This window comes from Scyliorhinus torazame, chromosome 14 (genome assembly GCF_047496885.1).
Source record: "Scyliorhinus torazame isolate Kashiwa2021f chromosome 14, sScyTor2.1, whole genome shotgun sequence".
Lineage (NCBI taxonomy): Eukaryota > Metazoa > Chordata > Chondrichthyes > Carcharhiniformes > Scyliorhinidae > Scyliorhinus > Scyliorhinus torazame.
The window spans coordinates 168229488-168373666 of NC_092720.1; the positions used below are offsets into that span (position 1 = coordinate 168229488).

Here is a 144179-nt window from a genome sequence, read left to right on the forward strand (position 1 = left end):
CAAAATATTAACTCTGTTTCCCTCGCCACAGATGCTGTCGGACCTGCAGACAAAGTGTTTTGTTTTTCTTTTAATTTTGCAACATTTGCCATATTTTATGATTTACTTGAATGTTGGAACAGAATCAAATAGTTGGATGGTTTGCTCCTGTTTCGTGTGGTGGACTGGTGTTTCTCCATTAATCCTCATCAAGAACACTGCTGCCTCCACCATTTAAATACATCCACAATCAGATGATTAGCCAACAAAGACAATGATGCAACTGGATGCTATGTGGTTCAGTTTGAGTTCAAAGGTTGGTGATCTTTACATCGTAAACAGTGCTATTTAAATATGGACAACGATTTTAGGTGTAGACAGTTGGCCATTAAAGGATGTTCATGGAGGTGACTCCAAGATTTGACTCCATTCACTACATATGTATGTGTGCTTGGACAGCTTTATACATGAAATTGTCTCCATTCAGTTATTCAGTCAATGGCTCTGATATTGTAGTAACCTTATTATTATCAAACAGTAGTTCACTGTGAACAATGTTCCACTAGACTGGATAATGAACATCTACTACCAGCTGGAAAACAGCTGGATAGAGTTATTTAGTGAAGTAGAATTAGAGATTAGATGATCAACTGAGGTAAACATCTCATTTTCATTTTGAAAACTGTTGGTTGGATATAGTTAAATCAGAAAAGTAGCATTGAGGATTAAATTATCAACTAAGTAAAATCTATCCTCCATATTGGATTTTTATGAATTATTTTTTATTTGCCCCTATATTTCAGGAAATAACATCATTGCTATGTCTAGCCTTGAGTGGAGCCAAACACAGAGACTAAAATTATGAAGCATTTTTATTCAATTATCAAACAACAATAAGCAATAAACTCTAAAAGCTGTTCACAACAATGGAATATTGTTCAGAATGTGATTGACCCAATCATCTTGTTCTGAAGGTGAGAAGGTCTTCGACCATCTGCCTAAATGATCCACCTTGTCTTCATCTCCTGCTCCTCTTCATTGTCACGCCTCGTTTCCTGGTGTATTCCATTGATTCTCCTGTGAATAATCAGTTCATTCTCCTTTGTACACACTTATGACATAATCTTCTTAAAGGTTATTGATGAGGCTTTCTTTTTTGTAGCCTTGTAACCACTGACGACCATAAAAATAAAGTTGGATTTTTCTACTGTCACCTTACTCAGTCCAAGATCACAGTTGTATTATTTCTGTTTGTTGGGTTTTTTATTCACAGACAGAAGTCTGTGGTTTGCAGCTGTCTGAATAACTGCCTCATCTGTTGTTCTTTCCATTAATAATATCTCAAAATTTCAAACTGACCAATTTAACAATTTCCAGATATCCAGAACCCAGCAGCCCCTCCTCTTGTAGTCCAAAAAGGTTGGGTGGGGGTTACTGGGATAGGGTGGAGGTGTGGGCTTAAGTAGGGTGTTCTTTCCAAGAGCCGGTGCAAACTCGATGGGCCGAATGGCCTCCTTCTGCACTGTAAATCTATGATTCTACGATTCTATGATATGAATCTCAAAGATGTTGCTGCTGATGATTCCTGATGCTTTCTTACTAGTAGACAGACTCTTATTGCTTCTCCCAGAACAAAATTCCAGATCTTGACAAAAAAATGTGAACCTGCGCTCCTGTTTATTTAAGCAATCATCTTACGCACAGAAGCATTTGATTATGAAATGATCTTCTGAAATTAAACTAAGATTGACATGCATAGAAATATTCCATTGTATAATGAGTCTATCAAATCTTTGATTTATAGGTTTCAACACATAACAGCAAATAGAATAATGTTAAAAAGATTACTTTATGGAATGTGGGTGTCATTGTCTCAGCAAGCATTTATTGCCCATTCCTAATTGCCCTTGAGAAGGTGGTGGTGAGTTGCCACTGCAGTCTCTGTGGTGTAGGCACACCTACAGTGCTGTTAGGGAGGGAGTTCCAGAGGTTTGAATGAACAACAGTGAAGGAACAATGATACCTTTCTAAGTCAGGATGGTGAATGACTTGGAGGGGAACTACCCTTGTATTAGCTGCCCTTGTCCTTCTAGATGGTAGTGGTCATGGAAGGTGCTGTCTAAGGAACCTTGGTGAGTTCCTGTAGTGCATCTTGTAGATGGTACACATGGCTGCCACTGTTCGTCGATGGTGGAGGGATAGGATGTTTGCAGAAGGGGTGCCAAGTAAGAGGCCTGCCATGTCCTGGGTGGTGTCAAGCTTTGTGAGTGTTGCTGCAACTGCACTCTTGCAGGCAAGTAGACAGTATTCCTTGACACTCCTGACTTGTGCCTTGTAGATGGTGAACAGGCTTTGGGGAGTCAAGCGGTGAGTTACTTGCAGCAGGAGTCCTAGCCTCTGATCTGTTATTGTAGCCACAGTATTTATATGGCTGGGTCCAGTTCAGTGTCTGGTCAATAGTAACCCCCAGGATGTTAATAGTGGGGGATTCTTCAATGATAATGTCATTGAATGTTAAAGGGTGAGATGGTCATTGCCTGCCACTTGTGTGGCACGAATATTACTTGCCATTTCTCAGCCCAAGCCTAATTTTTATTCCAGGTCTTGCTGCATTTGGACATGGACTGCTTCATTATCTGAGGAGTCGCGAATTATGCTGAACATTGTGCAGTGATCTGCGAACATCCCCACTTCTGACCTTAGGAAGGTCATTGGTGAAGCAGCTAAAGATGGTTGGGCCTAGGACACTCCCCTGAGAAATCCCTGCAGTGATGTCCTGGAACTGAGATGGTTGACTTCTGACAGCTACAACCCTCTTCCTTTATCCTCGGTATGACTCCAACCAGCAGAGTATTTTCTCCGTGATTCCCATTGATTTCAGTTTTGCCAGGACTCCTGATGCCACACTTGGTGAAAAGTAGCCTTGATGTCAAGGGCAGTCACTCTCACCTCACCTCTGGAGTTCAATATAATCAAACAATAATAACAATGATCTCTCAAATTATCACCAAATATTGAAAAAAATGGTTAATAATTGGTTTATGTTGTTTTTCACTGTCTCCATATTATTGGAAATAATAATGAGATGTTTATCCTTCTGTTCCATGAGACTGATCAAATTTAGCATCTGGATTAGCATCTAGTTACTAAGGTACAATTTTACGCTAAACTTGTTCATCAGGAAAATGACGACTAGATCAGAGACAAAGCTGGCTTCATATCATGCTCGCCCTCTCTCCAATTTCACTCTCCATTGAAGTTGAGACAATGTTCCACTTGGTCCCATGTCTTTCCAGATTGATAACTTAGTATAAAATTTCCCTGCATGCAGTCTGGAATATCTGATGTTGGATCAACTATACTGGAACATGGTTAATAACCTGAGACCCAACATCGGAAGATAGTTAGTGAGGGATAAAGCAAACATTCAGGTCAGTCAATCATGTTAAATTCTGATAGTAAGGTTGTGTTCATTGGTCACCACACAATAGTGACCATCAATGTTTTGTTACCTTAGTCCTGCCTCCTTTCCAATTTGTTAACTTTACTCGACGATTTGTAGAATTATCATAAATGTTCCTGACTATTCCTGACCAGATAATTCAAAAATATCACATGGCAATGATATCAGTTCCCCTGTTTGAAATAGCAACCCAAATTGGACACCTCCCATGATGCAGTTTTCTCGTCAGATACCAATAACTTATACAGATTTGCTCCTTGCATTTACACAACTCCCCATAAATAACCCAAAGGCTATACCTCTGCCAAAATGCGAAATACTTGTGTGATATAATCCCTGACAAGAAGAAGTTTTATTCTTATCCTGAACTTGACCCATTGGATAGATAATGATATTCCTCCAGGATCCTATTGGCTAGGGACAATTGGTTATCCCATGTTCCTTGGGGAATATGAGCTCCCTCAATGAGGGGGGGGGACGGGGGGGGGGACGGGGGGGGGGGGGGGGGGGGACGGGGGGGGACGACTGGGTAGAGCAATTACGAGCAGTGCAGTGGTATAACTAGAGTGGGCCAGTGTGGTACTGGCCGGAGAGGGAACCAGTGGTGAACTGCTGCTGCGTACATATTGTTGTAAATAAAGTTACTTTCTGTTTGACTCTACAAATTCGTGCTGGATTCTTCGTGGCCTTCTTATTTGTATCCCAGTTTTGAGTGCAATGCCATGTATGGGTCATATTCAGTTCATCTATGTGGAATTTCAACTTGCACCAAAAACCCAGTATTAGATTAACAGATGGAAGCACATATGCCCTCAGCTTTTATGCAATGGGGTCGTTCAAGGGTGAGATATGTGGCATCTCGCAGTCATCTACACAAAAGTGCATCTGTGAGGTCACGGACGCACTCTGTTCACAGGCTTCAGATGTTATTCATTTTAACCTGGACCAGGCCCAGCAAGATGAGAGGATTATGGGATTGGGCATCATAGCTGGTCTGCCACAGGTGGAGGGGGTGGTCGGGAGGCAGTGGTGTTGTGGTAATGTCACTGGACTAGTAATCCTCGTGTAAGCCAGAGACCCAAAGTAATCCCACCATGCATCCTTGGGCAATCACAAATCCCTGGAATTTTCTAGGGTCACCCTAGCTGCAGGGAAGGCTTCGAGGGGACAAGGGATAACCCCTAATCTTGGCTGATGATGCCAGGACCGAGGTCAGAGACCGGAGAAGAGCATGGTACACCAATGCTCACAGTGCCACCCCGTCTGTGATAGAGTGGTACATTGGCCTCCTCAAGACGCATTTCCGCTGCCTCAACGGGTCCGGTGGTGCCCTCCAGTACAGCCCGCACAGGGTCTCCCACATTGTGGTGGTCTCCTGTGCCGTACATGACCTGCCTCAGCAGCAAGGCGACAACCTTCATGAGAACGCCTGAAGGAGCGACACATGGCATCGGAAGAGGAGAACGTCCAGGAGGAAGTTGAGGAAGAGGCCGATGAGGAGCCAGACGATGAAGGCCAGGCAAGGACGAGGGTGAAAATAGGCAGGAGGACCAGAGATTACCTCATCGCTTCCTGCTTCATGCAGTATCCAGTATGTTGCCCAACAGCGCAACAAGCTCCCCCACCCTCCCCCACCCTCAGTCTGTCATGACCCCTCCACGACCATTGGATGAAAGTTGTAGAAACTTTACTTAACAAGGTGTTGTGGCTGGGGGATCCTTGAGTGCCTGCTACGCAGTTGCCCAGTCAGCGCAGCAGGGTGATGACAACTCGCCGTGAGGAATGGTGTGTGATGTTCCTCAGCTATTGCTTCTCTCTGACTCCTGTCTGTTTGCAGCCATCTGGCTTACTCCCTGGTTCATGACTGAGTGAAGTTCAGCCCTATATTCCTTTGTCCCTCAGCATGAAGAGGGTGAATTAGAGGTGTCTGGAGTTCACTGATTCATGCCTAATCCTATCATAACAAATGAAATGTTTATGATGGGTGGACCCAACCCAATTGAGGGTCAGTAAGAAGAGCTGTGACCAGGTGAGGAGAAAGACTATGCATTGGGAGGAGGGTTAAAGAATGTGAGGCCTGAAGGTGAAGAACAATAATAGTCACTACAATGATATGTGCAGATGTGACAAGTGATAATAATCCCTTACTACCTGTGCCTAACTTCACCCGTGCCCACGCTGTGCCTTTACAATCCTTTACACTTGGGTACCATCCCACGATTTCAAGTTGTATTCCCAGGATGCACACCAGAGGTGGAGGTGGCCTGCTGCCTTCCACACCCTGTTGCTCGTGATGCCTTTGGTGGGCGTCCTCTGACGGGTTGGGGCCTGGAGGGCCCCGCTCTACTTTCAGGTGGTGGCAGTTGTCGGGTGAAAATATTCACAAGCAGACCTTTGAATGAGTAAATAAGCAGTTTATTATATCAGAGCTCTGGGAGAAAGGCCTTAGACTCCGCAGTCCTTTTCAGCGCACTTTCTCGCTTGAGCTAAGGTTCACATTGGGTTAATATCCAGATTCAAAGGACAGAGTTAGCTTGTACTCGCATTTGCATACAACCAATCAGCTTTATTTGCGTCACAATTCATTATACATGCAGTCAATCAATTTTCTTAGTATCCCAGTTTGGGCCATATATGGTTAAAGTGGGTTGGTGTCTGACCAGCTTCTAAATTCATGCAGAAGTCACTCAAAGCCAACATAAAGTTATGTCTCCTGCATCTTGAGATCTTGAGCTATTGAGGATACATTGTGCTTGTTGTCCTGTGGAGCTGTTATCAGTGGCTGTTAATACTCCCTAGAAATACCCACGTCTGGGTCCCATTCAATGAGGCTCTTTACACAGTTTGTAACTTAACCCAGCCAATGATTGTTCAGGAATGTGGCTAGCTCAGCTAACAGCCATTTTGTATTCTTTCTGATATTAGTAATTCTTAGGTTACAAAATCACAAGCATTGTGTATACACTATCTATTCCTACAAATTGCCTCTTATACAGGCATCTAAGCCAATGAGTACCTTTTGTCTTCTTTCTAAATCTGACTTCAACTACTGTGTTGCACAAAGAGCTACAAAACACAAAATTTTCCCACAACAGTAGTATTGCCGCGTCGCCCTGCTCTGTCTGCTGAACCGGTCTCAGGAAAGGGGGATTCAGATTGTGTGGTCACTCCCAGGCTTTCCTGGGATATACTCCAGCAGATCCTCCTCCCTCGGGGTGCTCATAGGCCCCTGAGTTACTCCAGGGGATGGAGGGGAAGCTGGAATGAGCTCAATGTTATCTGGGGCTGCCAATCCTGCAGGTCATCATTGTCTGTACCATGCAGTTAAGCCCCTCAGCCAGGATCCTCAGGGACTGAGCCATGCTTCGATGTTCTCCCATCATGGATCTGATCTGTTGCCCCAGGCTTTCCACTGCGGATGTCACCCTTGCAGTGGTGGCCTGAATTGCCAGCTACATCTCCTGCCACAAAAGGCTTTCGGACTCCTCCATTTGGCATGGCGTTTTTCACATGGGGAAAACAAATTCAAGTGTCTAAAAAGAGTCGTGTTGCCGAGGACAGTGGGAATCGCACCGATTTTCTTGCTGAAAATGACACTCTTAGCGATGTTTTCTGGTCTCCCTGTGGCGTGTTTCCCAGTGAATTTCCCATTGAATCCACCCCACTCCGCCGGGAAATCCGTTGGAAAAGGTACACCATCGACGGGACCAGAAGAGCCACCAGCACGAATAGCTGGAAGATCGTGCCCTTTGTCACTCTTTTGGAAAATTCCACCCTCTGTTTTTAGTTTCTCATTAATATCCCTGATCGAGCTCATTGCAGTGATCAGTAACCAGGCGATCTTCCACTGCTTTATTTTTGTAACCATTTTCACTCCAAACTCACTGCACTACAATTGGAAACTGCAACAACACTGACATGGACTGCATCGGTCTCAAGGGAAATTGAAGGTGGGCAATAAATTCCAGTCTAGCCAGTGACACTCACATCCTGTGAAAGAATAAAAAAACCTACTTCTGCATATTCCTGCTGCTTTTTCTCTCCATCTATTTCTAGATTCCACTTTCTTATTAATCCAGCCTACTGCAATATTTTAACTGCCACAAGCTTTCTTCCTCTGGATTATTCCCTCACTGTCATCTTCTGCCTATTATGTCGCTTTACCCAGACAATTGCTGCTCTTCTCCTGAAAATAGATCTCTTTGTTTTTCTTTTGATTTTGAAAATGAAGATTTTCTATGTCTCACCCTTCTGGCAACCAAAAATAAGCTTTTCTTCTCTTTGGCTTCTGATGGCAGTTTATTGGAGTTTTCTCGTACCAGCAGACAAAAAGGTCTTTGGTGTGTGATCATTTGAACACATTTTCGATTTGGCAATTTACAGGGTGGGTTTTTCCATTTAGCCAACAAGTTCAAAGAGTCGTAATTCTTCCAAGTCAGTCATGCTAAAGTTTACAACAACAAAAAAAGATTCTGTATCCTACAGAGTTATTTAGATCAGCGACATAGAATTAATTCGAACAACCGAGAGTACGGAGCTCTCCAGCTTGGAATTTCTGGATATAGTTAGGTTAATTAGTGAGCGAAGCAGCTGTTCTCCATGTAGGAGAAAGCCGGGTAGAGTTAGTCCAATCAGTAAAGTTAAAGCATAAAAATCAACTGGGTGAAACATCGCTTCCCAACTTTGAAACAGTTGAATGATATTAATATTTATCAACAACCTCCAAGTTGATTGGTTTTCTGACTGATCCATTGGCACAAATTAGATACCATTCCTTTAAATCCTTTTCTTTCCTTTTTCCTTTTCTTTACAGCTTGATATTCTTTCCATTCCTCTGGAAACAGCTCCTCTTTCCTGGAAACTTTTGCGATTAACTGAGCCTGTTTCTTGACTTCATTCAGCGACTGGATTCTCTCGATGAACCCTGGTTTAGCCTCCTCTTTCTCAGATTGAATCAGCAGATCGATGTAAACTGGGGTTGACAATGGGTTTGGTCGGAGAGCAATTTCTTCAAGTCTTAAAATGCTTTGGGATGATTTTTCAATCAGTTCCAACACGACATCCTGAACATCATCAAATTCCTGCTGAAGTTTCTCCATGATTTTCTCCTGTGTCATCTTTTCACCAGATGCCCTTTCATACTTTTCCTTCAGCTCACGGTATGTCCTCTTCTCCTTTCTGGTTTCATATTCAAATCTGTACTTTTGGTTGAAATGAACACTCCAGATACATTTATAGGGACAGACTGTGCAGCAACCATTGCTGCCCATTGCTGCACATCCCCTTTTACCATCATCATTAGGGATTCCACAGGGATAGTGACAGGTGAAGTGACATTTCTGACAGTTGGTTATATAACAACCGCTCCCACTGATGTCTATTTGGATTGGGTCTGTGATTTCAATTTCATATTCAAAATCTTTATTTGCATCCAGATCAACCTGGTGTTGGTTCAAAGCTTGTTTTGTCTTCCTGATCTCCTCCAGTTTTGTCAGACCTGCTGTGATCTGAGGCTGTAATCCCGCGATCGCAGCCTCCAGCTGCTGACGCTCCCTCAGGACCTCCTTTGTTAAGAGTAAACTCTTTGTTTCCATTTTGTTTAGAGCCCTAAAGAATTTCTTCATACTGTTTGATCCCATCTTCCAGAACATTGCATCAAAGTTATCGTCCTCTTCCTCATCTTCGCTGTCACCAGAGCTCCTCTTGTTGGCAGAGTTTCCAGAAGCTGAACTTTGAGCAAATACGGCTGAATTGTTGAATTTGAAGTGAACTGGAAAACCTTTTTTATCTTTGGGACACGGTACATCAGCAACATTGATGGCCTCCAGAATGGGGGGAACCTGCCCATCTGCAAATGTCACCAGGATTTGGATATTCTCAGCAATATCTTTACCAAAAATGGAAAGAATTGAATCAAAGACATATTTCTGTGCATGAGTCAGACGAGCCAATGAGGCTTGAGCAACAAAACACACGGCATCAATGTGATCAACACCTTCTGGGGAAGTAAAGAACTCTCGGATCTGATCAGTGATCAGTTTATCTCGAGTTATTCCTCTGGTATCTCCGAATCCCGGTGTGTCAATGATAGTGAGAGAGTAACTAATCTGGAATCCTTCTCGATGGTGGAGTTCATAGGCAGTGATTGAGGATGTCTGACTTTCAGCCTGGGATCTTCCTGTTCCTTCATCTATTAATTTATATCTGAAATTGTCCTCCCATTCCACACCCAGGATGTAATTGATCATTCCGTTGATGAGGGTTGTTTTTCCTGCTCCTGTTGCTCCAAGAACCATAATTGTCTTGGCACTGTGGGTTGTGATCGGTTTTCCGAAGGAGCATTTTACACGGTGCCCATCCTTGTCAAGTTTCTTCTTCTTTAAGGAGAGGGTGTAAATGGAAGGGTTCCCATTGGCTGTTAATGTACTTTCTCTGCAAAGTTTCTCAGCCAGTCTCTTTGGTTCATTTTCTGTTTTTATTAAAACCTCATCACTTGGTTCACTAGAACCACCTTCTCCACAGACAGCAGACACTCGCACTCTGTAGGATGTCTTGGGTTTCAATCCCTCTAAAGTATAATGACATTTGCTACCTGTTGTCTTTATTTCCTCCCATAATCCATTCGCTGTGCTGGAGGTAACTGTCTTTTCTTCTCTATGTTCTATCCTGTACTGAACTATATCAACATCAGCTCCAATCTCAGTCGGCCTGTTCCAGGTGAATGTTGCATCATACCAGTAAACCTGGATTAAAGGTTTACCAGGTGGACTTGTAGGAAGTGTGGTGACACTGTAACTCTCACTGATCATGCTGACCCCTGCCTTGGTCACTGCTCTGTATTGGAATTGATATTCCTGGTGTGGCTGTAACCCAGATATTGTGAAGGATTTGGATTTATCGGATGTATCCACAGTTTTCCATTCCTCCTGTTGGGTAGCTCGGTACTCCACCCTGTACCCAACAATCTCACCAGCTCCATATCTCGGTGGCTGGAATTGGAGGGTCACACTGTCATGTGTTGTTCCACTAACCACAGGTCTCTCCAGCTGTGACGGGGGTTCGAAGCAGTGACTGACCACAAACCCTCTCTCATACAGGTAAATCGATGCTCCCACATTACTGTCATCCTGCACAGAAGCAACAATGAACTTTGTTTTCCCTCGTGCTCTGTTGGCTGTGGAAAAATCCAGGAATAAGCGAGAAAGCTCCCTCATCTTCTGGGATACAGACACTGAGTTAAACCACTGCTGGGTGTGATGTTCTGCACTAACCCGGTTAGCAGGATTTGGTATCTGCATTTTCTCAGCAGTGTGAGATTGTAGGTAACTGACTGCTTCTGACAGATAGAAATCCTCTTGATGCAGTGATGTGAATGAGAAGCAGACCACATACTCTGTCTGTGAATCCAACACTTCTCTATCCAACTCACTCCTTGATTTCACAAAGTGTATATCTGTCAATATCGAGAGATAAGATCTCACCACATTCATTTCCCGCTCCTGGTCATCCAGCCATTTGATCAGTGACTGGTGTTTGAATGGTGACTGTTCCTTGTTCTTCAGAATATCCACCAGTAACCCCTCCTCCTCCCCACCTCCACGGATAGATGGTAACACTCTGGATAAAGTCTTCTGGAAAACCAGTTTGTGCTCCAGACACATCTCTCGGAATTTCATTATCCTGTTCCCAATCTCTGGAAATTGAACAGTGACACTGTCTCTCATCATATCATTGCATCTCATCACTGCCTCATTGAGCTGCTCCAGCACAGACTGGCAGCGATTGACCAGTCCGACACTGATGCCTCGTACCAGCTGAGCAGCTTTGGAGTCCAGTTTGTTGAGTGGGTAGAGCCAGACTCTCATGGGCACTGCGTGCTCTCCATCCCGTCCCAGTAACTTTGGGAGGGTTCTATAGATGTTAATGGCATCTTGGAATGTGGTGGGATTGTTTTCCAGGGAGAAATCACCATAAAAGGTGCAGTTGAATTTCTGGGAATTGGATTTTTGTTCATCTGTCATTTTTAGGGAGGCCTGACCCTCAATTACGATCCCGGGAATAATTTTAACTGTCACTTCCAGGTTACCCTGAATATCCTGTAGGTTCTCTGATGAAGAGACCTCTTGATCAAACACAAAGAAAGCCTGAGCTCCGTACAGCACTGCTGTAACCACGTGAGTTGCTGTCCCCTGATCAAATACATATGGGAAGGTTACATTCTGCCTTCCCAAGTGGCTCATTGACAGCTGCTCAAACCTGGTTGTTGTTCGGTATTGAAGGGTCACTCGGGCCTGTCGCTTCGATCTCTTTGTGTCACTGAGATATTTCGCTGATCCTTTCACCTCTACCAATCCAGACAAGAAACTTGCTTTCAGTGATCCGTTCACATTCAGAGCAGAGGCTTTTGTTTCAATAAGGTCAGAAGCAATGATGTGAAACTCAGTATTAGGCTGACATTGAACATTAAGGTCAGTCTGCAGTGCCTTCAGTTCCCACAGTGTCAAACCTACAAGAGAAAAATTAATCTTAACATTCATTTTCCATTGTAGATCGTGAGAGACATGAGGTGAGGATAAAAGGAAAAACAACTCAGAGCCTGAGAGCTATGAAGAGAGGTGAACCAGAGACTGTGATAAAAGGTGCAGTAACGAGAGTGGGAACAATGGAGCTGAATTGCAAAAGGATGCAAGTGTAAGAACAAAATCACTGAAGTGAGAAACAAGTAAAATAGGCATTTAAAAGAAAGACAATCAACCACAGAGATTATTTCTGGAGCAATAAAATTAAAGACATTTACAAAAAATATGAATTTTGATAGTAATTGTTAAAATATTCAAGGGGGATGATCACTGGACTTTATAAAAATTAAGAAAAATAAATATGTAGTGGATCATACAGTATGTATAGAGATTAATATAGAATCTGACAGAGAGGATCACACGGCTCTTACTGAGATTAATATAGAATCTGACAGAGAGGATCACACGGCTCTTACTGAGATTAATATAGAATCTGACAGAGAGGATCACACGGCTCTTACTGAGATTAATATAGAATCTGACAGAGAGGATCACACGGCTCTTACTGAGATTAATATAGAATCTGACAGAGAGGATCACACGGCTCTTACTGAGATTAATATAGAATCTGACAGAGAGGATCACACGGCTCTCACTGAGATTAATATAGAATCTGACAGAGAGGATCACACGGCTCTTACTGAGATTAATATAGAATCTGACAGAGAGGATCACACGGCTCTCACTGAGATTAATATAGAATCTGACAGAGAGGATCACACGGCTCTTACTGAGATTAATATAGAATCTGACAGAGAGGATCACACGACTCTTACTGAGATTAATATAGAATCTGACAGAGAGGATCACACGGCTCTGACTGAGATTAATATAGAATCTGACAGAGAGGATCACACGGCTCTTACTGAGATTAATATAGAATCTGCCAGGGAGGATCACACGGCTCTAACTGAGATTACTATAGAATCTGACAGAGTGGATCACACGGCTCTTACATAGATTAATATAGAATCTGACAGAGAGGATCACACGGCTCTTACTGAGATTAATATAGAATCTGACAGAGAGGATCACACGGCTCTTACTGAGATTAATATAGAATCTGACAGAGAGGATCACACGACTCTTACAGAGATTAATATAGAATCTGACAGAGAGGATCACACGGCTCTTACTGAGATTAATATAGAATCTGACAGACAGGATCACACGGCTCTTACTGAGGTTAATATAGAATCTGACAAAGAGGATCACACGGCTCTTACTGAGGTTAATATAGATTCTGACAGAGAGGATCACACGGCTCTTACTGAGATTAATATAGAATCTGACAGAGAGGATCACACGGCTCTTACTGAGATTAATATAGAATCTGACAGAGAGGATCACACGGATCTTACTGAGATTAATATAGAATCTGACAGAGAGGATCACACGGCTCTTACTGAGATTAATATAGAATCTGACAGAGAGGATCACACGGCTCTTACTGAGATTAATATAGAATCTGACAGAGAGGATCACACGGCTCTTACTGATATTAATATAGAATCTGACAGAGTGGATCACACGGCTCTTACTGAGATTGATATCGAATCTGACAGAGAGGATCACACGGCTCTTACTGAGATTAATATAGAATCTGACAGACAGGATCACACGGCTCGTACTGAGATTAATATAGAATCTGACAGAGAGGATCACACGGCTCTTACTGAGGTTAATATAGATTCTGACAGAGAGGATCACACGGCTCTTACTGAGATTAATATAGAATCTGACAGAGAGGATCACACGGCTCTTACTGAGATTAATATAGAATCTGACAGAGAGGATCACACGGCTCTTACAGAGATTAATATAGAATCTGACAAAGAGGATCACACGGCTCTTACTGAGGTTAATATAGATTCTGACAGAGAGAATCACACGGCTCTTACTGAGATTAATATAGAATCTGACAGAGAGGATCACACGGCTCTTACTGAGATTAATATAGAATCTGACAGAGAGGATCACACGGCTCTTACTGAGATTAATATAGAATCTGACAGAGAGGATCACACGGCTCTTACTGAGATTAATATAGAATCTGACAGAGAGGATCACACGGCTCTTACTGAGATTAATATAGAATCTGACAGAGAGGATCACACGGCTCTTACAGAGATGAATATAGAATCGGACAGAGAGGATCACACGGCTCTTACTGAGATTAATATAGAATCTTACAGAGAGGATCACACGGCTCTTACTGAGATTAATATAGAATCTGACAGAGAGGATCACACGGCTCTTACTGAGATTAATATAGAATCTGACAGAGAGGATCACACGGCTCTTACTGAGATTAATATAGAATCTGACAGAGAGGATCACACGGCTCTTACTGAGATTAATATAGAATCTGACAGAGAGGATCACACGGATCTTACTGAGATTAATATAGAATCTGACAGAGAGGATCACACGGCTCTTACTGAGATTAATATAGAATCTGACAGAGAGGATCACACGGCTCTTACTGAGATTAATATAGAATCTGACAGAGAGGATCACACGGCTCTTACTGATATTAATATAGAATCTGACAGAGTGGATCACACGACTCTTACTGAGATTAATATAGAATCTGACAGAGAGGATCACACGGCTCTTACTGAGATTAATATAGAATCTGACAGACAGGATCACACGGCTCGTACTGAGATTAATATAGAATCTGACAGACAGGATCACACGGCTCTTACTGAGGTTAATATAGATTCTGACAGAGAGGATCACACGGCTCTTACTGAGATTAATATAGAATCTGACAGAGAGGATCACACGGCTCTTACTGAGATTAATATAGAATCTGACAGAGAGGATCACACGGCTCTTACAGTGATTAATATAGAATCTGACAAAGAGGATCACACGGCTCTTACTGAGGTTAATATAGATTCTGACAGAGAGAATCACACGGCTCTTACTGAGATTAATATAGAATCTGACAGAGAGGATCACACGGCTCTTACTGAGATTAATATAGAATCTGACAGAGAGGATCACACGGCTCTTACTGAGATTAATATAGAATCTGACAGAGAGGATCACACGGCTCTTACTGAGATTAATATAGAATCTGACAGAGAGGATCACACGGCTCTTACTGAGATTAATATAGAATCTGACAGAGAGGATCACACGGCTCTTACTGAGATTAATATAGAATCTGACAGAGAGGATCACACGGCTCTTACAGAGATTAATATAGAATCTGACAGAGAGGATCACACGGCGCTTACTGAGATTAATATAGAATCTGACAGAGAGGATCACACGGCTCTGACAGAGATTAACATAGAATCTGACAGAGAGGATCACACGGCTCTTACTGAGATTAATATAGAATCTGACAGAGGATCACACGGCTCTTACTGAGATTAATATAGAATCTGACAGAGAGGATCACACGGCTCTTACTGAGATCAATATAGAATCTGACAGAAAGGATCACACGGCTCTTACTGAGATTAATATAGAATCTGACAGAGAGGATCACACGGCTCTTACTGAGATTAATATAGAATCTGACAGAGAGGATCACACGGCTCTTACTGAGATTAATATAGAATCTGACAGAGAGGGTCACACGACTCTTACTGATATTAATATAGAATCTGACAGAGAGGATCACACGGCTCTTACTGAGATTAATATAGAATCTGACAGAGAGGGTCACACGACTCTTACTGATATTAATATAGAATCTGACAGAGTGGATCACACGGCTCTTACAGAGATGAATATAGAATCGGACAGAGAGGATCACACGGCTCTTACTGAGATTAATATAGAATCTTACAGAGAGGTTCACACGGCTCTTACTGAGATTAATATAGAATCTGACAGAGAGGTTCACACGGCTCTTACTGAGATTAATATAGAATCTGACAGAGTGGATCACACGGCTCTCACTGAGATTAATATAGAATCTCACTGCGAGGATCACACGGCTCTTACTGAGATTAATATAGAATCTGCCAGGGAGGATCACACGGCTCTTACAGAGATTACTATAGAATCTGACAGAGTGGATCACACGGCTCTTACAGAGATTAATATAGAATCTGACAGAGAGGATCACACGGCTCTTACTGAGATTAATATAGAATCTGTCAGAGAGGATCACACGGCTCTTACTGAGATTAATATAGAATCTGACAGAGAGGATCACACGGCTCTTACTGAGATTAATATAGAATCTGACAGAGAGGATCACACGGCTCTTACAGAGATTAATATAGAATCTGACAGAGAGGATCACACGGCTCTTACTGAGATTAATATAGAATCTGACAGACAGGATCACACGGCTCTTACTGAGGTTAATATAGAATCTGACAAAGAGGATCACACGGCTCTTACTGAGATTAATATAGAATCTGACAGAGAGGATCACACGGCTCTTACTGAGATTAATATAGAAACTGACAGAGAGGATCACACGGCTCTTACTGAGATTAACATAGAATCTGACAGAGAGGATCACACGGCTCTTACAGAGATTAATATAGAATCTGACAGAGCTGATCACACGGCTCTTACTGAGATTAATATAGAATCTGACAGAGAGGATCACACGGCTCTTACAGAGATTAATATAGAATCTGACAGAGCTGATCACACGGCTCTTACAGAGATTAATATAGAATCTGACAGAGAGTATCACACGGCTCTTACTGAGATTAATATAGAATCTGACAGAGTGGATCTCACGGCTCTTACAGAGATTAATATAGAATCTGACAGAGAGGATCACACGGCTCTTACTGAGATTAATATAGAATCTGACAGAGAGGATCACACGGCTTCTACTGAGATTAATATAGAATCTGACAGAGAGGATCACACGGCTCTTACTGGGTTTAATATAGAATCTGACAGAGAGGATCACACGGCTCTTACTGATATTAATATAGAATCTGACAGAGAGGATCACACGGCTCTTACTGATATTAATATAGAATCTGACAGAGAGGATCACACGGCTCTTACTGAGATTAATATAGAATCTGACTGTGAGGATCACACGGCTCTTACTGAGATTAATATAGAATCTGACAGAGAGGATCACATGGCTCTTACTGAGATTAATATAGAATCTGACAGAGAGGATAACATGGCTCTTACTGAGATTAATATAGAATCTGACAGAGAGGATCACATGGCTCTTACTGAGATTAATATAGAATCTGTCAGAGAGGATCACACGGCTCTTACTGAGATTAATATAGAATCTGACAGAGAGGATCACACGGCTCTTACTGAGATTAATATAGAATCTGACAGAGAGGTTCACACGGCTCTCACTGAGATTTGTATAGAATCTGACAGAGAGGACCACACGGCTCTTACAGAGATTAATATAGAATCCGAGAGAGAGGATCACACGGCTCTTACAGAGATTAATATAGAATCTGACAGTGGGGATCACACGGCTCTTACAGAGATTAATACAGAATCTGACAGTGGGGATCACACGGCTCTTACAGAGATTAATATAGAATCTGACAGAGAGGATCACACGGCTCTTACAGAGATTAATACATAATCTGACAGGGTGGATCACACGGCTCTTACTGAGATTAATATAGAATCTGACAGAGAGGATCACACGGATCTTACTGAGATTAATATAGAATCCGACAGAGAGGATCACACGGCTCTTACTGAGATTAATATAGAATCTGACGGAGTGGATCGCACGGCTCTTACAGAGATTAATATAGAATCGGACAGAGAGGATCACATGGCTCTTACTGAGATTAATATAGAATCTGACAGAGAGGTTCACACGGCTCTTACTGAGATTAATATAGAATCTGACAGAGAGGTTCACACGGCTCTTACTGAGATTAATATAGAATCTGACAGAGTGGATCACACGGCTCTCACTGAGATTAATATAGAATCTGACTGCGAGGATCACACGGCTCTTACTGAGATTAATATAGAATCTGCCAGGGAGGATCACACGGCTCTTACTGTGATTACTATAGAATCTGACAGAGTGGACCACACGGCTCATACATAGATTAATATAGAATCTGACAGAGAGGATCACACGGCTCTTACTGATATTAATATAGAATCTGACAGAGAGGATCACACGGCTCTTACTGAGATTAATATAGAATCTGACAGACAGGATCACACGGCTCTTACTGAGGTTAATATAGAATCTGACAAAGAGGATCACACGGCTCTTACTGAGATTAATATAGAATCTGACAGTGAGGATCACACGGCTCTTACTGAGATTAATATAGAATCTGACAGAGAGGATCACACGGCTCTTACTGAGATTAATATAGAATCAGACAGAAAGGATCACACGGCTCTTACTGAGATTAATATAGAATCTGACAGAGAGGATCACACGGCTCTTACTGATATTAATATAGAATCTGACAGAGAGGATCACACGGCTCTTACTGAGATTAATATAGAATCTGACAGACAGGATCACACGGCTCTTACTGAGGTTAATATAGAATCTGACAAAGAGGATCACACGGCTCTCACTGAGATTAATATAGAATCTGACAGAGAGGATCACACGGCTCTTACTGAGATTAATATAGAATCTGACAGATTGGATCACACGGCTCTTACAGAGATTAATATAGAATCTGACAGAGAGGATCACAAGGCTCTTACTGATATTAATATAGAATCTGACAGAGAGGATCACACGGCTCTTACTGATATTAATATAGAATCCGACAGAGAGGATCACACGGCTCTTACTGAGATTAATATAGAATCTGACAGAGTGGATCACACGGCTCTTACAGAGATGAATATAGAATCGGACAGAGAGGATCACACGGCTCTTACTGAGATTAATATAGAATCTGACAGAGAGGTTCACACGGCTCTTACTGAGATTAATATAGAATCTGACTGCGAGGATCACACGGCTCTTACTGAGATTAATATAGAATCTGCCAGGGAGGATCACACGGCTCTTACTGAGATTACTATAGAATCTGACAGAGAGGATCACATGGCTCTCACTGAGATTAATATAGAATCTGACAGAGAGGATCACACGGCTCTTACTGAGATTAATATAGAATCTGCCAGGGAGGATCACACGGCTCTTACTGAGATTACTATAGAATCTGACAGAGTGGATCACACGGCTCTTACAGAGATTAATATAGAATCTGACAGAGAGGATCACACGGCTCTTACTGAGATTAATATAGAATCTGTCAGAGAGGATCACACGGCTCTTACTGAGATTAATATAGAATCTGACAGAGAGGATCACACGGCACTTACTGACATTAATATTGAATCTGACAGAGAGGATCACACGGCTCTTACTGAGATTAATATAGAATCTGACAGACAGGATCATACGGCTCTTACTGAGGTTAATATAGAATCTGACAAAGAGGATCACACGGCTCTTACTGAGATTAATATAGAATCTGACAGAGTGAATCACACGGCTCTTACTGATATTAATATAGAATCTGACAGAGAGGATCACACGGCTCTTACTGAGATTAATATAGAATCTGACAGACAGGATCATACGGCTCTTACTGAGGTTAATATAGAATCTGACAAAGAGGATCACACGGCTCTTACTGAGATTAATATAGAATCTGACAGAGAGGATCACACGGCTCTTACTGAGATTAATATAGAATCTGACAGAGAGGATCACACGGCTCTTACTGAGATTAATATAGAATCTGACAGAGAGGATCACACGGCTCTTACAGAGATTAATATAGAATCTGACAGAGAGGATCACACGGCTCTTACTGAGATTAATATAGAATCTGACAGAGAGGATCACACGGCTCTTACTGAGATTAATATGGGATCTGACCGAGAGGATCACACGGCTCTTACTGAGATTAATATAGAATCTGACAGAGTGGATCACACGGCTCTTACTGAGATTAATATAGAATGTGACAGAGAGGATCACACGGCTCTTACTGAGATTAATATAGAATCTGACAGATAGGATCACAGGGCTCTTACTGAGATTAATACAGAATCTGACAGAGAGGATCACACGGCTTCTACTGAGATTAATATAGAATCTGACAGAGAGGATCACACGGCTCTTACTGGGATTAATATAGAATCTGACAGAGAGGATCACATGGCTCTTACTGAGATTAATATAGAATCTGACAGAGAGGATCACACGGCTCTTACTGAGATTAATATAGAATCTGACAGAGAGGATCACACGGCTCTTACAGAGATTAATATAGAATCTGACAGAGAGGATCATACGGCTCTTACTGAGATTAATATAGAATCTGACAGAGAGGATCACACGGCTCTTACTGATATTAATATAGAATCTGACTGTGAGGATCACACGGCTCTTACATAGATTCATATAGAATCTGACAGAGAGGTACACACGGCTCTCACTGAGATTTGTATAGAATCTGACAGAGAGGACCACACGGCTCTTACAGAGATTAATATAGAATCCGAGAGAGAGGATCACACGGCTCTTACTGAGATTAATATAGAATCTGACAGTGGGGATCACACGGCTCTTACAGAGATTAATATAGAATCTGACAGTGGGGATCACACGGCTCTTACAGAGATTAATATAGAATCTGACAGAGAGGATCACACGGCTCTTACAGAGATTAATACATAATCTGACAGGGTGGATCACACGGCTCTTACTGAGATTAACATAGAATCTGACAGAGAGGATCACAATGATCTAACTGAGATTAATATAGAATCCGACAGAGAGGATCACACGGCTCTTACTGAGATTAATATAGAATCTGACAGAGTGGATCACACGGCTCTTACAGAGATTAATATAGAATCGGACAGAGAGGATCACACGGCTCTTACTGAGATTAATATAGAATCTGACAGAGAGGATCACACGGCTCTTACTGAGATTAATATCGAATCTGACAGAGTGAATCACACGGCTCTCACTGAGATTAATATAGAATCTGACAGAGAGGATCACACGGCTCTTACTGAGATTAATATAGAATCTGACAGAGAGGTTCACACGGCTCTTACTGAGATTAATATAGAATCTGACAGAGTGGATCACACGGCTCTCACTGAGATTAATATAGAATCTGCCAGGGAGGATCACACGGCTCTTACTGAGATTACTATAGAATCTGACAGAGTGGATCACACGGCTCTTACAGAGATTAATATAGAATCTGACAGAGAGGATCACACGGCTCTTACTGAGATTAATATAGAATCTGACAGAGAGGATCACACGGCTCTTACTGAGATTAATATCGAATCTGACAGAGAGGATCACACGGCTCTTACTGATATTAATATAGAATCTGACAGAGAGGATCACACGGCTCTTACAGAGATTAATATAGAATCTGACAGAGCTGATCACACGGCTCTTACTGAGATTAATATAGAATCTGACAGAGTGGATCACACTGCTCTTACTGAGATTAATATAGAATCTGACAGAGAGGATCACACGGCTCTTACTGAGATTAATGTAGAATCTGATAGTGAGGAGCACACGACTCTTACTGAGGTTAATATAGAATCTGACAGAGAGGATCACACGGCTCTTACAGAGATTAATATAGAATCTGACAGAGAGGATCACACGGCTCTTACTGAGATTAATATAGAATCTGACAGAGAGGATCACACGGCTCTTACAGAGATTAATATAGAATCTGCCAGGGAGGATCACACGGCTCTTACTGAGATTACTATAGAATCTGATAGAGTGGATCACACGGCTCTTACAGAGAATAATATAGAATCTGACAGAGAGGATCACACGGCTCTTACTGAGATTAATATAGAATCTGTCAGAGAGGATCACACGGCTCTTACTGATATTAATGTAGAATCTGACAGAGAGGATCACACGGCTCTTACTGAGATTAATATAGAATCTGACAGACAGGATCACACGGCTCTTACTGAGGTTAATATAGAATCTGACAAAGAGGATCACACGGCTCTTACTGAGATTAATATAGAATCTGACAGAGAGGATCACACGCTCTTACTGAGATTAATATAGAATCTGACAGAGAGGATCACACGGCTCTTACTGAGATTAATATAGAATCTGACAGAGATGATCACACGGCTCTTACAGAGATTAATATAGAATCTGACAGAGCTGATCACACGGCTCTTACTGAGATTAATATGGGATCTAACCGAGAGGATCACACGGCTCTTACTGAGATTAATATAGAATCTGACAGAGTGGATCACACGGCTCTTACAGAGATTAATATAGAATCTGACAGAGAGGATCACACGACTCTTACTGAGATTAATATAGAATCTGACAGATAGGATCACACGGCTCTTACTGAGATTAATATAGAATCTGACAGAGAGGATCACACGGCTTCTACTGAGATTAATATAGAATCTGACAGAGAGGTTCACACGGCTCTCACTGAGATTTGTATAGAATCTGACAGAGAGGACCACACGGCTCTTACAGAGATTAATATAGAATCCGAGAGAGAGGATCACACGGCTCTTACTGAGGTTAATATAGAATCTGACAGTGGGGATCACACGGCTCTTACAGAGATTAATATAGAATCTGGCAGTGGGGCTCACACGGCTCTTACAGAGATTAATATAGAATCTGACAGAGAGGATCACACGGCTCTTACAGAGATTAATACATAATCTGACAGGGTAGATCACACGGCTCTTACTGAGATTAATATAGAATCTGACAGAGAGGATCACACGGCTCTTACAGAGATTAATACATAATCTGACAGGGTAGATCACACGGCTCTTACTGAGATTAATATAGAATCCGACAGAGAGGATCACACGGCTCTTACTGAGATTAATTTAGAATCTGACAGAGTGGATCACACGGCTCTTACAGAGATTAATATAGAATCGGACAGAGAGGATCACACGGCTCTTACTGAGATTAATATAGAATCTGACAGAGAGGTTCACACGGCTCTTACTGAAATTAATATAGAATCTGACAGAGTGGATCACACGGCTCTTACTGATATTAATATAGAATCTGACAGAGAGGATCACACGGCTCTTACTGAGATTACTATAGAATCTGACAGAATGGATCACACGGCTCTTACTGAGATTAATATAGAATCTGCCAGGGAGGATCACACGGCTCTTACTGAGATTACTATAGAATCTGACAGAGTGGATCACACGGCTCTTACAGAGATTAATATAGAATCTGACAGAGAGGATCACACGGATCTTACTGAGATTAATATAGAATCTGACAGAGAGGATCACACGGCTCTTACTGATATTAATATAGAATCTGACAGAGAGGATCACACGGCTCTTACTGATATTAATATAGAATCTGACAGAGAGGATCACACGGCTCTTACTGAGATTAATATAGAATCTGACAGACAGGATCACACGGCTCTTACTGAGGTTAATATAGAATCTGACAAAGAGGATCACACGGCTCTTACTGAGATTAATATAGAATCTGACAGAGAGGATCACACGGATCTTACTGAGATTAATATAGAATCTGACAGAGAGGATCACACGGCTCTTACAGAGATTAATATAGAATCTGACAGAGCTGATCACACGGCTCTTACTGAGATTAATATAGAATCTGACAGAGAGGATCACACGGCTCTTACTGAGATTAATATAGAATCTGACAGAGAGGAACACACGGCTCTTACAGAGATTAATATAGAATCTGACAGAGCTGATCACACGGCTCTTACTGAGATTAATATAGAATCTGACAGAGTGGATCACACGACTCTTACTGAGATTAATATAGAATCTGACAGAGAGGATCACACGGCTCTTACTGAGATTAATATAGAATCAGACATAGTGGATCACACGGCTCTTACTGAGATTAATATAGAATCTGACAGAGCTGATCACACGGCTCTTACTGAGATTAATATAGAATCTGACAGAGTGGATCACACGGCTCTTACAGAGATTAATATAGAATCTGACTGAGAGGATCACACGGCTCTTACTGAGATTAATATAGAATCTGATAGTGAGGAGCACACGACTCTTACTGAGATTAATATAGAATCTGACAGAGAGGATCACACGGCTCTTACTGAGATTAATATAGAATCTGACATAGTGGATCACACGGCTCTCACTGAGATTAATGTAGAATCTGAAAGAGAGGATCACACGGCTCTTACTGAGATTAATATAGAATCTGACAGAGTGGATCACACTGCTCTTACTGAGATTAATATAGAATCTGACAGAGAGGATCATACGGCTCTTACTGATATTAATATAGAATCTGACAGAGAGGATCACACGGCTCTTACTGATATTAATATAGATTCCGACAGAGAGGATCACACGGCTCTTACTGAGATTAATATAGAATCTGACAGAGTGGATCACACGGCTCTTACAGAGATGAATATAGAATCGGACAGAGAGGATCACACGGCTCTTACTGAGATTAATATAGAATCTGACAGAGAGGTTCACACGGCTCTTACTTAGATTAATATAGAATCTGACAGAGTGGATCACACGGCTCTCACTGAGATTAATATAGAATCTGACTGCGAGGATCACACGGCTCTTACTGAGATTAATATAGAATCTGCCAGGGAGGATCACACGGCTCTTACTGAGATTACTATAGAATCTGACAGAGTGGATCACACGGCTCTTACAGAGATTAATATAGAATCTGACAGAGAGGATCACACGGCTCTTACTGACATTAATATAGAATCTGTCAGAGAGGATCACACGGCTCTTACTGAGATTAATATAGAATCTGACAGAGAGGATCACACGGCTCTTACTGATATTAATATAGAATCTGACAGAGAGGATCACACGGCTCTTACTGAGATTAATATAGAATCTGACAGACAGGATCACACGGCTCTTACTGAGGTTAATATAGAATCTGACAAAGAGGATCACACGGCTCTTACTGAGATTAATATAGAATCTGACAGAGAGGATCACACGGCTCTTACTGAGATTAATATAGAATCTGACAGAGAGGATCACACGGCTCTTACAGAGATTAATATAGAATCTGACAGAGAGGATCACACGGCGCTTACTGAGATTAATATAGAATCTGACAGAGAGGATCACACGGCTCTTACTGAGATTAATATGGGATCTGACCGAGAGGATCACACGGCTCTTACTGAGATTAATATAGAATCTGACAGAGTGGATCACACGGCTCTTACAGAGATTAATATAGAATCTGACAGAGAGGATCACACGGCTTTTACTGAGATTAATATAGAATCTGACAGATAGGATCACACGGCTCTTACTGAGATTAATATAGAATCTGACAGAGAGGATCACACGGCTTCTACTGAGATTAATATAGAATCTGACAGAGAGGATCTCACGGCTCTTACTGGGATTAATATAGAATCTGACAGAGAGGATCACATGGCTCTTACTGAGATTAATATAGAATCTGACAGAGAGGATCACATGGCTCTTACTGAGATTAATATAGAATCTGACAGAGAGGATCACATGGCTCTTACTGAGATTAATATAGAATCTGACAGAGAGGATCACACGGCTCTTACAGAGATTAATATAGAATCTGACAGAGAGGATCACACGGCTCTTACTGAGATTAATATAGAATCTAACAGAGAGGGTCACACGCCTCTTACAGAGATTAATATAGAATCTGACAGAGAGGATCACACGGCTCTTACTGAGAGGAATATAGAATCTGACAGAGAGGATCACACGGTTCTTACTGAGATTAATATAGAATCTGACAGAGAGGATCACACGGCCCTTACTGAGATTAATATAGAATCTGACTGTGAGGATCACACGGCTCTTACTGAGATTAATATAGAATCTGACAGAGAGGATCACACGGCTCTTACTGAGATTAATATAGTATCTGACAGAGAGGATCACACGGCTCTTACTGAGATTAATATAGAATCTGACAGAGAGGTTCACTCGGCTCTTACTGAGATTAATATAGAATCTGACAGAGAGGATCACACAGCTCTTACATAGATTCATATAGAATCTGACAGAGAGGTTCACACGGCTCTCACTGAGATTTGTATAGAATCTGACAGAGAGGACCACACGGCTCTTACAGAGATTAATATAGAATCCGAGAGAGAGGATCACACGGCTCTTACTGAGATTAATATAGAATCTGACAGTGGGGATCACACGGCTCTTACAGAGATTGATATAGAATCTGACAGTGGGGATCACACGGCTCTTACAGAGATTAATATAGAATCTGACAGAGCTGATCACACGGCTCTTACTGAGATTAATATGGGATCTGACCGAGAGGATCACACGGCTCTTACTGAGATTAATATAGAATCTGACAGAGTGGATCACACGGCTCTTACAGAGATTAATATAGAATCTGACAGAGAGGATCACACGGCTCTTACTGAGATTAATATAGAATCTGACAGATAGGATCACACGGCTCTTACTGAGATTAATATAGAATCTGACAGAGAGGATCACACGGCTTCTACTGAGATTAATATAGAATCTGACAGAGAGGATCTCACGGCTCTTACTGGGATTAATATAGAATCTGACAGAGAGGATCACATGGCTCTTACTGAGATTAATATAGAATCTGACAGAGAGGATCACACGGCTCTTACAGAGATTAATATAGAATCTGACAGAGAGGATCACACGGCTCTTACTGAGATTAATATAGAATCTGACAGAGAGGATCACACGGCTCTTACTGAGAGTAATATAGAATCTGACAGAGAGGATCACACAGTTCTTACTGAGATTAATATAGAATCTGACAGAGAGGATCACACGGCTCTTACTGAGATTAATATAGAATCTGACTGTGAGGATCACACGGCTCTTACTGAGATTAATATAGAATCTGACAGAGAGGATGACACGGCTCTTACTGAGATTAATATAGTATCTGACAGAGAGGATCACACGGCTCTTACTGAGATTAATATAGAATCTGACAGAGAGGTTCACACGGCTCTTACTGAGATTAATATAGAATCTGACAGAGAGGATCACACGGCTCTTACTGAGATTAATATAGAATCTGACAGAGAGGATCTCACGGCTCTTACATAGATTCATATAGAATCTGACAGAGAGGTTCACACGGCTCTCACTGAGATTTGTATAGAATCTGACAGAGAGGACCACACGGCTCTTACAGAGATTAATATAGAATCCGAGAGAGAGGATCACACGGCTCTTACTGAGATTAATATAGAATCTGACAGAGAGAATCACACGGCTCTTACAGAGATTAATATAGAATCTGACAGAGAGGATCACACGGCTCTTACTGAGATTAATATAGAATCTGACAGAGAGGATCACACGGCTCTTACTGAGATTAATATAGAATCTGACAGAGAGGATCACACGGCTCTTACTGAGATTAATATAGAATCTGACAGAGAGAATCACACGGCTCTTACAGAGATTAATATAGAATCTGACAGAGAGGATCACACGGCTCTTACTGAGATTAATATAGAATCTGACAGAGAGGATCACACGGCTCTTACTGAGATTAATATAGAATCTGACAGAGAGGATCACACGGCTCTTACAGAGATTAATATAGAATCTGACAGAGAGGATCACACGGCTCTTACTGAGATTAATATAGAATCTGACAGAGGGGATCACACGGCTCTTACAGAGATTAATATAGAATCTGACAGAGAGGATCACACGGCGCTTACTGAGATTAATATAGAATCTGACAGAGAGGATCACACGGCTCTTACAGAGATTAATATAGAATCTGACAGAGAGGATCACACGGCGCTTACAGAGATTAATATAGAATCTGACAGAGAGGATCACACGGCTCTTACAGAGATTAATATAGAATCTGACAGAGAGGATCACACGGCTCTTACAGAGATTAATATAGAATCTGACAGTGGGGATCACACGGCTCTTACAGAGATTAATATAGAATCTGACAGAGAGGATCACATGGCTCTTACAGAGATTAATACATAATCTGACAGAGAGGATCACACGGCTCTTACTGAGATTAATATAGAATCTGACAGAGAGGATCACACGGCTCTTACAGAGATTAATATAGAATCTGACAGAGAGGATCACATGGCTCTTACTGAGATTAATATAGAATCTGACAGAGAGGATCACACGGCTCTTACTGAGATTAATATAGAATCTGACAGAGAGGATCACACGGCTCTTACTGAGATTAATATAGAATCTGACAGAGAGGATCACACGGCTCATACTGAGATTAATATAGAATCTGACAGAGAGGATCACACGGCTCTTACAGAGATTAATATAGAATCTGACAGAGAGGATCACACGGCTCTTACTGAGATTAATATAGAATCTGACAGTGAGGATCACACGGCTCTTACTGAGATTAATATAGAATCTGACAGAGAGGATCACACGGCTCTTACTGAGATTAATATAGAATCTGACAGAGAGAATCACACGGCTCTAACTGAGATTAATATAGAATCTGACAGAGAGGATCACACGGCTCTTACTGAGATTAATATAGAATCTGACAGAGAGAATCACACGGCTCTCACTGAGATTAATATAGAATCTGACAGAGAGGATCACACGGCTCTCACTGAGATTCATATAGAATCTGACAGAGAGGATCACACGGCTCTTACTGAGATTAATATAGAATCTGACAGAGAGGATCACACGGCTCTCACTGAGATTCATATAGAATCTGACAGAGAGGATCACACGGCTCTTACTGAGATTAATATAGAATCTGACAGAGAGGATCACACGGCTCTTACTGTGATTAATATAGAATCTGACAGAGAGGGTCAGACGGCTCTTACTGAGATTAATATAGAATCTGACAGAGAGGATCACACGGCTCTTACTGAGATTAATATAGAATCTGACAGAGAGGATCACACGGCTCTCACTGAGATTCATATAGAATCTGACAGAGAGGATCACACGGCTCTTACTGAGATTAATATAGAATCTGACAGAGAGGATCACACGGCTCTTACTGTGATTAATATAGAATCTGACAGAGAGGGTCAGACGGCTCTTACTGAGATTAATATTGAATCTGACAGAGAGGATCACACGGCTCTTACTGAGATTAATATAGAATCTGACAGAGAGGATCACATGCCTCTTACTGAGATTAATATAGAATCTGACAGAGAGGATCACACGGCTCTTACTGAGATTAATATAGAATCTGACAGAGGATCACACGGCTCTCACTGAGATTAATATAGAATCTGACAGAGAGGATCACCTGCCTCTTACTGAGATTAATATGGGATCTGACAGAGGATCACACGGCTCTCACTGAGATTAATATAGAATCTGACAGAGAGGATCACACGGCTCTTACTGAGATTAATATAGAATCTGACAGAGAGGATCACACGGCTCTCACTGAGATTAATATAGAATCTGACAGAGAGGATCACACGGCTCTTACTGAGATTAATATAGAATCTGACAGAGGATCACACGGCTCTCACTGAGATTAATATAGAATCTGACAGAGAGGATCACACGGCTCTTACTGAGATTAATATAGAATCTGACAGAGAGGATCACATGCCTCTTACTGAGATTAATATAGAATCTGACAGAGAGGATCACACGGCTCTTACTGAGATTAATATAGAATCTGACAGAGGATCACACGGCTCTCACTGAGATTAATATAGAATCTGACAGAGAGGATCACATGCCTCTTACTGAGATTAATATGGGATCTGACAGAGGATCACACGGCTCTCACTGAGATTAATATAGAATCTGACAGAGAGGATCACACGCTCTTACTGAGATTAATATAGAATCTGACAGAGGATCACACGGCTCTCACTGAGATTAATATTGAATCTGACAGAGAGAATCACACGGCTCTTACTGAGATTAATATAGAATCTGACAGAGTGGATCACACGGCTCTCACTGAGATTAATATAGAATCTGACAGAGAGGATCACACGGCTCTTACTGAGATTAATATAGAATCTGACAGAGAGGATCACACGGCTCTTACAGAGATTAATATAGAATCTGACAGAGAGAATCACACTGCTCTTACTGAGATTAATATAGAATCTGACAGAGAGGATCACACGGCTCTTACTGAGATTAATATAGAATCTGACAGAGAGGATCACACGGCTCTTACTGAGATTAATATAGAATCTGACAGAGAGAATCACACTGCTCTTACTGAGATTAATATAGAATCTGACAGAGAGGATCACACGGCTCTTACAGAGATTAATATAGAATCTGACAGAGAGAATCACACTGCTCTTACTGAGATTAATATAGAATCTGACAGAGAGGATCACACGGCTCTTACTGAGATTAATATAGAATCTGACAGAGAGGATCACACGGCTCTGACAGAGATTAATATAGAATCTGACAGAGAGGATCACACGACTCTTACTGAGAATAATATAGAATCTGACAGAGAGGATCACACGGCTCTTACTGAGATTAATATAGAATCTGACAGAGAGGATCACACGGCTCTTACTGAGATTAATATCGAATCTGACAGAGAGGATCACACGGCTCTTACTGAGATTAATATAGAATCTGACAGCGAGGATCACACGGCTCTTACTGAGAATAATATAGAATCTGACAGAGAGGATCACACGGCTCTTACTGAGATTAATATAGAATCTGACAGAGAGGATCACACGGCTCTTACTGATATTAATATAGAATCTGACAGAGAGGATCACACGGCTCTGACTGAGATTAATATAGAATCTGACAGAGAGGATCACACGGCTCTTACTGAGATTAATATAGAATATGACAGAGAGGATCACACGGCTCTGACTGAGATTAATATAGAATCTGACAGAGAGGATCACATGGCTCTTACAGAGTTTAATATAGAATCTGACAGAGAGGATCACACGGCTCTTACTGAGATTAATATAGAATCTGACAGAGAGGATCACACGGCTCTTACAGAGTTTAATATAGAATCTGACAGAGTGGATCTCACGACTCTTACTGAGATTAATATAGAATCTGACAGAGAGGATCACACGGCTCTTACTGAGATTAATATAGAATCTGACAGAGAGGATCACACGGCTCTTACTGAGATTAATATCGAATCTGACAGAGAGGATCACACGGCTCTTACTGATATTAATATAGAATCTGACAGAGAGGATCACACGGCTCTTACTGAGATTAATATAGAATCTGACAGAGAGGATCACACGGCGCTTACAGAGATTAATATAGAATCTGACAGAGAGGATCACACGGCTCTTACAGAGATTAATATAGAATCTGACAGAGAGGATCACACGGCTCTTACAGAGATTAATATAGAATCTGACAGTGGGGATCACACGGCTCTTACAGAGATTAATATAGAATCTGACAGAGAGGATCACATGGCTCTTACAGAGATTAATACATAATCTGACAGAGAGGATCACACGGCTCTTACTGAGATTAATATAGAATCTGACAGAGAGGATCACACGGCTCTTACAGAGATTAATATAGAATCTGACAGAGAGGATCACATGGCTCTTACTGAGATTAATATAGAATCTGACAGAGAGGATCACACGGCTCTTACTGAGATTAATATAGAATCTGACAGAGAGGATCACACGGCTCTTACTGAGATTAATATAGAATCTGACAGAGAGGATCACACGGCTCATACTGAGATTAATATAGAATCTGACAGAGAGGATCACACGGCTCTTACAGAGATTAATATAGAATCTGACAGAGAGGATCACACGGCTCTTACTGAGATTAATATAGAATCTGACAGTGAGGATCACACGGCTCTTACTGAGATTAATATAGAATCTGACAGAGAGGATCACACGGCTCTTACTGAGATTAATATAGAATCTGACAGAGAGAATCACACGGCTCTAACTGAGATTAATATAGAATCTGACAGAGAGGATCACACGGCTCTGACTGAGATTAATATAGAATCTGACAGTGAGGATCACACGGCTCTTACTGAGATTAATATAGAATCTGACAGAGAGGATCACACGGCTCTTACTGAGATTAATATAGAATCTGACAGTGAGGATCACACGGCTCTAACTGAGATTAATATAGAATCTGACAGTGAGGATCACACGGCTCTAACTGAGATTAATATAGAATCTGACAGTGAGGATCACAAGGCTCTTACTGAGATTAATATAGAATCTGACAGAGAGGATCACACGGCTCTTACTGAGATTAATATAGAATCTGACAGAGAGGATCACACGACTCTTACAGAGATTAATATAGAATCTGACAGAGAGGATCACACGGCTCTCACTGAGATTAATATAGAATCTGACAGAGAGGATCACACGGCTCTCACTGAGATTCATATAGAATCTGACAGAGAGGATCACACGGCTCTTACTGAGATTAATATAGAATCTGACAGAGAGGATCACACGGCTCTCACTGAGATTCATATAGAATCTGACAGAGAGGATCACACGGCTCTTACTGAGATTAATATAGAATCTGACAGAGAGGATCACACGGCTCTTACTGTGATTAATATAGAATCTGACAGAGAGGGTCAGACGGCTCTTACTGAGATTAATATTGAATCTGACAGAGAGGATCACACGGCTCTTACTGAGATTAATATAGAATCTGACAGAGAGGATCACATGCCTCTTACTGAGATTAATATAGAATCTGACAGAGAGGATCACACGGCTCTTACTGAGATTAATATAGAATCTGACAGAGGATCACACGGCTCTCACTGAGATTAATATAGAATCTGACAGAGAGGATCACCTGCCTCTTACTGAGATTAATATGGGATCTGACAGAGGATCACACGGCTCTCACTGAGATTAATATAGAATCTGACAGAGAGGATCACACGCTCTTACTGAGATTAATATAGAATCTGACAGAGGATCACACGGCTCTCACTGAGATTAATATAGAATCTGACAGAGAGGATCACACGGCTCTTACTGAGATTAATATAGAATCTGACAGAGAGGATCACATGCCTCTTACTGAGATTAATATAGAATCTGACAGAGAGGATCACACGGCTCTTACTGAGATTAATATAGAATCTGACAGAGGATCACACGGCTCTCACTGAGATTAATATAGAATCTGACAGAGAGGATCACATGCCTCTTACTGAGATTAATATGGGATCTGACAGAGGATCACACGGCTCTCACTGAGATTAATATAGAATCTGACAGAGAGGATCACACGCTCTTACTGAGATTAATATAGAATCTGACAGAGGATCACACGGCTCTCACTGAGATTAATATAGAATCTGACAGAGAGGATCACACGGCTCTTACTGAGATTAATATAGAATCTGACAGAGAGGATCACATGCCTCTTACTGAGATTAATATAGAATCTGACAGAGAGGATCACACGGCTCTTACTGAGATTAATATAGAATCTGACAGAGGATCACACGGCTCTCACTGAGATTAATATAGAATCTGACAGAGAGGATCACACGGCTCTTACTGAGATTAATATAGAATCTGACAGAGAGGATCACACGGCTCTTACTGAGATTAATATAGAATCTGACAGAGAGGATCACACGGCTCTTACAGAGATTAATATAGAATCTGACAGAGGATCACACGGCTCTCACTGAGATTAATATAGAATCTGACAGAGAGGATCACACGGCTCTTACTGAGATTAATATAGAATCTGACAGAGAGGATCACACGGCTCTTACTGAGATTAATATAGAATCTGACAGAGAGGATCACACGGCTCTTACTGAGATTAATATAGAATCTGACAGAGAGGATCACACGGCTCTTACAGACATTAATATAGAATCTGACAGAGAGGATCACACGGCTCTTACTGAGATTAATATAGAATCTGACAGACAGGATCACACGGCTCTCACTGAGATTAATATAGAATCTGACAGAGAGGATCACACGGCTCTTACTGAGATTAATATAGAATCTGACAGAGAGGATCACACGGCTCTTACTGAGATTAATATAGAATCTGACAGAGAGGATCACACGGCTCTTACAGAGATTAATATAGAATCTGACAGAGAGGATCACACGGCTCTTACTGATATTAATACAGAATCTGACAGAGAGGATCACAAGGTTCTTACTGAGATTAATATAGAATCTGACAGAGAGGATCACACGGCTCTTACTGAGATTAATATAGAATCTGACAGAGAGGATCACACGGCTCTTACAGAGATTAATATAGAATCTGACAGAGAGGATCACACGGCTCTTACAGAGATTAATATAGAATCTGACAGTGAGGATCACACGGCTCTTACTGAGATTAATATAGAATCTGACAGAGAGGATCACACGGCTCTTACTGAGATTAATATAGAATCTGACAGAGAGGATCACACGGCTCTTACTGAGATTAATATAGAATCTGACAGAGAGGATCACACGGCTCTTACTGAGATTAATATAGAATCTGACAGAGAGGATCACACGGCTCTTACTGATATTAATACAGAATCTGACAGAGAGGATCACAAGGTTCTTACTGAGATTAATATAGAATCTGACAGAGAGGATCACACGGCTCTTACTGAGATTAATATAGAATCTGACAGAGAGGATCACACGGCTCTTACTGAGATTAATATAGAATCTGACAGAGGATCACACGGCTCTCACTGAGATTAATATAGAATCTGACAGAGAGGATCACACGGCTCTTACTGAGATTAATATAGAATCTGACAGAGAGGATCACACGGCTCTTACTGAGATTAATATAGAATCTGACAGAGAGGATCACACGGCTCTTACAGAGATTAATATAGAATCTGACAGAGGATCACACGGCTCTCACTGAGATTAATATAGAATCTGACAGAGAGGATCACACGGCTCTTACTGAGATTAATATAGAATCTGACAGAGAGGATCACACGGCTCTTACTGAGATTAATATAGAATCTGACAGAGAGGATCACACGGCTCTTACTGAGATTAATATAGAATCTGACAGAGAGGATCACACGGCTCTTACAGACATTAATATAGAATCTGACAGAGAGGATCACACGGCTCTTACTGAGATTAATATAGAATCTGACAGACAGGATCACACGGCTCTCACTGAGATTAATATAGAATCTGACAGAGAGGATCACACGGCTCTTACTGAGATTAATATAGAATCTGACAGAGAGGATCACACGGCTCTTACTGAGATTAATATAGAATCTGACAGAGAGGATCACACGGCTCTTACAGAGATTAATATAGAATCTGACAGAGAGGATCACACGGCTCTTACTGATATTAATACAGAATCTGACAGAGAGGATCACAAGGTTCTTACTGAGATTAATATAGAATCTGACAGAGAGGATCACACGGCTCTTACTGAGATTAATATAGAATCTGACAGAGAGGATCACACGGCTCTTACAGAGATTAATATAGAATCTGACAGAGAGGATCACACGGCTCTTACAGAGATTAATATAGAATCTGACAGTGAGGATCACACGGCTCTTACTGAGATTAATATAGAATCTGACAGAGAGGATCACACGGCTCTTACTGAGATTAATATAGAATCTGACAGAGAGGATCACACGGCTCTTACTGAGATTAATATAGAATCTGACAGAGAGGATCACACGGCTCTTACTGAGATTAATATAGAATCTGACAGAGAGGATCACACGGCTCTTACTGATATTAATACAGAATCTGACAGAGAGGATCACAAGGTTCTTACTGAGATTAATATAGAATCTGACAGAGAGGATCACACGGCTCTTACTGAGATTAATATAGAATCTCACAGAGAGGATCACACGGCTCTTACTAAGATTAATATTGAATCTGACAGAGAGAATCACACGGCTCTTACTGAGATTAATATAGAATCTGACAGAGAGGATCACACGGCTCTTACTGAGATTAATATCGAATCTGACAGAGAGAATCACACGGCTCTTACTGAGATTAATACAGAATCTGACAGAGAGGATCACACGGCTCTCACTGAGATTAATATAGAATCTGACAGAGAGGATCACACGGCTCTTACTGAGATTAATATCGAATCTGACAGAGAGGATCACACGGCTCTTACTGAGATTAATATAGAATCTGACAGAGAGGATCACACGGCTCTTACTGAGATTAATATAGAATCTGACAGAGAGGATCACACGGCTCTGACTGAGATTAATATAGAATCTGACAGAGAGGATCACACGGCTCTTACTGAGATTAATATAGAATATGACAGAGAGGATCACACGGCTCTGACTGAGATTAATATAGAATCTGACAGAGAGGATCACATGGCTCTTACTGAGATTAATATAGAATCTGACAGAGAGGATCACACGGCTCTTACTGAGATTAATATCGAATCTGACAGAGAGGATCACACGGCTCTTACTGATATTAATATAGAATCTGACAGAGAGGATCACACGGCTCTTACTGAGATTAATATAGAATCTGACAGAGAGGATCACACGGCTCTTACTGATATTAATACAGAATCTGACAGAGAGGATCACACGGCTCTTACTGAGATTAATATAGAATCTGACCGAGAGGGTCAGACGGCTCTTACTGAGATTAATATAGAATCTGACAGCGAGGATCACACGGCTCTTACTGAGATTAATATCGAATCTGACAGAGAGAATCACACGGCTCTTACTGAGATTAATATAGAATCTGACAGAGAGGATCACACGGCTCTTACTGAGATTAATATAGAATCTGACAGAGAGGATCACACGGCTCTTACTGAGATTAATATAGAATCTGACAGAGAGGATCACACGGCTCTTACTGAGATTAATATAGAATCTGACAGTGAGGATCACACGACTCTTACTGAGATTAATATAGAATCTGACAGAGAGGATCACACGGCTCTTAATGAGATTAATATAGAATCTGACAGAGAGGATCACACGGCTCTTACTGAGATTAATATAGAATCTGACAGAGAGGATCACACGGCTCTTACTGAGATTAATATAGAATCTGACAGAGAGGATCACACGGCTCTTACTGAGATTAATATAGAATCTGACAGAGAGGATCACACGGCTCTTACTGAGATTAATATAGAATCTGACAGTGAGGATCACACGACTCTTACTGAGATTAATATAGAATCTGACAGAGAGGATCACACGGCTCTTACTGAGATTAATATAGAATCTGACAGAGAGGATCACACGGCTCTTACTGAGATTAATATAGAATCTGACAGAGAGGATCACACGGCTCTTACTGAGATTAATATAGAATCTGACAGAGAGGATCACACGGCTCTTACTGAGATTAATATAGAATCTGACAGTGAGGATCACACGACTCTTACTGAGATTAATATAGAATCTGACAGAGAGGATCACACGGCTCTTACTGAGATTAATATAGAATCTGACAGAGAGGATCACACGGCTCTTACTGAGATTAATATAGAATCTGACAGAGAGTTTAACACGGCTCTTACTGAGATTAATATAGAATCTGACAGAGAGGATCACACGGCTCTTACTGAGATTAATATAGAATCTGACAGTGAGGATCACACGACTCTTACTGAGATTAATATAGAATCTGACAGAGAGGATCACACGGCTCTTACTGAGATTAATATAGAATCTGACAGAGAGGATCACACGACTCTTACTGAGATTAATATAGAATCTGACAGAGAGTTTAACACGGCTCTTACTGAGATTAATATAGAATCTGACAGAGGGGGTCACACGGCTCTCACTGAGATTAATATAGAATCTGACAGAGAGGATCACACGGCTCTTACTGAGATTAATATAGAATCTGACAGAGAGGATCACACGGCTCTTACTGAGATTAATATAGAATCTGACAGAGAGGATCACACGGCTCTTACTGAGATTAATATAGAATCTGACAGAGGATCACACGGCTCTTACTGAGATTAATATAGAATCTGACAGAGAGGATCACACGGCTCTTACTGATATTAATATAGAATCTGACAGAGAGGATCACACGGCTCTTACTGAGATTAATATAGAATCGGACAGAGAGGATCACACGGCTCTTACTGAGATTAATATAGAATCTGACAGAGAGGATCACACGGCTCTTACAGAGATTAATATAGAATCTAACAGAGAGGATCACAAGGTTCTTACTGAGGTTAATATAGAATCTAACAGAGAGGATCACAAGGTTCTTACTGAGATTAATATAGAATCTGACAGAGAGGATCACACGGCTCTTACTGAGATTAATATAGAATCTGACAGAGAGGATCACACGGCTGTTACTGAGATTAATATAGAATCTGACAGAGAGGATCACACGGCTCTTACTGAGATTAATATAGAATCTGACAGAGAGGATCACACGGCTCTTACTGAGATTAATATAGAATCTGACAGAGTGGATCACATGGCTCTCACTGAGATTAATATAGAATCTGACAGAGTGGATCACATGGCTCTCACTGAGATTAATATAGAATCTGACAGAGTGGATCACACGGCTCTTACTGAGATTAATATAGAATCTGACAGAGAGGATCACACGTCTCTTACTGAGATTAATATAGAATCTGACAGAGAGGATCACATGGCTCTTACAGAGATTAATTTAGAATCTGACAGAGAGGATCACACGGCTCTTACTGAGATTAATATAGAATCTGACAGAGAGGATCACACGGCTGTTACTGAGATTAATATAGAATCTGACAGAGAGGATCACACGGCTCTTACTGAGATTAATATAGAATCTGACAGAGAGGATCACACGGCTCTTACAGAGATTAATATAGAATCTGACAGAGAGGATCACACGGCTCTTACTGAGATTAATATAGAATCTGACAGAGTGGATCACATGGCTCTCACTGAGATTAATATAGAATCTGACAGAGTGGATCACACGGCTCTTACTGAGATTAATATAGAATCTGACAGAGAGGATCACACGTCTCTTACTGAGATTAATATAGAATCTGACAGAGAGGATCACATGGCTCTTACAGAGATTAATATAGAATCTGACAGAGAGGATCACACGGCTCTTACTGAGATTAATATAGAATCTGACAGAGAGGATCACACGGCTCTTATTGAGATTAATATAGAATCTGACAGACAGGATCACACGGCTCTTACTGAGATTAATATAGAATCTGACAGAGAGGATCACACGGCTCTTACTGAGATTAATATTGAATCTGACAGAGAGGATCACACGGCTCCTACTGAGATTAATATAGAATCTGACAGAGAGGATCACACGGCTCTTACAGAGATTAATATAGAATCTGACAGAGAGGATCACACGGCTCTTACTGAGATTAATATAGAATCGGACAGAGAGGATCACACGGCTCTTACTGAGATTAATATAGAATCTGACAGAGAGGATCACACGGCTCTTACTGAGATTAATATAGAATCTGACAGAGAGGATCACACGGCTCTTACTGAGATTAATATAGAATCGGACAGAGAGGATCACACGGCTCTTACTGAGATTAATATAGAATCTGACAGAGAGGATCACACGGCTCTTACAGAGATTAATATAGAATCTGACAGAGAGGATCACACGGCTCTTACTGAGATTAATATAGAATCTGACAGAGAGGATCACACGGCTCTTACTGAGATTAATATAGAATCTGACAGACAGGATCACACGGCTCTTACTGAGATTAATATAGAATCTGACAAAGAGGATCACACGGCTCTTACTGAGATTAATATAGAATCTGACAGAGAGGATCACACGGCTCTTACTGAGATTAATATAGAATCTGACAGACAGGATCACACGGCTCTTACTGAGGTTAATATAGAATCTGACAAAGAGGATCACACGGCTCTTACTGAGATTAATATAGAATCTGACAGAGAGGATCACACGGCTCTTACTGAGATTAATATAGAATCTGACAGAGAGGATCACACGGCTCTTACTGAGATTAATATAGAATCTGACAGAGAGGATCACACGGCTCTTACTGAGATTAATATAGAATCTGACAGAGAGGATCACACGGCTCTTACTGAGATTAATATAGAATCTGACAGAGAGGATCACACGGCTCTTACTGAGATTAATATAGAATCTGACAGAGAGGATCACACGGCTCTTACTGAGATTAATATAGAATTTGACAGAGTGGATCACACGGCTCTTACAGAGATTAATATAGAATCTGACAGAGAGGATCACACGGCTCTTACTGAGATTAATATAGAATCTGATAGTGAGGAGCACACGACTCTTACTGAGATTAATATAGAATCTGCAGAGAGGATCACACGGCTCTTACTGAGATTAATATAGAATGTGACAGAGTGGATCACACGGCTCTCACTGAGATTAATATAGAATGTGACAGAGAGGATCACACGGCTCTTACTGAGATTAATATAGAATCTGACAGAGACGATCACACGGCTCTTACAGAGATTAATATAGAATCTGATAGTGAGGGTCACATGGTTCGAACAGTGATTATTCAAATATCTGACGGAGAGGATCACACGTTTCTTAGACTAATTAATGTCAGTATTTTACCTGGGATCAGTGAGTCGGATCGGCAGTCATACAGCATTCCCAGCTGGAATGGGAGGCCCAGAGCTGCCTGTTCTATTGTTACTCTCTCTCTGTGAGTCATTATTCAAACCTCAGAAAATTCTGTTTGTGTTACCTGTAATCAAAATTTAAGGCTTATTGTTTGTTGCACAGCACTTAAGGTACCGACTAACATGAGAGCTAAAAATTACATTCAAACATATGGGATTCTCCCTCCCGTGCGTCGCGCCCTGCCGGCATCGAGATTCTCCGTTCCGCCAGCCGGCCAATGGGGTTCCCCATTGAGGGCAGCCCCACACCGTCGGGAAATCCCCGGGCGTGGGTGCGTTGCCAGTGCAATGGAGAATCCCGCCAGCGGAGAATACAGCCCATGGAGCTGGAGTGTTCGGTCCTCCAGCCACTTGTTTCTCAGTGGCGCACCATTCACTGGTGGTGGGAACAGAGAATCTCAAAGACCATGATTTATTAATCCTTTACCTGTTTAGGGCATTAGTGACACCCTCGTTAGGTTATCTTTTCGTGCGCAGGATGCTTAACTTACACAATTTCTGTCAAAATATTGTTTGTTTAACAGACTGAAATCAAGTTAAGAAATTCTTAAATATATATGTTTCAACTGATTTGTCAAGAACCTATGTATAATGATATGCAGTAACAGTGTATATAACAAGAGTATATAGCCTCCGACCACTAGGTGTCATGCAAGAAGAACAGGACACTAGAACCGGACAAAACCAGTTTTGATCAGAGTTACAGGAGCTGTTCGTTGCAGGTTCGAACCTCCAAAGTTAGGTTCGGCACATTAAACAATTAGTCTTGAACTCCATGTTCTGTCGTACACTGATTAAATTATTGTTAACATAACAATATGGACATATGTCCAGAAGACAACTATCAAAACGGAGCAGCCTCCAATGCCGACATGGTGCTGAATTTGGGCCAATGTGAAATAGGTTGTGCCTAGCGATGTTTTGATTTGTACCCATTGATGGTCTTAATTTTGCTCTTTGTGAGTGTTACACATTGATTGTCTGGCCTAGTCAAGGGACTAGAGCCTGTCATTGAGATATGGGCTTGGATTCTCCACCGAATCGAGAACTGCACTGCAGGTGGCGGAGAAACCAGCTTCGGGGAATAAAAACGGCGCTGATCCGTTTCCGATGCTCCGGTGCCCTGCTGGCGGTGGCATCGATGTTCACGCCCTGTGTCAGTGGGAGGATGCAACTAGGTCAGAGAAAAAGAGGAGTGAGAGCATGTTATTGCTTTTTATGTGCTCAAGAGCAGCCATCATAATCATTGAGGTTAGTTCCACAGCATGGTACTTCAAATCCATTCAAGCAGGAAGGGAAATGATTTCAAACAATCCAGACAGCTTGCTGTGTACAATCTTGTCAATCACCACCAAGTACAAGCAAATTCCCTATGATATGAATGAAAGCCTTGCAAATGAAAGATCCAAATGGGTTTAAACATTGGAGATGTGGGGGTGAATTTTCCGCCTCCCCAGCTATGTGATCCTTGGGGGCGTGCTGTCGCCAGCAGCAGGAATCTCCGTTCATGCAGCCCACCAATGGTATTTCTAATTGCGGCCACCCTTAGCCACTGGGAAACCAATGGGCAGGGGGTGCGCTGTCAGCAGAATGGAGTATTCGGCTGGAGAATTTACCCAGTGGTTTTCGATTTCTAGGAATTTACAGCTGCTCCTTTCCCTGCCTGAGCCAGCAGGTGTAGTGCGCAGGTGAGTTAAAGCAATGCTTTTTCACTCAGTCTGGACTGCTCTCTGGATTCCAGGAAGAGGCTCTGTAATGGGGCGGGTGGGGCGGTCTCTGGTTTAAGACTTTTTTATATGAGGGTTCTCGATTGGGGGGGGGGGGGGGGCGCTTTCTCTTACGGTAAGGTCTCTGCTGGGTGTGGTCAGATCACCCTTATTGTGTGGGTGAGGGGTGTGACCCTGTGGTGGGGGGGGCCAGCTGCTGGACCTCGTAATCGGGCCGCCCACTCAAAATGGTGGCTCGATAGTAAGATTTGTGATGGAATTCCTCACAATATCCACCATGCATATATTTGATTGGCAAGGGTCAGTGAATTGACCCCGGGTGCCTGCGATTGATCTCCGGCGGGAGAACATAGGACGGGATTCTCTCGGCCGATGCTGAAATCGGGAAAGACAATTGGGTGGAGAATCGGTCGAGAAGTCAAAATCCTGCTCCGGTGCCTCAACAGAGGTGTCAATGAGTTCTTCTCCGCACTTACAGTAAACACCATTCACATATCATTACTGGGCCTGAGCCGGTATTCTCCGGATGCTCTGCCTCCGCCAGATGGTGAGGAGAACTTATGATTTTAAAAATCAGGAAATAGGCAGTGTGGCCGATGAGGGAGGGAGAGAAGAGGTAGGACATGCAGAAGCTTGACCATGGGCTACCGGACATGCCGCTGGCAGGGCCGAAAAGCGGGTGGGGGGGGCCATGGGGGTGGAGTGAACCCCCACAGGACCAGGCATGGACCGTCATTGCCGCAGCCTGCAGGAACGTACATTGTTAGAGCCAGCTACCAGTATCAGTGACATTAGGGACGGGAGCCAGGCCAGAGGCCCCAAGAGGGGGGAGGGGTGACATGTGGGGACAGCGTCTGCAATGCAGGCCAGGGCCACCGTGTAACCCAGTGGACCTGGTTTGGTATCGGTGTACGCATCATGCTAACGTGATGCGCCGATCAATTCACGTGAGAGTAGATGTAAACTGTGGCTTTAATCGACGAGACTAGTGCCTGCCTGCGACTGCTCTGCTAGTGAGAGCCGCCTACAGGGCTGCTGCCCTTTATACCACCCCTCAAGAGGCCAGGGGCGGAGCCAACAAGGGCACCAACATGATACATAGAACATTACAGCGCAGTACAAGCCCTTCGGCCCTCGATGTTGGGCCGACCTGTTAAACCACTCTACACTATTCCCTTATCGTCCATATGTCTATCCAATGACCATTTGAATGCCCTTAATGTTGGCGAGTCCACTACTGTTGCAGGCAGGGCATTCCACGCCCTTACTACTCTCGGAGTAAAGAACCTACCTCTGACATTTGTCCTATATCTATCTCCCTTCAATTTAAAGCTATGTCCCCTCGTGCTAGACATCATCATCTGAGGAAAAAGGTTCTCACTGTCCACCCTATCTAATCCTCTGATCATCTTGTATGCCTCAATTAAGTCACCTCTTAACCTTCTTCTCGCTAACGAAAACAGCCTCAAGTCCCTCAGCCTTCCCTCATAAGATCTTCCCTCCATACCAGGCAACATTCTGGTAAATCTCCTCTGCACCCTTTCTAATGCTTCCACATCCTTCCTATAATGCGGCGACCAGAATTGCACGCAATACTCCAAATGCGGCCGCACCAGAGTTTTGAACAACATGACCTCATGGCTCCGAAACTCAATCCCTCTACCAATAAAAGCTAACACACTGTACGCCTTCTTAACAACCCTCTCAACCTGGGTGGCAACTTTCAGGGAACCATGTACATGGACAACAAGATCTCTCTGCTCATCCACACTGCCAAGAATCTTACCATTAGCCCAGTACTCTGTCTTCCTGTTATTCCTTCCAAAATGAATCACCTCACACTTTTCTGCATTAAACTCCATTTGCCACCTCTCAGCCCAGCGCTGCAGCTTATCTATGTCCCTCTGTAACTTGTAACATCCTTCCGCACTGTCCACAACTCCACCGACTTTAGTGTCATCTGCAAATTTACTCACCCATCCTTCTACGCCCTCGTCCAGGTCATTTATAAAAATGACAAACAGCAGTGGGCCCAAAACAGATCCTTGTGGGACACCACTAGTAACTGGACTCCATAAGACCATAAGACCATAAGACATAGGAGCGGAAGTAAGGCCATTCGGCCCATCGAGTCCACTCCACCATTCAATCATGGCTGATTTCAACTCCATTTACCCGCTCTCTCTCCATAGCCCTTAATTCCTCGAGAAATCAAGAATTTATCAACTTCTGTCTTAAAGACACTCAACGTCCTGGCCTCCACCGCCCTCTGTGGCAATGAATTCCACAGACCCACCACTCTCTGGCTGAAGAAATTTCTCCTCATCTCTGTTCTAAAGTGACTCCCTTTTATTCTAAGGCTGTGCCCCCGGGTCCTAGTCTCCCCTGCTAATGGAAACAACTTCCCTACATCCACCCTATCTAAGCCATTCATTATCTTGTAAGTTTCTATTAGATCTCCCCTCAACCTCCTAAACTCCAATGAATATAATCCCAGGATCCTCAGACGTTCATCGTATGTTAGGCCTACCATTCCTGGGATCATCCGTGTGAATCTCCGCTGGACCCGCTCCAGTGCCAGTATGTCCTTCCTGAGGTGTGGGACCCAAAATTGCTCACAGTATTCTAAATGGGGCCTAACTAATGCTTTATAAAGCTTCAGAAGTACATCCCTGCTTTTATATTCCAAGCCTCTTGAGATGAATGACAACATTGCATTTGCTTTCTTAATTACGGACTCAACCTGCAAGTTTACCTTTAGAGAATCCTGGACTAGGACTCCCAAGTCCCTTTGCACTTCAGCATTATGAATTTTGTCACCGTTTATAAAATAGTCCATGCCTCTATTCTTTTTTCCAAAGTGCAAGACCTCGCACTTGCCCACGTTGAATTTCATCAGCCATTTCTTGGACCACTCTCCTAAACTGTCTAAATCTTTCTGCAGCCTCCCCACCTCCTCCATACTACCTGCCCCTCCACCTATCTTTGTATCATCGGCAAACTTAGCCAGAATGCCCCTAGTCCCGTCATCTAGATCGTTAATATATAAAGAGAACAGCTGTGGCCCCAACACTGAACCCTGCGGGACACCACTCGTCACCAGTTGCCATTCCGAAAAAGAACCTTTTATCCCAACTCTCTGCCTTCTGCCTGACAGCCAATCGTCAATCCATGTTAGTCCAGTCTGAACATTTCCCATCAACCACCACTCTTTGGCTTCTTCCAGCTAGGCAATTTCTGATCCAAACTGCTAAATCACCCTGAACCCCATGCCTCCGTATTTTCTGCAATAGCCTTCCATGGGGAACCTGATCAAATGCTTCACTGAAATCCATATACACCACATCAACTGCTTTCCCCTCATCCACCTGTTTGGTCACCTTCTCAAAGAAGTCAAAGAACTCAATAAGGTTTGTGAGGCACGACCTACCCTTCACAAAACAGTGTTGACTATCTCTAATCAAATTATTCCTTTCCAGATGATTATACATCATATCTCTTATAAACCTTTCCAAGACTTTGCCCAGTGATCAAAGGGATGCATGTCCCCTTACGAGCACTGGTCCTCACAAACCGAAAGCGGTTCCAATCGATGAACCTGCAGTTGGTGTGTGACCATGAGCGGCACATCATGCGTTTCTGTGCCCGATACCCTGGCAGTGTGCACGCCTTCACCCTGGCATACTCGGCGGTTCCTGACCTCTTTGAGGCATACCACTGGCTGAGGAGTTGGTTCCTGGGCGATAGGGATGTGGCCATCATTGTAACAGGTCTCCGTGCTAGTCTGTAGCCTCCGAATAGATGTCATCAGCCTCGACCACAGTGAAGACCCGTTACAACGATGCCCATGCCGCAACCAGGGCCATGATCAAGTGGTGCTTCGGAATCCTGAAGATGCGGTTCAGGTGCCTGGACTGCTGTGGAGAGGCTCTCCAGGATAGCACTAGGAGAGTCTCCCACATCGTGGTGGCCTGCTGCATCCTCCACATCATCGCATAGCACAGGGGCCATGTGCTGGGGGAGGGGGATGAACGGCAGATCTCATCCGGTAGGGCGGATGAGTGCGAGTGGGGCTAACCGCTGTGGCTCCCCCACCACTGCCAGTCTTGGAGGCCCGCATCCGTCCCTACCAGGGTCTCAATACTCGGGCCATGGAGCACAGGGAGTGGACCACCTCCCTTTCAACTGCGCCACATTACCCAGCCACTGTACCACCACTTTCTGGGTCTGTGTCACATCAGCCAGTAACTGTGCCACCTGGGCAATGCAGCCGACACCTTCAACCATGGCCCGCTGGGACTGGGCCAAGCTCTGGACTGCTGTTGCAATGTCCAGGTGGTCCTGGTACTTGGCTGCCTGAAAGAGGGCAGACCTGATCTGGACCTGGGCCACTGTCTGCACAGGCCTGGGACATCCTGACTCATGGCTGAAAACTTTGCTCCAAGTCCTCCACCACAGATGCCCCTGTGCGGTGTTGGCCTGGGTAGTACGCATGGTCGCCACCACCTCCAGCTCCTGCTGGTGGTTGGACTCCTCCAACTGTTCCTGCAGGCACTAGACAGCCCCTCATGCAGTTCCTGGTCTGGGTGGGAGTGCATCTCCACTGTAGATGGGACCGCCCTTTCCAGAAGCCTAAAACTCACCTGGACGGCAGCTAGCGCCTGGGGTCAGGCCGCCTCCGACCATCCGCCCCTCAGGGGTTCCTACCTCCTTCTGATGTACTGCTGCACGTGTGTGATGCACACCAGATAGCGCCCCACGAGCCTCTTTGCTAACATGTCCAACCGAGGTGAGTGTCTCTGGGATGGTGGAGGGTGTTGGAGAACAGCTGTGACAGGCAGTCAGCGTTCTCCTCCCAACCCGGGGTACAGGGTGGCCCGCTTCACCTTCACTGCATCCAGCAGTGTCTCCAGTTCCACGTCGATTAACCGGGATGCTGCTCTTCTTGCTGCCATCGTGTTGGCTGGGATGGTGCGTGTGGGGAGTGGACTGCTTATATGCGGCTGCAGCTTGTCAGCCTCTCGAGTGTTAATCCCGACTAGTGAATCGGACACCGTTTTTTTATTGGAATTGATCGTGTTTCACTGGCGCCAGTGCTCGCCAATTAAAGGTTGATGAATTGCTCTGGAAACGACACCAGTTTTCCTGAACACCACGGATTCAGTCCCAGCATCAACACTTAGGGTTGAATTCTAACCTTCTCACACTAATTGCTCTTATGACCTTCACTAGCCGTCTCCTGCATACACTCCTTCCCGAAGGCCTAGCATCTCAGCCTTATATAGTTGTATCTGTAGCTCCCTCTCGTGGCTACTCATGACACTACATTAACTCTCGTAATGCTGATAGTTATGATAATATCGAATCCCCCCTTCTTTGTAAAAGGACATTATTGTAATGGTAGTTGTGATATTTTCTTTAACCTAGACCTTGTTGGAATAATTCTGAGTAATATCTAGTAACTATACTACCTTACCATTTCACAATGCATTAATATGTAATGTGAGTAACATCACTTGGATGAAAATAGGTTAATTGTACAATCACAAGTTCAGTCATTCTAGCGGTCGTCATCTTCTCGTAGAATGTCTCAGTGGAATGTTGGATTGCTCTGCCACATCGTCTAGCTATGTCGGTGCTAATTACGGATCTGGAAAGGCAATATCCTTGAACATGTCATCACGTGGTACAACTTTCTCACGTTGAGCTGGAACCTTGTGCTTGACACACAGCAATGCTCATCTGTTTCTCCTGAACAGCGATCCCTGTTCTGTTTGTACTAAGTAGGACCTAGGTGCTACCTGTTTCAGAGCCTTTGCAGCATTCTGCCAACCTCATTCTGGATTCTGAATTCTCAGAAAGTCACCTTCCTGAAGTTCAGGCAGAGGCTTGGTATGTCTATTATAGACCTCTTGTTGCTTCTTTTTTGTGGTCGTGATTCTTTCATGTATCTATTTGTTTCTGGACTGATGACTTGTGGTAAAGTGGTTCATAGTCTTCTCCCAATCAACACCGTCGATAACGGTGTTGCTCGGTATGCTAACAACACTAATGACACATCTTGACCATCTTCACTCGCTTTGCGGAATAACTTCTTAATTATCCCTACTCCTTTCTCTGCCTTTTCATTGGACTGAGGATAACATGGGCTAGATGTCACATGGCTAAAGTTATATTGCCCTGCAAACTGTGTCCATTCCCAACTCGAGAAACACAGACCATTGATTGTCAGAGACAACGCTAAGCGGTATCCATGGCGTGCAACAATCGATTTTGTTTCCTTTATTACTGACCTGGCAGTCGAATCTTTCAACAATTTCCCCTCTGGAAAGTTGGAGGAATAGTCTTTGACTATCAGGTAGTCATGACCCTGGAAATAGAATAAATCCATGCCACAATCTCCAGCGTTTGCATGGTTTCTTTGCTCTGTGCTGGCTGATGGCTGACAAATTGGACATGCTTGAACATACTGGTCTATGTCTCTGTTTATTTCCGGCCAATACACCGATTGTCTGGCTCGCCTATGACACTTTTCGATGCCTTGATGACCCTCGTGAATCTGCTGCAGAATCCCTATACCTAAACTGGCAGGTACCACTATCCTGTCTCCCTTGAACAGGACACCATCAATTGTAGTAAGATCATCTCTTATATCCCGAAAGTGTGATTTGCATTCAGCAGGCCATCCTTCTCTGAGGTATTGTTTCATCTTCTGGAGCCTCAAGTCCTTTTCAGTTTCAGCTTTTGTGGTCTGTAGTTTGCGATCAGATACTGGTAGTATTTCAGAAATTACACAAGCTTGCTCTTCAATTCTTCGGACTAACTCGAGTTCTGATGTTTCAGCATTAGTGGTTGCCCTGTTTTCTGATGTTTCAGCATCAGTATTAGCTTTGGAGTGGTTGTTCACATCACCTCGATTCTTCCTCTTGATCATCTGAAGTACTGGTTGAGGGAATCTTTTCAACTAGCTGCAATCTTTCACAAGCATCAACACCAATCAATGAAGATTTTTGCCCTCTACCACCTCAAAGTCAATCGGTATCTCTATTTTCCCATTCTTCACGATGGGCCAACATGACCTCTTTGTAGCGATCATCTTACCATTGTGATCTGTGAGCTTACAGGTAGACTGCTGTATCAGAGGCTTTCTGATTGCTTGCTTTAAAGATCGTAACATGATAATATTTGCGTGCACTCCTGTGTCAATCTTTAATGGGATCAATTCACCATTTATGTCAAGTGAGACAGTCCACTCCTTTATTATCTTTGAGAGTGTGTTTATTGGTCTTCTCAATCCAATAAATCTTAGTGATAGCTTCTATCATGAAGGTATCTAAAAGTGAGTATGGTGAGCAACCTCTCTATCCTCTGTGATTCTGGATTTTTTTCTCAACACTTTGCACACTTTGGATCCATCTGCCATCACTATAATGCAGTTTAAATTTGGTTACTGGAACAGTTGGTGCGAAACGCACTGTGCTGCGAAGTGGTTCAGTTTACCACAATTGGAACAATGTTTCCCTCTTGGCGGACAATTTTTTTTACTGTGGGCGTGTCCACATCACGCTCGTGACTTCTGATGCATTTTCAAGTGCGGAGGCAGAAATAAAGACTTTGAACTGTTGCTTAAAGAAAGCCCAGTTCTGATATAGTTTACAGCGTGTCTTGAAATGGTCAGGCTTCTTGGGACCTTCCATCTTCCGATCAGCTTTACTGTAAATGTTTTCTGAGTTGTAGCTTCTGGATTGCCTTTTCAATCTCTAATGCTATTCTAGCCTAATCTAGTTTACTGTTTCTTTCAAGCAATAGACACCTGGTACCATGAGATGTTCTTTGTGTTGCTGAATTAGTGTTCCACAAAGACAACTTTTACTTAAACAAAGCTAAGATTTTATTTACACTACTAAACTGGGATTCGACGCTTAGTCCAAAAGAATACAGAATTGATCAATAGCATCTAACTACATCTAGGAATCCAGGTGGCTCAGGAATGGGAGACATTGCACAAGTTAAACCTGTCCCGGCTTGTAGAACATGAAGGAGGACTTTGAGAGATGGGATATGCTCCCGCTATCACTGGCAGGTAGGGTACAGACCGTGAAAATGACAGTCCTCCCCAGATTCCTGTTTGTCTTTCAGTGCCTCCCCGTCTTTATCCCAAGGGCCTTTTTTAAACGGGTGAATAGGGTGATTTCGGGCTTTGTTTGGGCGGGTAAAACCCCGCGAGTGAAGAAAACATTGTTGGAGCGTTGGGGGAGAAGGTGGGTTAACGCTGCCGAACTTTTGTAACTACTACTGGGCGGCTAATATAGCCATGATTAGGAAGTAGGTAGTGGCGTTGAAGTGGGTAGAGGCGATATCGTGTAAAAACACAAGTTTGGGGGCACTGATAACGGCACCTCTCCCGTTCTCACCGGCCCGATGCTCCACAAGTCCGGTGGTAGTTGCGGCTCTGAGAGTATGGGGGCAGTGGAGGAAATATAAGAGACTGGAGGGAGCATCGGTTTGGAACCCTATCTACAATAACCATCGGTTTGTACGGGGTAGACTGGATGGAGGGTTTCGGAGACGGCAGAGAGCAGGAATTGGGAGGATGGGAGATCTATTTATGGACGGGAGCTTCCCTAGCTTGAAGGCTTTGGAGGATAAATTTGAATTGCCAGCAGGGAATGAGTTTACATATCTGCAGGTTCGAGATTTTTTGAGAAGGCAGGTTCCGACCTTCCCGTTCCTGCCACCAGGGGGGATACAGGACAGGGTAGTTTCCAGAACATGGGCGGGAGAAGGGAAGGTATCAGATATCTACCAAGAACTTATGGAGTCGGAGGAAACTCCGATAGAGGAACTAAAGGGCAAGTGAGAAGATGAGCTTGGGGGGGAGATAAAGGCGGGTCTGTGGGCGGATGCCATATGCAGGGTTAACACGTCCTCATCATGTGCCAGGCTCAGCCTGATACAGTTCAAGGTAGTCCACCGGGCACATATGATGGTGGCCAGGATGAGCAAGTTTTGGGGGATAGAGGACAGGTGTGTGAGGTGCGCGGGGTGTCTAGCAAACCATGTCCATGTGTTTTGGGCATGCCTGAAGTTTAGAGGGTTTTGGCACGGTTTTGCTAAGGCAATGTCCACGGTGCTAAAAACACGGGTGGTGCTGAGTCCGGAGGTAGCGATCTTTGGAGTGTTGGAAGAGCCGGGAGTCCAGGGTGCGAAAGAGGCTGACGTTTTGGCCTTTGCCTCCCTGGCAGCCCGGAGACAGATTCAGTTAATGTGGCGGGACTTGAAGCCCCTGAAATTAGAGACCTGGGTTAGTGACATGGCTGGGTTTCTCAGTCTCGAGAAAATAAAGTTTGCCCTAAGAGGGCTAATGTTAGAGTTCGTCCGGAGGTGGCAACCGTTCGTCAACTTTCTCGGAGAAAATTAAAATGTCAGCAGAGGTAGAAATCTAAGGTGGGGGGGAGGCTTAGGCTATTGTTTCATTGTTGGGGGTGTTTAGAACGTGATGGGGATGGACATGTTTTATGTACCATGTTTATGTTGCTGTACTATTATTATTATTAATAAAATGTTTTTTTTTAAATAACATCTAACTGCACTCATCTACTGCTAATCTCACTATTGGTATAAACTATAATCCAACCTTCTCACACTAACTGCTCTCAATGACTTTCACTAGCTATCTCCTGCATACATTCCTCCCCTAGCATCACAGCCTTATATAGTTGTATCCCAGCTCCCTCTAGTGGCTACTCACGACACTACATTTAGCCTTGTAATGCTGATAGTTGTGATAACAGCACAATGCAGAGACCCAAAATAATGACCTGGGGATCCAGGTTCAAATCACGGCAGGTGGTGGAATTTAAACTCAATAAAATATCTGGAATTAAAAGTCTAATGATGACCATGAAACCTCATCTGGTTCACTAATGTCCTTTCAGGAAGGAAATCTGCCATCCTTACCTGGTCTGGCCTACATGTGCCTCCAGACCCAGAGCAATTGGTTGACTCCTAAATGCTCTCAGCAGCCTGGGGCTTTCCCGACGGCGTGGGTCTGCCCCACAATTGACCAGCCGGCGTAACCGAGCATCCTGCCGGTGTGCTGAAACAGAAATGTGGCGCGGTGGGACTGAGAATCCAGCCCAATATCCCAGACACACTGGGCTAAATCGCTGGCTTTGAAAGCAGACCAAGGCAGGCCAGCAGCACGGTTCAATTCCCACACCAGCCTCCCTGAACAGGCGCCGGAATGTGGCGACTAGGGGCTTTTCACAGTAACTTCATTGAAGCCTACTTGTGACAATAAGCGATTTTCATTTTCATTTCAGACACCATTATCACAATTCCTGAGTATGTCCTGTCTCACCGGCAGGACAGACCCAGCAGAGGTGGTGGCACAATGGTATACAGTCTGGAGGGAGTTGCCCTGGGAGTCCTCAACATCAACTCTGGACCACATAAAATCTCAGAACTTCAGGTTAAACATGGGCAAGGAAACCTCCTGCTGATTACCACATATTCCAACCATTGCTGATGAATCAGTATCCCTCCATGTTCAACACCACTTCGAGGAAGCACTGAGGGTGGCAAGGGCACCAAATATGCTCTGGGTGGGGGACTTCGATGTCCATCACCAAGAGTGGCTCGGTAGTAGCACCCACAGACTGAGCTGGCCGGGCCCTAAAGGACATACTGCTAGACTGCGACTGCAGCGATGGTGAGGGAACCAACAAGAGGGAAAAACATACTTGATCTCATCGTCACCAATCTGCCTGCTGCAGATGCATTTGTCCATGACAGTATCGGTAGAAGTGATCACCGCACAGTCCTTGTGGCGACAAAGTCCCACCTTCACATTGAGAATACCCTCCATCGTGTTGTGTGGCATGACCACCGGGCTACATGGCATAGACTTCAAACAGATCTAGCAACTCAAGACTGGGCATCCATGAGGCACTGTGGGCCATTAGCAGCAGCAGAAATGTATTCAACCACAATTTGTATCCCCCACTCTACCATTACCACCAAGCCAAGGGATCAACTCTGGTTCAATAAAAAGTGCAGGGGGGCATGCAAAGAGCAACACCAGGTATACCTACAAATGAGGTGTCAACCTGGTGAAGCTACAACACAGGACTGCTTGTGTGCCAAACAGCATAAGCAGCAAGTGATAGACAGAGCTGAGCGATTCCACAACGAACACATCAGATCCAAGAGCTGCAGTCCTGCCACATCCAGCCGCGAATGGTGGTGGACAATTAAACAACTCACAGGAGGAGGCTCCAAAAAAATATTCCCATCCTCAATAATGGAGGAGGAGCCCAGCACATATGTGCAAAAGTCAAGACTGAGGCATTCGCAACAATCTTCAGCCGGAAGTGCCGAGTGGATGATCCATCTCGGTCTGCTCCAGAGGTCCCCAGCATCACAGATGTCAGTCTTCAGCCAATACGATTCACTCCACGTGATATCAAAAAATGGATGAAGGCACTGGATACTGAAAAGGCTATGGGCCCTGACAATATTCTGGCAATAATACGGAGGGCTTGTGCTCCAGAGCTTGCCGCACCACCTGGCCAAGTTGTTCCAGTACAGCTACAACACTGGCATCTACCCGGCAATGTGGTGTGTCCTGTACACAAGAAACAGGACAATTCCCACCCAACCAATTACCGCCCTATCAGTCTACTCCCCATTCATCAGCAAAGTGATGGAAGGAGTCTTCAACAGTGCTATCAAGTGGCACTTGCTCACCGATAACTTGCTCATGGATGCTGTTTGAGTTCCGCCAACGTCACTCAGCTCTTGACCTCATTACAGCCTTGGTTCACACAGGACAAAAGAGCTCAATGCCAGAGGTGAGGTGAGAGTGATTGCCCTTGACATCAAGGCAGCATTTTACTGAGTATGGCATCAAGGAGCCCATGTTTTATTTGCATGTGCCCAGGGTGTACTCACGAATTGCCTTTTTTGTCTTGGATAGATCGCTGCTGGCGGGGATGGTCGATGTGGAGTATTCGGCGATAGTGGTGTCGGATCATGCTCTGCATTGGGTGGACTTGCGGGTAAATAAGGGAGGGGGCCAGCACCCACAATGGAGGCTGGATGTGGGGCTTCTGTCAGATGAGGAGGTGTGTGAGCGGATGAGGGAGGCCATTCGGGGAATGTGGAGCTGAACGACACAGGGGAGGTCTCGGCCGCCACATTGTGGGAAGCATTGAGGCAGTGGTGAGAGGGGAGTTCATTTCGATATGGACACACAGAGAGAAGGTGGAGCGGGTGGAGATGGAAAGGTTGGTGGAGGAGATCCTGCAGGTTGACAGGAGGTACTTGGAAGCCCCGGAGGCGTGGCTGTTGAAGGAGCAGCAGAAGCTGCAGATAGAGTTTGGGTTGGTAGCCACGGGGAAGGCGGTGGGGCAGCTGAGGAGGGCGAGAGGGGTGGTGTATGAATATGGGGAGAAGGCGAGCAGGATGCTGGTGCACCAGTTGAGGAAACAGGAGGCAGCGAGGGAGATCGGGAGAGTGAAGGAAAGGGGGCAGAACGCGGTTTTGGACCCGGTGGGGGTGAGTAAGGTGTTTTGGGTATTCTACAGCAGACTGTATGAGTCGGAACCCTGGCCGGGGTGGAGGGGATGAGGATGTTTTTGGAGGGGTTAGAGTTCCCGAAGGTGGAAGAGAATCTGGTACAGGGATTGGGTGTCCCCATTGGGCTGTTAGATGTGGTGGAATGGTTGGAAGCGATGCAGTCAGGCAAGACCCCGGTTCCGGATGGGTACCCAGCGGAGTTTTATGAAACGTTCTCGGGGGTGCTGGGACCCTTGGTGGTGAGGCTGTTTAACGAGGCAAGAGAACGGGACAGGCCTCCATCTCCCTGATCTTGAAGCGGGATAAGGATCCGTAGCAGTGCGGGTCACATAAGCCGATCTATCTATGAAATGTAGATGCCAAGTTATTGGCCAAGATCTTGGCATCGAGACTTGAGCCTGTGTGCCAGGGGTGATAGGGAGGACCAGACAGGGTTCATAAAAGGGAAGCATCTGGCGGCTAATATCAGGAGATTGCTAATGTAATCATGATTCCTCCCGAGGGACGAGAGTTGGAGGTGATGGTCGCCATGGACGTGGAGAAGGCCTTCGATTGGGTGGAGTGGGACTATTTGTGGGAGGTCCTGGGGCAGTTTGGGTAGGGTTTGGGTTCGGTAGCTGTATCTGGCACCGGTAGTAAGTGTGCGGACGAACCGGGTGAACTCGGACTATTTTTTCCCTGCTTTTTTCCCTGGCTATGGAACCATTGGCGATGGTGCTGAGGGAATCAAGGGACCGGCAGGGGATAGTATGGGGTGGGGTGGAGCACAGGGTCTCGCTTTATGCGGACGATCTGTTATTGTATATTTCTGACCCATTGGGGGGTATTGGAGGGATCAGGGGGATTTTAGAGGCATTTGGCCCCTTTTCGGGGTACAAATTAAACATGGTTAAAAGTGAGGTCTTTGCGATAAAGGCGAAGGGACAGGAGAAAAGGCTGGGGAGATGCCGTTAAATGTGATGGAGGCGAGCTTTCGGAGTTGGGTACACACGGTGTGGGGGTGGGAGCAGCTGCATAAGCTGAATCTGCTGCAGTTGGTGGAGCAGATGAGGGGGACTTTAGAAGGTGGGATGTGCTCCCACTGCCATTGGCAGGGAGAGTTCAGACAGTGAAGATGACGGTCCTTCCGAGGTTCCTGTTTGTCTTACAGAGTCTCCCAATCTTCAGACCCAAGGCGCTTTTTAGGAAAGTGAATGCGGTGGTCTCTGGGTTTTGTGTGGGCAGGTAAAACCCTGCAGGTGAGGAAGGTGCTGCTGGAGCAGGGTCGGCGGGGAACATAGAACATGGAACATAGAAAATACAGCACAGAACAGGCCCTTCGGCCCACGATGTTGTGCCGAACCTTTGTCCTAGATTAATCATAGATTATCATTGAATTTACAGTGCAGAAGGAGGCCATTCGGCCCTTGAGTCTGCACCGGCTCTTGGAAAGAGCACCCTACCCAAACTCAACACCTCCACCCAACACCAAGGGCAATTTGGACATTAAGGGCAATTTATCATTGGCCAATTCACCTAACCCGCACATCTTTGGACTGTGGGAGGAAACCGGAGCACCCGGAGGAAACCCACGCAGACACGGGGAGGACGTGCAGACTCCGCACAGACAGTGACCCAAGCCGGAATCGAACCTGGGACCCTGGAGCTGTGAAGCATTTGTGCTATCCACAATGCTACCGTGCTGCCCTTGAGAACAAATGAATCTACACTATATCATTTTACCGTAATCCATGTACCTATCCAATAGCTGCTTGAAGGTCCCTAATGTTTCCGACTCAACTACTTCCACAGGCAGTGCATTCCATGCCCCCACTACTCTCTGGGTAAAGAACCTACCTCTGATATCCCTCCTATATCTTCCACCTTTCACCTTAAATTTATGTCCCCTTGTAATGGTTTGTTCCACCCGGGGAAAAAGTCTCTGACTGTCTACTCTATCTATTCCCCTGATCATCTTATAAACCTCTATCAAGTCGCCCCTCATCCTTCTCCGTTCTAATGAGAAAAGGCCTAGCACCCTCAACCTTTCCTCGTAAGACCTACTCTCCATTCCAGGCAACATCCTGGTAAATCTTCTTTGCACCTTTTCCAAAGCTTCCACATCCTTCCTAAAATGAGGTGACCAGAACTGTACACAGTACTCCAAATGTGGCCTTACCAAAGTTTTGTACAGCTGCATCATCACCTCACGGCTCTTAAATTCAATCGCTCTGTTAATGAACGCGAGCACACCATAGGCCTTCTTCACAGCTCTATCCACTTGAGTGGCAACTTTCAAAGATGTATGAACATAGACCCCAAGATCTCTCTGCTCCTCCACATTGCCAAGAACTCTACCGTTAACACTGTATTCCGCATTCATATTTGTCCTTCCAAAATGGACAACCTCACACTTTTCAGGGTTAAACTCCATCTGCCACTTCTCAGCCCAGCTCTGCATCCTATCTATGTCTCTTTGCAGCCGACAACAGCCCTCCTTACTATCCACAACTCCACCAATCTTCGTATCGTCTTCAAATTTACTGACCCACCCTTCAACTCCCTCATCCAAGTCATTAATGAAAATCACAAACAGCAGAGGACCCAGAACTGATCCCTGCGGTACGCCACTGGTAACTGGGATCCAGGCTGAATATTTGCCATCCACCACCACTCTCTGACTTCTATCGGTTAGCCAGTTCGTTATCCAACTGGCCAAATTTCCCACTATCCCATGCCTCCTTACTTTCTGCATAAGCCTATCATGGGGAACTTTATCAAATGCCTTACTAAAATCCATGTATACTACATCCACTGCTTTACCTTCATCCACATGCTTGGTCACCTCCTCAAAGAATTCAATAAGATTTGTAAGGCAAGACCTACCCCTCACAAATCCGTGCTGACTATCCCTAATCAAGCAGTGTCTTTCCAGATGCTCAGAAATCCTATCCTTCAGTACCCTTTCCATTACTTTGCCTACCACCGAAGTAAGACTAACTGGCCTGTAATTCCCAGGGTTATCCCTAGTCCCTTTTTTGAACAGGGGCACGACATTCGCCACTCTCCAATCCCCTGGTACCACCCCTGTTGACAGTGAGGACGAAAAGATCATTGCCAACGGCTCTGCAATTTCATCTCTTGCTTCCCATAGAATCCTTGGATATATCCCGTCAGGCCCGGGGGACTTGTCTATCCTCAAGTTTTTCAAAATGCCCAACACATCTTCCTTCCTAACAAGTATTTCCTCGAGCTTACCAATCTGTTTCACACTGTCCTCTCCAACAATATCGCCCCTCTCATTTGTAAATACAGAAGAAAAGTACTCGTTCAAGACCTCTCCTATCTCTTCAGACTCAATACACAATCTCCCGCTACTGTCCTTGATCGGACCTACCCTCGCTCTAGTCATTCTCATATTTCTCACATATGTGTAAAAGGCCTTGGGGTTTTCCTTGATCCTACCCGCCAAAGATTGTTCATGCCCTCTCTTAGCTCTCCTAATCCCTTTCTTCAGTTCCCTCCTGGCTATCTTGTATCCCTCCAATGCCCTGTCTGAACCTTGTTTCCTCAGCCTTACATAAGTCACCTTTTTCCTCTTAACAAGACATTCAACCTCTCTTGTCAACCATGGTTCCCTCACTCGACCATCTCTTCCCTGCCTGACAGGGACACACATATCAAGGACACGTAGCACCTGTTCCTTGAACAAGTTCCACATTTCACTTGTGTCCTTCCCTGCCAGCCTATGTTCCCAACTTATGCACTTCAATTCTTGTCTGACAACATCGTATTTACCCTTCCCCCAATTGTAAACCTTGCCCTGTTGCACGTACCTATCCCTCTCCATTACTAAAGTGAAAGTCACAGAATTGTGGTCACTATCTCCAAAATGCTCCCCCACTAACAAATCTATCACTTGCCCTGGCTCATTACCCAGTACTAAATCCAATATTGCCCCTCCTCTGGTCGGACAATCTACATACGGTGTTAGAAAAGCTTCCTGGACACACTGCACAAACACCACCCCATCCAAACTATTTGATCTAAAGAGTTTCCACTCAATATTTGGGAAGTTAAAGTCGCCCATGACTACTACCCTATGACTTCTGCACCTTTCCAAAATCTGTTTCCCAATCTGTTCCTCCACATCTCTGCTACTATTGGGGGGCCTATAGAAAACTCCTAACAAGGTGACTGCTCCTTTCCTATTTCTGACTTCAACCCATACTACCTCAATAGGGTGATACTCCTCGAACTGCCTTTCTGCAGCTGTTATACTATCTCTAATTAATAATGCCACCCCCCCCACCTCTTTTACCACCGTCCCTAATCTTATTGAAACATCTATAACCAGGGACCTCCAACAACCATTTCTGCCCCTCTTCTATCCAAGTTTCCGTGATGGCCACCACATCGTAGTCCCAAGTACCGATCCATGCCTTAAGTTCACCCACCTTATTCCTGATGCTTCTTGCGTTGAAGTATACACACTTCAACCCATCTCCGTGCCTGCAAGTTCTCTCCTTTGTCAGTGTTCCCTTCCCCGCTGCCTCATTACACGCTTTGGCGTCCTGAATATCGGCTACCTTAGTTGCTGGACTACAAATCCGGTTCCCATTCCCCTGCCAAATTAGTTTAAACCCTCCCGAAGAGTACTAGAAAACCTCCCTCCCAGGATATTGGTGCCCCTCTGGTTCAGATGCAACCCGTCCTGCTTGTACAGGTCCCACCTTCCCCAGAATGCGCTCCAATTATCCAAATACCTGAAGCCCTCCCTCCTACACCATTCCTGCAGCCACGTGTTCAACTGCACTCTCTCCCTATTCCTAGCCTCGCTATCACGTGGCACCGGCAACAAACCAGAGATGACAACTCTGTCTGTCCTGGCTTTTAACTTCCAGCCTAACTCCCTAAACTTGTTTATTACCTCCACACCCCTTTTCCTACCTATGTCGTTGGTACCAATGTGCACCACGACTTCTGGCTGCTCACCCTCCCCCTTAAGGATCCTGAAGACACGATCCGAGACATCCCTGACCCTGGCACCCGGGAGGCAACATACCTTCCGGGAGTCTCGCTCGCGACCACAGAATCTCCTATCTATTCCCCTAACCATTGAATCTCCTACAACTATTGCTTTTCTATTCTCCCCCCTTCCCTTCTGAGCCCCAGAGCCAGACTCAGTGCCAGAGACCTGGCCGCTAGGGCCTTCCCCGGTAGGTCATCCCCCCCAACAGCATCCAAAACGGTATACTTGTTTTGAAGGGGAACGGCCACGAGGGATCCCTGCACTGTCTGCCTGTTTGTTTTTTTCCCCCTGACTGTAACCCAGCTATTCTTGTCCTGTACCTTGGGTGTGGTATGGGACGAGGGGAAGAGGGGGGGCCGGGGGTGGCGGGTGGGGGGGGGGGGGGGGGTTGGCTCTCCCGAACGTTATGAATTACTACTGTGCTGTGAATATTGCGATGGTCAGGAAATGGGTAGTGGGGGAGGGGTCGGTATGGGAGCAGATGGAGGCGGCCTCATGTAGGGGCACAAGATTAGGGGAACTATTAACGGCACCTTTGCCGTTCTCGCCGGCCAGGTACTCCACTAGCCCGGTAGTGGTGGCCGCCCTGAGAGTGTGGGGACAGTGGAGACAGTACATGGGCTGGAGGTGGTGTCGGTGTGGACACAGATATGTGGCAACCACCGGTTTGCTCCAGGGGGCTGGATGGGGGGTTTAGGGGATGGCAGCGGATGGGGATCGAGCGTTTTGGGGATCATAAGACATAGGAGCAGAATTAGGCCACTCGGCCCATCGAGTCTGCTCCGCCATTCAATCATGGCTGATATTTTCTCATCCCCGTTCTCCTGCCTTCTCCCCATAATCCCTGATCCCCTTATTAATCAAGAACCTATCTAGCTCTGTCTTAAAGACACTCAGTGATTTGGCCTCCACAGCCTTCTGCGGCCAAGAGTTCCACAGATTCACCACCCGCTGGCTGAAGAAATTCCTCCTCATCTCTGTTTTAAAGGATCGTCCTTTTAGTCCGAGATGGTATCCTCTGGTTCTAGTTTTTCCTACAAGTGGAAACATCCTCTCCACGTCCACTCTACCCAGGCCTCGACTGTTCATAGGTGGGGGCTAGCCGTGCTTGGAGCAGTTGGAGGAGGAGTTTGAACTGCCCGGTGGGAATGGGTTCCTTTACTTGCATGTGGGGGATTTTGTGCGGAGGCAGGTATCGGCCTTCCTGCACCTACCGCTCCAGGGGCTGCAGGACAAGGTAGTGAAGAAAGCGGGAGTGGGGGTGGGGAAGGAGCTGATGGATTGGGAGGGAGCCCCGATTGGGGAGGTAAAGCGGAAGTGGGAGGAAGAGTTGGGGGGGGAGGCGAGAGTTGGAGGCTGTGTTATGGGAGGAGGCCCTGAGGAGAGTCAATGCATCCTCGCCATGTGCCAGGCTCAGCCTGATACAATTCAAGGTGGTCCACAGGGTGAACATGACTCCACATTAAATGGGTGGAGGATAGGTGTGGGCGGTGTGCGTGTAGGCCGGCAAATCATGTCCATATGTTTGGGCATGTCCGAGGCTTAGGGGATTCTTGCAGGGATTTGCAGACGTCACGTCGGAGGTACTGAAGGTTAGGTGGTCCAAGTCCAGAGGTGGCGATTTTTGGTGTGTCAGAAGATCTGGGAATCCAGGGGGCGAGAGAGACCGATGTCTTGGTTTTGCCTCCCTGGTAGCTCAGAGATGGATCTTGCTAGAATGGAGGGACTCAGAGCCCCCGAAGTCGGGTGTGTGGGGCATTGACATAGCCAGGTTTCTCAGGCTTGAGAAGATTAAGTTCGCCCTGAGGGGCTCGATGTTAGGGTTCGCCCGGAGGTGGTGGCTATTTATCAACTTCTTTGGGAAACATTAAGCTGTCAGCAGTGGGGTGGGTGGAGGGGGGTGGGCGTTAAAAAGAGAGGTATTGGGGGTGGGTTGGTGGGGAATTGGGATTGGGGGGTTGTGTATGTAAGCCATGTTGGCTGGGTTTTGTTGGGTGTTTGGTGTGTGGTTGCTTCTTTTGCATTTTGTTACAAGTTATTTGGTTAAAAGTTATAACCATAAATGCCTTAATAAAATATTTTTCAAAAAAAAAAAAATCTCAGCTCCAGCATATCACTGCAGGAGTTCCTCAGGGTAGTGTCCAAGGCCCACCCATCTTCAGCTGCTTCAACAATGACCTGCCTTCCATCTTAAGGTCAGAAGTGGGGATGTTTGCGGATGACTGCACAATGTTCAGCACCATTCTCAACTCCTCAGATAATGGATCAGTCCATGTCCAAAGACCTGGATAATATCCAAGCTTGAGCTGGCAAGTGGCAAGCTATATTCACGCTACATAAGTCCCAGGCAATGGCCATCTCCTACAAGAGAGGATCTCACCATCACCCCATAACATTCAATGGCATTACCATCGCTGAATACCCCACTTCAACATCTTGGGGGTTACCGCTGATCAGAAACTTAACTGGACTAGCCACATTAATACTGTGGCTACCAGGGCTGATCAAAGGCTAGGAATCCTGCAGAGAGGAACTCACTTCCTGACCCCCAAAGCCTAACCACCACCTACAAGGCACATGTCAGGAGTGCAATGGAATACTCTCCACTTGCCTGGATGACTGCAACTCCAAGAACACTCAAGAAGCTCAACACCATCCATGACAAAGCAGCCCGCTTGATTGCTACCACTTCCACAACATTCAATCCCTTTACACCGACGAACAGTGGCAGCCGTGTGTACATCTACAAGATGCACTGCAGTAACTCGCCAAGGTTGCTTTGACAACACCTTCCAAACCCACGACCACTACCATCTAGAAGGACAAGTGCAGCAGATACCTGGGAACCCCACCACCTGGAGGTTCGTCTCCAAGTCACTCACCATCCTGACTTGGAAATATATTGCAGTTCCCTCACTGTTGCTGGGTCAAATTCCTGGAACTCCCTCCGGAACAGCACTGCAGACATGCAGACACCCCTCAAATCACAATTCTGCCCCCATTTGACGGAAAAAAATTGGAGTGTCTCGGTTTCTCACCAACATAGTCCAGATGAAAGGGGTATATGAAGCCAAATCGTCTTTAACAGAAAATGTAGGACTAATTCACTTGGAGAGAACCAACTTGAAAATATATGTTTGTCTAGAGTATGTGTAGAGCTGTATTTTTCTGGAAAAAGAGGCAGCAGATTGACAGATAACATTGAAAACTGAATTTCATTCATTCATATATTCTATACAAAATAAATTAGTTGTTTTGAAACTCTATCCCAACTGCCATGAAGAAAAGACAATGCACAAAGCAGAATTCACAGCATTGCAGTCAATAATTACAGAGCAGTGTTATACTTACAATCACTGGTATTACCATAATTTGACGAGATGTAATGTAACATTTAATTTATACTTTCAGAGATCTGTCGCTGGAAAGACCAGCTTTTGTTCATCCCCAATTACACTAAGGCCATTTAAGAGTCAACCACATTGCTATGGGCCTTGACTCACGTAGACCAAACCACAGCAGACTTCCTTCCCTGGGAATCAAGATGGGTCTTTATGACGAATCACTGATAGCGTCAATCACTGTTCCTGAGACTAGTTTTCACTTCCACACTATTTTATAATTGAATATATTAATTAAGTGAATTTAAATTCCATCAACTGCCATGGAGAGATTTGCACTCATGCCCTCAGAGAACCAATCTAAGCCTCTGGATTACTAGTCCAGTCAGGTTCCTACTGCACCACCATCTGCCAAGAATAGAGATGAGGGGTGCGATTCAGCAACCCTGCGCCAGGCGAGAATTAGATCTGCACATTACAATTTGCCGAGCGGCCTGCCCAATACGACAGGTTCCCACCGGCGCGGTCCGCACCTGGTCGCTGCCGGCGGGAACAGCGTGGGAACGCTGGGGGGGGGGCGGCCTGTGGGAGGGGGGGTGGCGAGGGGGGATCCTGCACCGGGGGGGGCCTCAAATGGGGTCTGGCCCGCGATCGGTGCCCACCGATCGGCGGGCCGGCCTCTCTGAAGGAGGACCTTCTTTCTTCCGCCGCCCAGCAAGATCCATCTGACATCTTCTTGCGGGGCAGCCTCGGGGAGGACGGCAACCGCGCATGCGGCGCCGCTTTTATGCGGCGCCAAGGTCTGGCGCGGGTAAATGACGCGGTGCCGCTCCTAGCCCCCCCCGGGGGCGGGGGAATAGGGGTCTGGGAACGGCCTCCGACGCCGGAGTGAAACACTCCGGTTTTCACTCCGCCGTCGGCACTTAGTCTCCAGATGGGAGAATCGCGCCCAGTATGTCACTCCGGTGAGGTTTGGATATTTAGGGGGGTGGGGGTGCTAATCATATTAAAATGTATTACAATACAATAAAATGAGTTTCTCGCTCTTAATGGGAGTGAACCTCATGACGGCACCAGCAAGGGGTGTGGAAAGTCGGGTCACACGGTCTCACCAGCGCGAATTGCGTTTCCCGATTCTGTCTGGATTTTCCACCCACGTCGCGATTCTCTCCAAAAGGTAAACATGGCTGAAAATCAGCCCAAGAGTTCAGGGCTGGAATTCTCCAGCATTTGGGATTCTCTTTTCCCGCCGGCAGCGCACTCCTGGCTGCGGCTTTCCCGGCGTTGTGGGTTGGCTTCAATGGGAAATCCCATTGGTAAGCAGTGGGAAGAGAGAATCCATAGCCAGTAAACAATGCACCACCGAGAAACACGTGGCTGGGGGACTTAAAGTGTGATTATTAACAACATCTGGGAACAAAAAGACAAACAGTCAGATCTGGCCATATTGGAATGGAGGTCAAGTTAGGCCAAGAGGCTAGTCAGGTCAAGGGGACCGAGCAGGCCCCGTCAGAAGTTGCCAGGGTATAGGGTTAGGTCCTTATTTCAGGTTGGGGATAGTTAGTTCGATGGGTAGTTGGCTGGTTAAGGATTCTTCAGATCAGATTGGTTTGGGGACAGTTGGGTTCAGTCTGGGATTTATTTGCTCAGGGTAGTTGAGCCAGGTTGGGAGGTAATCGGGTAGGTGGGTCGGGTAAGAATTTTGAGGCTCGGGCTGGAGGTCACTCAGGTCAGGGTTGTGCGTAATTGGGTCTGGTCATGGGTAGATTGGTCAGATTGGAATTAGATGGGTCGGGTCGAGGGGATAGTTTGGTCAGGACAGAGAGGAAGTTGGGCTAGGTTGGGGCTAGTCACATGGTCAGGGATGTTAGTCTGCTCTGGTCAAGGTTGAGGGAGTTACAGCAGTCATGCCATAGTTGGATGATTGAGCTCAAAGAGGTGGTTGTGTTGAGTTGTCATCAGAATGCAGGTGTAGAAGGGTCTGGTCAAGGGTTTAGCTGGATTTTGTTGATAAATAGCCCTGTCCTTAAGGATCCTCTTGGAAGGAGTGATCACAGCATGCTAGAATTTCAAATTCAGATTGTGCGAGAGAAGACAGATTGCCTCCCTAGAGTTTTAGCATTGGCAATTATACCGGCCTGTGGAAAGATTTGGCCCAAGTAGATTGGGGATAAATAATCGCGGGTACGACAGTTGAGGAACAATGGTGGATGCTCAGTGAGATATTCAGCGGGATTCTCCCACAATTGGCGGGATGGCCCGACGCCGGCGCCAAAAACGGCACGAACCACTCCAGCATCGGGCCAACCGGAAATTGCGGATCCTCCGCACTTCCGGGGGCCAGGCCGGTGCCGGAGGGGTTGGCACCACGCCGAACGGTGCCGAAGGGCCGGCGCGAGTTGGCGCATGCGCAGACTGGCCGGCGTGTTCCTGCGCGGGGGGGGGGTTCCTCTCCACGCCGGCCATGGCGGAGCCCTACAAAGGCCGGCATGGAAGGAAGGAGTACCCCCACGGCACAGGCACGCCCGCAGATTAGTGGGCCCCGATCGCGGGCCAGGCCACCAAGGGGGCCCCCCTCCTGGGGCCGGATCCCCTCGTGCCCCACCGAGGACCGCACCAACCGGCCTACCAGCCAGGTCCCGCCATGTGGGATCATGTCCATTTCAGAAACTTCGCTTGCTGCTTACTCCTTCCTGCTGGTTCCAAACTGGCCAGCTTTATTTATACAGGGAGTCTGCTAATGATTTCTCTGCCCCCCTCATTGGGGAAGTTCATACTCCCACAGGATTGTGGGATTGTCATTAGTCCCCAGCCAATGGTAAGCAGGCAGGTTATAACATCCCTCCCCCCCCCAAAGTCCAAGGAATCCACCGAAGACCCTGGCAAAGGAGGGCGCCGGACTCGTTTTGCCGCAGGTCGGACACCATTTGCACGAGGCGCTGGATCGGGCGGCGTGTAACAAGACGGAGACCGGCACTTCCGTGATGAACAGCGTAACGGTTGTACATCCATGGCCCGTGGGCCCGAGGATTCCCCCTCTGATGCATCTTGTGTCTCCATCTCAGAGTCAGAGTCTGCTGCCTCCGTCATGTCAGCGTCTCTATCTCCATTCGGTTCTGTAACGACCTGCGCAGGCTTGGAGTGAGGCACCAGAGGAAGATTGTGAGGACTACTTTCCATTGTCTCTGGTCTCTGTGGCTGTAGAAATGAGCTCCGGGGCGGGGAATCTTTGGAAGGGATAGTCTTCTGGACCGAACGTGGTCTACATGTTTGTGCTGGAGACGACCCTGGGCTTGCACCTGGTAAGATATAGGGCACGTTTGGCAAAAGATTACGCCAGGGACCCACTGGGCACCACCAGCAAAATTGCGAACGAACACTGGGTCACCGGGCGCAAACTGCCGAATCGGCCGATGCCGAGAAAAACCCTGTCCCTGCCGTTCTTGTGTGCGGCGTACTTTTTCGCCAATGTCCGGGAAAACCATACTAAGGCGTGTGCGAAGTCTCCGGCCCATTGGGAATTCTGCGGGAGCTACCCCAGTCACCGCATAGGGGGTGGTCCTATACGAAAACAAAAAGCGCGCCAGTCTCGTGTCCATTGACCCGGAAGACTGCTTCTTTCGGCCTCATTTGAATGTCTGCACTGCGCGATCCGCCAACCCATTTGAAGCCGGGTGGTAAGGGGCAGTGCGGATATGGCGTATGCCGTTCACCTTCATGAACCTCGCAAACTCCTCACTGGTGAATGGAGTACCGTTATCCGTGACCAGCACCTCGGGGAGGCCATGCGTACTAAAAGACAAACGCATCTTCTCAATTGTTGCGCAGGACGTTGTGCCTAGCATCTTATGCCCCTCTCGCCATTTAAACCGGGTGTCGATTAATAAAAGGAACATGGATCCTTGAAAAGGGCCTGCGAAATCTGCATGCAAGCATGCCCAAGGCCGCCCTGGCCATTCCCAGTGATGTAGGGGCGCGGCCGGCGGAAGCTTCTGATGCTCCTGACATATGGAGCAGTTTTGGGCCACCTTCTCAATGTCGGCGTCAAGGCCTGGCCACCAAACATAACTCCGGGCCAACATTTTCATTTTGGTCACACCTGGACGCCCATTGTGCAAGTCTCTTAGTATCAGCTCCTGTCCTTTTTCCGGGACAATCACACGCGTCCCCCACAAGAGGATGCCGTCTTCCACGCTGAACTCTGACAGCTTGGAGGAAAATGCCCGCAACTCGCCTGGGAGCTGTCTATGCTGCCTACCATACAGGACTATGTGCCGAACCTTTGACAGGACTGGCTCCGTCTGGGTCCACTCACGGATCTGTGATGCCGTGACAGGCAAGGTGTCCATCAAATTTCGGGTTGCAACCACCTCACCGGTCGTGGGGGTCGACATGGGGTCGGTCGATAAAGGCAATCGGCTCAGTGTGTCGGCATTCGCTATCTGCGTTCCTGGTTTGTGCTCCAGAGAATACTCATATGCAGCAAGCAACAAAGCCCAGTGCTGGGTCCGTGCGGAAGCAATGGGCGGTATTGGCTTATCCTCTCTGAAAAGTCTCAGCAGAGGCTTATGATCAGTCATGAGGAGGTGAACACTGTTCCAAGCCCGAACTGCTCCATTACCTCTATGAGGTATTTCCATTCGACCCTGTTGAAGGCCTTTTCTGCGTCAATGGAGACGATCACCTCTGGTGTTCCCTCCCAGGATGGGGTCATTATCACGTTCACAGGTACCTGATGTTCGAAGTTAGCTGCCTACCTTTGACAAATCCCGTCTCATCCTCTGCGACCACCTCTGGTCCGCAGCCTTCTAGCCTTTTGGCGAGGATTTTGGCCAGTATTTTGGCATCTGCGTTCAGCAATGAGATGGGTCTGTATGACCCACATTCCGTTGGGTCTTTATCTTTCTTAGGTATCAGCGAGATTGAGGCCTGTGCTTGCGTAGGTGGCAGTGTGCCCCTAGCTAGCGAGTCTGTGAACATCTCCCGCAGGGCAGCACGGTAGCATAGTGGTTAGCACAATTGCTTCACAGCTCCAGGGTCCCGGCTTGGGTTACTGTCTGTGCGGAGTCTGCATGTTCTCCCCGTGTGTGCATGGATTTCCTCCGGGTGCTCCGGTTTCCTCCCACAGTCCAAAGATGTGCAGGTTAGGTGGATTGGCCATGATAAATTGTCCCTTAGTGTCCAAACTTGCCCTTAGTGTTGGGTGGGGTTACTGGGTTATGGGGATAGGGTGGAGGTGTGGGCTTGGGTAGGGTACTCTTTCCAAGGTGCAGATTTGATGGGCCGAATGGCCTCCCTCTGCATTGTAAATTCTTTGAAGGTGCGGGGCCAGTGCTGTCGCAAATTATTTGTAGAAGTCTGCCGGGAACCCGTCTGGTCCCGGCGCCTTCCCCACCTGCATGGAACTAATGCTGTCCATGATCTCTCCCAGCACTAGTGGTGCTTCCAGGTCCCGTTTTCTGCCCTGTCCCATGACTGGTATGTCCAGTGCATCAAGGAACCGTTTCATCCCGGACTCCCCCATTGGGGGCTCTGAGGTGTACAGCCCTTGGTAGAAGGCCTTGAAGGTTTTGTTAATCTTTTCTGGTTCTGTTTCTAATGTTCCTTTGTAGCTCTTTCCTCTCCGCCAGGAGCTCTACGGCCGGGGCCTCGGAGTATTTATGGGCTACCTCCAGTGTGGAGTCGACCAGCTGCTGCCTTGCCGCCCTTTCCTCCCTCTCTCTTTGTGCTTAGAAAGCGATAATTTCCCTTCTTACTAAGGCCTTCAGCGTTCCCAGAATGTGGAGGGTGAGATCTCCCCGTTTTGGTTGTTCTCCGTGTACTCTGCTATGGCCTGTGATATCTTTTTGTTGAAGGCCTTGTCAGCTAGTAGGGCAATGTCCAACCTCCATGTGTGGCGTTGGGCCCTGCCCCTCTCCAGCCTCACGTCCATGTAGTGTGGAGCGTGGTCGGACATCGCAATTGCGGAGTATTCCACTTTGTCTATCCCCGGAAGCACCGTTTTCCCTCCCACAAAGAAGTTAATTCTGGTGTATACGTTGTGTACTGGGGAGAAGAAGGAGAACTCCTTCTCCCCTGGGTGGGTGAACCTCCAGGGGTCCACCGCTCCCATCTGCTCCATAAAGTGACCGAGTTCCCTTGTCACGCTTGAGGTTTTCCCCGTTTTGGGGTTTGATCTGTCAGTCGTTGGGTCCTGTACACAGCTGAAGTCCCCCCCCATGATTAGTCGGTGCATCGCTATGTTGGGGATTTCTGCCATGGTCTTTTTGATGACGCTCATGTCGTCCCAGTTGGGCATGTACACGTTAACTAGTACTACCGGTGCCCCATCCAGGGCCCCGGTGACCATGACGTACCGTCCCCCTGGGTCCGTAACCATCTTTGTCGCCCTAAACGTTGTCCTCTTGCTGATCAGTATTGCCACCCCCCTGGCCCTCATCTCATAGCAGGAATGGTAGGTCTGTCCCACCCAGCCCTTTCTTACCCGCAGTCGGTCCTGCTCTCTCAGGTGTGTCTCTTGGAGGAAGACTATGTCGGCTTTCATATTTCTTAGGTGGGTGAAGACTCTGGATCTTTTCACTGGGCCGTTGAGTCGCCTTATGTTCCAGATGACTATCCTGGTGGGGGGCTTCTGCCCCCTCGCTCCTGTGGGATTAACCATACTTACCTGGTGGACGTGCCCCTGCCCTCCGGGGTTCCCCTTTGTTAGGGGGCCGCCCAGGATGGCCGCTGTCACTGCTCTTTCTATGCAGTCGGGTCCCTGCGCTCCGGGGTTTCCCTTCGTCCAGGGGGCACCCAACATGGCCGCCCACTGTGCGTCCGCCACGCGGGTAGCCCCCTGCACTCTGGAGTCTCCCGTCGCCCAGAGACCGTACTGGGTGGGTGCTTGCAGCGACTCCTTGTTCCGAGCCCTTGGTTGTGGCACTTTGTAGCCCTATTGTTATTATTTTTAGCCTTGTTTGTCTCTCCTTCCCTGTGTTCCCATTCCCCCCCCACCCCCCCCCCCCCCAGTCCCTCTCTCTTTTGTCCCTCTTTCCCCTGTTCCTATCCCCGTTTGCTCCCCCACCCCCTGCCTGGCGCCGTCCCCCCTGTTGGGGGCGCGCTGTGGCCCGGCTTTGCTGCATGCTTCCGGCGCTAGCTTTCCTGCTAGTGCGGTGGACCCTTCTCGGGGGTTACTGTCTCGCTTCTCCCTCGCCCGACCTCTACGGTTTCCTGCCCGCTCTTCCCCCACCCTACCCTGCACTCCTCTTGCTTGCTCTCCCCTCTCGTTCCCTCGTGCTGGGACCTGGTCTCCCACCTGAAGCGGTCCCTCAGGTAGTGGATTGCCTTTTGTTCAGGGTGCGCTCACCGTGGCAGGGGGTGGGGTGGGGAGGCCTGGCATTGCCTCATCCCCCCCCCCCCCCCCCCCATTGGTGTGCTGTTGCCTCTTGCCAGGGGCCCATTATTTCTACCCTCACTATTGGTTTTCCGGCCCGTGTTCCTCGATAAACTTGTTTGCTTCGGCGGGGGCTGTGAAGAAATATTCTCTGTTTTGGTATGTGATCCAGAGTCTCGCTAGGTACAGCATACCAAAACGTACGTCGCTCTTGTGAAGAGCTGCTTTCGCTCTATTGAATTCATCCCATCTCCTGGCTAGGTCTGCCCCAATGTCCTCATAAACTCTAATGAAGTGTCCTTCCCATTTGCAGGCTCTGTTTTGCCTGGTCCAGCGCAGGATTGTTTCCCTGTCTTGGCATTGGTGCAGTTTAGCTATAACATACCTCGGTTGATCCCCTACCTTGGGCTTCGGACGCAGCGACCGGTGTGCTCTGTCCATTTCTGGTGGGTTGGGAAAGTTTTCGTCCCCATTAAGTTGTCCAGCATCTCGGCCACGTATGCCGTGAGGTTTCTCCCCTCGATCCCCTCTGGTAGGCCCACTATCCTGACATTTTGCCTTCTCAAGCGGTTTTCCTGATCGTCCACTCTGCCCTTCAGGCTCCCCTGCGTTGTGACCAGTCTTGCCACCTCCTTCTCCAGCGCCATGATCCGATGGCTCTTGTCAGTCTCGGCTTTTTCCAGCTCCTTAATGGTCGCCTCTTGGGCTTCCAGTTTCTCTTCTGCTTTGCCCACGGCGAGCTGCACCTCCGCTAGGGCCTTGGCCATCGCTGCCTTCACCACGGCCTTCATGTCTGCTCTCGCCTCTGGCTTGTTTTCCTGCTGATGTTCCCTCAGCCCCCCGGCAAAGGCTGCTTTCCAGTTCCAGCTCCCCCCTGACCCAAGGGGGAAAATGCTCCTGTCTGTCCAGTTCCTTTTGTTGCGGCGGGCTGTGGTAGTAGAGGCATTACGGTACCTGATATGCTGGAGTACCAATGGTGGAAACTGTATGCTTTCTATTGGTCAAGATGTATGGTAGCTCCGCCCTGCTAGGCGGGGTATAAGAGCACTGTGGTAGTATGTATTGGGGGTCATGTGGGACAGGAAGCCCTAGTGTCATTGGCTGACAGATCCCGGGTCCTGGTTGGCCGTTGACCTCAAGCTCCGCCCTGAAGGCGGAGTATAAGAAGCCGGAGTCTTCCCCCGCAGGCCAGTTTACTATCGAGCTGCGGGGGAACAGACACGCTTAATAAAGCCTCATCGACTTCACTCTATTCGTCTCACGGAGTCTTTGTGCGCTACAAGCACCAGCAACCTTCATTCTGTACCTGAGCTGCTGGGGGAAACATCTAGCTTATTAAAGTCTTCAGTTGGACTACAACCTCGCTTTAGTGATCATTGATCGTGCATCACGGGCCTCCGTTCCGCCGCTTCGTGCGCCGGTTAGCTCATCTGAGCGGGCTCACCCCTGGCCCCTTCTTCTTCTGGTGCCCTTTCTCCCTCTGCTTTGGCTCCCTTCTGGCATTTTCTTTACCCCTTTCTTTCCCCCTCCCTTTTCCCCTTTAACACTTTTTTATAAATTCGTTTTTCAAAAACTTCAAAAAAGGAAAAAAAATGTTCTTAAAAAGTGTTTTTTTTTAAAAGGGGAAGTTCTTTTTGTTCCCTCACTCACCCACACACCAGGTCAGGAGCTCAAGAGAGAGAGAGGCTTCTGGTTGGGCCGGGAGTCCTCCTCGTGGTTGCCGCCGGGGAGGGTCGGGGGGGAGGGGGGGTCAGTCTTTGCCGCTGGCTCTGTCCCCACTCTGGTCCGGGCCGCCACTCATCTTGCCCCGCGTTCTCCTGCCAGGTCTTTGCCACTGGATCCGCTCGGTCCCCGCGTTGGTCAGGGCCGCCGCTCATCTTGCTCCCCGTTCTCCTGTCGTGCGGGGGGGGGGGGGGGGGTACTGGGGGGGCGCAGTCCGGCCGGTTTGCGCGTTTTTCCTTGGGGAACGGGACGTGACTACATTCCCTCCTCCGGAGCTCCGTTGCCTGCGATCGCTCTCCTCCCCTGCCGGAAGTCGAATCTGGGTTAAATTCTGGCCTTGGGTCACTGTCTGTGCAGAGTCTGCACTTTCTCTCCCTGTCTGGTGGGTTTCCTCCGGGTGCCCTAGTTTCTTCCCACAGTCCAAAGATGTTCGGGTTAGGTGGATTGGCCATTCTAAATTGCCCCTGGGTATCCAACAGTTTAGGTGGGGTGACTGGGTTACGGGAATAGGGTGGGGCCTGACCCTAGGTAGGGTGCTCTTTCAGAGGGTCGATGCTGATTCGATGGGCCAATTGTCTTCCTTCTGCACTGTAGGGATTTTATGAAGGGGCAATTTAATATGGCACCTGACAGGGAGAATATACAAACTCCACACAGACAATCACCCAAGGTTGGAATCAAACCCGGATACCTGGTGCTGTTAAGTAGCAGTGCTAACCACTGTTCCACCGTGCCGCCCTGAGGTGGGTATTTGTGTCAGGTCTGCGGATTAGCTGGATTAGAGGGTTGTGTCGCTTTCAAACTCTCTGCCTCAGAAGGCGGGGCATTGCATAGTTTTAAGGTAGAGGTAAATAGATTCTTGTTAGGCAAGGGATTCAAGTGTTATGGGGGAGTAGGCAGAAATTAGTGCAGCAAGCCTATTTCAGCTCCTTATTTCATAAGTGGGGGTTAGTTGGGTGGTCCAGGTTGTAGCCCCATTGGGTCGATTTGTGTGTTGTCAAATTGCCCAGGTGTTAGACCAATCGGTTTGACATTGTCTGGTAACTGTACAGGTAAAGTATCTCAGAACTGCTTCAAGTCTCTGACTTTAGCTCCAAGTCGGAGATATTCATCCTCAGGAATTGCTCAACAGAATTTTAAACATCCTGGGAAGTACCCATGTAGATCCACTCATCAGGTCATCCACAGAATTCTGTTGTTTTAGCTCTTAGCTCCAGGATAAATGGAGCTGGGTGGTGAGTGAGTTTTAATGCAGTCTGATCTTTTTTAAACTATTGTCATTTTGTAAATACTACAGCAAGTTAATAACGTTAAGGAAGCCATTTTGGAACTAACATATCATGCTAAAGAAGCCATTTTGTTTTCTCAATTAAAGAATCAGTAATTAAACAGGCCAGATTCACAACTCTGTAAGCCTGCTTTAATGTCACTAATTAGCCAATGTAGCACCTGTATGTAAGAATATATAATCAGATAAAATGTGCCAGCAAGAAATCTTTTCCAACCTTGGTCAGCTTCAGCCAGAACTACATGACCCTCCAAAAAACAGTATAATAAATAGAGAATTGTACAACAATCAGGTAGAAAGGTGCTGTGAACAACTCTATTGCATTGTTGCCTGGGATAACATGTGCAGGTAATTGATATCCAATCATAATTCAATTATAAAGTTAACTCCAACCCAATTCAAAATTAAGCTATGGTCAATGGTGGTTAACAGCTGAGGCTCCAAGGGGCTTCCTCGCTAACCAAAACTCCTCAAGGCAGAATTCTTAATTGCTGTCAAAGGAAGGTATAAATGGCTTTTGCTTCTTTGGACTGATCACGCAGTTGAAGTTGTAAAAATCTGACTTGTGTTGCTAAGTAAACTTTTTTCCTTTAAATAAACCCCTTTTTAAAATGTACTATTCATAAGACCATAAGAAATAGGAACAGGAGCAGGCCATTCAGCCCTTCGAGCCTGCTCTGCCGGTTAAGATCATGGCAGATCTGACACTCACTGATTCTACTTTCCTGCCTTCCCTCCGTAATCCTGAATTCTCCTATTGATTAAAAATCTATCAATCTCAGCCTTGAAAGTGTTCACGGACCCGACCTCTGCAGCTTCCTGGGGTAAACTAGTCCAAAGGTTCACCACTCTGAGAGAAGAAATTCTTCCTCAAATTCACCTGAAATGAGCACCCCTTTATCCAGCGACTGTGCCCTCTGCTCCTACACTCTCCCAAGAATGGAACATCCTCCCACCATTTACCCCGTTAGATAGTTCTGCTTCTCCCTCAGCTGGCTAACGTCTTGTCTGAATTAAAGTGAATTTATAAATAGCAAGTTCTGATGGTTAAAATCAATTAAGTTGCAGATTACATGATCAGTTATCATAAACCTTAAATAAAAACAGTAAATGCTGGATAAACTCAGCAAGTCTGGCAGCATCTGCAGAGAGAGAAACAGAGTTAACGCTTCGAGTCCGGATGACCCTTCTACAGATCAGCATCTGCGGTATTTGCTTTTATTAACATCAATTTTACACCAGTTTCATTCTGGTGAATCTCTGCTGCACTCCCTCCAAGGCCAATATATCCTTCCTGAGATGTGGTGCCCAGAACTGAACACAGTTTTCCAGATAGAGTGGAAACAGAGTCCCATTAAAATACAAACATAACTTTAACCCATTTTTTCAGCTTTCTTGTGGTAAAGGTCATTATCTCACATGTTGTTCAAATTATTTTTAGTAGCTATCCATTCGCTTTTCGTGATTTTCATACTAGAATTCCTAAACCTTTAGTCTTCAACATTCCCAGCTTCTGTAACTAAGTAATTAAAACCTAGGACCGTATCAATGTCAAATTCAAACATTAAAAAAGAAATAATGCTCTAAACCTGAATCATACCGTGTTATATCCACTCACCTCAATGCCTTGAGAACTTCCCAAACTGAGAATAGCTGAAGGCAGCTCAGCAAAATATAATGGTACGCTGGTCTGTGATTGGTTCTGTAAGAGTTTACGCAATAGAAATTAAATACATTACACAACACTATTTCAAAGACAGAGTTTACTCATTAATTGAATCTAAATCACTCCCTGTTACGTTTTGTTTTAATAATTTCGCAGGGACCTCCGGTGACGGGGAGGTGCTGAACTGACGTATGAAAGGTGGTTCTCTTCCGAAGAACCTGAAATTAGGCTCTTTTACTCAAAATCTCCCACTAGAAGAGGGAAAAATACATCCTCGCACCCTCTCCAAAAGCTTCACAAAGAACATTGCCGAGCAACAGTAGCTCACGAGGCTGCAAAGAGACACAAAAAGTGACAGGAGCCAAAAGAAGCGAGCGATCCAGATGGCGGACGCACGAGGTGAAGAAACGCCGGCCACGTCAGAATGAGAGGGGCCAACAAGCCGCACAAGGGGCTCCCCTCACCTGAGTGTGGATGGAGGAAGTTCGTCACCAGGGAGCTCAAGGAAGAGATAAAGACTGACATCAAAGCTGCGGTCAGGATGGCGGTCACGGAGGCCCTGGCCACCACGCAGGTGGCCCTGAACACAGCAGAGAAATAACTGGAGGCCCAGGGTAGCACCTTCAAGAAATTGGAAAAGCCTCAACAGACCAGAGTGACCGGATCATTGCCCTAGAGACGGAGTTAGTGAGGTTGGTGGCGACGCAAGGAAGTCTAAAGGGGTAAATAGAGGACCAGGAAAACCGGACACAGCGCCAAAAACTAAAGATAGTGGGACTGCCGGAGGGCGCCAAAGGCAAGGACCCCACAGGGCTATGTGGCCCAAATGTTGGGAAACCTGGTGGGAAGGGACAGATGCCTCAACCCGCCTGAAATAGACAGACCCCACTAGTCGCTCCAGCCGAAACCCAGGCCGGAGAGCAGCCGAGGGCGATAATCGCCAAAACCGCCAGGACTGGGAAAGAATCCTGCGCTGGGCCAGAAAAGCAAAGACGTGAACTGGGAAGGGCACCAGATCAGGATATATCTGGACATTGGGGCAGACATGGCCAAGCAGTGTGCGGAGTTCAAGAGAGCGAAGGCGGCTCTGTACAAAAGCATGGTAAAGTTTGGGATGCTGTACCCCGCCAAACTATGGGTCACATTCCAGGGCAAGGAGCATTACTTCACGGTCCCTGCGGACATGGACAAATTCATCCAGGAGAACAGGCTGGCTACACACCACCAGGGGGGGGGGGTAAACGAGAAAGAGGGAGTGGAGGGGGACAACAATAGGAAGGGTTCCCAAACAAAGGGAAACCCCAGCATGCAGTGGTTCACCCACACGCAGTACACATAGTTGGTGGCCACTGGGCGGCCCCAAGACAAAGGAAACCCTGGAGCGCATGGGCCCGGCCTCATTGTGAGAACAATGACCATGGCCATTTTGGATTTCTCCCGAACAAAGGGAAACCCCGGAGTGCAGGTGCACATTGTTATACCGTCAATTCACTGTGAGACCGTGAGAACGAGTGAACATTAGGCTCTATTATCCATGAACTCATCTGCCATTGTCGGCTTTACAAATGAGTGCCACCCACAGGTGGCCGGTCTATATATTGCCCTGTGAGGGCGTAGCCAGAGGCGGAGCCCACCGGGGTTCCAGTCTGGAAGTAGACCGTATCATCACTTCCAGGTCATAGGTCACAGCACTATACAGACAGCTCTTACATTAGGTGAATACATTCACCACATTCACTCCCTGTTAAAAAATCAAGTCCAGCAGGGGTGACGTGGGGTCATTAAATATTCAGTCTGTCTGGAGGCCGGATCATTCCTTTAGACCTCCTGAGCTCTGGCGATGCGGCGGGCATGGTTGTTGCAGGTGGTGACTCCAGGGGTGTTGTTGCTGGAGCTTGAGCCTCAGTCCGGCGTGTCGGAGACGGTTGGGGGTTTGGGGTAGGCGGGGGGGGGGGGGGGGGTGGTGTCATGATATTCAGGTGAACATCACAGCACACACATACACACATAATGATGGACAGATCAATGGACAAATCAGCACACACAACACGACAGCCAATCACGGACAAGAGCATACACAGTACAAAGCAGGGAACACGACACTTCCTGGGCACTAGAGCAGAAGAGAGCTCAGGGCACAGACCTCATTGCCAGCCACTCAGAGGTTCACCATGTGCTGAATACCAGAGTTTACTGTGTTTATAGTTCAATGAAATAAAACTGCGTTGTACCATTCGCAACCGTGTCGGTTCGTCTGTGTCTCAGAGCACCCAACACATCATGATACCAGGAGTGATTTGACACCTACCCACAAATCTGCCATCCTGCGCCATGGACACCGTCAACACACAGAAGCCGCTGCAAGTCGCTGGGAACCTCGGCGTAAATTGGAAGCTGTTCAAGCAGCGCTTCCAGCTCTTTCTGGAAACCAACGAAAGAGAGAGCGCCTCGGACACCAGAAAGATCGCCATCCTCCTCACCACCGCAGGGCAGCTCGCCATCCATGTCTACAACCCCCTGGTGTTCGCGGAAGGCGAGGACAAATCCAAATACAAGACGGTCCTTCTCAAGCTCAACCAACACTTCAACGTCGAGGTCAACGAGAGCTTTGAGAGGTATGTCTTCCAGCAGTGCCTGCAAAGTAAGAATGAGCTCTTTCAGTCATTCCTGACGCATCTCCGTATCCTCACGCAGTCCTGCGGTTATGACACCACCTCAGACTCCATGATTCGGAACCAGATCGTTTTTGGGGTCGCCTCGGGCACCCTACACCAGCAGCTTTTAAAAATAAAAGGCCTCACCTTAGCCTCCGCAATTGAAGACACGAAAACGCGACGAGCCGCTGTGCACAATTTCAGGCGACCGAATCGGCGCGGCGGGGGTCCTACGCGGCCGGATCGGCGAACCAGGTGCCCCACAAGGCCGAACGGGTCTAGGGGATCGAGTTCCTCCCGGCCTGCGGCCCGGACGACGTCTGCCATTTCGCGCGCTTTTTGAGGCCTCCCGCACTTGTGCGCGCCAAAACCTACGGCAACACTGAGGGACGTGATGCGCAGGCGCGCTCGACACAAGACCGGACTGCGCATGCGCAGTGGCGCAACGAACGCTATGACGTCACGACATGCGGCTACTGTGGAGCTGCACATTTAAAGCGGCAATGTCCCGCAAGAACCCGACAATGCCTATTCTGTGGCAAGGTGGGTCACTACGCTGCTTACTGTCGAGTAGCTCAACCTGTCAATCTTCCACAACTCCGTCAACCTCGCAGGGACGTGCGGACCATTCAGCCTCACCATTACGAATCTTGCCCAGACGACATCCAGACCGGTGACACAGATGACCGAGACGCCTTCCGTGTTGCGGTCATTGATGGGAACCAAGTTAACACAATCAATCCGGGTGATGAATGGTGTGCTACCCTGACGGTCAACCGATCACCGATAACTTTCCGCCTGGACACTGGCGCCTCCGCCAACCTCATAGCATGGTCAGCCTTCTACGCCATGAAGGTCAGACCACCAATTCGGCCATCCCGGTGCAGGATGGTCGACTACAACGGGAACGTTATCCCGGCTATGGGATCCTGCCAGCTCCAGGTGACACACAACACACACACGGCCACACTCTCATTCGAGATAGTCGGCTCATCGAAGGACTCCCTGCTAGGCGCACAGGCATGCAAGGCTCTCCACCTCATGCAACAAGTCCACTCTCTCTCTCCAGACGGAACGTCTGACTTCCCGGATGCAGAGTTTAACTCACAGCTCCAATCGCTCCTCGCCCACAACCAGGAGGCATTCGAGGGCATGGGAACACTGCCATACACCTATAGAATTCGGCTCAAACCAGACGCCACCCCGGTCATTCACGCACCTCGCAGGGTCCCTGCGCCACTCAAAGACCGCCTCAAGCAGCAGCTGCAGGATCTCCAGGACCAAGGGGTCCTATCCAGGGTCACGGAGCCCACGCCGTGGGTCAGCTCCATGGTGTGTGTCAAGAAGCCCTCCGGCGAGCTCCGGATCTGCATTGATCCAAAAGACCTCAACAACAATATTATGAGGGAACATTACCCCATGCCCAAACGGGAAGAGATCACGAGTGAAATGGCCCAGGCGAAAATATTTACAAAACTGGATGCCTCTAAGGGCTTTTGGCAGATCAACTGGATCCGTCCAGCCGAAAGCTGTGCACTTTCAACACCCCTTTCGGCAGGTTCTACTGCAGCCGAATGCCATTTGGCATCATCTCGGTATCTGAGGTCTTTCATAGGATCATGGAGCAGATGGTGGAAGGCATCGAAGGGGTGCACGTCTACGTGGACGACGTCATCATCTGGTCCACCACACCACAGGAGCACATCTATCGTCTCCAACGCGTCTTTGCACGCATACGTGAAAACGGCCTGCGCCTCAACTGAGCCAAGTGTTCTTTCGGCCAAACCGAGCTGAGGTTCCTGGGGGACCACATTTCCCGGTCAGGGGTCCGTCCGGATGCAGACAAGGTGAGCGCCATCAAAGCCATGCCGCAGCCGGCAGACAAGAAAGCAGTGCTACGCTTTCTAGGCATGGACAACTTCCTGGGGAAGTTCATTCCCAACCTTGCCTCCCACACGACAGCTCTGCGCCACCTCGTCAAAATGTCCATGGTGTTCCAGTGGCAGCACACACACCAGCAGGAATGGGAGGATCTCAAACTCAAGCTCACCACTGCACCGGTACTGGCGTTTTTCGACATGTCTCGTGCCACTAAAATCTCGACTGATGCCAGCCAGTCCGGCATTGGGGCAGTGCTCCTGCAGCGGGATGACACTGCGTCATGGGCCCCGGTCGCCTATGCCTCGCGGGCCATGACCCCCACAGAGCAGTGCTACGCGCAGATCCAAAAGGAGTGCCTGGGCTTGCTAACCGGTTTCGACAAGTTCCATGATTATGTGTACGGTCTTCCCCGGTTCACTGTTGAAACTGACCACCGCCCCCTGGTCAGCATCATAAACATGGACCTGAACGAGATGACCCCTCGCCTCCAGTGCACACTACTTAAACTCAGGAAGTACAACTTCCAACTGGTCTACACCCCAGGGAAGGAACTCATCGTTGCGGATGCCCTATCCAGAGCAGTGAGCACGCCGCCAGATTCGGAGGGGTTCGTAGGTCAGGTCGAGGCGCAGGTGGCCTTCACATCAGCAAATCTGCCAGCTGACGACTCCAGTCTGGCCCGCATCCGCCGAGAGACTGCGGCCGACCCCCTTCTACAACGTGTGATGCGCCACATGACGGGAGGGTGGCTCAAAGGGCAGTACCCGCAATTCTACAATGTCCGAGACGACTTTGCCGTCATTGATGGTGTCCTTCTGAAGCTGGACCGGATTGTGATTCCGCACAGCATGCACAAGCTGGTTCTCGATCAACTACACGAAGGCCACCTGGGGGTCGAGAAGTGCAGAAGGAGGACCCGAGAGGCGGTATACTGGCCGGGCATCAGTGACGATATTGCCAATGTGGTGCTCAACTGCCCAACCTGCCAAAGGTTTCAGCCGGCGCAACTTCCTGAAACGCTTCTGCCCCATGAGCTGTTGACGTCCCCCTGGGCGAAGGTGGGTGTGGACCTCTTTCACGCGCTCAGCAGGGACTATGTCATCATCGTTGACTACTTCTCCAACTACCCAGAAGTCATACGCCTGCACGATTTGAAGTCGTCCGCTGTCATAAGGGCCTGCAAAGACAAAGAACAAAGAACAAAGAAATGTACAGCACAGGAACAGGCCCTTCGGCCCTCCAAGCACATGCCGACCATGCTGCCCGACTAAACTACAATCTTCTACACTTCCTGGGTCCGTATCCCTCTATTCCCATCCTATTCATGTATTTGTCAAGATGCCCCTTAAATGTCACTATCGTCCCTGCTTCCACCACCTCCTCCGGTAGCGAGTTCCAGGCACCCACTACCCTCTGCGTAAAAAACTTGCCTCGTACATCTACTCTAAACGTTGCCCCTCTCACCTTAAACCTATGCCCCCTAGTAATTGACCCCTCTACCCTGGGGAAAAGCCTCTGACTATCCACTCTGTCTATGCCCCTCATAATTTTGTAGACCTCTATCAGGTCTCCCCTCAACCTCCTTCGTTCCAGTGAGAACAAACCGAGTTTTTTCAACCGCTCCTCATAGCTAATGCCCTCCATACCAGGCAACATTCTGGTAAATCTCTTCTGCACCCTCTCTAAAGCCTCCACATCCTTCTGGTAGTGTGGCGACCAGAATTGAACACTCCAAGTGTGGCCTAACTAAGGTTCTATACAGCTGCAACATGACTTGCCAATTCTTATACTCAATGCCCCGGCCAATGAAGGCAAGCACGCCTTATGCCTTCTTGACTACCTTCTCCACCTGTGTTGCCCCTTTCAATGACCTGTGGACCTGTACTCCTAGATCTCTTTGACTTTCAATACTCTTGAGGGTTCTACCATTCACTGTATATTCCCTACCTGCATTAGACCTTCCAAAATGCATTACCTCACATTTGTCCGGATTAAACTCCATCTGCCATCTCTCCGCCCAAGTCTCCAAACAATCTAAATCCTGCTGTATCCTCTGACAGTCCTCATCGCTATCCGCAATTCCACCAACCTTTGTGTCGTCTGCAAACTTACTAATCAGACCAGTTACATTTTCCTCCAAATCATTTATATATACTACAAAGAGCAAAGGTCCCAGCACTGATCCCTGTGGAACACCACTGGTCACAGCCCTCCAATTAGAAAAGCACCCTTCCATTGCTACTCTCTGCCTTCTATGACCTAGCCAGTTCTGTATCCACCTTGCCAGCTCACCCCTGATCCCGTGTGACTTCACCTTTTGTACTAGTCTACCATGAGGGACTTTGTCAAAGGCCTTACTGAAGTCCATATAGACAACATCCACTGCCCTACCTGCATCAATCATCTTAGTGACCTCCTCGAAAAACTCTATCAAGTTAGTGAGACACGACCTTCCCTTCACAAAACCGTGCTGCCTCTCACTAATACGTCCATTTGCTTCCAAATGGGAGTAGATCCTGTCTCGAAGAATTCTCTCCAGTAATTTCCCTACCACTGAAGTAAGGCTCACCGGCCTGTAGTTCCCAGGATTTTCCTTGCTACCCTTCTTAAACAGAGTAACAACATTGGCTATTCTCCAGTCCTCCGGGACATCACCTGAAGACAGTGAGGATCCAAAAATTTCTGTCAAGGCCTCAGCAATTTCCTCTCCAGCCTCCTTCAGTATTCTGGGGTAGATCCCATCAAGCCCTGGGGACTTATCTACCTTAATATTTTTTAAGACACCCAACACCTCGTCTTTTTGGATCTCTATGTGACCCAGGCTATCTACACACCCTTCTCCAGACTCAACATCTACCAATTTCTTCTCTTTGGTGAATACTGATGCAAAGTATTCATTTAGTACCTCGCCCATTTCCTCTGGCTCCACACATAGATTCCCTTGCCTATCCTTCAGTGGGCCAACCCTTTCCCTGGCTACCCTCTTGCTTTTTATGTACGTGTAAAAAGCCTTGGGATTTTCCTTAACCCTATTTGCCAATTACTTTTCGTGACCCCTTCTAGCCCTCCTGACTCCTTGCTTAAGTTCCTTCCTACTTTCCTTCTATTCCACGCAGGCTTCGTCTGTTCCCAGCCTTTTAGCCCTGACAAATGCCTCCTTTTTCTTTTTGACGAGGCCTACAATATCTCTCGTTATCCAAGGTTCCCGAAAATTGCCGTATTTATCCTTCTTCCTCACAGGAACATGCCGGTCCTGAATTCCTTTCAACTGACACTTGAAAGCCTCCCACGTGTCAGATGTTGATTTGCCCTCAAACATCCGCCCCCAATCTATGTTCTTCAGTTCCCGCCTAATATTGTTATAATTAGCCTTCCCCCAATTTAGCACATTCATCCTAGGACCACTCTTATCCTTGCCCACCAGTACTTTAAAACTTACTGAATTGTGGTCACTGTTACCGAAATGCTCCCCTACTGAAACATCTACCACCTGGTCGGGCTCATTCCCCAATACCAGGTCCAGTACCGCCCCTTCCCTAGTTGGACGGTCTACATATTGTTTTAAGAAGCCCTCCTGGATGCTCCTTACAAACTCCGCCCCGTCTAGGCCCCTGGCACTAAGTGAGTCCCAGTCAATATTGGGGAAGTTGAAGTCTCCCATCACCACAACCCTGTTGTTTTTACTCTTTTCCAAAATCTGTCTACCTATCTGCTCCTCTATCTCCCGCTGGCTGTTGGGAGGCCTGTAGTAAACCCCCAACATTGTGACTGCACCCTTCTTATTCCTGATCTCTACCCATATAGGCTCACTGCCCTCTGAGGTGTCCTCCCGCAGTACAGCTGTGATATTCTCCCGAACCAGTAGCGCAACTCTGCCTCCCCTTTTACATCCCCCTCTATCCCGCCTGAAACATCTAAATCCTGGAACGTTTAGCTGCCAATCCTGCCCTTCCCTCAACCAGGTCTCTGTAATGGCAACAACATCATAGTTCCAAGTACTAATCCAAGCTCTAAGTTCATCTGCCTTACCCGTAATACTTCTTGCATTAAAACATATGCACTTCAGGCCACCAGACCCGCTGTGTTCAGCAACATCTCCCTGTCTGCTCTGCCTCAGAGCCCCACTGTCCCTATTCCCTAGTTCTCCCTCAATGCTCTCACCTTCTGACCTATTGCTCCCGTGCCCACCCCCCTGCCATACTAGTTTAAACCCTCCCGTGTGACACTAGCAAACCTCGCGGCCAGGACATTTATGCCTCTCCGGTTTAGATGCAACCCGTCCTTCTTATATAGGTCACACCTGCCCCGGAAGGGCTCCCAGTGGTCCAGATAATGGAAACACTCCCTCCTACACCAGCTGTTTAGCCACGTGTTTAGCTGCTCTATCTTCCTATTTCTAGCCTCACTGGCACGTGGCACAGGGAGTAATCCCGAGATTACAACCCTCGAGGTCCTGTCTTTTAACTTTCTGCCTAGCTCCCTGAACCCCTGCTGCAGGACCTCATGCCCCTTCCTGCCTATGTCGTTAGTACCAATATGTACAACGACCTCTGCCTGTTTGCCCTCCCCCTTCAGGATGCCCTCTACCCGTTCGGAGACATCCTGGACCCTGGCACCAGGGAGGCCACATACCATCCTGGAGTCTCTTTCACGTTCACAGAAGCGCCTATCTGTGCCCCTGACTATAGAGTCCCCTATTACTATTACTCTTCTGCGCTTTGACCCTCCCTTCTGAACATCAGAGCCAGCCGTGGTGCCACTGCTCTGGCTGCTGCTGTTTTCCCCTGATAGGCTATCCCCCCCGACAGTATCCAAAGGGGTGTTCCTGTTCGAGAGGGGGACAACCACAGGGGATTCCTGCACTGACTGCCTGCCCTTTCTGGTGGTCACCCATTTCTCTGCCTGCACCTTGGGTGTTACCACATTTACATAACTGCGATCTATGACGCTTTCCGTCACCTGCATGCTCCTAAGTGCATCCAATTGCTGCTCCAACCGAACCATGCGGTCTGTGAGGAGCTCCAGTTGGGTGCACTTTCTGCAGATGAAGCAGATTTCTGCACGCTGGAAGCCTCCCGGACCTGCCACATCTCACAGTCAGAGCACTGCACCCCTCATGAACGATGTGCCCCGATCACTGTGGACGTACGCAGGGAAACCGAAGAGTGTGAAGATGCTGTGCAGTGCCTTTATCACAGTGGCCGAGGTCATGTCGGGGCAGGGAACAGCGAAGGGGAAGTGGGAGTACTCATCAACGGTGGTTAGAAAGCATATATTACGGTTGGTGGAGGGGAGGGGCTCTTTGAAGTCAATACTTAGGCGCTCAAAGTGCTGGGAGGCCTGTACCAGGCGGGCCTTGTCTGGCCGGTAGAAGTGCGGTTTGCACTCCGCGCAGACCTGGCAGTCCCTGGTCATGGCCTTGACCTCCTCAGTGGAGAAGGGCAGATTGCAGGCCTTAATAAAATAAGTAAGCCGGGTGACCCCCGGGTGACAGAGGTCATCGTGGATAGCCCGAAGTCGATCATCTTGCGCGCTGGCGCCTGTGCCGCGGGACAGGGCATCTGGGAGCTCGTTGAGCTTCCCAGGACGATACTTGATATCGTAATTGTAGGTGGAGACAACCATCATTGAGTTTTTCAGGTGCTTTGTCTGTGACTGGTCGTGGGCGACTGCGCCAAGCTGCGGGTAGTCAGCGTGGTCGGCGGTATCGGGGTCACAAAATGACGGCCCCCATGAGTCACACGTGTCGGGCTGGGTCGGAGATGGCGACCAAGATGGCCACCCCCATCGGTCGCACGTGTCGGTCGGTGCCGGAGCCGACGGCCAAGATGGCGGCACCCACGAGTCGCACGTGTCGGCCGGTGTTGGAGCCGGCGGCCAAGATGGCGGCCCCCACGAGGCTGATGATGCGTCTGAAGGGGCCGTTCCGGGCAGGCACGCAGCCACATTGCGGGGTCTGCGAGTCCATGGGTCGGGCCTGGTGAGTTTTCGATTTCTGGGCTTTAGGTCGGCCCAGACAGACTCTGGCAAAGTGTCCCTTTTTGCCACAGTCGCTGCATGTTGCTGTGCGGGCTGGGCAACGCTGCCGGGGTGTGTTGACCCTGGCCCCAGAAGTAGCACTGCAGTTCCCCGGGTTGGACTGGCAGCCGCGCAGCACAGGCCTGTGACGTAGTCGGGTCCAACGGGGGCCGCGACGATGGTGTCCACGAAGTGTTCGCCGTGCCCGCTGGGAACGCACTGAGGCTCTGGTAGGCCACCTCTAATGAGGTAGCTAGCTTTACCGTGTCCCACAGGTCAGAGGTCCCGTTTTCCAGCAGGCGCTGCCTGATGTAGTTCGATCGGACCCCAGCCACGTAGGTGTCCCGGATCTGTAGGTTCATGTGTTCCTCCGCTGTCACATCCCGATAGCTGCAGCTCCTTGCAAGTAGCGTCAGGGTTTCCAGGTACTTGTCCAGCGATTCCCCGGCACGTTGATGGCAAGTAGTGAGAAGGTGTCGGGCGAACACCTCATTTACAGGCTTCACGAAATGCGGCTTGTGGGTTGCGACCGCTGCCTCGTACGTAGCAGCTTTCTCTATCATCACGGAGATTCGATGGCTCACTCGAGCGTGGAGGAATTGCAGCTTGAGGGTTTCAGTGGGAGGCGTTGTGGAGGAGTCGAGGGAGGCCTCCAAGCAGCGAAGCCAATGTTCGAAGATCTCCTTGGCCTCTGACGCGCACGTATCGAGTTCGAGCTTATCTGGCTTTAGAGCGACTTCCATGGTGCTGTCGATGATAATAAATTGTTATACCATCAATTCACTGTGAGAACGAGTGAACATTAGGCTTTATCATCCATGAACTCGTCTGCCAGTGTCGGCTGTACAAATGAGTGCCACCCACAGGTGGCTGGTCTACATATTGCCCCGGTGAGGGCGGAGCCAGAGGCGGAGCCCACCGGGGTTCCAGTACAGTACCTGGAAGTAGACCGTATCATCACTTCCAGGTCATAGGTCATATACAGGCAGCTCATACATTAGGTGAATACATTCACCATGCACATCCACAAGGTAAGTATGGTTGATCCCACAGGAGGGGTGGGGGGGGGGGGGTGGGGGGGGGGGGGGGCGCGGGGGGGGGAGGGGGCGGGGGGGGGAACATATACCCCAAATCAGAATAGTCACCCTGAACATCAGGGGACTTACTGGCCCAGTGAAAAGATCCAGAGACTATGCCCACCTGAAAAGTTTGAAAGCCGACACAGTCTTCCTCCAAGAGACGCACCTGAGTGAGAAGGACCAACTGTGGGCCATAGAGTCATAGAGGGTTACAGCATGAAATCAGGCCCTTCAGCCCAACTTATCCATGCCGTCAATTTTTAACCATTAAGCTAGTCCCAATTGCCCGCATTTGGCCCATAACCATCTATACCCAGCTTTCCCATGTAACTGTTTAACTGCTGTTTGAAAGACAAAATTGTACCCGCCTCTACTACTGCCTCTAATTGCTCGTTCCAGAAACTCACCACCCTCTGTGAAAAAATTGCCCCTCTGGACCCAATTGTATCTCTCCCCTCTCACCTTAGACCTATGCCCTCTAGTTTTAGACTACCCTACCTTTGGGAAAAGCTGTTGACTATCTACCTTATGTATACTCCTCATTATTTTATAGACCTCTATAAGATCATCACTAAGCCTCCTACGCTCCAGGGAAAAAAGTCCCAGTCTATCCATCCTCTCCTTTTAACTCAAACCATCAAGTCCCGGTAGCATCCGAGTAAATCTTTTCTGCACTCTTTCCAGTTTAATATCCTTTCTATAATGGGGTGACCAGAACTGTACACAGTATTGCAAGTGTGGCCTTACTAATGCCTTGTACAACTTCAACAAGACATAGACATAGACATAGAACATACAGTGCAGAAGGAGGCCATTCGGCCCATCGAGTCTGCACCGACCCACATTAATCCCTCACTTCCACCCTATCCCCGCAACCCAATAACCCCTCCCAACCCTTGTGGACACTACGGGCAATTTTTAGCATGGCCAATCCACCTAACCTGCACGTCTTTGGACTGTGGGAGGAAACCGGAGCACCCGGAGGAAACCCACGCAGACACGGGGAGAACGTGCAGACTCCACACAGACAGTGACCCAGCGGGGAATCGAACCTGGGACCCTGGCGCTGTGAAGCCACAGTGCTATCCACTTGTGCTACCGTGCTGCCCCACTCCTGTATTCAATGTTATGACCAATGAAACCAAGCATGCCGAATGCCTTCTTCACCACCCTGTCCACCTGTGACTCCACTTTCAAGGAGCTATGAACCTGTACTCCGAGATCTCTTTGTTCTGTAACTCTCCTCAACTCTCTACCATTAACTGAATCGGTCCTGTCCTGATTTAATCTACCAAAATGCATCACTCCATCTGCCATTGGTCGGCCCAATTGATCAAGATCCTGTTGCAATCTTAGATAACCTTCTTCACTGTCCACTATGCCACCAATCTTGGTGTCATCTGCAAACTTACTAACCATGCCTCTGACATTCTCATCCAAATCATTAATATAAATAACAAATAACAGTGGACCCAGCACTGATCCCTGAGGCACACCGCTGGTCACAGGCCTCCAGTTTGAAAAACAACCCTCTACGACCACACTTTGGCTTCTGTCGTCCAGCCAATTTTGTATCCTATTGGCTACTTCACCCTGGATTCCGTGAGATTTAACCTTATGCAACAACCTACCATGCAGTACCTTGTCAAAGGTCTTGCTAAAGTCTATGTAGACAACGTCGACTGCACTGCCCTCATCTACCTTCTTGGTTACCCTTTCAGAAAGTATGCCAACAACCTCTATACTCTTCAAGGGATCCACTTGATCCCAGCTGCCGGTGCATGTCATATGCCTCCTTCTTCTTTTTGACCAGGGCCTCAATATCCCGAGTCATCCAGGGTTCCCTACTTCTACCAGCCTTGCCCTTCACTCTAAAAGGAATGTTCTCACCCTGAACCCTGGTTAACACACTTTTGAAACCCTCCTACTTACCAGCCATCCTTTTGCCTGTAAACAAGCTTCCCCAATCAACTTTTGAAAGTTCCTGTCTGATACCATTGAAATTGGCCTTGCCCCAATTTAGAATTTTAGCTTTTGGGCCAGAACTATCATTCTCCATATCTATCTTAAAACTCATTGAATTATGGTCACTGGTCCCAAAGTGATCCCTCACTAACATTTCCATCACCTGCTCTTCCTTACTTCCCAAGAGGAGGTCAAGTTTTGCCCCCTCTCTAGTCGGGCCATCCACATACTGAATGAGAAATTCCTCCTGAATACACTCGACAAATTTCTCTCCAACCAAGCCCCTAATGCTATGGCTGTCCCAGTTAATGTTGGGAACGTTAAAGTCCCCAAATATTACCACCTTATTTTTCTTGCAGCCATCTGTAATCTCCTTACCTATTTGCTCCTCAATTTCCCGCTGACTATTTGGGGGCCTGTAGTACAGTCCTATCAAAGTGATCTCTGCCTTCTTATTTTTCAGTTCTACCCATATACACCCAGTGGGCGAACCCTTGGATATATCTTCTCTCTGTACTGCCTTGATGTTGTCCCTAATCAAAAACGCAACCCCTCCTCTCCTATCTCCTGGTCTATCTTTCCTACAGCATCTGTACCCCGGAACATTGAGCTGCCAGTCCTGTCCCTCCCTTAGCCATGTTTCAGAAATACTTATAATATCCCAGTCGCATGTACCTATCCGTGTCCTGAGTTCATCTGCCTTGCCCGTTAGGCCTCTTGCATTGAAATAAATGCAGTTTAATCTTGCTCTCTGCCCTGCTTTCTCAGACCATCTGTCTGGTCATGTTTTGTACACTCTCCTTGTCTTTTATTTCTCTTAGCCTTACTGGACCCATTCGCTGAGTAAGGAAGGGCTGGGTGGGACAGACCTGCCATTCCTGCTATGGGATGAAGGCCAGATGGGTAGCCATACTGCTAAAGAAGAGGATGATTTCACAGCGATGAAGATGGTTACGGACCAAGGGGGACGTACCTCATGGTCAGCGGTGTCCTGGATGGGGCAACAGTGGTCCTTGTTAACGTGTACGCTCCAAACTGGGATGACACAGAGTTTATGAAGAAGACCATGGCGGAAATCCCCAATATAAATACACAGACTAATCATGAGGGGGGACTTTAACTGTGTACAGGACCCACGGACGGACAGATCAAACCCCAAATTGGGGAAGATGTCAAATATGGCGAAAGAACTGAACGCATTTATGGAGCAGGTGGGGGCAGCGGACCATGGAGGTTCACACACCCAGGGGAGAAGGAGTTCGCCTTCTTCTCCCAGGTACACCAGATATAGTCGTGCATTGACTTCTTTGTAGTGGGGAAAGCGGTGCTTCCAAGGATAGTAAGAGCGGAATATTCCGTGATCGTAATCTCCGACCATGGTCCACACTACATGGATGTGAGGTTGGAGACGGGCCATGCCCAACCCACCCCATGGAGGTTGGACTCGGCCCACCTTGCCAATAAGGCATTTTTTGAGCTTCTGGCGGAAAGGAAAAATGCACTTTGACCTGCTGTCCACTAGGCAGCCAGTACACCGGCTCCGTTAGACATGGGGGACCGTTTATGAATGTTGAGACAAAGCCAGCCACCTGCTGGCTCACCAGCTGACAAAGCATGCAGCCACGAGGGAAATAGCACAGTTCAGGGACAACAACGACAGACTAGTAACCGAGCCGGAAAAGGTCAACAGAGTATTCGAGGACTTCTACCGGGACCGGTACACCTCTGAGCCACTGAAGGGAACTTGAGTATGAAGCATTTCCTCGATGGACTGGACATTCCAGTTATGGGGAGGATAGGAAACTGGGGCTGGAAGCACCACTAGAAGAGGAAGAAGAACTTCCGGTGTTGGCCGTCGAATGAGTGGTCGCATACAGGGCAGCTCCTGCTTAAAGTCACAGAAAAGAGCTCCTTTTACCCAATACTGGGTGGTACTTTGATGAAAAGACATAGGTGAATGTTGGAGGAGTGCTTTCCCCTGGGAGTTGTAATTCTGCTGGTTACCAGACCCGGCAGAAAGCAGTGAGAGATTTGACTGAAAAGTTGGAGCAGACTTGTGCTGCAGCAATAACTTTCTTTTTTAAAATAAATTTAGAGTACCCAATTCACTTTTTCCAATTAAGGGGCAATTTAACTTGGCCAATCCACCTATCCTGCACATCTTTGGGTTGTGGGGGCGAAACCCACGCGAACACGGGGAGAATGTGTAAACTCCACACGGCCAGTGACCCAGAGCCGGGATCGAACCTGTGATCTCGGCGCCGTGAGACAGTAGTGCTAACCACTGTGCCACCCTGCCGCCATACTGCAACAATAACAACAGCCATTTTAGGCATGCAGGCGGGGGAAGAGCAAGCTGGAAGGCTTCAACTTGATTTAATGGCCTTTATTAAAGCTGAATTCCAGCAGCAGAGGAAACAAATGCAGGAGGACCGCACAAAGGCCATTGAAGAAGCTGTGACACTCCTGAAGAGTTCTTTGGAACGGGTGGAGAAGTGTTTGGAGGTGCAGGGGTCACAGATTCGGGAGATCAAAGGAGTGATCTCGGAACACAGCGATCGTGTGGTGACTCTGGAGGTGGAGGTGTGGCTCCTAGGAAACCTTTGTAAAATGTTGAAGGCAAAGGTGGAGGAGCAGGAGAATACCTCGAGAAGGCAGGACCTGCGTATAATGGGCCTGCCTGAAGGAGTGGAAGGTGCGAGTGCCACGAGGTACATCTCGAAGATGCTGGCAGGGCTGGTGGTGGAAAGAGGCTCCTAGATAAGACCCCTGAAGTGGACCGAGCGCATAGGTCCCTGATGCAGAAACCTAGAGCTGGAGAGCTGATCGTGAGCGGGCGGTGATCGTGAGACTCACAAATCTGAAGAGAAAGAGAAGATTCTGCATTCGACCAGGGAGAAGTGACTGACTGGGAGGGGAATAAGGTCCGATTTATCAGGACATCGGAGCCGAGTTGGCGAAGCGACGGGCAGGCTTCAACAAGGCCAAGGCGGTGCTGCACCGGCGGCAGATCAGGTTTGGGGTGCTCTACCTGGCAAAATTATGGGTGATGTTTGGAGACCGGGAGTATTATTTTGAGACCCCAGAAGCGGCCGAAGACTTCATTAAGGAGCATAAACTGGGGGAGAACTGAGTGGACAATGCTTGGGAACTGGAGCGCTGGCACTTTGTAATGTTTGGGAGCATGTTTGAAATGGAGGTCGGGATTGGGGAATGCTCATCTTTTTTTGGGGGGGGGGGTTGCTGTTTACTGTTGGGATTGTAAGGGGTGGAAAGTTTATGTGGAGATGGATGTTCCCGTCCCCCCCCCCCCCCCCTCCTGCTTTCTGGGGCTGTTTATATTTAACATTTGTTTGTTTGCTTTTGGAGAAGGCTGCCTGGAGTTCAGGAGAAGTCTTTGTTTGGGTGGGGGAGGGTAAGGTCAACAGGGAGCCTTCCTCTTTGAGCTGAGGAGTGGCGGGGGGGGGGGGGGGAGGGAAGATCATTGGGAGGTGCCTTTGGGCAGGGGCTGCTGCGCTAGCAGGTTATGCTGGTGAACGGAATTGAGGTGGTGGGGGAGAAGGCCAAGAGGGGTGGCCAGGAGAGAGGGAGGGGGGTAGGGAGGACTGGGGGGGGGAGGGAAAAGGGCGGGAAGGTTGTTGCGACATTGAAGGGGGTGGGAGATGACATGGTCATGGACGGAGAAAGGGGCCATCTGGGATGGGCTAGGTATAGGGTGGAATTAAAGGGGCGGGAGTTAAGTGGGGAAGGTGACAGACGGTAGAGGGGATTGGAGGTATAAGCCTCCGGTAAGGTTGGTAACGCGGAACATCCAGGGACTGATCGGGCCTGTTAAAAAATCGTGGATGTTCACGCACCTCAGGAGCTGGAAAGAGGGGGTGGTCTTTCTGCAGGAGACACACCTCCGTGTGAAGGACCAGGTTAGGTTAAGGAAGGGGTGGGCTGGGCAGGTTTTTCACTCGGGATTTGATTCGAAATCGAGGGGAGTGGCGATTTTAATGAGCAAAAAAATGGGATTTGTGAGTGCAAAGGAGGTGAGGGATCCAGGTGGGAGATATGTGATTGTGAGTGGGGTATTGCAAGGGGCACCGGTAGTGTTGGTAAATGTGTATCTCCCAAATTGGGATGATGTGGGTTTTATGAGGGGGCTGCTGGCAGCAATCCCGGATTTGACCACGCACCAGTTAATCATGGGAGGAGATTTTAACTGTGTCCTGGAGCCGAGGGTCGATAGATCGAGCCCCAGGTCGATGGGTAGGGTACGAATGGCAAGGGAGCTGGGGGGGTTTATGGAGAGGATGGGTATAGTGGATCCATGGCACTTTCAGAACCCGGGGGAAGGGAGTATTCCTTCTTTTCACACATCCATAAGATGTATTTGAGGATTGATTACTTTGTGGTGAGTCGGGAGATTTTGGTTGGTGTGGAGGGGGCAGAGTAAGTAGGGTAGTTATCTCGGACCATGCGCCCCACTGGCTGGAGATTTGGTTTAGATTGGGACAGGAGCAGAGGCCGGGATGGAGGATTGACTCGGGGTTGTTGGCGGTTGGAGTGTTTTGTGACAAGGTGCGGGTGGCGACTAAGGAGTATGTGGAGTTGAATCAGAATGGGGAGGTGTCGGCGGCCATTTTTTGGGAGGCACTGAAGGCAGTGGTCTGGGGGGAAATTATTTCATTTAAGGCTCGTGCGCTTAGGGAAAGGAGGGAGGAACATGACCGTCTTGTGAGTGAGATAGTGAAGGTGGACAGGGAATATTCGAGGGTGTCCACCGTGGAGGGATTGGCGAGGAGAAAAAGTTACATGGGCAGTTTGACAGGTTGACAACAGTAGGGCAACTGCATAGGGCAAAGGGGGTGCAATATGAGTTTGGAGAAGACAAGCCGCATGCTGGCGCACCAGCTGCGGAGGCAGGCTGCGTCCAGGGAAATATTGAAGATCCAGACTGGGGGTGGGGATGTGGTGTCAGAGCCAGGGAAGATAAATGAGGCATTTAGAGAGTATTACCAGGGACTTTATGAGGCAGACCTGGGAGGAGAGGAGGGGGATAAGGGGCTGTTTCTGGACGAGCTGGAATTTCCCCAGGCGGAGGAAGCAAAGGGGCAGGTGTTGGAGGAGCCCTTGGGGCTGAGGGAGGTGCTGGATAGTATCAGGGGTGTGAAGTCAGGGAAGGCTCCTGGGTACCCGGCAGAATTTTATAAGGAATTTGCGACGGACCTGGCACCACGTCTGTTGGGGACAATTAATGGAGCACTGGAGAAGGGGGAGTTGCCGGAGACGATGACATAGGCAGTAATCACACTAATCCCCAAAAAAGGGAAGAACCCGGTGGAATCTGGGTCGTTTAGGCCCATATCACTACTGAACACGGATGTGAAAGTATTGGATATGTTGTTGGTGGGGAGGATGGAGGACTGTGTCCTGGGGGTGGTTGCAGAAGATCAAACAGGCTTCATGAAGGGCAGGCAGCTCGCAAGTCATATAAGGCGGCTGTTGAATGTGGTGATGAATCCGTCGGGGGCTCTGGTACCGGAGGTGGTGGTGTCCATGGGCGCGGAGAAGGCATTCGATTAGGTGGAGTGGCAGTGCTTGTTCAAGGTTTTGGGAAGGTTTGGGTTTGGGTCGAGATTTGTGGCATGGGTACGGTTGCTGTATGTAATAATAATAATCGCTTATTATCACAAGTAAGCTTCAATTAAGTTACTGTGAAAAGCCCTTAGTCGCCACATTCTGGCGCCTGCTCGGGGAGGCTTGTAAGGGAATTGAATCCGCGCTGCTGGTCTTGTTCTGCATTACAAGCCAGCTGTCTTAGCCCACTGTGCTAAACCAGACCCTCACCAAGGGGAGAGGGTGAGGACGTATGATATGAGCTCACAAAGCTTACACAGGGGTACAAGGCAGGGGTGCCCACTGTCGCCGTGGCTGTTTGCACTGGCCTTAGAGCCATTGGCGATGGCTCTGAGGGTGTCAGAAGAGTGGCAGGGGAATATGAGGGGACAGAGGGAGCACCGGGTGTCGTTTAATACCAATGACCTCTTGCTGTATGTTTCGGATCCGTTGGAGAGTATGGGAAGGATTATGGGCCTGCTGGAGAGGTTTGGAGGGTTCTCGGGGTACAAGCTGAATGTAGGGAAAAGCGAGGTATTCCCGGTGAATGAGCTGGGACAGCGGGCTAATTTAAGGGGGGATGCCATTTAAGGTAGCGAGGGATAGGTTTAGGTAGTTGGGGATTCAGGTAGCGAGGGAATGGACGGGGCTCCATCAGTGGAACTTAACGAAGCTGGTGGAGGAGGCTAGGGAGGATCTTAAGAGGTGGGATACACTGCTCTTAACACTGGCAGGGAGGGTTCAAGTGGTGAAAATGAATATTCTGCCGAGTTCTTGTTTATCTTTCAAGTTCTCCCGATCTTTATACCAAAGGCCTTTTATCAGAAAGTGGACAAAATCATCTCTGACTTTGTATGGGGGGGGAAGGCGCCGAGGGTGGGGACAACCCTGCTACAGAGGCAGAGGCAGCAGAGGGGGTTGGCGTTGCCGAACATCCTTCATTATTATTGGGCGGCGAATGTGGACAAGGTGTGGGGGTGGTGGGAAGGAGAAGGGATAGAGTGGGTTAGGATGGAGGAGGAATCTTGTAAGGGGCCTAGTTTGAGGGCTATGCTGACGGCAGCGTTGCCAATGGCTCTGAGCAGGTATTCAAGGAGCCCAGTGGTACAGTCCAGGGTGAAGATATGGAATCAGCTGAGGAGGCATTTGAAGGTGGAAGGGATGTCGGTGTTAACACCGCTGTGCGAGAATCATAGGTTTGAGCCAGGGGGATGGATAGTGTATACAGGAAGTCGCTGGTCAAGGTGAGGCATCTGTATTTGGAGGAAGGGTTCGCCAGTCTGGAGGAGCTAAGGGAGAGGGTAGAGCTGCCGAGGGGTAGTGAGTTCAGGTATCTGCAGGTTAGGAACTTTGCGTGAAAGGTCTGGAGGGAGTTCCCGAGGTTGCCGGGATACACCCTGCTGGAACGACTGCTGCTTCCGGATGTGGAAGGGGAGGGAAGAATTGGAGATATATACAAGTGGCTGGGGGACCAGGAAGGAGAGCGCGTGGTGAAGATCAAGGAGAAATGGGAAGCGGAGTTGAGAGGGGAGATCAATTGGGGAGCATGGAGTGAGGTACTGCGTAGGGTAAACGGGACCTCCTCTTTGTGCAAGGATGAGCCTGATATAATTTAAGGTGGTGCACAGAATGAGTGGGTTCTTTCAGGGGGTAGCAGATGAGTGTGAGAGGTGTGGGCGGGGGCCAGCGAATCAAACACACATGTTTTGGAGTTGCGAAAAATTGGGAAAATTCTGGGCAAGAGTGTTCGCGGTCTTAGCCAGGATAGTGGAGGAGGAGGTGGACCCTAACCCTTTGGTGGCGATATCTGGGGTTTCAGAGAAGCTGGAGCTGATGGAGAGGAGGAAGGTCGATGTCGTGGCCTTGGCCTCTCTGATTGCACGGCGGCGGATTTTGCTGGCGTTTGCTTTGTTCAGTGCTTCCCTCCAATTTTATGCCGGGTCTCCCTTTATAGTTGCAGCTTTTTCGGTTTTGGGCCTGGTCTCTCTCTCAATTTCAATGCAATCTTTACTAAATATACGACTTGACTTGCCAAAGTCAAGTGACTGTCACAAGGCAAGTTGACTATCGGCTGCCATGTTAAATCAGTTCACTGCAGCTTCTCACTGATAAGTACAGCTGTCCTATGCATGAGACACTGTGACAGAAATGGAAAAAAAAACAGGAACACAGAAGTGTTCAAATCTGCAAATGAAAGCTGCTGAATAAGGACAAAACATAAGTTGCAAATCAAATGCTGGCTACAGAGAAGACCCAACTAAGAAATGCATACACAATAGTTAAAATCTGCAGACAGCTACTGCAAAAGGGCAAAGGATAAGCAGACACAAAAGGACAAAAGAAACACAGAGAAAGATGCGGATCTGGTAGTAAATTACTGAGTGAGCAAAATAGCTACATCAAATTTTCCAATCTAATCTCCTGTCGATTTGAAAAGCGATGTGATAAAACTGGCAGTTTTTCCACTTACAATGGCAAAACTATAGAATTACAACTGATTTAGTTAGCAACCCTCAACCAATAAGAGTTGCCAAACTTTTAACACTGCTGGGGGGGGGAGGGGTCTGCTATGAAGTGTGTAGCACCCTAAATCTAACTAACGAGCAAAGAAAACAGATGGCAGAGATTTAGAAAGCCTTGAACACTTTCAAGTCTGAGTGAATGTTACATATGAACAATATGCATTCAACACTAGAGTTCAGAGTAAAAATTAGGCCTTTCAATGTTACATCATGGCCGTAATGCAACTAGCATAATCATGTGAATTCGGACAGCAAAAGGATGATCTCATTGAAGATAGATTAGTCTTAGGCATGAGAGACCACTTGATGACAATAGGTCTGCTGAAAGATGAGACGCTAAAGAAAGCGATAGATGTGTATCAAGATGCAAAAACTGGGGTCATATGATGTGAGCACAGGAGCAACTGTGTTTTCGTAAGCTCCGGCTCTACTCATCTTTCAATCTTTGGTTTTATCTTTGTTCACATTTCTTTTTTCCATAGAATCCCTAAATGGCAGAAGGAGCCCATTCAGCCCATTGGGTCTGCACCAACCCTCCGAAAAAGCACTCTCTCTCCTCAGATACTATCAGACCTGCTGAGATTGTCTAGTATTTTCTGTTTTTGTGTCCGAGATTGAGCATGATCACTCCAGTCTTCTATCATGCACATCTTGTGCATTAATTTCCCCACACAAGGAGAGAAGATGTTTTGACAGCAATTGGGAAATGAAATGAAATGAAAATCGCTTATTGTCACAAGTAGGCTTCAAATGAGGTTACTGTGAAAAGCCCCTAGTCGCCACATTCCGGCGCTTGTTCGGGGAACCTGGTACGGGAATTGAACCGTGCTGCTAGCATGCCTTGGTCTGCTTTCAATGCCAGCTCTTTAGCACTGTGCTAAACCAGCCCTGGTATGTGATGCCAGTGGTATTCGCATATTGTTGATTTTCACCACCAACCCAATGCCAACTGTGTGCCATGTGAAAGGTGCACTGCCGCTTACCCACAAGGGTTCTTCGGCAGCACCCTCCAGAGCGGCGGGCTCCTGCACAAAGGAGGACAAGGCCAACTGAGGCATGACATCAGCAGCAAATGCCAACAAACCCCACCCCCTCTAAAATATGAGCTCTCAGTGGCAGTGTCAGGGACCCACCTCTCTACCTGAAGATTGCAGGGATTGTAGTGGGGAAATGAGGCACCGCCACAGCACATTGAGACTCGCTTTTAATGCAAATGGTGGCCTTGCTGATAAGCTCCATTGCCCAGTTCCCATTCAGTGAGATGAGTATAGACACGAGGGGGTTCACTTACCCTGGTGACGTGGATGAGGCTGTGCTCCTGTGAGTGGAGATGTCACTCACCATCCTGCCAACTGCCTCCCATGCAGGGCTGGTGGGATGGCTGGGTGCCCTCTTGCCATCCCTTGGATAAAGGACTTCTGTACTGTCCTCCAAGTCATGATATGCAGACGTGCAGATAATGATATAAAGACAGGCACAGACAGGCAGCTAATGAACACAGAGAACAGGACATGACCAATGAGCAGGCAGGACACTCAGGGGTGGTATCTCACTATAAAAGGCACGAGGCACTCACACTCCATCACTTTCCACTGATGAACATCTACAGAGTGAGTCAGGATGTACAGTATCTCACCTCCAACACGTAGCTAAGAGCTAGTCTGGTTCAGTCAGACAAAGTAACCACACTTGGATTAGCAGATAGTCGAATTCATGGAGAACTGTGCTAACTGTGCTACTGGTTCAATAAATCAGATTGAACTAACTTCAATGCCTGGAGTATCTTTTGGTTAAAGCTGCATCCAGTTGCAGCCTGTGTTATCCCAGAGTACAGAACACAACATGCTACCAGGCGACTGCTTAATCTAGGTGGTTTACTTCAGTCCGTTCCGTGACGACCAGCAAATGTATCCCGGCACCATGGAGAATATTCAGGCTCCTCACCAGCTCAGGACCTCCGGCAATCTCAGTGCCAACTGGCGGACATTCAAGCATAAGTTTCTGCTGTACATCGAAGCTTCAGACCTCGTGGGTGCGTCTGATGTAAGGAAGATTGCGCTTCTCCTCTCAACAGCGGGTGATCAAGCCATCAAACTCTTCAACTCTTTTCACTTCACCAAGGCCAGGACAAGATAAAGTTTCAGACCATCCTGGACAAATTTGACAGTCACTGTGAAGTGCACACCAATGAAATCTTCGAGCGCTACATATTCAAACAGCGTCTACAAGGTAAAGATGAATCTTTCAACTCCTTCTTAACTAACCTCCGCCTGCTAGCGCTGTCCTGCAACTTTGGTGATATTGCTGACTCCATAATCAGAGACAAAATCGTTTTTGGAGTTCATTTTGATCCTCTGAGAGAGCAGCTAGTGAAAATCAAGCTATGACCCTGCCAGTCGCGATTGAAACATGCACAGTGCATGAGCACGCCAAAAATCGCTATGCCCAGTACAAATCAGCTGAAAATGATAAACTTGCCTCCCACGAGGCAGAGAGTGTGCAGGCCATCTCCCGGATGCTGCGCCTCAGCATTGATGAAAGCGGCCATTTCACGCGCTTTTCCCGGGGCCCCACGCATGCGCGATGCGAACGGGATAACGAAGCGGCCGACACCCGCACTGCGCATGTGCGACGACATGCGGAGCGTCAGGGCGCTGACGTCATGAGGTGCTCGAACTGCAGCAACGCCCACTTAAAGAAACACTGCCCTACAAGAGGCAGGCGATGTTTAAACTGCGGGAAGACTGGACACTATGCAGCCTTGTGCAGGTCTGCACCACCAGTCAGGCTTCCATCCCGCCTGTCAAGGCGCCGTCGTCCCCACCACCACCTCTCCGGCGGTCGACAAGGATCAGACGCAAGCCCCAGAGACTGGACTTATGAACATTTGTTTTGTTTGCTATCTTCTGTTTTCTCACATTAGACAGCTGTCTTCACATGTAAAGACATTCATATATGCCACCGCTTGTAAATATGTTAATATATGCCACCATATGTAATTACGTTCCCATATGCCAACAAAACATTATAAAAAGGGGAGATGTCATGATATGCAGACATGCAGATAATGATATGCAGACAGGCACAGACAGGCAGCTAATGAACACAGAGAACAGGACAGGATCAATGAGCAGACAGGACACTCGGGGGTGGTATCTCACTATAAAAGGCACGAGGCACTCACACTCCGCCTCTTTCCACTGATGAACATCTACAGAGTGAGGCAGGGTGTATGTACAGTATCACACCTCCAACACGTAGCTAAGAGCTAGTCTGGTTCAGTCAGACAGAGTAACCACAATTAGGTTAGCAGAGAGTTGAACTCATTGAGAACTGTGCTAACTGTGCTACTTGTTCAATAAATCAGATTGAACTAACTTCAAGGTCTGGAGTATATTTTGGTTAAAGCTGCATCCGGTTGCAGTCTGTGCTCTCCCGGAGTACATAACACAACACTTCACTGCATTCAGCAGTGCTTCCAGCAGTACATTGCTGAATCTGGGAGCTGTTACTCCTTGGCTTCTGTGTGCCATGTCCTGGTTTTCTGCAAAGAGTGAAATAAAAGTGGCTGTCCAGGAGCCTGTTAAATATGGCACCCAAAAAACTTTTAAAAATTCACGAAACCCTGAGGAGGAAAGGGTGACAAGGCCTGCTCAGATACCAAAGGGTGGGCCACAGAAAGTGGCCGCTTGGAGACTCCATCATCGGCTCCAGGCTTACAGGTGCCACCTTGCGTTCTTGGATTTGGGAAATCCAGGGAACATTGATTCCATGCTCTTGGCACTCCATTACCAATATTGCCACGGTGTCCCCTTCATTAACTGCAAGGGCTTCCACTCTATGAATGTCCAGATCATCTGCAACAATCCTGCAGGTGTGTGCTAGGTCGCTGGGGACCATCCACGACAGGTACATCCTTGGATGCTCACAGATACCTGAGGTATTTGAGGGAGCTCATCAGCTTCAGGGTCGGCTCCTCGGGCACAAAGCGTACCGCCTCAGGCTGAGGTTGATTCCGCCTCTGCGGGGTCACAAAGTACAGCAGTGAGCTGCTTTAATGAGGCTCACACTGCTAGTCACATTTAGTTGAGTGGCCGAATGAGATTCGACAGATGTTAAATGTGGTTCCAATGCCTGGACTGGTCAGTGAGAGCCCTCCAATATCGCCCCCAGAGGTTGTCATGTGTCATTGTTGTGTGCTGTGCCCTCCACAACCTGGTGCTGAAACAGACTGAGGAGCTGGCAGAGAAGATTGGCGACCGGCACATCTCCTCTGATGAAGGGGGCATCCAGGAGTGCACCAAGGGGAAAAGGAGAAAGCGGAGGAAGGCCATCAGGTGATGGCGAGTGCCCAAATGGGGTGGAGTGTTCAGGAGCCTCCAGCTTTATGGATGACCAGGACTAGAATGGACACGGATGTCCCATCATAGGATATGGCCCTTCCTCACTGGTGGAAGCCCTAAGCCACCCTAAAATTTCTCCTGTCATGGGAAGGGCGCGATTGCCCCTAGTTCCAGCAATGCAGGAGGATGATGATGACTTGCAGGGAGGACAGAGCACTGCCTCTGAACAAGCTGCTGTGAATGCCTGACTTCCTGTTTAGCTGAAGGTAGACGCAGACTTCCTGTGACCAGCGTAATATCAAGATGATGATATGTGGACAGACTCATCTCTCCCGATGAAGACTCCTCCCTAGTTAGGAATGCCCTGAGGATCTGTGTCACTGCGGTCAGAGGAAAGTCTCTCACAAGGGCCCTTGTATTGAGATCAGACTTTCATCATGTCTGGGTTGAGATGTACACTTGACCATTGTGGGACGGCGGGGGGGGGGGGGGGGGCTCCTTACCAGGGTGACACTGGGGGGGGGGGGGGTCCTCCTTACTAGGGTGACACTGGCATGGCTGTGTCCTGTCAGTGGTGAGGGAACACCAACCAATGAGTTGACATCCTTGCAGACAGGAGATGGAGCAAGTTCACGCCAACCCTTTGATGTTTCTTTCTTATAATTATTGTGGCACAGTGGTTAGCATTGCTGCCTCATAGCGCCAGGGAGCCGGGTTCAATTCTGGCTTCAGGTGACTGTGTGTAGAATTTGCACGTTCTCCCTGTGTCTGGGTGGGTTTCCTCCGGGTGCTCCAGTTTCCTCCCGCTGTCCAAAGATGTGTAGGTTAGATGGACTGACCATGGTCAATGCACGGGGTTCGGCGCTGGGGCAGGGAAGTCAGCCAAGGTAGGTGCTCTTTCGGCGGGTTGCCGCATATTCGATGGGATGAATGACCTCTGTCTGCACCATAGCAATTCCATAATGCTATGATATGTGAACATCCAAACTTTTATTTTTTTAAATTTAGAGTACCCAATTTTCTTTTTACCAATTAAGGGGGTGAGACCCATGCAGGCATGGGGAGAATGTGCAAATTCCACACGGACAGTGAACCGGGGCCAGGATCGAACCTGGGCCCTCAGCGCCGTGAGGCAGCAGTGCTAACCATTGCACCACTATACCGCCCATATCCAACCTTTTAAATATTAGATAGACACAGTTGTGTATGCGGAAGGTTATTAGGAAATGTCATAGAGCAGGGAGGCACAAAGAGGGTGGAAAAAGCCAGCTTTCATACTTTGACAGAGGTGCTTGAAGACGTACTTAGGTGCATGCTATCTACAAGTGCCTAACAACTATGCCAATGCTGTATAACAATGCTTTCTTGACATTTCTAATCCTACCGCTAACTTATTTGTGTATTCCCAGGATCCACGACTAAGGTGGAGGCAGCCTCCTGTCTGCCACCCCCTGTTGTCTGAGATGATCTTGGTAGCCATCTCTGGAGGCCGCGACCTGGAGGGTCCCCGCCTGCTTGCGGGGTGCATAGGTGTGGTGGTGCCACCGTCCTCAATCTGTGGGGCGGGAGCTAAAGCAGTCACAGGAAGAGGGGAGTCAGATGGGCTGGACTCCCAGCATTTCCTGGGTGGGAGGCCCTCGGCAATGCATCAGCTAACCCTCCTCCCTGTGGGTGCTCGAGGACCCGTGGCTTCCTCCTCGGGTTAGAGGGGCAGCTGGAGTGAGATCGAGAAGCCCCGCTGTCCTCTGGTGCTGGCGCTTTTGGATGCCCACATGTGCCTGCACCATGGAGTTCATGCCCTGAGCCATGCAGTGAACAGCCCCCGCCATGGAGTGAAAATCCTGCAGTAAGGTCTCAGCTGCTGATGCCACCTTCGCAGTGTTGACTTGGTTGCCTCAGAGAGAGAGAATCCAAGGAGAGAAACAAACATTCCTTCCTGATGTTCTTGACAATACCTTTGAAGCTCCAGCAGCTGAAGGACGACCAAGCCCAGAGGGACAACATCTGACTGGGGCTCATAAGATCATAAGACATAGGATTTGAAATGGGCCATTTGGCCCATCAAGTCTACTCCGTCGTTCAATGAGATCATGGCTGCTCTGATATAATCCTCAATTCCACTTTCCTGCCTTATCCCTATACCCTTCGATTCCCTTACTGATTGAAAATCTGCCTATCTCAGCCTTGAACATACTTAATGACCCAGCCTCTACAGCTCTCTGCAGTAAAGAATTCCAAAGATTCACTACACTTTGAGAGAATAAATTCCTCCTCATCTCTGTCTTAAATGGATGACCACTTACTCTGAGATTATGCCCTCTGGTCCTCGACTCTCCCACAAAGGGAAGCAACCTCTCAGCATCTACCCTGTCACCCCCTAAGTATCCTATACGTCTCAATAAGGTCACCTCTCATTCTTCTAAACTCCAATGAGTACAGGCCCAATCTACACAACCTCTCCTGATAAGAAAATCCCCCCATACCCAGAAACAACTTTGTGAACCTTCTCTGGACTGTCTCCAATGGCAGCATATCTTTCCTTAGATAAGGGGACCAAGACTGTTCACTATTCCAGGTGTGGTCTAACTAGTGATAGTGACGTGTCTAGGACTTCTCTACTTTTATACTCCATTCCCATTGAAATAAAAGCCAACATTCCAATTGCCTTTCCAATAATCTGCTGAACTTTTATGATAGCTCTTTGCAATTTATGCACAAGGGCCCCCAAATCCCTCTAAGCTGCAGTTTTCTGCAATCTTTCTCAATTTAAATAACATTCAGCCCCTTTATTCTTCCGACCAAAGTCCTACCTTGTGACAGTCTTCCAAGTGCCAGATCACTGGAACATAGGGGCCTCCGCCTGCTGTGGATCATCAGAAGTGAGTTGATCACCAGCCAGTGACACAGAAGCCTCTTTATTACTAATTCCCGCCGAGGTGTGAGTCTCTCAGTTGGTGCAGAGTGTGGGTGAAAGCTGTGGCACCTTTTCAATGGGAACATCTAAGAACTCATCGGTGCTGCTCTTGTTACTAGTGTCCAGTCCCCTACTGGTGGTGCTCTACTGAAATGCTTGCAGGAGAAGGGAGGTGGCTTTAGTTGAAGGTAGGGGATGAATATCAAAGAGAGAGAGACCTCACGTGACGTTGGCGAGATGGATGATTATGTTGTGGGTCCTCAGTTTTATCTCTTGCACCCACCTCACATTCAGCGCAGGAGCAGTTCTCTTCCTTCCTGGCAAGCTGGAAGGCTCTCTCCTCAAAAGGCGACATGATTTTGAATTTGGGAATGCATCCACCCATCTGTGATCTCTCTTATTTATTGTGTGCCAGCTTGTCCTGCAAGAAGACAGATGGCGAAAGTGTAAACAGGCCATGTACCGGGTCAGATGGCAAGAATGCTTGGCATGTGTGGTTGGTGAGTGGCAGCTGAGATGGGATGAGGACAGGAGCAGCAGGAGAGATGAGGAAGTATGTGGGAGGGCGAGTGATGGGACCCCGTGAGGTGGCAATGAGTGGATGTGTGAGCGGGTGAGTGCTGACAGATGAGAAGAGTGATTTACCCTGACTGCAGGGAGGAGGTTGTCATAATATCCACTCATGTATATAATGAGATGCAGACAGGCAGTGATTGACACACAGGATGACCAGTAAGCACACAACACAGTGCAGCCAATCACCAGACAGGACACTACCACTATAAAGCCAGAGGGCACTAGGTTTCCCGCTCTCTCGGGACCCAGCCACTGACACAGTCAGAGTCCACGAGCTAGCACAGTGCAAACACCATGCGGTAGCTAGTAAGTCTGGTCAGGCTACTACAAGGTCACTGTCAGATCAGTATAGTGTCGACCCACAGTTGATACGTACAGCAGTTCATCTGGTTGAATAAAACAGTGTTGGATCTTCTCCTGTGTTAGACGTCTGTTTCTAACTTTCCTGCATCGAGTGCAGTCCACATCGAACCAATCTGCCCAACACATCAGAGGTCATTCAGCTTCTTCCTCCACTGGATGTCCATCCTCTGCTGCGGTGGGAACTGCCGCTTACCAGCACTGATAGCGCCTCCCATGCGGGATTGGTCACCTTGTTGGATGGTCTTCTTCCCACCTGACGATGCAGGATGTCCCACCATTCCTCCAACGCATCCAGCATTCAGGTCAGGGCTCCTTCAGAAAACCTCAGCGAAGTCTTCCTTGTGGCTATTGTCTTGGCTGGACTTAGAACAAGTGTCAAGGAAGCATTTAAAAGTAGTCCCCTCCCCCACCCCACCGTTTGAAGTGTTCAGCTGACGGTGGGGTGGACAAATCAGAGTCTGCCCAACGTGGGGGCAGCATGAAACCCGTGCAAACGTTTTTTTCCCAAAGTGCCTAAAAATAACTACGTGAAAACATGCCAATGCAAGTAGCGGGCTACTCACTGTTATTCCCACCCAAAATAACACTTTGCCAAAAAAAATGTTAAATTCCACCCTCTTTCTTTCTCTCTCTCTCTAGAGATGCTTCCAAACCTGCTGCGTTTTTCCCAACACTTCAGTTTATTTTTATTTTTATTCCATTTTTACCCCAAGAGGTGAAGTTAGGTGCAGTTTGGTTGGAATAGGGTTGAGCTGTGAGGAGATGGCTCTCAGGGAGAGGAAGGCAGAGGATGGAGTAGAATTGTGAGAAAGTTCTGTGTTTGGGGAGGGCGGGGAGAGGAGTAGCTGAAGTTGTGACATTCAGGTCACCGACTGGAACACACCAGAAATTATCTTCTTGAGACTTCCTGTGGTGGCCATGAGCACGAAAGGCAGCTCTCCCCTGGGAACCTCTCGTTAGACCTTTTTAAGCCATCGGACGGTTACCAAGAGTACCAAACATTTCCCTAACCAAACCCCTGACAACCAAGCAGCCAGGCCGAAAGAACAGCGAGAGCAGAGAAGGGAAGACCCCCAAACCCAGAATAAGGGGACACACGGAGTGAGCCAGACCTGAGCATGGCGGACCCAGCGGTGCCAGCAGCACCGACCCAATCGTCAACAGAGCAACCGATGGTTTATCTCCAAGGAGCTCCAGAAACACAGAGACGATAAAAGGGGACCTCATGACAGCTATAAAGTTGGTGGTGCTGGCCTCCATAAAGGGAGAATTGGACAGAGCGGAGGCCGGGGGCGGGACCTGGAGAAATCGGCCACCAATCAGAACAAGCGGATCACCTCACTCGATGCCGAGTTCACAAGGTCGGTGATGACCCAAAAGGCGCTAAAGGGGAAGGTAGACGACCAAGAAAACTGGTCCCGTCAATAGAACCTTGGAATCGTCAGGCTACCGGAGGGCGCAGAGGGTAGGGATCCAAAAGAATTTGTTTTGAGGATGCTCAGAAAACTGATCGGGGAGGCAGGCCCAGAGGTGGGCTGGGCCCACAGGTCGCTCCGACAAAAGCCTAAGTCGGGGGACTGACCACGGGCAATAATAGCGAAACTCCACAGATTCCAGGACAAGGAAGGGTTTTTAGCTGGGTGAGGAGCACGCGGTCGTGTAAGTGGGAAGGACACACCATCCGCATTTATCAGGACATTGGAGCCGACCAGGCCAAGCAGTGGGCAGAGTTTAACGGGGCCAAAACCACACTCCAAAACAAGATATAATTCGGTATTTTGCACCCAGCAGGATTATGGGTCATGCATAATGACAGAGAACACTATTTCAACACACCGGAGGGAGCAAACAAGTTTGGACAGAAGAACCGACTTGGAAAGAAATAATGCGGGTGGACTAGGAACAATATAGACCTACACGATCTAGGGAGGGATGGGGGTACCAGACGGGCTGGGAAAGAAAGGATCCATTTTCCAGGGGGGAGGCATCATACCAGCAAACAAACTGGTGCACCAGAGTTAAAAGGGGGGCACGCGGCATATCTTCCGAGAGGGAGGGAACGCCTGGCAGGAGGGGCAGGGTGCAGGGAGTGAGAGGCAAGGGAAGGGGGGCAGGCAAAGTGGGGGAGGCAATGGGGGAGTGGGGAAAAGGAAGGGGGGATTGCAGTGGCAGAAGAGCTTGGGGGGGGGGAAGGGTAGAAGGCTGGTCACAATGGGCACAACAGAGTTGTTTGGTAAGAGTAAAGAGATGGTGGCCATCTTGGATGGCCCATGAACAAGGGGAAACCCCGGCATGCAGGAGCACATCCACGAAGTAAGTATGGTGACCCCATGGAAGAGGTTGGATAGAAACCCACTATCAGGGTGGTCACCTGGAACGTGAGTGGACTCAATGGACCAGTGAAAAGATCCAGAGTCTTCACCCATCTGAAAAGCCTGAGGGTCGACATAGTCTTTCTTCAAGAGACACACCTAAGGGACAGGGACTGACTGAAGGTTAGGACAAGCTGTGTGGGGCAGACATATCAGGCATTCTTTAACACAAGAGCAAGGGGGTGGCCATATTGTTCAACATAAAGCTAGACTTTATTGCGAAGAATACGGTGACTGGCCCAGGGGAAGGCTACATAATGGTAGTGGGGTCCTAGAAGGGGCCCCTGTGGTTCTAGTAAATATATACGCCCCAAACTTGGACAATACTGAGTTCATTAAAAAGACCATGGCAGGGAACCTGGACTCCCACCAACTTATCATGGCGGCCTACTTTAATTGTGCACAGGATCCAAAAGCAGACAAGTGCAGCCCTAGATCGGGGCTAAATCAGGAATGGAAAGGAAACTAATCACCTTCATGGAGCAGATGGAAGGGGTGGACCATGGAGGTTCAACCACCTGAGGGAGAAGGAGTTTTCTCATTTAAAAGTTGGTGGGATCAAACATACTCAAAAATCAACTAGTTCTCCTTCTCCCATGTCACAAAGCATATTCCCGCACAGACTTCTTTATAGTGGGTAAGTCGGAGCTTCCAGGGGTGGTAGGGCGGAGTACTCTGCAATTGTAATCTCGGACCATGCACACTACATGGATGTGAGGTTGGAGATGGGGCCGGTCCCAACGACCCCCATGGAAGCTGGACACCGCCCTCTTCGCCAACAAGGCATTCTGCGAAAAAACGTCACAAGCGATTGACGGATATGTAACCTGCAACCAGAATGGGGAGGTCTCTCCCTCCACATTCTGGGAGGCACTGAAAGCAGTGATCAGGGGGGAGCATATAGGGTTCACAGGGACAAGAGGGAAAGGGCGGCCAGGCAGCAGCCGCTCGACTCCATATTGGAAGTGGATCAGCGAAGCTCCGTGGAGCTGCTGGTAGAGAAGTAAAAGCTACAATTGGAATTTGATCTGCTGTCCACTGGGGAAGTAATGCACCAGTTCCTGCAGGCATGGGAGACCTTTTATGAGCACGGGGACAAGGCCAGCCACATGCTGGCACACCAGCTGAGGAAACAGGGTGCCACAAGAGAGATAGCACAAATAAGGGACGGGAACGGTCGGGTGGTCACAGCTCCAGATGAGATCAATGGAGCCTTCACGATTTTCAATTGGGGACTGTACACCTCCAAGCCCCCGGGCGGAGACTCGAAGATGAAACAGTTCCTGGATGGGCTGGACATATCAGCCATGGGGCAAGAAAATAGGCAGGGACTGGAAGCACCGTTAAGCCTGGAGGAGATCATGGAATGCATCAATTCCATGCAGTCAGCGAAGGCACCAGGTTCCCAGTGGACTTCTACAAGAAGTTCGCACCAGCACTGGCCCTGCACCTGCGGGAAATGTTCAACAACTCACTGTCAAAGGGGGTCCTGCCACCCACGCTGACACAGGCCTTGATTTCATTGATCCCTAAGAAGGACAAAGACCCAGACCCAGCTCACACCTGAACACTGACACAAAGTCCTGGCGAAAACTATGGAAGGTTGACAATATTGAATTCTTTACCCGTCAGTCTGGCCTCAATAAAACTCGAGATGGATTTTGTAGGTATAGTATTATTTATTTCTAACCAACTTGCAAGGCTGACTCGCTTCACAGAGACTCAGAACACAAAAGCTGTCTCATGGACCCCTCGGAAACGAATGAGGTCGGAGACAAAGAGATCTTTGCAAATACATTCAAATGGTATCAAATTTCACATACACGATTCCCACAGGTCATCCTATACCCCTCCTGACCTGGCCATACATCCTGATTGTCTCACTTCGCATTCCTTAATCCTGGGGCTCTTGTTACCCAGCATCCTTTTCCCCATCTTCCTTGCCATGCTTTCTGAATTCTGAATCCCTTTGTCCTTTGTCCTCTGTGAACTCACCACGATTAGACTGGCCCACATCGACATTACTGTAACTAATATTTGAACTAACTATTTTATATCACATTCGTTTGTTCAATTCCTCAAGGTGACTGGAAGGTTGATGTCAGAGGTAATCACGGAAGATCAGATCAGGTGTGCAAAAGGCAGACAGCTGACGGCGAACATCAGATTTCTGATGAACGTGATTGTGGCCCCACCCGGGGAGGAGACACCAGAAGTGATCATCTCCTTGGACACAGAGAAGGCCTTCAACAGAGTGGAATGGCGGTACCTCATGGTGGTACTGGAACGTTTCGGGCATGGTCCAGGGTTCACTTCAAGGGTAAAACTACTGTACAGCGCTCTCATGGTGAGCGTATGGACAAACACCACCAGCTCTGGCTATTTCCAGCTGCACAGAGCCACGAGGCAGAGATTCCTCTTATCCCTGCTGCTCTTTGTCCTGGCAATTGAGCCACTGGCTATCACTCGCAGATCAGCGAAGGGGTGGAGACATCCAGGGGGGGAGACAGAGAGCACAGAGTCTCACTCTGTGCGGATGACCTGTTCCGATACCTGGGGATCCAGATAGCGCATGACAGGGCGCAGCTCCAAAATGGAAACTGTCTAGCCTGGTGTGAAGAGTGCAGACAATAAAAATGAACGTATTATCAAGGTTCCTCTTCATATGAAAATGAAATGAAATGAAAATCGCTTATTGTCACAAGTAGGCTTCAAATGAAGTTACTGTGAAAAGCCCCTAGTCGCCACATTCCGGCACCTGTTTGGGGAGGCTGGTACGGGAATTGAACCGTGCTGCTGGCCTGCGTTGGTCTGCTTTCAAAGCCAGCGATTTAGCCCTGTGCTAAACAGCCCCTATTCAGATCACTCCTGATCTCCATCCCCAAATCCTTCTTCACCAAGGTGGATAATCTAATCATGACTTTCATGTGGGTGGAAAGAACACCAGGATCCGCAAAATCGTCGTAAAACAGAGAGGGCGACACATGGGGGCCTTGATGTTCCCAAACCTTCTACTCTACCACTGGGCAGCAAACGCAGAAAGGATATGGGGGTGGCTGGGAGAGCCGGAGGTGTGCCGTTCTTTGTGTTGCTTATTTCAGAATGGTTGGCATAGTGTTCACAAAGACCACAAACTTAAACAAAGCTATTATTTTTTTACACTACTAACTAGGATGCGACACATACTCCTTAAGTATACACAATTGATCAATAACATCTAACTACCCTCATCTACTGCAAATCTCACAACTGGTTTGAACTATGATCTAACCTTACTTGCACTATTTGCTCTTCTGACCTTCACTAGCTGTCTCCTGCATACATTCCTCCCCTAAGGGCTAGCACCACTGCCTTATATAGGTGTAACTGCAGCTCCCTCTAGTGGCCAGTCTCGACTCTACAGTAACCCTTGAAATGCTGTTGTTATGATAATGCCACAGGAGGCAGAATGGGTGCAAATGGAGGAGGCCTTCAGCATCGAACGACCATTCAGGCACTGGCCACCGCCTCACTCCCAACCTCCCAACCAAATACTTGAGGAGGCCAGTGGTAGTAGCCACATTAAGGGCCTGGACCCAGCTCAGACACCACTACAAATTTGGTGACGTGTCTGTTGCGGCCCCCAGCTGCAAAAAACATGTATTCATCCTGGCAAAAATAGGTGCCCCTACAAAACGTGGAGGAAGGGGTGCTGATAGTAAGGTACATAGATGGTAGAATAGTGACCCTGGGGGAATCATACACTCACAGAATTTACAGTGCAGAAGGAGGCCAATTGGCCCACTGAATCTGCCCTTGGAAAGAAAACCCCACTTGTGCCCTCGCTTCCACACTATCCCCGTAACCCAGTAACCCGACCTAACCTTTTGAACAATAAGGGCAATTTAGCATAGCCAATTCACCGAACCTGCACATCTTTGGACTGTGGGAGGAAACCGGAGCAAACCTGGGGAGGAAATGCAAACTCCACACAGACAGTCGCCCGAGGCCAGAGTTGAACCTGGGTCCCTGGAGATGTGAGGCAGCCGTGCTAACCACTGTGCCACCCTACTGCCTTCAACTATTGGAGAAGCTCCAGCTCCCACGCCACTGATGTCTGAAGAAGAAGAAATCCGATGAGATTCTTCACGCACACAGTTTCACAAATCCCATTGTGCAATCCAAACATTTCCCCCCCCTCCCCTGGGACTAGTTCAGTTTTATTCTGCTGATTGTACACAACCATCAAAAGGAAATTGCTCAAGTTCCAGATCATTTGTTCAAAGTGCAACTCGGAATTTCAAAAAAACCGGTGCGTTTTGGAAAAGGAGAACCACAGCAAGAGCAAAACTAGTATTTTTTTAAATAAAAATTTAGAGTACCCAATTCATTTTTTCCAATTAAGGGTCAATTTAACGTGGCCAATCCACCGACCCTGCACATCTTTGGGTTGTGGGGGCGAAACCCACGCAAACACGGGGAGAAAATGCAAACTCCACACGGACAGTGACCCAGAGCCGGGATGGAACCTGGGACGTTGGTGCCATGAGGTAGCAGTGCTAACCACTGCACCACCGTGCTGTCCTAAGAGTAAAACTAGTTGATTCAGGATGTCATTATTGTCAAACCAGGCAGAAAGATTTTAAAATATAATCGAAGAAAGAAAGGCAGCAAGTACAAGGATTATACAAAGACAGACAATTATGGTCAGTCATGCGACTTGGGTATGCCTTAGGGTTGAGTTGCTAATACGCTGCAATGAGGAGTTCAATATTTAAATATGCTGCTCTGTAAAGGTGGTTAAGATTGTTCCACACAGAGAGACAGAAAAGTGTTCCAAACCACAGGAATGGGGGCATAATGGTATCATTCGCCTAGTGATTTAGAAGTTCAATTTAATATTCTGGGAATATGGGGCGAAATTCTCCCCCAAAGGCGCGATGTCCGCCGACTGGCGCCCAAATCGGCGCCAACCAGACAGGCATCGCGCCGCCCCAAAGGCGCCGGAGGGATTTCCGCCCCGCCAGCTGGCGGAAATGGCGTTTGTTACCCCGCCAGCTGGCGCGGAAATGCGGCGCATGCGCGGGAGCGTCAGCGGCCGCTGAAAGTTTCCCGCGCATGCGCAATGGGGAAAGTCACATCCGCCTCCGCCATGGTGGAGGCCGTGGCGGAGGCAGAAGGGAAAGAGAGCCCCCACGGCACAGGCCCGCCCGCGGATCGATGGGCCCCGATCGCGGGCCAGGCCTCGTGGGGGCACCCCCGGGGTCAGATCGCCCCGCGCCCCCCCCCCCAAGACCCCGGAGCCCGCCCACGCCGCCTGGTCCCGCCGGTAAATACCAGGTTTAATCTACGCAGGCGGGACAGGCAATTTCTGGGCGGGACTTTGGAGAATTGAGCGGGTGTCCCGCCAACCGGCGCGGCCCAATTCCCGCCCCCGCCCAATCTCCGGTACTGGAGACTTCGGCGGGGGCGTGGGCGGGATTCACGGCAGCCAACGGCCATTCTCCGACCCCCCGCCGGGGTGTCCCACGCCCAAGAGTTCAAATCCCACTACAAAAGCATCAGGGGCGGGATTCTCCGACCTCCCGCCGGGTCGGAGAATCGATGGGGGGGCAGCGTAAATCCCGCACCCGCCACCTGCCGAATTCTCCGAAGAGTGAAAAGTCGGTGGGGCGTCAATCGTGCCGCCCGCCTCGGAGAATGGCAGGGGCGGGCGCGAGACAATGGACTCCGAGGCTGCCCATATTCTCCGGATGGGCCGAAGTCCCGCCGACGTGACCACGGGTCATGAGTGCCTGGGACGGGGGGGGGGGTGAGTACCGTGTACAGGGGGGTGAGTGTCGGGGACGGGGGGGGGGGGGTGAGTGCCGGGGACGTGGGATGAGTGCCGGGGAGGGTGGTGCGAGGGCAAGGGAGTTTATCCGCCTGGCCAGGTGCCATCCTCCAACAGTCGCGCCCATGCAGCACATGCCACCTGGCTGGGGGGAGGAGGGGTACGGGCAATGATGCCATGTCATCGTTTCCCCCCCCCCCCACCCGACCGCAGGCCGTCATGTTTTCTGATCAGCCAGCGATGTTGGCCGCCGTGGCGGCAGCCGCTATTCTCCATGTTGCCCTGGAGGAGGAGGAGGAGCCTGCCAGAGAGGCGGCGCAGGCTGCCGAAGAGGAGCATGCCGCAGAGGGGCAGGCGGCAGCCGCCCAGGCTGGAGGGACACCTGACCGACAGGACGAGGAGGAGGAGCAGGGGGACAACGTAATGGAGGAGGAACACGAGGAGGGGGAGGAGGACGTTGCGGCGCCACGGCAACGGAGGCACCAGAGGAGGCCCCGTGTGTACCGGCCCTGGTTGTCGTACCAGGAACTCACGGACCGGGTATGCAGGAGGAGACTCCGGATGAGCCAGGAAACCGTGGCACACATCTGCCACCTGCTGGCACACCTGGCACCGCGTGGCACTGGGGGGGGTCATCCTCTCCCCGTGTCCGTCAAGGTTGCCCTGAACCTTTATGCCACGGGGTCATTCCAGATGCCAGGTGGGGACCTGTTCGGCATCTCGCAGACATCGGTGCACCAGTGCATCCGGGCAGTGACAGACGCCCTATATGCCATGGCGCACCGCTACATCCGCTTCCCTGTGACTGGGCCAGCCAGGATGCCCGGGCCATGGCCTTCTCTGCCGTGGCCGGGTTTCCCATGGTCCACAGTGCGATCGATGGGATGCACGTCGCCGTGCGGCCAGCTCCATATAACAGGGCCGTGTTCACCAATCGGAAGGGGACCTATTCCATGAACACCAGGTGGTCTGCGATCACCGCATGATTACCCTGCACGTCTGCGCCCGGTACCCGGGAAGTGTACATGACTCATACGTGTTATCGCGGTCTTACATCCCCGGCATGTACGAGAGACGCCACCCCCGGCTTAGGGGCTGGTTGCTGGGCGACAGGGGTTACCCGTTGCGGCCGTGGCTGATGACGCCTATACGGAGGCCACAGAATGACAAATCAGAGTCTGCCCAATATGGGGGCAGCATGAAGCCCGTGCTAAAGTTTATTTTCCCAAAGTGCCTAAAAATAACTACGTGAAAACACGCCAATGCAAGTAGCGGGCTACTCACTGTTATTCCCACCCAAAATAACACTTTGCCAAAAACAAAATTTAATTCCACCCTCTTTCGTTCTCTCTCTCTATAGATGCTTCCAAACCTGCTGCGTTTTTCCCAACACTTCAGTTTATTTTAATTTTTATTCCATTTTTACCCCAAGAGGTGAAGTTAGGTGCAGTTTGGTTGGAACAGGGTTGATCAGTGTAGCCAGTTAAAATGGCTAACTCCCGATTAGAATGGCCAAACCCCGATTTAAAATGGGAAACGGAAGAGGCTGATGGGAAAATCAGCCAACAGGACTCAAACAGGCAGCTGCAGGTAAAATTGTGTATTCGCCTCTGGGGAGGCCAGACAGAATCGATACCTGCAGCCATCAGCATAACAACACACCAGCCATCTGAATATTAAGTAGCAATCCCCGGGAACAATATGCAACAAATTAGACACACAAAGCCAACCCAGACTTTTCGGCGCCAGCAGGAGCTTACACAAAGAGAGGTGAACGACCACTCCAAAACCACCCATCGATCAAGGAATCGCTCCAGCATTGGAAAAGACTAGAGACTTCTGGGCCTGCACTAAATCCTCGATATTAGTCTGTGTGACCTGAACTGCACTCACTGGTGCGCTTTCGGGGGGTGTCCAAAAATATCTGTGCCTGGAACCTGCTTTAGCCAGTGCGTCGGCTTTTACATTTCCTGGGGGGGAGGAACGATGGTGACTTCGAACTTTAACTATTCCAAAAGTCCTGTTCTGTGCTCACTCTAAAATGTGGCGGGGCAATGGGGCTGAAGGGAGGGGTTTTCCGTCTGCAGAAACAAATCCTCTTGCTTTCCACAGGGGTAGAAATTCGGTAAGGCTGTTGCAGACATAGAGGCTGTCCGAATATATGTCTGCTGGGCTGGGGAAGGAATCTGGGTGTTCCACTATATATGCGATGGCCGCAAGTTCTGCTGCCTGCGCGCTTAAGTGTCCTGGAAGTTTTATTGCTATTTCTGGACGCGCCCTTGACATAAATACCGCATCCTGTTATGCGCTTCCCTTCTAATATTGTGGAAGATCCATCCACATATATCTTTATGGGTTTGCACGTGTCTGTGTGCTTGGGGGTCTGGGTTGAACTACCTATCTTTCTGGGGGTGTTTTTGCAATAAAGGGGCCTGTGTTGTGGTGTGGAGGGATGATTTCACATTCATGGGGTGTTCCGGGGTACTGTAGGTTGTCGGCTAAAAAGGTGTGCGTCTTAGTCCTTTTTACAGTGATGTCCTGTCCCTGCAAAAGGAGGGTCCACCTGGCTGCTCTTATCTGACTAACTGTACCATCCTTGAGTCATCCGTCCAGTAAAAGTTGGGTGGGGGTGTGTTCGGTGAGAATTGTGATGGGATTGAGTCCGGTAATGTACGAAAAATACTGTATTGCCCAGAATACTGCGAGCAGGTGCCTTTCACAGGCTGAAAATCCCTGCTCCACAGCATCTAAAACTCTGGAGGCGTAAGCCACGGGCCTTAACTGTTCGTGCCGTTCCTGAAGGAGCACGGCCGAAAGGGTGCGGTCTGTGCTTGCTACCTCTATCGCATAGGGGGAAAGCGGGTCTGGAACTTGTAGTCCGAGGGCTGCTATGAGTGCTCTTTTCTTTTTTTTTAAAATATATTTTATTAAAGTTTTTCAATCACAATTGTTTTTCCCCTTACAAATCAAAAAAGAGAAATTAAAAGTACAAGTAACATGATAACTACAATCTAACATTAAGTAACTAACTAACATGGTAAACTAACCAAATAACATAAAGTGATACTCCCCCCCGTCCCCCCTCCCCCTCCCAAAACCCAAACATCAATATAAACCCCCCTCCCTCCCTTCCCCCCCCCTCCCCCCTGGGTTGCTGCTGCTGGTCATCTATCTTCCCTCTAACGTTCCGCTAGGTAGTCGAGGAACGGTTGCCACCGCCTGGTGAACCCTTGAGCCGATCCTCCGAGCGCAAACTTAATCTGCTCCAGTTCTATGAACCCCGCCATATCGTTTATCCAGGCCTCCAGTCCGGGGGGTTTCGCTTCCTTCCACATGAGTAAAATCCTACGCCGGGCTACTAGGGACGCAAAGGCCACGACATCGGCCTCTTTCGCCTCCTGCACTCCCGGCTCATCCGCAACTCCAAATAAAGCTAACCCCCAGCCTGGTTTGACCCGGACCTTCACCACCTTCGAGATCACTCCCGACACTCCCTTCCAATACCCCTCCAGTGCCGGGCACAACCAAAACATATGTGTGTGGTTTGCCGGGCTTCCGCCGCACCTCCCACACGTGTCCTCCACTCCGAAGAACCTGCTCAACCTTGCTCCCGTTATGTGTGCTCTATGCAGCACCTTAAATTGGATCAGGCTAAGCCTGGCACACGAGGAAGAGGAATTTACCCTGCTTAGGGCATCAGCCCACAAACCCTCCTCAATCTCCTCCCCGAGCTCTTCTTCCCATTTTCCGTTCAGTTCGCCCACCAGCTCATCCCCCTCTTCTCTCATCTCCCGGTATATCTCTGACACCTTGCCCTCCCTGACCCACACCCCCGAAAGTACTCTATCCTGGATCTCCTGTGTCGGGAGCAGCGGAAATTCCCTCACCTGTTGTCTTGTGAACGCCCTCACCTGCATATACCTAAAGAAATTCCCCCGGGGCAGCTTATACTTTTCCTCCAGCGCTCCCAAGCTCACAAACGTCCCGTCTATAAATAAGTCTCCCACTCTCCTAATTCCCAACTGGTGTCAGCTCTGAAATCCTCCATCCAGCCTCCCTGGGGCAAACCTATGGTTGTTCCTAATTGGGGACCCCACCAAGGCTCCCAGCACCCCTCTCTGTCGGCTCCATTGCCCCCAGATACTTAATGTTGCTGCCACCACTGGGTTTGTGGTAAATTTTTTTGATGAGAGTGGTATTGGCGCCGTCACCAGCGCTTCTAGGCTCGTCCCTTTACAGGACTTCATCTCTCGTCTTTTCCACGCCGCTCCCTCTCCCTCTATCATCCATTTACGAATCATCGCCACATTGGCGGCCCAGTAGTAGTCGCCTAAATTCGGCAGCGCCAGTCCCCCTCTGTCTCTGCTACGTTGTAAGAACCCCCTCCTTACCCTCGGGACCTTCCCTGCCCACACGAAGCTCGTGATGCTCCTGTCTATTTTTTTAAAAAAGGCCTTAGTGATCAGTATAGGAAGACATTGGAACACAAATAGGAACCTTGGGAGGATCATCATCTTAATTGCCTGCACTCTGCCCGCCAGTGACAGCGGCTGCATGTCCCACCTTTTGAAATCCTCTTCCAGTCGTGTCAGATTAAGTCTGTGTAAGGTTCCCCAGCTCCTGGCTATCTGAATCCCCAGGTATCAAAAGTTTCTTTCCACTCTCCTTAGCGGTAGGCCATCTATCCCTCTACTCTGGTCCCCAGGGTGTATCACAAAAAGTTCACTCTTTCCCATGTTGAGCCTATATCCCGAGAAATCTCCGAACTCCCTCAAAATCTGCATGACCTCTGTCATCCCCCCCCACTGGGTCCGCCACATACAGCAGTAGGTCATCCGCGTAGAGTGACACTCGGTGTTCCTCTCCCCCTCTAATCAACCCTCTCCATTTTCTGGAGTCTCTCAGCGCTATGGCCAGTGGTTCAATTGCCAACGCGAACAGTAATGGGGACAGCGGGCATCCCTGTCTTGTTCTCCTGTATAGTCGAAAATACTCCAACCTTTGCCGACTAGTTGGGGCCCCATAGAGGAGTTTGACCCAGCTAACAAACCCGTCCCCGAACCCGAACCTCCTCAGCACCTCCCATAGATACTCCCACTCCACCCTATCAAATGCCTTCTCTGCATCCATTGCCGCCACTATCTCTGCCTCCCCCTCTACTGGGGGCATCATTATAACCCCTAATAACCGTCGCACGTTGACATTTAGTTGTCTCCCCTTTACGAATCCTGTCTGGTCTTCGTGCACCACCCCCGGGACACAATCCTCTATCCTCGTTGCCAGCACCTTTGCTAGCAACTTGGCGTCCACATTTAACAGTGAGATAGGCCTATAGGACCCGCACTGCAGCGGATCTTTATCCCGCTTCAAAATTAGTGATATCGTCGCCTCCGACATTGTCGGGTGTAGGGTCCCCCCTTCTCTGGCCTCGTTAAAAGTTCTTACCAACAGCGGGGCCAACAAGTCCACATATTTTCTATAAAATTCCACCAGGAACCCATCTGGTCCCGGGGCCTTCCCTGCCTGCATGTTCCCCAGCCCCTTGGTAACCTCGTCCACCCCAATTGGTGCCCCCAGGCCTTCCACCTCCTGCTTCTCCACCCTCGGGAACCTTAATTGGTCCAAAAACCGCCGCATCTCCTCTTTTCCCTCTGGGGGTTGGGACCTATAAAGTCTTTCATAAAAGGTCTTAAACACCTTGTTTATCTTCCCTGCTCTCCGCACCGTAGCTCCATTTTAATCTCTAATTCCCCCTATCTCCCTCGCCGCTGTCCTCTTTCACAGCTGATTGGCCAACAGGCGACTCGCCTTTTCCCCATATTCATATCTCATCCCCTGTGCCTTCCTCCACTGCGCCTCCGCCACCCCTAGTGGTCAAAAGGTCGAACTCCGTCTGGAGTCATCGTCTCTCCCTGTATAGTCCTTCCTCCGGGGCCTCCGCGTATTCTTTACCTACCCTTAAAATCTCCCCCAGTAATCTTTCCCTTTCCTTGGCCTCTATTTTCCCTTTGTGGGCCCTGATGGAGATCAGCTCTCCTCTGACCACCGCCTTTAGTGCTTCCCATACTACTCCCACTCGGACCTCCCCATCGTCATTGGCCTCCAGGTATCTCTCGATACATCCCCGCACCCTTCCACAGACTCCCTCATCCGCCAGCAATCCCACATCTAATCGCCAGAGTGCACGCTGCTCCCTCTCCTCTCCTAGTTCCAGGTCCACCCAGTGTGGGGCATGATCTGAGACAGCTATGGCTGAATACTCAGTTTCTTCCACCCTCGAGATCAGCGACCTTCCCAAAACAAAGAAATCTATCCGGGAATACACCTTGTGAACATGGGAGAAGAAGGAGAACTCTTTGGCCTTCGGCCTAACAAATCGCCATGGATCCACTCCCCCATTTGGTCCATAAACCCCTTAAGCACCTTGGCCGCTGCCGGCCTTCTTCCGGTCCTAGATCTAGATCTATCTAACCCTGGGTCCAACACTGTGTTGAAGTCTCCCCCCATTATCAGGTTTCCTACCTCCAGGTCCGGGATACGTCCCAGCATCCGCTTCATGAATCCCGCATCATCCCAATTCGGGGCGTATACGTTAACCAACACGACCTCCGTTCCCTCCAGTCTGCCACTCACCATCACATATCTGCCTCCGCTATCTGCTACAATGCTCCTAGCTTCGAATGATACCCGTTTCCCCACCAGTATGGCCACCCCTCTGTTCTTTGCATCCAGCCCTGAATGGAACACCTGTCCCACCCATCCTTTCCTTAACCTAACTTGGTCCGCCACCTTTAGGTGCGTCTCCTGGAGCATAGCCACGTCTGCCCTCAGTCCTTTCAAGTGCGCGAACACTCGGGCCCTTTTAATCGGCCCATTTAGGCCTCTCACGTTCCACGTGATCAGCCGAACTGGGGGGGCTACCTGCCCCCTTCCCGTGTCGACTAGCCATCACCCTCTCTAGGCCAGTCCCACGTCCCGGTTCCGCGCTCCCACCCGTTCCCCAGGTGGCGCATTCCAGCCCCGACCACCCTTTCTTTAACCAGTTCCTCTTTGATTTCCGCAGCAGCAACCCAGTTATCCCCCCCCCCCCCCCCGCTAGATCCCCATCTAGCATGATTGCTCCCCCATATTACTTCCGAAAGTCAGCTGACTTCAACTGACCCCGGCTTCTCCTGCTCACTCCTTGACCCCCCCCGTGTGGGGAACTCCCATCTACCTTGCGCCTATCTTCCCGCCATCACCTTTCTGGCGCGGGAACAAGGACAGTAAGCCCCATATTCTCTATAATTGTCCCGCCCCTTGTGGCGCAGCTCCCTCTACCGCCCCTCTCCCATTCCCCATCCCCCGCCTATGTCTCTTCTTTCCCCCCACCAGCGCCCACATTTCTTAGTGTCCCCCCTTCCCAATTTACATCCCTATATACATCGGCATTGTCATTTCCCCTCGAACATCAGTCCCTCAGTTCCGATCCAGTTTCTCGTTTTTAATAAAGGTCCATGCTTCTTCCGCCGTTTTGAAGTAGTGATGTCTCTCCTGGTGCGTGACCCACAGTCGCACCGGCTGCAGCATCTCGAACTTCACCTTCTTCTTGTGTAGCACCTCCTTGGCTCGATTAAAACTCGCCCTCCTTCTCGCCAACTCCGCACTCCAATCCTGGTACACCCGTACCACCGCATTCTCCCATCTACTACTTTGTACCTTTTTGGCCCATCTCAGAACCACTTCTCTGTCATTGAAGCGATGAAATCTCACGATCGTCGCCCTAGGTGGTTCTCCCGCCTTTGGTCTCCTCGCAGGGACCCGATGAGCCCCTTCCACTTCCAAGGGGCCCGAGGGGGCCTCAGCTCCCATTAGCGAGTTTAGCATCATGCTCACGTAAGCCCCGCAGTCTGCTCCTTCCACCTTCCACTCCCTCGGGGAGACCCAGGATCCGAAGGTTCTTTCTCCGTGCTCTGTTTTCTAGGGCTTCAATTCTTTCGATGCACTTCTTATGGAGCGCCTCATGCGTCTGCGTTTTGACCGCCAGGCCCAGGATCTTGTCTTTGTTGTCTGTCACCTTCTGTTCCACCACGCGGAGCTCCATCTCCTGGGTCTTTTGTGCCTCCTTAAGCCCCTCAATTGCCTGTAGCATCGGGGTCAGCACCTCCTTCTTAAGCAGCTCCACACACCGTCTTAAAAATTCGTCTTGGTCCGGCCCCCATGTCGCCTGGCCTTTCTCCGCCGCCATCTTGCTCCTTTTTTCTCCTGTCCCTATCTTCGAGGATTCTTCGCGATCTGGCCGCCGCCGCCGATATTTTTCTCTTTCGTTGAGGGGGGGGGACACCCTGTTGTCTCACCTGTCCTGAAAAAATTCCCCGCTGGGGCTCTTAAAAGAGCCCGAAGGTCCGTTCGAGCTGGAGCCGCCGAAACGTGCGGCTTAGCTGGTCATCGCCGCAACCGGAAGTATGAGTGCTCTTTTCAACGAGTCCACAACATCCCTATGCTGCGGAAGCCATTCCCAGGGGGCTCCTTTCTTTAGGAGGTCTGAGAGGGGCGCTGCCTTGCTGGCAAAACCGCCAATGTGGTTTCGGCAGTAGCCAAGCAGTCTTAAAAACGACCGGAGGGCTGAAACGTTCTGGGGAAGGGGCAATTTAGCAATCGAGTCAATTCTTTTATGCTCGATCTCACGTTTACTGTGCGTGATAATTATTCCCAAATATACCACTTTTTCTTCCAAAATCTGGGCCTTTTTGGGGTTGACTTTACAACCAATTGAATGTAATAGTTCCAGGAGTTCGGACAGAAGCTCAATGTGCTGTTCCTTGGTGTCTGTTTGCAGTAGTAGGTCGTCGACATACTGTACCAGATATTCGGGGTGAGAAAATTTTGCTAAACCATTTGCCAGCTGTCGGTGGAAAATGGAGGGGGAATTGTGGAATCCTTGTGGCAGGCATGTCCATGTGTACTGCTGTGCTTTAAAGATGAAGGCAAATTTGTACTGGCACGCCTTTGCCAATGGAATGGACCAGAATCCATTACTGATGTCCAAAACCGTAAAGAATCGGGAATTGAGTCCCTGCTTGAGCATGGTCTCGGGACTTGTGGCTACTGTGGGGGCTGCTGCGGGGGTGATTTTGTTGAGTTCCCGGTAATCGATGGTCAGTCGCCATGATCCATCGGGCTTTCTCACTGGCCAAATCGGGGCATTATTAGTGGAGGCTACTGATCTGAGTACGCCCTGCTCTAATAAGCTCTCGATTACTTTTGCGATTTCTCCCTCTGCCTCTTGGGGAAATCCATATTGCTTTTGGGGTCTAGGGTCAGGTCCTGTGATTTGTACTGAACCAGTCATACGGCCACAGTCGTGTTTGTGGGTCACGAATGCTGTCCTGTTCTTTTGTAACACTGCCCTAACCTGCTTGTCCGTGCTAAGCGAGGTCGGGTTAAACCAAAATTCGCCTACTGTGCTAATTTTGTTTGCATACTCTCCTATGTTGAGCGTTGCGGGGGCTCTTGCGGATTTTGCCATTTTCCAGACACACTGGTTGACTGGATCAAAGGACAGGTTGTGGGAATTCATAAAATCTATGCCGAAAATGTGTTCTGCTGTGTGGGGTAGATCGACTAAGACTACGGGGTGCTTGGTGGTGATGTTGCCGATTTGAATGGGTACAGGGGCTGTGATGTGTCCCTGCTGTGAGTGGCCTGTAAAGCCGCTGAGGGTGATGGTGGCTGTAATGGGCCACGTGTCCTTTTGAAACATGGTGGAGGAATTTATTGTGGTGCGGGACCCTCCTGTGTCCCAGAGAAACTCGATGGGCTGTCCCCGTATTTTTGCTGCAACTACCGGTCATCCGGACCTATCCCAAAGGGTGCCGCAGACCCAACTGGGGGAGCCCGAACACCGTCAGTCCGTTCCGATCAAGTCCGTCTGATCTGAACGGGTGCTCACACTATGTATGGGCTCTGTCTTATTCTTATTCAGGGTGCCTGCCTGCTGTGCTCTCTGTGGCTTTAGTGGGGCATTGCATTCTCTTGCAAAGTGTCCTAACTGTCCACAGTTGTAACACTCCTGTGACTTTTGTGGGGGGCTGTTCTTGCTTTCATTTACCCATGCGGGGTTCTGGTGTGTTTTAACTGCTTGTATGTCTGCTTCTGCCGGCTGCTCTTCTGGGTTTTTGTTGGTGGGTTTGTTTTGAACGGATTGCTCCCAGGTGCGGGACAATCTTTTTACGACCCATTTCTCATTATGAGCCTCCTCTGAGGGGTCATAATTCGCACAAGTTTTTTGTCCTGTTTCTGTGGCATGGGAGATAAGGGTGCGGGTCCATTTGGCCATGTTGTCTGGGGACAAATGGGCGCGGTCTAAGTCTCCGAAAACTGCTGCAAAATGGATCCACTGGCGTCCAGCAAACGCTGTGGGGTGCTCAGTTTTCTTTTGTCTGCACTTATTGAGGCCATCTACGGGGTCACCCCAGTTATACCCGATCGCGTCGAGGATCGCGGTATGCATTTCTGCAAGGGTGCCTCCTCCTACATTCTGTGGGTCGGGAAGGGCTGCTACGACCGAAGGGTCTAAACTCAAAACTGTGAGCTTTACATGCTCACGCTCGTCCAGGCCGTACATGGTCGCCTGCTGCTTTACTCTGGCAAAGAAGTGGTGGGGGCCTGAGGTGGGGAGGAACGGTTTGATCTTATTGCACATGTCCCGTAATTGGGACACTGTTAAGGGGGTGGTGTACAGAAATTCTGTGTCGTCCGATGTGGCTGTGCGGTGGGTGGTGACTGGGTTCATTGGAGCCTGAACTATCTGCTCTGTGGGGGGTTGGGGCGCTTTTCTCTTCTGGGGCTTTCCCTGCTGCACACATGTTCCCTGAACATATCTCTGCGCTGTCTCACTCAATTCTTCCCAATCAGGGCCATCTTCCTCGTCTAACTGTGATCCAAAGGTTTCCTGGAATCCTTTTTGAACTGAAAGCAGAGATTGCAGTTCTGCAATCTGCTTCCGGCACTTTGCGTGGTCTAATGTGCTTAGTCTTTGCTCCGTGGTGGCAGCATGGCGTGCTCTTAATGCTGCCTTCAGGTCACACTGCCTCTGCAATGCCTCTACCTGCTTCTCGGATTCCTCTCGCACCAGGACTGCACGTTGCGTGTCGTGATAGGCCTTTTTGTACTGGGATTGGAAGCTGCTTAGGTGCGCCAGACAAGACTGGTGTGCCCACTTGGCATCATCCACCTCTCCGTCCTTTGCTACCAACTTCCTCCTTAACTCTACGTTCTCTCTTTCTACCTCACTGACATCGACCTTGCTCATTCGATGTATGCCTTCTATCTCTTTCCAGGGCGTCCTAATGACCTCCTTTGTGCCTCGCAACTGTGCCAAACAGGACATGATTGCCATCGGCTTGCGAGCTTTTCCCAAGCTCTTCTTGTGAATCTCGCTCAGGTTCTCCCACCAAGTATGTCCTATACTCCCAAGACCTGTTTCCTCATTGTTACAGAATTCACTCCAAAGGGGCCATCCTTTCCCTTTGAGGTACTTCCTGATTTCTTCTTCCAAACGGGACACTGGCCTACTCTACTGCTGCTGGTCGCTGCAACCACACATTCTTCTGGGTTCATGAGGCGTTGCATTGCCTGCATAGCCACCTTTCCTATCTGAATGCTTTCTTAAATTTGGAACAAGGGGTATTAAGGCGGTGCTGTAATTATGGGTACGGCCTTTGCTATTTCCCGGAATACAAACTCCCGACAGTTTTGTCGCAACAAAAAAATCTATCAGTATTACCTTATAGCCCTGTTAGTTACGCATGCATTTAACACACTTCCGAATTATGAGGATTGATCAGAACTGCTTGAATACTTGTGGTTTTCTGTTCCCAATTGGATCTCGAATTCAAATTTTGGGTTCTCCCAGAGTGGTTAAGCCACTTCTAGATCGGGTCCTGTCAGATTTCGCCCGTAATATGTTGCTAACTTTTGGTTGGTTCAATTGGCTCTGTTTTATAACCTTTGCTCTCGAGTCGCCAGGTATCTTTATGATACTGCCACGAGGTTCAAGTTCAAGTAATGATCAATAACTCAATACACCGATTAGTAAGATTCAAATCAAAGCACATTTATTTACACACAGTCAAATCTACTCATGCATAAACTCTACTTTCTAAGCTACTTCTACAACTAACAGGCCTATACTTAGCTTCGGACTGGCCCACCAGGTCAGGGGAACAAATGGCCTTTCGTTCGGGTTCTGAGTCTGCGGGATTCAAAAGCTGGTATGGACTGATAGCTAGGAGCACCTATCTCATAGCGAGCGTTGACTTGAGACTTACGGTCTTTTGGCGGCGGTTGAACAGGTCACTGTCAAGGGTTGGTTCGCGTTGAGTGACCCTGTCAAGAAGGACGATTTGAACTTGGGGGCTTTACTTTATAGTTCCCAGGGGCTTCCCGCCTTTCGGGGCGGACCCCGTACCTGATTTCAAGTGATTGGATTCGTTCCAATCGCTTGGTTCGATTTCTCCAATACTGGAGCAGTTCCCTGATCGTTTGGCGGTTTTGAGGTGTCCGTTAACCTCTTTTGTGTTGGCTCCTACTGGCGCCGAGGAGTCTGGCTTGGCCTTGTTTATCTCAAATGTTTTGATTGTTGGGGATCGCTCATTAGTATGTAGATGGCTGCTACATTATTATGCAGATGGCTGCTTGTATCGATGCTGACTGGGCTTTTGCAGAGTTTAATACACAGTAACTTGCACCTGCTGGTTTCTGCCTGTGTTGGCTGAATTTCCCTTCAGCCTTTGCTGTTCTCCATTTTACGTCAGGAGTTGGCCAACCCAGGTGGCTACAGGTACATAGATGGTAGAATAGCGACCCTGGGGGAATCATACACTCACAGAATTTACAGTGCAGAAGGAGGCTATTTGGCCCACTGAATCTGCCCTTGGAAAGAAAACCCCACTTAAGCCCTCGCTTCCACACTATCCCCATAACCCAGTAACCCGGCCTGACCGTTTGAACAATAAGGGCAATTTAGCATGTCCAATTCACCGAACCTGCACGTCTTTGGACTGTGGGAGGAAACCGGAGCAAACCTGGGGAGGAAGTGCAAACTCCACACAGACAGTCGCCCGAGGCCAGAGATGAACCTGTTTTTTTCTTTTTTTCTCTTTCCTTAACCATAAATCTACTGTACCTGTCCCCATCTGTAAATATTAACCACAAGATGTGTACCACAAGTGTACAGTATAATTGCTTAGTGTCTCGGTTGAATTCAAAGATATTTATTTCTGTTATTTTGGTAGAAACAGCTGTCCAGTTGTGTGTGTGATAGGTTTGTTTGTTAGAAAATGAAAACCTATCAATAAAAAAATATTTTAAAAAAGAAATCATCTTCTTGTTTCCCCTTTTCCACTCTAAGTTGTCAAAGTGTACAGTGTGCCACGCCACTGATGTCTGAAGAAGAAGAAATCCGATGAGATTCTTCACGCACACAGTTTCACAAATCCCATTGTGCAATCCAAACATTTCCCCCCCTCCCCTGGGACTAGTTCAGTTTTATTCTGCTGATTGTACACAACCATCAAAAGGAAATTGCTCAAGTTCCAGATCATTTGTTCAAAGTGCAACTCGGAATTTCAAAAAAACCGGTGCGTTTTGGAAAAGGAGAACCACAGCAAGAGCAAAACTAGTATTTTTTTAAATAAAAATTTAGAGTACCCAATTCATTTTTTCCAATTAAGGGTCAATTTAACGTGGCCAATCCACCGACCCTGCACATCTTTGGGTTGTGGGGGCGAAACCCACGCAAACACGGGGAGAAAATGCAAACTCCACACGGACAGTGACCCAGAGCCGTGATGGAACCTGGGACGTTGGTGCCATGAGGTAGCAGTGCTAACCACTGCACCACCGTGCTGTCCTAAGAGTAAAACTAGTTGATTCAGGATGTCATTATTGTCAAACCAGGCAGAAAGATTTTAAAATATAATCGAAGAAAGAAAGGCAGCAAGTACAAGGATTATACAAAGACAGACAATTATGGTCAGTCATGCGACTTGGGTATGCCTTAGGGTTGAGTTGCTAATACGCTGCAATGAGGAGTTCAATATTTAGATATGCTGCTCTGTAAAGGTGGTTAAGATTGTTCCACACAGAGAGACAGAAAAGTGTTCCAAACCACAGGAATGGGGGCATAATGGTATCATCCGCCTCGTGATTTAGAAGTTCAATTTAATATTCTGGGAAGAAGAGTTCAAATCCCACTACAACAGCATCAGGGGCGGGATTCTCCGACCCCCCGCCGGGTCGGAGAATCGATGGGGGGGGCGGCGTAAATCCCGCCCCCGCCACCCGCCGAATTCTCCGAAGAGTGAAAAGTCGGTGGGGCGTCAATCGTGCCGCCCGCCTCGGAGAATGGCAGGGGCGGGCGCGAGACAATGTACTCCGAGGCTGCCCATATTCTCCCGGCCGGATGGGCCGAAGTCCCGCCGACGTGACCCGTGGTGAATCAAAACACCTTTTTAACAGCGTCAACCAGTGCTGATGGTTGACACCGTCCAGCGTGGAAGTAGGTCACGGCCTGGGGGGTGGTCGCATGAGAGGTGATGGCATGGCTGCAGTCTGTGTGTGTGGGGGAGAGGTGTGTGTGGGTGTGTGTGCGGCGCGGGGGGGGGTGGGGTGGGGTGGGCTTCGGGGGAGTGCCGGGGAAGGGGGGGGTGAGTGCCGGGCAGGGGGACGGGGGGGGATGAGTGCCGGGGAGGGGGGGTTGAGTGCCGGTGAAGGGGGGGGTGAGTGCCGGGGAGGGGGGTGGGTGAGTGCCGGGAAGGGGGGGTGGTGAGTGCCGGGGACGGGGGAGTGAGTGCCAGGGCCGGGGGGGTGAGTGCCGGGGACGGCAGGGGGAGTGCCGGGGACAGGGGGGGTGAGTGCCAGGGACGGTGGGAGGGGGGGGGGAGTGCCGTGGCCGGGGGGGGGGTGAGTACCGGGGACGGGGTGGGTGAGTGCCAGGAACGGGGGGGGGGGGGTGAGTGCCGGGGAGGGGGGTGGGTGAGTGCCGGGAAGGGGGGGGTGAGTGACGGGGATGGGGGGGTGAGTGCCAGGGACGGGGGAGTGAGTGCCGGTGAGGGGGACGGGGGGGTGAGTGCCAGGGATGGGGGAGGTGAGTGCCGGGGACGGGGGGGTGAGTGCCGGTGACGGGGGGGGTGAGTGCCGGGGAGGGGGGGTGGGTGAGTGCCGGGAAGGGGGGTGGTGAGTGCCGGGGACGGGGGAGTGAGTGCCGGGGACGTGGGGGTGAGTGCCAGGGCCGGGGGTGTGAGTGCCGGGGACGTGGGGGTGAGTGCCAGGGACGGGGGAGTGAGTGCCGGCGAGGGGGACGGGGGGGGATGAGTGCCGTGGACGGGGGGTGAGTGCCGGGTATGGGGGGGTGAATGCCGGGGACAGGGGGGTGACTGCCGGGGACGGGGGGAATGAGTGCCGGGGAAAGGGATGATGAGTGCCGGGGACCGGGGGGTGAGTGCCGGGGAGGGGGGGTGAGTGTCGGGGAGGGGGGGTGAGTGTCCGGGAGGGGGACGGGGGTGTGAGTGCCGGGGACGGGGACGGGGGGGGGTGAATGCCAGGGGGGGGGGGGGGGGAGTGAGTGCCTGTGACGGGGGGGTGAGTGCCGGGGAGGGGGGGTGAGTGCCGGGGAGGGCGGTGGTGAGTGCCGGGGACGGGTGGGCTGAGGGACGGGGAGGGGTGGGCTGAGTGCCGGGGACGGGAGGGTGAGTGCCTGGGACGGGGGGGTGAGTGCCGGGGAGGGCGGTGGTGAGTGCCGGGGACGTGTGGGCTGAGGGACGGGGAGGGGGGGCTGAGTGCCGGGGACGGGAGGGTGAGTGCCGGGGATGGGGGGGTGAGTGCCGGGGACGGGGGGGTGAGTGCCATGGACGGGGGGGTGAGTGCCATGGACGGGGGGGGTGAGTGCCGGGGATTGCGGGGGTGAATGCTGGGGACAGGGGGGTGACTGCCGGGGACGGGGGGAGTGAGTGCCGGGGACCGGGGGGTAAGTGCCGGGGACAGGGGGAGTGAGTGCCTGAGAGGGGGGGTGAGTGTCGGGGACGGGGGGGTGAGTGCCGGAGACAGGGGTGTGAGTGCCGTGGACGGGGGGGTGAGTGCCGGGGATGCGGGGGGGTGAGTGCCGGGGACAGGGGGTGACTGCCGGGGACGGGGGAGTGAGTGCCGGGGAAAGGGATGATGAGTGCCGGGGATCGGGGGGTGAGTGCCGGGGACAGGGGGAGTGAGTGCCTGGGAGGGGGGTGAGTGTCGGGGACGGGGGGGTGAGTGCCGGCGAGGGAGATGAGGGGGATGAGTGCCGGGTATGGGGGGGTGAATGCCTGGGTGAGTGCCTGGGAGGGGGGGTGAGTGTCGGGGACGGGGAGGTGAGTGCCTGGTAGGGGGGGTGAGTGTCGGGGACGGGGGGGTGAGTGTCGGGGACGGGAGGGTGAGTGTCGGGGACGGGAGGGTGAGTGCCGGGGAGGGGGGGTGAGTGCCAGGGACGGGGGGGTGAGTGTCGGGGACAGGGGAGTGAGTGCCTGGTAGGGGGGGTGAGTGTCGGGGAGGGGGGTGAGTGTCGGGGACGGAGGGGTGAGTGTCGGAGACGGGGGGGTGAGTGTCGGGGACGGGGGAGTGAGTGCCTGGTAGGGGGGGTGAGTGTCGGGGAGGGGGGTGAGTGTCGGGGACGGGGGGGTGAGTGTCGGGGACGGGGGGGTGAGTGTCGGGGACGGGAGGGTGAGTGCCGGGGAGGGGGACGGGGGGGGGGTGAGTGCCAGGGACGGGGGGGGTGAGTGCCGGGGACGGGGGGGGTGAGTGCCGGGGACGGGGGGGGTGAGTACCGGGGACGGCAGGGGGAGTGCCGGGGACAGGGGGGGTGAGTGCCAGGACGGGGGGGGTGAGTGCCGGCGGGGGGGGCGGGGAGTGCCGGGGACGGGGGGGGTGAGTGCGTGGGACGGGGGGGGTGAGTGCCGGGGACGGTGGGGTGAGTGCCGGAGACGGGTGGGGGGGGGGAGTGCCGTGCCGGGGGGGTGAGTACCGGGGACGGGGGGGTGTGAGTGCCGGGGACGGGGGGGTGTGAGTGCCGGGGACGGGGGGTTTGAGTGCCGGGGAGTGGGGGGGTGGTGAGTGCCGGGGACGGAGGAGTGAGTGCCGACGAGGGGGACGGGGGGGGTGAGTGGCAGGGATGGGGGGGGTGAGTGCCGGGACGGGGGGGGTGAGTGATGGGGACGGGGGGGTGAGTGCCGGGGACGGGGGGGTGAGTGTCTGGGCCTGGGGGGGGTGAGTGCCGGTGAGGGGACGGGACGGGGGGTGAGTGCCGCGGGGGGGGGGTGAATGCCAGGGGGGTTGGGTGAGTGCCGGCGAGGGGGACGGGGGGTGAGTGCCAGGGACGGGGGGGGTGAGTGCCTGGGATGGGGGGTGAGTGCCGGGGACGGGGGGGGAGTGGTGCCGGGGACAGGGATGATGAGTGCGGGGATCGGGGGGTGAGTGCCGGGGACAGGGGGAGTGATTGCCTGTGAGGGGGGGTGAGTGTCGGGGAGGGAGGGTGAGTGCCTGGTAGGGGGGAGAGTGTCGGGGAGGGGGGTTGAGTGTCGGGGACGGGGGGGTGAGTGCCTGGTAGGGGGGGTGAGTGTCGGGGAGGGGGGGTGAGTGTCGGGGACGGGGGGGGTGAGTGTCGGGGACGGGGGGGTGAGTGCCGGGGAGGGGGACGGGGGTGTGAGTGCCGGGGACGGGGGGGGGGGGGTGAATGCCAGGGGGGGGGGGGTGAGTGCCGGCGAGGGGGACGGGGGGGTGAGTGCCAGGGACGGGGGGGTGAGTGCCGGGGACGGGTGGGCTGAGGGACGGGGAGGGGGGCTGAGAGCCGGGGACGGGAGGGTGAGTGCCGGGGATGGGGGGGTGAGTGCCGTGGACGGGGGGGGTGAGTGTCGGGGACGGGGGAGTGAGTGCCTAGGAGTGGGGGTGAGTGTCGGGGAGGGGGATGAGTGTCGGGGACGGGGGAGTGAGTGCCTGGGAGTGGGGGTGAGTGTCGGGGAGGGGGGGTGAGTGTCGGGGACGGGGGGGTGAGTGTCGGGGACGGGGGGGTGAGTGTCGGGGAGGGCGACGGGGGGGTGAGTGCCGGTGGGGGGTGAATGCCAGGGGGGGGGGTGAGTGGCGGCGAGGGGGACGGGGGGGGTGAGTGCCAGGGACGGGGGGGTGAGTGCGGGGGATGGGGGGGTGAGTGTCGGGGAGGGGGAGTGAGTGCCGGGGACCGGGGGGTGAGTGCCGGGAACGGGGGGGTGAGTGACGGGGACGGGGGGGGGGGTGAGTGGCGGGGCCGGGGGGGGGGTGAGTGCCGGGGACGGGGGGGGTGAGTGCCGGCGAGGGGGACGGGGGGGGGTGAGTGCCGTGGACGGGGGGGTGAGTGCCGGGTATGGGGGAGTGAATGCCGGGGACAGGGGGGTGAGTGCCGGGGACCGGGGGGTGAGTGCCTGGGAGGGGGGCTGTGTCGGGGAGGGGGGGTGAGTGTCGGGGACCGGGGTTGAGTGCCTGGGAGGGGGGCTGTGTCGGGGAGGGGGGGTGAGTGTCGGGGACGGGGGGGGTGAGTATCGGGGACGGGGGGGTGAGTGTCGGGGAGGGGGGGTGAGTGCCTGGGACGGGGGGGGTGAATGCCAGGGGGGGGTGAGTGGCGGCGAGGGGGACAGGGGGGTGAGTGCCAGGGACGGGGGGTGGTGAGTGCCGAGAATGGGGGGGTGAGTGCCGGGGCCGGGGGGGGTGAGTGCCGGGGCCGGGGGGGGTGAGTGCCGGGGACGGGGGGGGTGAGTGCCGGGGACGGGGGGGGTCAGTGCCGGGGACGGGGGGGGGTGAGTGGCGGGTACGGGGGGGGTGAGTGTCGGGGACGGGGATGTGTGTGCCGGGGACGGGGGGGTGAGTGTCCGGGGCCGGGGGGTGAGTGCCGGGGACGGGGGGGTGAGTGCGGGCGGGGGGGTGAGTGCCGGGACGGGGGGGGTGAGTGCCGGGGACGGGGGGGGTGCAGTGCCGGGGACGGGGGAGGCCGGGACGGGGGGGAGTGCCGGGGACGGGGGGGTGAGTGCCGGGACGGGGGGGTGAGTGCGGGGACGGGGGGGTGAGTGCCGGGGACGGGGGGGGGGGGTGAGTGCCGGGGACGGGGGGGCTGAGTGCCGGGACGGGGGGGGTGAGTGCCGGGGACGGGGGTGTGAGTTTTGTGGACGGGGGAGGGTGAGTGCCGGGGACGGGAGGGGTGAGTGCCGGGGATGCGAGGGGGTTAGTGCCGGCGAGGGAGACGGGGGGTTGAGTGCCGTGGACGGGGGGGTGAGTGCCGGGTATGGGGGGGTGAATGCCGGGGACAGGGGGGTGACTGCCGGGGAAAGGGATGATGAGTGCCGGGGACCGGGGGGTGAGTGCCTGGGAGGGGGGTGAGTGTCGGGGACGGGGGAGTGAGTGCCTGGGAGTGGGGGTGAGTGTCGGGGAGGGGGGGTGAGTGTCGGGGACGGTGGGGTGAGTGTCGGGGACGGTGGGGTGAGTGCCGGGGAGGGCGACGGGGGGGTGAGTGCCGGGGGGGGGTGAATGCCAGGGGGGGGGGGTGAGTGGCGGCGAGGGGGACGGGGGGGGGTGAGTGCCAGGGACGGGGGGGTGAGTGCGGGGGATGGGGGGGTGAGTGCCGGGGACGGGGGGGTGAGTGCCGGTGACGGGGGGGTGAGTGACGGGGACGGGGGGGGTGAGTGGCGGCGAGGGAGACGGGGGCTTGAGTGCCGTGGACGGGGGGGTTAGTGCCGGGTATGGGGGAGTGAATGCCGGGGACAGGGGGGGTGACTGCCGTGGAGGGCGACGGGGGGTTGAGTGCCGGGGACGGGGGGGGGGTGAATGCCGGGGGGGGGGGTGAGTGGCGGCGAGGGGGACAGGGGGGTGAGTGCCAGGGGCGGGGGGGGGTGAGTGCCGGGAATGGGGGGGTGAGTGCCGGGGCCGGGGGGGTGAGTGCCGGGGACGGGGGGGGGTGAGTGCCGGGGACGGGGGGGTCAGTGCCGGGGACGGGGGGGGGGTGAGTGGCGGGTACGGGGGGGTGAGTGTCGGGGACGGGGATGTGTGTGCCGGGGACGGGGGGGTGAGTGTCGGGGACGGGGATGTGTGTGCCGGGGACGGGGGGGGTGAGTGTCGTGGAACGGGGGGGTGAGTGCCGGGGACGGGGTGGGTGAGTGCCGGGGACGGGGGTGTGAGTGCCGGGGACGGGGGGGGCTCGGGGACGGGGGGCTGAGTGCCGGAAACGGGGGAGTGAGTGCCGGGGATGGGGGGTGAGTGCCGGCGAGGGGGACAGGGGGGTGAGTGCCAGGGACGGGGGGGGTGAGTGCCAGGGATGGGAGGGGGTGAGTGCCGGCGAGGGGGACGGGGGGGGTGAGTGCCAGGGACGGGGGGGGGGTGAGTGCCAGGGACGGGGGGGGTGAGTGCCAGCGAGGGGGACGGGGGGGTGAGTGCCAGGGATGGGGGGGGGGGGTGAGTGCCAGGGACGGGAGGGGGGGGTGAGTGCCAGGGACGGGGGCGTGAGTGCCGGGGACGGGAGGGTGAGTGCCGGGGACGGGGGGGGTGAGTCCCGGCGGGGGGGGGCGGGGAGTGCCGGGGACGGGGGGGTGAGTGCCTGGGACGGGGGGGGGTGAGTGCCGGGGACGGCAGGGGGAGTGCCGGGGACAGGGGGGGTGAGTGCCAGGGACGGTTGGGTGAGTGCCGGAGACGGGGGGGGGGGGGGAGTGCCGTGGCCGGGGGGGGTGAGTGCCGAGGACGGGGGGGTGAGTGCCGGGGAGGGGGGGTGGTGAGTGCCGGGGACGGGGGAGTGAGTGCCGGCGAGGGGGACCGGGGGGGTGAGTGCCAGGGATGGGGGGGGTGAGTGCCGGGGACGGGGGGGGGTGAGTGCCGGGGACGGGGGGGGTGAGTGCCGGGGACGGGGGTGTGAGTGCCGGGGACGGGGGGGTGAGTGCCAGGGACGGGGGGGTGAGAGTCTGGGCCGGGGGGGGTGAGTGCCGGGGACGGGGGGGGGGGGTGAGTGCCGGTGACGGGGGGGCGGGGGGGGGTGAGTGCCGGGAACAGGGGGGCTGAGTGCCAGGGACGGTGAAGGTGAGTGGCGGGGACGGGGGGGGTGAGTGCCGGGGACGGGGGGGTGAGTGCCGAGGAGGGGGGTGGTGAGTGCCGGGGACGGGTGGGCTGAGGGACGGGGAGGGGGGTGCTGAGTGCCGGGACGGGGGAGCTGAGGGACGGGGATGGGAGGGTCAGTGCCGGGGATGTGGGGGTGAGTGCCGGGACGGAGTGGGTGAGTGCCGGCGGGGGGGGGGGCGGGGAGTGCCGGGGACGGGGGGTTGAGTGCCTGGGACGGGGAAGGGTGAGTGCCAGGGACGGTGGGGTGAGTGCCGGTGATGGGGGGGGTGGTGCCGTGGCCGGGGGGGTGAGTGCCGGGGGGGGGGGGTGAGTGCCGGGGACGGGGGGGTGAGTGTCGGTGACGGGGGAGGGTGAGTGCCGGGAACGGGGGGATGAGTGCCGGGGACGGGGGGGGTGAGTGCCAGGGACGGTGGGGTGAGTGCCGGTGATGGGGGGTGGGGGTGCCGCGCCCGGGGGGGGTTAGTGCCGGGGGGGGGGTGGGTGAATTCCGGGGACGGGGGGGTGAGTGTCGGGGAGGGGGGGTGAGTGCCTGGGACGGGGGGGGGTGAATGCCAGGGGGGGGTGAGTGGCGGCGAGGGGGACAGGGGGGTGAGTGCCAGGGACGGGGGGTGGTGAGTGCCGGGAATGGGGGGGTGAGTGCCGGGGCCGGGGGGGGTGAGTGCCGGGGACGGGGGGGTGAGTGCCGGGGACGGGGGGGTGAGTGCCGGGGACGGGGGGGTCAGTGCCGGGGACGGGTGGGGTGAGTGCCGGGGACGGGGGGGGGTGAGTGCCGGGGACGGAGGGCTGAGTGCCGGGGACGGGGGGAGGTGAGTGGCGGGTACGGGGGGGTGAGTGTCGGGGACGGGGATGTGTGTGCCGGGGACAGGGGGGTGAGTTGCGTGGATGGGGGGTGAATGCCGGGGACAGGGGGGTGAATGCCGGGGACAGGGGGGTGACTGCCGGGGACGGGGGGAGTGAGTGCCGGGGACCGGGGGAGTGAGTGCCGGGGAAAGGGATGATGAGTGCCGGGGACCGGGGGGTGAGTGCCTGGGAGGGGGAGTGAGTGTCGGGGACGGGGGAGTGAGTGCCTGGGAGGGGGGGTGAGTGTCGGGGACGGGGGAGTGAGTGCCTGGGAGGGGGGGTGAGTGTCGGGGACGGGGGAGTGAGTGCCTGGGAGTAGGGGTGAGTGTCGGGGAGGGGGGGTGAGTGTCGGGGACCGGGGGGTGAGTGCCTGGGAGGGGGGGTGAGTGTCGGGGACGGGGGAGTGAGTGCCTGGGAGGGGGGGTGAGTGTCGGGGACGGGGGAGTGAGTGCCTGGGAGGGGGGGTGAGTGTCGGGGACGGGGGAGTGAGTGCCTGGGAGTAGGGGTGAGTGTCGGGGAGGGGGGGTGAGTGTCGGGGACGGGAGGGTGAGTCCCGGCGGGGGGGGGGGGCGGGGAGTGCCGGGGACGGGGGGGTGAGTTCCGGGGATGGGGGGAGTGAATGCCAGGGGGGGGGGGTGAGTGCCGTGGACGGGGGGGTGAGTGCCGGGTATGGGGGAGTGAAATCCGGGGACAGGGGGGTGACTGCCGTGGAGGGCGACGGGGGGTTGAGTGCCGGGGACGGGGGTGGGGGTGAATGCCAGGGGGGGGGGGGGGTGAGTGGCGGCGAGGGGGACAGGGGGATGAGTGCCAGGGACGGGGGGGGGGTGAGTGCCGGGAATGGGGGGGTGAGTGCCGGGGCCGGGGGGGTGAGTGCCGGGGACGGGGGGGATGAGTGCCGGGGACGGGGGGGTCAGTGCCGGGGACGGGGGGGGGTGAGTGGCGGGTACGGGGGGGTGAGTGTCGGGGACGGGGATGTGTGTGCCGGGGACGGGGGGGGTGAGTGTCGTGGAACGGGGGTGTGAGTGCCGGGGCCGGGGGGGGGTGAGTGCCGGGGACGGGGGGGGGTGAGTGCCGGGGACGGGGGGGTCAGTGCCGGGGACGGGGGGGTCAGTGCCGGGGACGGGTGGGGTGAGTGCCGGGGACGGGGGGGGTGAGTGCCGGGGACGGGGGGGCTGAGTGCCGGGGACGGGGGGGCTGAGTGCCGGGGCATGGGGGAGGCGAGTGGCGGGTACGGGGGGGTGAGTGCCGGGGACGGGGGTGTGAGTTTTGTGGACGGGGGAGGGTGAGTGCCGGGGACGGGAGGGGTGAGTGCCGGGGATGCGGGGGGGTTAGTGCCGGCGAGGGAGACGGGGGGTTGAGTGCCGTGGACGGGGGGGTGAGTGCCGGGTATGGGGGGGTGAATGCCGGGGACAGGGGGGTGACTGCCGGGGACGGGGGGAGTGAGTGCCGGGGACCGGGGGAGTGAGTGCCGGGGAAAGGGATGATGAGTGCCGGGGACCGGGGGGTGAGTGCCTGGGAGGGGGAGTGAGTGCCTGGGAGGGGGGGTGAGTGTCGGGGACGGGGGAGTGAGTGCCTGGGAGGGGGGGTGAGTGTCGGGGACGGGGGAGTGAGTGCCTGGGAGTGGGGGTGAGTGTCGGGGAGGGGGGGTGAGTGTCGGGGACGGGGGGGTGAGTGTCGGGGACGGGGGGGTGAGTGTCGGGGAGGGCGACGGGGGGGTGAGTGCCGGTGGGGGGTGAATGCCAGGGGGGGGGGGTGAGTGGCGGCGAGGGGGACGGGGGGGTGAGTGCCAGGGACGGGGGGGTGAGTGCGGGGGATGGGGGGGTGAGTGCCGGGGACGGGGGGGTGAGTGCCGGTGACGGGGGGGTGAGTGACGGGGACGGGGGGGGTGAGTGGCGGCGAGGGAGACGGGGGCTTGAGTGCCGTGGACGGGGGGGTTAGTGCCGGGTATGGGGGAGTGAATGCCGGGGACAGGGGGGTGACTGCCGTGGAGGGCGATGGGGGGTTGAGTGCCGGGGACGGGGGGGGGGTGAATGCCAGGGGGGGGGTGAGTGGCGGCGAGGGGGACAGGGGGGTGAGTGCCAGGGGCGGGGGGGGTGAGTGCCGGGAATGGGGGGGTGAGTGCCGGGGCCGGGGGGGGTGAGTGCCGGGGACGGGGGGGGGTGAGTGCCGGGGACGGGGGGTGGTGAGTGCCGAGAATGGGGGGGTGAGTGCCGGGGCCGGGGGGGGTGAGTGCCGGGGCCGGGGGGGGTGAGTGCCGGGGACGGGGGGGGTGAGTGCCGGGGACGGGGGGGGTCAGTGCCGGGGACGGGGGGGGGTGAGTGGCGGGTACGGGGGGGTGAGTGTCGGGGACGGGGATGTGTGTGCCGGGGACGGGGGGGTGAGTGTCGTGGAACGGGGGGGTGAGTGCCGGGGCCGGGGGGGGTGAGTGCCGGGGACGGGGGGGTGAGTGCCGGGGACGGGGGGGTCAGTGCCGGGGACGGGGGGGGTCAGTGCCGGGGACGGGTGGGGTGAGTGCCGGGGACGGGGGGGGTGAGTGCCGGGGACGGGGGGGCTGAGTGCCGGGGACGGGGGGGTGAGTGCCGGGGACGGGGGGGCTGAGTGCCGGGGACGGGGGGGTGAGTGCCGGGGACGGGGGTGTGAGTTTTGTGGACGGGGGAGGGTGAGTGCCGGGGACGGGAGGGGTGAGTGCCGGGGATGCGAGGGGGTTAGTGCCGGCGAGGGAGACGGGGGGTTGAGTGCCGTGGACGGGGGGGTGAGTGCCGGGTATGGGGGGGTGAATGCCGGGGACAGGGGGGTGACTGCCGGGGACGGGGGGAGTGAGTGCCGGGGAAAGGGATGATGAGTGCCGGGGACCGGGGGGTGAGTGCCTGGGAGGGGGAGTGAGTGCCTGGGAGGGGGGGTGAGTGTCGGGGACGGGGGAGTGAGTGCCTGGGAGGGGGGGTGAGTGTCGGGGACGGGGGAGTGAGTGCCTGGGAGTGGGGGTGAGTGTCGGGGAGGGGGGGTGAGTGTCGGGGACGGGGGGGTGAGTGTCGGGGACGGTGGGGTGAGTGCCGGGGAGGGCGACGGGGGGGTGAGTGCCGGGGGGGGGTGAATGCCAGGGGGGGGGGGTGAGTGGCGGCGAGGGGGACGGGGGGGGGTGAGTGCCAGGGACGGGGGGGTGAGTGCGGGGGATGGGGGGGTGAGTGCCGGGGACGGGGGGGTGAGTGCCGATGACGGGGGGGTGAGTGACGGGGACGGGGGGGGTGAGTGGCGGCGAGGGAGACGGGGGCTTGAGTGCCGTGGACGGGGGGGTTAGTGCCGGGTATGGGGGAGTGAATGCCGGGGACAGGGGGGTGACTGCCGTGGAGGGCGACGGGGGGTTGAGTGCCGGGGACGGGGGGGGGGTGAATGCCGGGGGGGGGTGAGTGGCGGCGAGGGGGACAGGGGGGTGAGTGCCAGGGGCGGGGGGGGGTGAGTGCCGGGAATGGGGGGGTGAGTGCCGGGGCCGGGGGGGTGAGTGCCGGGGACGGGGGGGGGTGAGTGCCGGGGACGGGGGGGTCAGTGCCGGGGACGGGGGGGGGGTGAGTGGCGGGTACGGGGGGGTGAGTGTCGGGGACGGGGATGTGTGTGCCGGGGACGGGGGGGTGAGTGGCGGGGACGGGGATGTGTGTGCCGGGGACGGGGGGGGTGAGTGTCGTGGAACGGGGGGGTGAGTGCCGGGGACGGGGTGGGTGAGTGCCGGGGACGGGGGTGTGAGTGCCGGGGACGGGGGGGGCTCGGGGACGGGGGGCTGAGTGCCGGAAACGGGGGAGTGAGTGCCGGGGATGGGGGGTGAGTGCCGGCGAGGGGGACAGGGGGGTGAGTGCCAGGGACGGGGGGGGTGAGTGCCAGGGATGGGAGGGGGTGAGTGCCGGCGAGGGGGACGGGGGGGGTGAGTGCCAGGGACGGGGGGGGGGGTGAGTGCCAGGGACGGGGGGGTGAGTGCCAGCGAGGGGGACGGGGGGGTGAGTGCCAGGGACGGGGGGGGGGGGGTGAGTGCCAGGGACGGGAGGGGGGGGTGAGTGCCAGGGACGGGGGCGTGAGTGCCGGGGACGGGAGGGTGAGTGCCGGGGACGGGGGGGGTGAGTCCCGGCGGGGGGGGGCGGGGAGTGCCGGGGACGGGGGGGTGAGTGCCTGGGACGGGGGGGGGTGAGTGCCGGGGACGGCAGGGGGAGTGCCGGGGACAGGGGGGGTGAGTGCCAGGGACGGTTGGGTGAGTGCCGGAGACGGGGGGGGGGGGGAGTGCCGTGGCCGGGGGGGGTGAGTGCCGAGGACGGGGGGGTGAGTGCCGGGGAGGGGGGGTGGTGAGTGCCGGGGATGGGGGAGTGAGTGCCGGCGAGGGGGACCGGGGGGGTGAGTGCCAGGGATGGGGGGGGTGAGTGCCGGGGACGGGGGGGGGTGAGTGCCGGGGACGGGGGGGGTGAGTGCCGGGGACGGGGGTGTGAGTGCCGGGGACGGGGGGGTGAGTGCCAGGGACGGGGGGTGAGAGTCTGGGCCGGGGGGGGTGAGTGCCGGGGACGGGGGGGGGGGGTGAGTGCCGGTGACGGGGGGGCGGGGGGGGTGAGTGCCGGGAACAGGGGGGCTGAGTGCCAGGGACGGTGAAGGTGAGTGGCGGGGACGGGGGGGGTGAGTGCCGGGGACGGGGGTGTGAGTGCCGAGGAGGGGGGTGGTGAGTGCCGGGGACGGGTGGGCTGAGGGACGGGGAGGGGGGTGCTGAGTGCCGGGGACGGGGGAGCTGAGGGACGGGGATGGGAGGGTCAGTGCCGGGGATGTGGGGGTGAGTGCCGGGACGGAGTGGGTGAGTGCCGGCGGGGGGGGGGGCGGGGAGTGCCGGGGACGGGGGGTTGAGTGCCTGGGACGGGGAAGGGTGAGTGCCAGGGACGGTGGGGTGAGTGCCGGTGATGGGGGGGGTGGTGCCGTGGCCGGGGGGGTGAGTGCCGGGGGGGGGGGGGTGAGTGCCGGGGACGGGGGGGTGAGTGTCGGTGACGGGGGAGGGTGAGTGCCGGGAACGGGGGGATGAGTGCCGGGGACGGGGGGGGTGAGTGCCAGGGACGGTGGGGTGAGTGCCGGTGATGGGGGGTGGGGGTGCCGCGCCCGGGGGGGGTTAGTGCCGGGGGGGGGGTGGGTGAATTCCGGGGACGGGGGGGGTGAGTGTCGGGGAGGGGGGGTGAGTGCCTGGGACGGGGGGGGGTGAATGCCAGGGGGGGGTGAGTGGCGGCGAGGGGGACAGGGGGGTGAGTGCCAGGGACGGGGGGTGGTGAGTGCCGGGAATGGGGGGGTGAGTGCCGGGGCCGGGGGGGGTGAGTGCCGGGGACGGGGGGGTGAGTGCCGGGGACGGGGGGGTGAGTGCCGGGGACGGGGGGGTCAGTGCCGGGGACGGGTGGGGTGAGTGCCGGGGACGGGGGGGGTGAGTGCCGGGGACGGAGGGCTGAGTGCCGGGGACGGGGGGAGGTGAGTGGCGGGTACGGGGGGGTGAGTGTCGGTGACGGGGATGTGTGTGCCGGGGACAGGGGGGTGAGTTGCGTGGATGGGGGGTGAATGCCGGGGACAGGGGGGTGAATGCCGGGGACAGGGGGGTGACTGCCGGGGACGGGGGGAGTGAGTGCCGGGGACCGGGGGAGTGAGTGCCGGGGAAAGGGATGATGAGTGCCGGGGACCGGGGGGTGAGTGCCTGGGAGGGGGAGTGAGTGTCGGGGACGGGGGAGTGAGTGCCTGGGAGGGGGAGTGAGTGCCTGGGAGGGGGGGTGAGTGTCGGGGACGGGGGAGTGAGTGCCTGGGAGGGGGGGTGAGTGTCGGGGACGGGGGAGTGAGTGCCTGGGAGTAGGGGTGAGTGTCGGGGAGGGGGGGTGAGTGTCGGGGACGGGAGGGTGAGTCCCGGCGGGGGGGGGGGGCGGGGAGTGCCGGGGACGGGGGGGTGAGTTCCGGGGATGGGGGGAGTGAATGCCAGGGGGGGGGGTGAGTGCCGTGGACGGGGGGGTGAGTGCCGGGTATGGGGGAGTGAAATCCGGGGACAGGGGGGTGACTGCCGTGGAGGGCGACGGGGGGTTGAGTGCCGGGGACGGGGGTGGGGGTGAATGCCAGGGGGGGGGGGGGTGAGTGGCGGCGAGGGGGACAGGGGGATGAGTGCCAGGGACGGGGGGGGGGGTGAGTGCCGGGAATGGGGGGGTGAGTGCCGGGGCCGGGGGGGTGAGTGCCGGGGACGGGGGGGATGAGTGCCGGGGACGGGGGGTCAGTGCCGGGGACGGGGGGGGGTGAGTGGCGGGTACGGGGGGGTGAGTGTCGGGGACGGGGATGTGTGTGCCGGGGACGGGGGGGGTGAGTGTCGTGGAACGGGGGTGTGAGTGCCGGGGCCGGGGGGGGGTGAGTGCCGGGGACGGGGGGGGGTGAGTGCCGGGGACGGGGGGGTCAGTGCCGGGGACGGGGGGGTCAGTGCCGGGGACGGGTGGGGTGAGTGCCGGGGACGGGGGGGGTGAGTGCCGGGGACGGGGGGGCTGAGTGCCGGGGACGGGGGGGCTGAGTGCCGGGGCATGGGGGAGGCGAGTGGCGGGTACGGGGGGGTGAGTGCCGGGGACGGGGGTGTGAGTTTTGTGGACGGGGGAGGGTGAGTGCCGGGGACGGGAGGGGTGAGTGCCGGGGATGCGGGGGGGTTAGTGCCGGCGAGGGAGACGGGGGGTTGAGTGCCGTGGACGGGGGGGTGAGTGCCGGGTATGGGGGGGTGAATGCCGGGGACAGGGGGGTGACTGCCGGAGACGGGGGGAGTGAGTGCCGGGGACCGGGGGAGTGAGTGCCGGGGAAAGGGATGATGAGTGCCGGGGACCGGGGGGTGAGTGCCTGGGAGGGGGAGTGAGTGCCTGGGAGGGGGGGTGAGTGTCGGGGACGGGGGAGTGAGTGCCTGGGAGGGGGGGTGAGTGTCGGGGACGGGGGAGTGAGTGCCTGGGAGTGGGGGTGAGTGTCGGGGAGGGGGGGTGAGTGTCGGGGACGGGGGGGTGAGTGTCGGGGACGGGGGGGTGAGTGTCGGGGAGGGCGACGGGGGGGTGAGTGCCGGTGGGGGGTGAATGCCAGGGGGGGGGGTGAGTGGCGGCGAGGGGGACGGGGGGGGGTGAGTGCCAGGGACGGGGGGGTGAGTGCGGGGGATGGGGGGGTGAGTGCCGGGGACGGGGGGGTGAGTGCCGGTGACGGGGGGGTGAGTGACGGGGACGGGGGGGGTGAGTGGCGGCGAGGGAGACGGGGGCTTGAGTGCCGTGGACGGGGGGGTTAGTGCCGGGTATGGGGGAGTGAATGCCGGGGACAGGGGGGTGACTGCCGTGGAGGGCGACGGGGGGTTGAGTGCCGGGGACGGGGGGGGGGTGAATGCCAGGGGGGGGGTGAGTGGCGGCGAGGGGGACAGGGGGGTGAGTGCCAGGGGCGGGGGGGGTGAGTGCCGGGAATGGGGGGGTGAGTGCCGGGGCCGGGGGGGGTGAGTGCCGGGGACGGGGGGGGGTGAGTGCCGGGGACGGGGGGGGGGTGAGTGCCGGGGACGGGGGGGTCAGTGCCGGGGGGGGGGGGGGGGGTGAGTGGCGGATACGGGGGGGTGAATGTCGGGGACGGGGATGTGTGTGCCGGGGACGGGGGGTGTGAGCGTCGGGGACGGGGATGTGTGTGCCGGGGACGGGGGGGGTGAGTGTCGTGGAACGGGGGGGTGAGTGCCGGGGACGGGGTGGGTGAGTGCCGGGGACGGGGGGGGGTGAGTGCCAGGGATGGGAGGGGGTGAGTGCCGGCGAGGGCGACAGGGGGGTGAGTGCCAGGGACTGGGGGGGGTGAGTGCCAGGGATGGGAGGGGGTGAGTGCCGGCGAGGGGGACGGGGGGGGGTGAGTGCCAGGGACCGGGGTGGGTGAGTGCCAGGGACGGGGGGGGTGAGTGCCAGCGAGGGGAACGGGGGGGTGAGTGCCAGGGACGGGGGGGGGGGTGAGTGCCAGGGACGGGAGGGGGGGGTGAGTGCCAGGGACCGGGGCGTGAGTGCCGGGGACGGGAGGGTGAGTGCCGGGGACGGGGGGGGTGAGTCCCGGCGGGGGGGGGCGGGGAGTGCCGGGGGGTGGGGGTGAGTGCCTGGGACGGGGGGGGGTGAGTGCCGGGGACGGCAGGGGGAGTGCCGGGGACAGGGGGGGTGAGTGCCAGGGACGGTTGGGTGAGTGCCGGAGACGGGGGGGGGGGGGAGTGCCGTGGCCGGGGGGGGTGAGTGCCGGGGACGGGGACGGGGGGGTGAGTGCCGGGGAGGGGGGGGTGGTGAGTGCCGGGGACGGGGGAGTGAGTGCCGGCGAGGGGGACCGGGGGGTGAGTGCCAGGGATGGGGGGGGTGAGTGCCAGGGACGGGGGGGGGGGGGTGAGTGCCGGGGACTGGGGTGTGAGTGCCGGGGACGGGGGGGGTGAGTGGCGGGGACGGGGGGGGTGAGAGTCTGGGCCGGGGGGGGTGAGTGCCGGGGACGGGGGGGGGTGAGTGCCGGTGACGGGGGGGGGGGGGGTGAGTGCCGGGAACAGGGGGGCTGAGTGCCAGGGACGGTGAAGGTGAGTGGCGGGGACGGGGGGGGTGAGTGCCGGGGACGGGGGGGTGAGTGCCGGGGACGGGGGGTGGTGAGTGCCGGGGACG

General features: G+C 51.0%; 1 protein-coding gene across 1 annotated transcript; it reads right to left on the minus strand.

The window, feature by feature from the left end:
- Nucleotides 1-5835: 5835 nt before the first annotated feature.
- Nucleotides 5836-75452, minus strand: LOC140390198 (uncharacterized). The gene is made up of 3 exons (XM_072475148.1): nucleotides 75412-75452; nucleotides 40680-40812; nucleotides 5836-11948 (listed from the first exon to the last, which is right to left on the minus strand). The coding sequence occupies exons 2-3, from the start codon at nucleotides 40777-40779 to the stop codon at nucleotides 8155-8157; spliced, it is 3894 nt and encodes a 1297-aa protein (XP_072331249.1). The 5' UTR covers nucleotides 40780-40812; nucleotides 75412-75452; the 3' UTR covers nucleotides 5836-8154.
- Nucleotides 75453-144179: the final 68727 nt, after the last annotated feature.

What these genes read in the sequence shown, in the direction of transcription:
- LOC140390198 (XM_072475148.1), bottom strand. Translation starts at nt 40,779, where the DNA reads ATGACTCACAGAGAGAGAGTAACAATAGAACAGGCAGCTCTGGGCCTC. An exon ending in ATCCGACTCACTGATCCCAG is followed by an intron (nt 11,949 to 40,679) that starts GTAAAATACTGA and finishes TTTCTCTTGTAG; the next exon opens with GTTTGACACTGTGGGAACTG.